The sequence below is a fragment of the Rhinatrema bivittatum genome, chromosome 16, assembly GCF_901001135.1.
Source record: "Rhinatrema bivittatum chromosome 16, aRhiBiv1.1, whole genome shotgun sequence".
NCBI classification, from domain to species: Eukaryota; Metazoa; Chordata; class Amphibia; order Gymnophiona; family Rhinatrematidae; genus Rhinatrema; species Rhinatrema bivittatum.
The window spans coordinates 22,671,749-22,787,505 of NC_042630.1; the positions used below are offsets into that span (position 1 = coordinate 22,671,749).

General features: G+C 45.1%; 3 protein-coding genes across 7 annotated transcripts; 1 reads left to right on the forward strand and 2 right to left on the reverse strand.

The window, feature by feature from the left end:
• Window positions 1–7,148: 7,148 nt before the first annotated feature.
• Window positions 7,149–14,078, reverse strand: LOC115078862. Of its 3 annotated transcripts, XM_029581917.1 has the most exons (3): window positions 13,660–14,078; window positions 10,435–10,503; window positions 7,149–9,927 (listed from the first exon to the last, which is right to left on the reverse strand). In XM_029581917.1, the coding sequence occupies exon 3, from the start codon at window positions 8,244–8,246 to the stop codon at window positions 7,326–7,328; it is 921 nt and encodes a 306-aa protein (XP_029437777.1). In that variant the 5' UTR covers window positions 8,247–9,927; window positions 10,435–10,503; window positions 13,660–14,078; the 3' UTR covers window positions 7,149–7,325. The 3 variants fall into 3 exon arrangements, with proteins under 3 accessions (XP_029437777.1, XP_029437779.1, XP_029437778.1); XM_029581919.1 differs by lacking the exon at window positions 10,435–10,503 and having other exon boundaries at window positions 7,149–8,514; XM_029581918.1 differs by having other exon boundaries at window positions 7,149–8,514; window positions 9,389–14,078.
• A 12-nt stretch (window positions 14,079–14,090) lies between these two features.
• On the forward strand, window positions 14,091–66,606 carry AGFG2 (ArfGAP with FG repeats 2). 3 transcript variants are annotated; one of them, XM_029581913.1, is made up of 14 exons: window positions 14,091–14,480; window positions 36,289–36,382; window positions 40,917–41,032; window positions 55,668–55,815; window positions 55,945–56,119; window positions 57,396–57,524; window positions 58,878–58,910; window positions 61,483–61,653; window positions 62,720–62,828; window positions 63,119–63,183; window positions 63,473–63,562; window positions 63,893–64,015; window positions 64,297–64,385; window positions 64,813–66,606. In XM_029581913.1, exons 1-14 carry the CDS (start codon window positions 14,314–14,316, stop codon window positions 64,870–64,872), a joined length of 1,569 nt encoding a protein of 522 aa, XP_029437773.1. In that variant the 5' UTR covers window positions 14,091–14,313; the 3' UTR covers window positions 64,873–66,606. The 3 variants fall into 3 exon arrangements, with proteins under 3 accessions (XP_029437773.1, XP_029437774.1, XP_029437775.1); XM_029581915.1 differs by having other exon boundaries at window positions 14,434–14,480; window positions 40,917–40,991; XM_029581914.1 differs by lacking the exon at window positions 61,483–61,653 and having other exon boundaries at window positions 14,094–14,480.
• An 11,406-nt stretch (window positions 66,607–78,012) lies between these two features.
• LOC115078643 (rhomboid-related protein 4-like) lies at window positions 78,013–89,018 on the reverse strand. Its single transcript, XM_029581586.1, has 3 exons — window positions 88,287–89,018; window positions 83,391–83,511; window positions 78,013–78,340 (listed from the first exon to the last, which is right to left on the reverse strand). The coding sequence occupies exons 1-3, from the start codon at window positions 88,654–88,656 to the stop codon at window positions 78,079–78,081; spliced, it is 753 nt and encodes a 250-aa protein (XP_029437446.1). The 5' UTR covers window positions 88,657–89,018; the 3' UTR covers window positions 78,013–78,078.
• Window positions 89,019–115,757: the final 26,739 nt, after the last annotated feature.

Below are 115,757 nucleotides of genomic sequence, written 5' to 3' on the forward strand. Positions count from 1 at the left end.
AAATTCATGGCACTAAGTAAAAAAAAGTCATGCAAATAGAGATTAGACACTGCTGGGGGCAAGGGAAGAGTTGGTCAGCCCTGCTGAAGACTGGAGCTAGCAGGTCTCCACCACTGCTCCTTCGATTCTGATTGTACATCAGCACCGCCTGTCCCAGCAGGAACCATGGTAGCCTTGGGGGCAATGCTGAATTTCAAGCCCCTAGATCACAGGTTCCCCGTCCAGTCAGGTTTTGCAACCTGGACTCCTCTGTGGCCAGCATTCATTTAGATGACAGCTGGTGCAATACTGCCTGTTCCACTGCATTATCTGATCTTGGTAGTTCATCTAGGGCGGCAGTAGTGGGACATGAGGGTGTGGACAGAGGACCAAGTGGCTGCCTTGCAGATATCCTCAATGGGTACATTTTCCAAATGGGCTAGGGAAGTCCTTACGTGATGGGCTTTCACGGGATTCAACAGAGAAAGGGACTGTCTCTCATATTGCTGCATGCAGGACATAATCCCATTAGAGAGCATTCTTTTTAGCAACTGCCATTCCCAATCTATTAGGGTCATAGGAAACAAAAAGCTGAGAAGATTGTCTATGATTTTTCTTTCTTTGTCTGAATTGGCTCCAGGGCCTTTTGCAACCCAGTGAATGAAACTGGCTGTGGCACCCACCTTGATGTGGTTTTGGAAAAAAGGTGGGCAGCATAATGGTTTGATTTAAATGGAAAGCAGAGACCACTTTCGGTAAGAACTTCAGATGAGTTTACAGTATTACTTTGCTATGAAAGAATTGTAAATAGGGTGGAAAATGCACAAGAGCTTGCAGCTCACTCACGCTCCTGCTGCTACCACAAAACAACTTTCCATGTCAGGAATTTTAGCTCAGCAGTTTCGAAGGGGGGCGAATGGAACCTGCATTAACCCTTGCAGAACTATATTTATGACCCAAGCTACTGGAGTTTTTTCCACAGGAGGTTGCAGGAGGAGCAAGCCCTTCATGAAGCAATATGAGTGGGTGTTGAGATACAGGAGGGGGGGTAACATCCACCAAGGTGTGGTAAGATGCCGTGGCACTTAAGTGGATGCATATGGGGGAGGTAGGAAATCTGTTGCTGGAAAGGTGATGGAGGTAATCCAGTAATAGACATAGCTCACATGTTAAGAGCTCTAAAGAGCATTCATAGCACCATATTATTTTATTTATTTATTTTATTTATAACTTTTATATACCGGCATTCGTAAAAAAAAAACATCATGTCGGTTTACAGACAACTGAGAAAGGAAATTACAATGATAGATGGAGGAAGGATAGGAAGTTAAAAGGTGACAACTTTACTGTACAGCCAACGGGCGCCACAGTTATTAAATGAGATTACATGTGGATAACCAGGTTGGACATAAATTAATTATATACAAGAGACGACAAAGTGGGGGGTAGCGCGGGGGTGGGGGATGAAGCGCATAGGGGAGGCGGGGTGGGGTAGGAACTGTACAAGGGGGCAGGGGGTGGCGATGGGAAGGAGAGGTGGTGACTGAATATCAGGTATAGCGGTTCCATTTGAAAGCATAATTACAATGTATGGATAGCTTACATGCCACTACTCAGATGTTTTCAATCTCAGAAGATAGGTGGAAGTGCGCTAGCATTGTGCACTCAATATCCATGCTGTGAGATTCAGAGAAGGTTGCACAGGGTGAAGAAGCATTCCTTCCTCCTGGGTGAGAAGTGATGGATTTAAGAACATAAGAAATTGCCATGCTGGGTCAGACCAAGGGTCCATCAAGCCCAGCATCCTGTTTCCAACAGAGGCCAAAACCAGGCCACAAGAACCTGGCAATTACCCACACACTAAGAAGATCCCATGCTACTGATGCAATTAATAGCAGTGGCTATTCCCTAAGTATAATTGATTAATAGCCATTAATGGACTTCTCCTCCAAGAACTTATCCAAACCTTTTTTGAACCCAGCTACACTAACTGCACTAACCACATCCTCTGGCAACAAATTCCAGAGCTTTATTGTGCGTTGAGTGAAAAATAATTTTCTCCGATTAGTCTTAAATGTGCTACTTGTTAACTTCATGGAATGCCCCCTAGTCCTTCTATTATTCAAAAGTGTAAATATCCGAGTCACATCTACTCGTTCAAGACCTCTCATGATCTTAAAGACCTCTATCATATCCCCCCTCAGTCATCTCTTCTCCAAGCTGAACAGCCCTAACCTCTTCAGCCTTTCCTCATAGGGGAGCTGTTCCATCCCCTTTATCATTTTGGTTGCCCTTCTCCATCGCAACTATATCTTTTTTGAGATGCGGCGACCAGAATTGTACACAGTATTCAAGGTGCGGTCTCACCATGGAGCGATACAGAGGCATTATGACATTTTCCGTTCTATTAACCATTCCCTTCCTAATAATTCCTAACATTCTGTTTGCTTTTTTGACTGCTGCAGCACACTGAGCTGACGATTTTAAAGTATTATCCACTATGATGCCTAGATCTTTTTCCTGGGTGGTAGCTCCTAATATGGAACCTAACATCGTGTAACTATAGCAAGGGTTATTTTTCCTTATATGCAACACCTTGCACTTGTCCACATTAAATTTCATCTGCCATTTGGATGCCCAATCTTCCAGGGAATCTGATGATAGCAAATGGTATGCATATCATGTATAGCTAATAGGTGTATAAGATATGCATGCCATGGTTGTCTTAGCCATGGCTTGAATGGTAGGCACTTCTGCATGTCTTAGAAATTAATGGTATCTATGGGAAAGCATACAGACGTCCTTGAGACCATGAGATTAGGAACGCATCTGAGGCCTCGCTGTAGCAGGCTGGATAGAGGAAGCAGAATCTGTCCACTTTTCTGTTCTGTTGCAAACTGTTTAGCCCTTCCTTTCTCTGTCCTTCCTACTAGGGGTGAGGAATCAGAAGGCTGATAGGGGCTATATCATCCAGCTGCTTGTCCCCAGGTTTTACTAGAATTAGAATTTTCTCCTAGTCACCAGAACCTGACAGACAGGAAGAGATATACACAATTTGGAAAAATTTATTCAATAGCCAGCAAATATCTTACGGGCCAATTCTGTAAAGTGCACATGGGTGTGCACACTGTTCAACCGGCATTTGGCAGTGTTTGAGGTGTGTCTCTTACCCCTTGTGCTGTAAGAGGTTTAGTGCCTCAAAAATACACGGCCAAACCCCCTGAAAACTAATAGCGTTCAGCACATGCAAATGCTACCAAGGGTGTCAACAAAAGTAATGCCAGAAATTTGGCACTGCTCACCATCATCTTCAGTATATTGGATGCAACTCAACTTAGGACTGTACATGACTTATAGGCCTAGAAATCTACTGTACCTGCTTCCAATACTGCAACACCAATTTGGCTCTAGCTCATGGCTATACAATCTGTCCTCCCACCTAAATTCAGTGGTTTCAGAAGTCAGTTTCTTACTGCTGGTCCTGATTTTTTTAAATCTGTACAATAGAGATTATCAAGGCTTCTGGCCATGCCCGGCTGTAGATTTGCGATTGCTTTTTTCCATTTCTGCCATTATGAACTAGTCTCTGCCCTTTTTCTTTTCTTGCTGGTTTGCTATTTTAAAACAGTTGCTCTGCTGCCTGGTACAGCGTAGTAGTGTTTTGCCTGCTTTAGAGTGCTGCTCAGTTGCTGCCTTATGAACTAATATGGGTCAGACCTGTGTTTTTGATCAGTTGCTGGCATGAGGTAGGCAGCTGCTTTAAAGGATTAGACTTTAAAGAACCCAGTCTGCAGGAGCCTACTTTAAGGCACCTGTGTGCAGCAGTAAATAAGGTACCTTATACATCTGCTTGCAGGTACTTTATTAGATAAGACTCCTAATTAATGTACCCACCACTAGAAGTCAGCACAGAGTGCCGGGCTGAGCCTTGGCTTTGTCCCCACCTCTTTTAAATGTAGGCACTCACACCACTAATTTTTAAATTCAAAAAGTCTTAGCACACATCATTTAATGTTAGGCAGCTAGGGCTTTTGAATATCAGGCTCTACACCCTAAAAAGAAAACAAAAACCTTCAATGATGCACCTAGCCCTACACATTTTGGTGCAGGAAAGAAAAAAATACCTATTTTGTGAATTTCAATAGAGTACCAGGCATGCTGCAGCAGATAAGAACAGATGCCCAAGAAGGCAAGAGGACTAAAATTCTAGTTTAGCCTCTGCCAAAATTAATACTGCAATAAATCAGAATATTCCATAATGGCATTATCTGCAAGGAAGTCAGCCATGGTTGCTGCGGCCTTGGGTTTGTTTACAGCCAGTTTGATCAGGCTTCAGCTATCCCACTATGAAAAGGAATCAGATTAAAATAAAATGAAAGAGAGCAGAGCATGGCAACCATACCTAATCATTTATCAATGCCACTACAGCAGAACATTTAAAAACCTAATTGTCATAGAACTGGTTGACAAGTAATCCCCAATGCTAGATAACCTTTTACAGCAGAACATGCCTTTCACCACCATCCCTTCAAACACACAGCTGCAGATGAAAAATGTTCATAAAGGCTCAGAATATGGCAAGAGGAGCTGATCCCCTACAAGCGCAGACAAAATCTTGGAACTTTTCTTTCCTCTAAGAATATTTTAGACAGAGCACAACCTCAAGCGTTTCAGGCAGCTAACTGAATTATATTAAAGGAGGGAACGTAATATTCCCCCAGTGTCTATAGCTGCCAGGAAGTGCAGCAAAAGGAAAAACGTCTTTTGTATTGGGGTGAATTTACAAAGATTTTGCATACATACCTGTAAACGGTTTCTGTGCAGGCCAAGCTGCACGGAAAGCAGGGCCATTCAGGCACATTGCAAGGGGGGCGGTCAATAAGTATGTGTATATATGTCATCAAATATGCTTGCATACATTTACAATTTAGTAATCAAGTTCTGTAAATGAAATCTGATTTCAGGGGCGTGACGGTTAATGCACGTGGTGGAGAGTATGTGTGAACCGATGCTTGGAAATAAGAACATAAGAAAATGCCATACTGGGTCAGACCAAGGGTCCATCAAGCCCAGCATCATGTATCCAACAGAGGCCAAACCAGGTCACAAGAACCTGGCAATTATCCAAACACTAAGAAGATCCCATGTTACTGATGCAATTAATAGCAGTGGCTATTCCCTAAGTAAACTTGATTAATAGCCGTTAATGGACTTCTCCTCCAAGAATTTATCCAAACCTTTTTTGAACCCAGCTACACTAACTGCACTCACCACATCCTCTGGCAACAAATTCCATTTATTGTGCGTTGAGTGAAAAAGAATTTTCTCCGATTAGTCTTAAATGTGCTACTTGCTAACTTCATGGAATGCCCCCTAGTCCTTCTATTATTCGAAAGTGTAAATAACCGAGTCACATCTACTTGTTCAAGACCTCTCATGATCTTAAAGACCTCTATCATATCCCCCCTCAGTCGTCTCTTCTCCAAGCTGATCAGCCCTAATCTCTTCAGCCTTTCCTCATAGGGGAGCTGTTCCATCCCCTTTATCATTTTGGTTGCTCTTCTCTTTTCCGTCGCAACTATATCTTTTTTGAGATGTGGCGACCAGAATTGTACACAGGATTCAAGGTGTGGTCTCACCATGGAGCGATATAGAGGCATTATGACATTTTCCGTTCTATTAACCATTCCCTTCCTAATAATTCCTAACATTCTGTTTGCTTTTTTGACTGCTGCAGCACACTGAGCTGATGATTTTAAAGTATTATCCACTATGATGCCTAGATCCTTTTCCTGGGTGCTAGCTCCTAATATAGAACTTAACATCATGTAACTAAAGCAAGGGTTATTTTTCCCTATATGCAACACCTTGCACTTGTCCACATTAAATTTCATCTGCCATTTGGATGCCCACTCTTCCAGTCTTGCAAGGTCCTCCTGTAATGTATCACAGTCTGCTTGTGATTTAACTACTCTGAATAATTTTGTGTCATCTGCAAATTTGATAACATCACTTGTCGTATTCCTTTCCAGATCATTTATATATATATATAATGAAAAGCACCAGTCCAAGTACAGATCCCTGAGGCATGCCACTGTTTACCCTTTTCCACTGAGAAAATTGTCCATTTAATCCTACTCTGTTTCCTGTCTTGTAACCAGTTTGTAATCCACAAAAGGACATCACCTCCTATCCCATGACTTTTTAGTTTTCGTAGAAGCCTCTCATGAGGGACTTTGTCAACCGCTTTCTGAAAATCCAAATACACTACATCTACCGGTTCACCTATATCCACATGTTTATTAACCCCTTCAAAAAAGTGAAGCAGATTTGTTAGGCAAGACTTCCCTTGGGTATATCCATGTTGACTCTGTTCCATTAAATCATGTCTTTCTATATGCTCTATATACGTGTATATCTACAAGATATACACATACATCCGCCAACATTATAAAATACCTGCCTCCATACATAAATTGAGGGTTGTTATACACACACTAGAATTTTGTGCATAAAAATAGTTGGTTCATTATTTGGTGCCTGTATTTTATAAACTGCAAACAGCAAGGGGAATGGTGAATACTTGAGTCAGAGACCCTGTATCTTTGAGTTATGCTCACAGTATTATCATAAAGACAAAAGTTTAAGTGTGAAAAGTACCATTCCCCCTCCTTGTATGATGCTACGTTATTTTATTATACAGTACTCAGAGCAAGGAGAAACCATTATAAAGCACTTTTACCCAGTGGTGTTCCGCAAAGGTTACCCTGGGTGGGAAGACAGTATTACATTATTTTCAGTTAGCTCTCCATAGCTGCTGATTTATGGTACTAAGCCTCTTTATTTTTAGAGGACCATCCCATTAAACCTCAGCACAGCATTGGTTATAGAGCAGGAACACAGCATACACAGATGGACAGTCTGATCGGATCGCTGCTAAGAGAAAGCGGGGTTTCTGGCCAGACACATTCACCCATAAAATAAAAAAAAAAGGGACCTCTCCTTTTGTCAAGTGCTTGCAATCAACACAAAAAGTGATTCCTTTGGGACAGCGGAATAGACTCCACAACTGCCCAGGGGCTAGGTGTACAGGGCTAAACCTTGAAACGGCACAGGCTTTATTCATGTATACATATTTTTTTAATTCTTTATTTATTCATTTTTATAATACAATGTATCATAAAGTGTAAAGGAAACATGTTACTTTACATTAGCATGAAATCATATCACAATGATAATTCAATACCCAAAAATTAAATTTCTAATGTAGTAACCAAATCTCATTTTATATATGGTTGAGGGGGACAACTTTCAAGGAGTACATTAGGAAATAATAACTCATAAATTTAATAGGACTTAACCTGAAGTGGGGGCTGTTTCTCCTTTATTCCCCTGAAAATACAGTACTCCCTGAGGGGGTATGAGAATCTAAATATAGCCTTAGCTGTTCTGGGGAAAAAAAAAATGAAAGTATTTGCTTCTTTTTTTATAATGCATTTGCACGGATATCTAAGCAGGAAAGTAGCCCCTAAGGAAATCACATCCTGCCTCAAACTCAAGAAGCCTTTCCGTCGTTCCTGGGTTATCTTAGAAATATCCGGAAACATTCGAACCTTCTTGCCATGAAACAGTGTATTTAAATTCTTGAAATATGCAATCATTAACCTACTAACATCTTGTTCCATTATTAAGGAAACTAATAAAGTCGAAAAATCTATAATCTCAATGGCTGAAGATTCAAGAAAATCTGTGAGATTCTGCAAGTCCATGGGGGGTACTGCCTGTTGATTTGAACGGTTCTGTAATATGAAATATGCTTTGTTTATTGAAGGAAATTGATTTTCAGGTAATAAGAGAACCTCGGCAAAATATCTTTTTAAAGTAGAAATAGGCATTTCCCCCATGACTCTAGGAAAATTAATAAGTCTTAAATTTAGACGACGATTCCAGTTTTCCAACAGTTCTAGTCTTCTAGAGAGGGCCGCTCTGTCTTGGATGGTAGCCATGTTAAATTCTTTAATTTTTGAAATTTCAGTGTCTACTTTTCCCACCGCCGTCTGAAGCTGTGTCAAGGTATTATCCTGAGCCAGAATTTTAGTATTAATTTGAGAAGCAAAAGTATCCAATTTAGCATTACAGTCTCGTACCGCCAGTGTTAACCCCGCAGAGAGTTCCCATAAATTTTCAAGGGTAACGACCGTTGGCCTTACCAGGGGTTCAGGTGTCCCAGTTGTTGTGAGGGTCGGTTCGGAGATTGCAGATGGCATTGCAGATTCAGCTTGGGCTGAAATCTCTCCCCTCGCTGAATTTTCTCCACTTCCTGATTCTTCGAAGCTCTCCGTCGCTTCTCCCAGCACTCCTTCAGCTGTGACCTCATCGGTCCGCGTCGGTTGCTGAGCGTCCGGGGTCGAAGTTCCTCTGGCTGCCGGTGGACGTATGTCGGGGGGGGCTGAGGGAAACCTCGGTCCCAGGTGAAATCGCCTCTCCTCCCGGCGTTTTCACAGCGGGATTCGCCACCTCGATGTGTACAGCTCCCTGGGCGAGGAAGGACGTTATTAGAGCCTGCTCTGTAAGCTGGGTAGGTATAGAGGGAAAAACCCTCACCTTACCCTTTCTTTTCAGAGGCATTGTTAGGAAATTGAATACGAGTTAGAGCAGCTCTCTTCCGTACACCATCTTGCCCCCATGTATACATATTTATAGCAAATCACCATTGATCGATTATTGCTAAAGGGGTTTTAAAAAAGTTTTTTTTTTTTTCAGAGTGTAAACTGAAGCCTAGGATGCAGAATAAAATTCAAGCAGTAAACACTATGCAATGTGAATTAAAGCAAAATGTTATTAGAACTAGAGCACGGGAGCTAACTCCAGCCCACCCCAGTAAGAAGAAATAGCTTTAGTCTATGGACTGAATGTATTTTTTCTGATTGTTGCTTTAGGTCCACATCAAATAGTCATGTGATTGAGCCTGGCTGGTCCACAGAAAGATCTTTACTCTTCAAACGCACGAAGATGATCTTTCTGATGCACAGGCTAAAACAAGCATAGTACCCGCTTCACCAAGGGTTTTCCCATAGCCTTAATGAATCTGGCACTCACAGCAACTGATTTTTGTCAATTCAGGTAGTAGCTGTTTCCCTTGTATCTTACACTCAGACACTTAAACTTTCCACGCCTCAGGATGTGGTTAACTTCTCACTCCCTGCTGATAGCACCTTAGGAACAAGCATTATAAATAGCGACCAGGCAGAAGCATCCATTGCAGCTGCGTAAAACCTTGCAACTGATGTGCGCGCTCTCTCTTTCCCTTGGCAAACTCTTCAGTGGTGCTCATGGGTTGGCACATGGACTGAGGAAAAGCAATTGTGTTAACTGCTGCTGTGATCATCAATTGCATCAGGAGACTCACATTGTTGTGGCTGGCAACCAATGTCGCTGATGCTTTCTGCAGAGAGGTAGGTTGGGGCTTTCTAAATCTAAACGTCTTCTGCTGAAATGGCAATCTTTGGCCAGAACGCTTCAAAGTTGTGCCTCCGTTGCATTGTACGCTCCTTGACAAACACCAAAAAAAGTCCTGCTTCATGGAATTATTGGATACAGCCCGTCAAAAAGATACATTGATAGTAACACTGCCCCATCTCCTCTCACTGATCTTCAATCAGCTCTCTACAGTTGAGAGAAGCTTCCTTACAGTCCATCTTGTGGGCCAATATTGATTTGGATTAGGTTCTCTTCTGCCCCACAAAATATTTAAAAGCAGGCAAGACAATTGGTAAAACTTCTGAAAAGCTGGTAAGATCAGCTATTTTACTCAAACATTTTCTGATGTATCTTACACCATTAAGTTGATGGAATGGGCTACACAGTGCTCTCTCATGGCTTCTTTTGCTTCACAGGTGTATATATTTCACTAACATCAGCTCTATGTGAGGTTCCTGGCCATGGCACCTATCAAGAGAAAGATTAAAGGAGCAGCGTACATCTTTCAAAATGGAAAAAAAAAAATTTTTTAAAGAGTTTATGGCATCAATTTCAGAAAAGCCATTAACAAATTCTGCTATAAGACAGCCTCAGTGGCAATGCAAAAGCAAAATAAAGTCTACTCCTTTGTGTAGTCTCATCCACAATTATATTGTGGAAAACAGCTTCTTCAGTCTCATTCACTAATAGATGTAGAACACTATGAGCCCTTTCAAGCATTTCATTCACAAGAGAAAGTGAAATCCATTAGTAATTTGTACGATTAAACCACATGATCTTACACAGGGGAAGATCAGCACAAAGCAGCAGCAAGAGCTAACTTAAAGGTTTGACCCTTCCTCAAAATGACCACAAACCGCCACATTCTGACAAGCTAGAACTACCCTCCCCCCTCCCACTACAAGAAAATGAGTTCACACAATTTGCTTACATTATTTTTTTTAATTTCACAAACAAGATGCAACTTCTGCTTACCTAAGGTCTCAGTTGTGAATGTGGGAAAGGTTTCAGTAGGAAGAGACCACTAATGCATCACCAGAAAATCTATGAAGGGAAGAGATCTTGTTCAGCTACAGAATATGGGAAAAGCTTTCTTAATAAAGCAAACTTCATAAATTATCAGGAAAGCCCCACTGATGAGAAACCATAGTCCTGTTCTGATTGTGCAGACAGCTAAATGCTGCCAGTTGCTCACTGCTCTTTATTGCCTCAAAAAGGATACAAAGCCTAACAAAAGCTATGCCAGCCATCCTAAGTTCTCTCCACAGATCTCCACTTTTTTTGGAGGGGGGGTGGGGGGTGGGGAAAAAAGGAACCAGATTCCACTGGTTATCTGCTTCACTAGAGTAGATAAGCCAATGCCAGTGAGGTGCCTTCAACTCCTCTCCATGGCCCTCCTCAACCAGGAGGGCCATCACCAAGCCAATCACTTCCAGCACTTCCAGAAGTAATTTTGTCCAGGCTTCATCAGCTACACAGTCTTGCACTTCTACCATCTGCTGGAGACAGATAATACTGGATATTTGCAAGTTGCATGGCACCTTATATGAAGGGGACAAAAAGGGAGGGGGGGGGGGGGGGAAGAGACAAGAAAGTGGTCAACAATCTAATTGGTCTGTCGCCATCTGCTGGTAGAAGGCAAAACCCATTTGTCTGGACTGGTGGGACAAAAAGAAATCCACTTCCACAAAAGGAACTTTTTTTCTCCATTCTAGTTCTTCACTGTGGTGAAAAAAGAGCATGCTTATGAGAGAGAGTGCACATGTAACAGGTAAATCTCACCAGTTACCATCAAAAACATTCAGCAGAGTAGGTGGTTTGTCTTGGATTAGAATAGACTTTAAAACTGGAGACATCTGAAACCACTTTGGATTGTGAGGAAACAAGGGCAGCTAACATGTTTTGCTGTGAGAGCTGTTTTCTATATTCAGATTTGCAGTACTCTTTCAGGAGCTCAGGTCAGAAAGCATAGATGTGAAAGTAGTTTTGTCCACCTCCATGATGGACACAGCCGTTTAAAATGTGTGCTGGGCAACCAATTAGAGTCCCTTTCTGCATTAGCTTTTTCAGCTTAGCTGAAACATCCCTCTTCATCTTGTCAAGTCCAATCCACCCAGCAACTACTGCACACGTCTCGAGCAAATGCTTCTTTGGCAGAGTTTCAATGACAGTTTGCAATTCTATCCACAGTCTTACTGAGCATGTTCTGGAGTTTAGTTGGTCATTTTTCAGTTAAAATATTGGATAGGAGATTGTAAAAAATGTCATAAAAGCCATGTTTATCACACTATACTTCCTTTTTATTTTTATCATTTTTTTTTTTTTACTGTGAGCTGCACTAATGTGCATTGGCTTTGTGAGGTATGAAAATTTGTAAATAAAACAAACATTCAAAAGCACCATAACTGCTGCCGTCTGTGACTACACCACAGTAAAGTATGCCATTTTTCCCCTATGCTTTGAAGACACGGTCAAGCAGACAATTCCTTCTTTGTCCCAGTGTTCAAACATTTTCTGGCTATTTCTGAATCAGAAAACATTCCTCAGCAAAATAGAAATGCAACCGACCGATTTAACACATTTAGAGGCCAATATTCAAAAGGCCTTTTAGCTGAGATGCCTGATAACCAGCTGAATATATGGAACAAGTTAAATGTCCAGCTGAACATATCTGTTTAAAGTTACCAGACTACACGGAGCTGGGTAACTTCAAAACTTAAACTAGCTATATCCTTGTGTGAAACAAAAAAACCCAAAAAAACACACACCTAAAAAATATAAAATTCCCCTCTTCTTGAACAAATATACAAGGAAAATACAAATCCTTATGGGTAGACTTTTAATGTCCCGTATCTTTAAGGGTAACTCCCAAAAGGGAGTACCTCAATGTTAGAATATACTGTTTTTGCTTTAAATTTTTAAGTGAGCTTTAGTACTGGTGTTTGTGCAGCATTCTGTGTTCTATATTTTTTTGTGATAATATTTATCTCATTTGCAAACTCTCCCTAATAACCACAGTCCTTAAGAGAAGCTTTGAAAGGTAATTATTACACAAAAAATATAAATGAAGTCACCCATACTCGAGCAGCTACTATTGTAAGTTGAACTGCTTTTCACCACATTGGTAATGAATACCTTAACCGCATTGTAACCAATTTCTCTTAGGTCCTGTGAAGCTGCCCAACACTACCAGTGTTTCGGCAATAATTGCCTACTGCAGGGGCTGGAAAGGTTGCTGTTAATATTTTTTGTGTAATAATTACCTTTCAAAGCTTATCTTAATATTAAGTTGCTATGATATTAAGTTGGAGGGTGTACAGAAAAGCATTGTTTTCTGCTTTTCTGTACACTTCCCCGGTGCCCGCGGAAATTAACGCCAGCCTTTGTTTGGGCAGGGTTAATTTCTGAAAGTAAAATGTGCTTGGCTGCACATTTTACTTTCTGTATCGCGCGGGAATAACTAATAGGCTCATCAACATGCATTTGCTTGTCGCAGGCGCTATTAGTTTCGAGGGGGTTGGACACAGCGTTTTCGACAGGCTTTTACCCCTTATTGTATAAGGGGTAAAGCTAGCGCGTCGAAAACACGCGTCCAAACCTGGGCTAACTCTGTATCGGCCTGATAGTCTCCTATAATTTATCAAGTTAGCTTTTCCAGATATGGAGCAGCATTCCTTTGAAGCGGACTAAAGCAGGCTATGCCTTGGTATAGTTGCACTCCTCTTTGGCCCGAGTATTTAGGGCCCTAGGGAATTGCCTATGCCCAAATCCGGGCCGGTTTCTTTCTCTTGTGCTGGAAGAAGGGGAGAGAGAGATCCGGGTCCCGTAGTGCTGTGAGAACCAGTGCAGTGGGCACAGGAAGGACGGACAAGGGAGCAAAGCATTCCAGAGGGAAACAGGAAAGATCAGCAATGCACGGCGAGAACGCTGCCGCTGGAGACTGAGCCCTTCTTTAACAGCTCCCCTGCGCCCAGACTAATAGGCTGGGGAGGCTTTCTCTCGTCGTGGGCATAGAAAAGGCAAAAAGAAACGTTTGCCTAAAAATGCTTAACAAAAAAACAACAACCCTTAAAGGACATCCAAAAGAGGTCTAACGGTAGCCCTGTAGGGCTTGCAGAAACGCCCACAGGACTTACCACGCCTCGTACCCAGCAGGCAAAAGGAAATCGCCACAGCAGCACCTCGACCCTCTTCGCTTACCTCGCAGCCCTAAGCGCTGCCTTCTCCGCTTGCGGTCAAGTACGGCCGCGCAGCCATCAACAATTAACCGCCACCATCTTACGTCACTGCCCCTGCGCCTTTCTGGTAGTCATGAGTGGCGAGCATGGCTGCCTTCCAAGCCCGTGACCTGGGTTCAATTCCCAGCCAATGCATCACAACAAGCCCCCCCCTTTTCATCATTGCTGATTGGCGGCTGCTGTCAGTCGCGAGCCTCGTCCCTGGGTCGGGAGAGAAAGCAAGGAAACTACACCATTAAGCGCTTGCGTGCTTCTATCCGCTTACAACCGCGCCTCACGCCAGAAGGTGGCGGTGGTTGCACGTCAAAAGGTGGGAGGGGGCGGAGAAAAGAAGCTCGCGCTCGCTGATTGGCTGCTGTTGCTTTCGGGCGGGTCTGGAAGAGCCTCCGGCGATTGTACGCGGGGTGAGCGTCAGCGTGCCCTTCTCTCTGCCCGCCTCGGGGGACAGAAGCAGCCTGTGATTGGTGGGTGGTCGCGCGGGCGCGCTCGGTCCCCGCCCCCCTCCCCTCCGATGGTGGGTCGCGGCGGGTGGTGACGGCTGTGAGGGAGTCCGTGGGTGGGTGAGGGACGGTCGAGAAGAGGCCGCGGCTCTTCCCCTTTGTCTGCCGTCGTTGTTATGGCGAAGAAGCCGGCGAAGGAGCAGGAGGAGGTGTGGGGCCGCCGGGTGCGGGAGCTGGGCTCCAGCCTGCCCAACCGCCACTGCTTCGAGTGCGAGCAGCGCGGGGTGACGTACATCGACATCACCGTGGGAAGCTTCGTGTGCACCTCCTGCTCCGGCCTCCTGTGAGTATTAACTAGGAACAGTCTTAGGGGCAGGCGTTGACCCTCACGCTATCTGCCCAGTACGCCTCCTTGAGTATCTCCCAGTAGCAGTACCTCTAATAACGAGGTCTCATGCACTTCCTGTAAGGGTAATATGGACAAGTGCAAGGTGATGCATATAGGGAAAATAACCCATGCTGTAGTTACACGATATTAAGAGCTACCACCCAGGAAAACGATCTGGGTGTTATAGTTGATATTATATTGAAGAAGTCGGCTCAGTGTGCTGTGGTGGTAAAAAGGCAAACAGGATGTTAGGAATTCGAAATGGTTAGACCGCATCTTAAATACTGTGTGCAATTCTGGTCACTGCATCTCAAAAAACATATAGCTGCACCTGGCTAAAGTACAGAAAAGGGGTGACCAAAATGTTAAAGAGCATGGAACCCTTCCCCTATCAGGAAAGGCAAAAGAGGTTAGGACTGAGGGGCAATATGATAGAGGTCTACACAATCATGAAAGATAATTTACTCTCTTGGACTAGTGGGCAATCCATGAAGTTAGCAAGTAGCACATTTAAAACAAATCAGAGAACATTCTTTTGTACTCGGTGCACAATTAAGCTCTGGAATTTGTTGCCAGAAGATGCGCTTAAGGCAGTTACTGTAGCTGGATTTAAAAAAGGTTTGGACAAGTTCATGGAGAAGTCCATAAGTTGCTATTAATAAGGAATAGCCACTGCTTGTCGGCATTAGTAATATGGGATCTATTTAATGTTTGTATACTTGTCAGGTACTTATGACTTGGATTGGCCACTGTTGGAGACAGGATAATGGGCTTGATAGACCCTTGGTCTCATCCAGTATGGCATATCTTATGTTCTTAAAGATCTTCCTTCCACCTCCTCTCTTCTCTCAAAACAGCTCTGGAAACATTAATAGCCACTGCTCTTTGCAGTTCATATGAGTATCACTGTATTGGTAACTATGCTAACTGTGGCTTCTCGGTGCATCTTAACAGTAATACCGCTGCTGACTCTATGTACCTGATGTGAGTGTCGTTCAGTATCAGCAGTCCTAACAGTAGATGACAACAGAAACAACTGACCCTATTCAGTCTGCCCAGTTATTTCTGGCCACACTGCACAGATATATCCCAGAGGCCAGCCATGGACTATGACTGCTTGTAGGATAGCTTTCTGTATCTAAGACAGTTTTTGTCATCCTGATTTCTATTCTGCCTTCTTGGAGCGAGGAGCATGCAAGATTCCCCCCCCCCCCCCCCCACCCCCACTTACAGATCAATGCAGTAAAGCTGGGTGTTAAGAACTTGTGCGCTGGTTTTCAACGCACAATTTTAATGCCCAGATTAATGTTTTTTTAAACTTCTGATGGCGTAAGCTAATGCTATGCTAATGCATTGAGAGTTTAAAAAAATAAAAGTGCATTCTGTGGTAAAATGTGCACTTGGCACAGGATGAACATACATTTTAACTCGGGAAGGTGGGGAGGCATCCTTGACAGCCTGCTGCCACATATCTAGATAAGTACTGACTTTTTTTGTGCCAGTGCAGAAGTGCTGGAAACGTAACTCCAGCTCTGACCACAGGGTTAAGTTTTCAGTGCTAAGAAAGGTGCTCCAGTGCTAGGCCAAGTGAAAAAGACAAATTTGGATGGCAGCTCCTGAGGTAGTAACAGGTGGGAGAGAGAAAAAGGGGAAAAAAAATGGATAAAGTGCGTAGCTTGCTGGGCAGACTTGATGGGCCATTTTGGTCTTCTTCTGCCGTCATTTCTATGTTTCTATGAGTCTTGTACTTCCTCCCTCGGTGGAACACAGCCAGTGGACTAGGGGGCTTCCAGCTGGCCAAATGCCATGTCTCTACTTTGGGGAGTAATTTTAATGCCCTGGGATTTCCATGTGGGCGCTAAGCAATACTCCTATTTAGGAATGCATGTTTTCTGTGCGCACAACTCCTTGCTGCATTGGTAGTAAGTTTTGCGCACAGCAAATGTGCGTTCAAGTGCAGACAGAAGGGGTGTGCCAATGCTAGCATGGATGTTGTCAGCACTCCCCATTTGGCCTGCCAAATAGACCCAGCCACATGAACATCCTTGTTTTCCTTAGAATGTCTAATTATTAGTATACTTAGTCTGCTTGACAGATCCAACTGCAGGGTTACCTGCATTTACACTGAGTTCCAATTATTATTGTACTATTAATTTTGTTGTCACAGCCTGTCAGTATATCGAGCTGTAGGGTTGCCAGTGTTTCCACTAGGACTTCTAACAATTCATATCCCAACTTTGTTATTCATTTTGTCAGCTCCAGCGCTCAGTGAATTATTTAGTTTCAGCACTTTAAACATGCACATGCTTTTATCTCTTCACACTTTGCAACTATTACCCCATCTAGCTCATACTCTCTTAAAGATCATTACTGTTTTACCCTGCACTGCTTCGTCTTCATCCAGCCAAATCAATCCAGATGTATGGGTTATGATCCAACACATAGATAGACTAACACATAGATGTATGGGTTATGATCCAACACATAGATAGACTAACAGGTTTGCTGACATCACCTCTTAGACTTCAGTGCTGACCTCGGCCTGCTGGTGTTCTCTGTCTCTAGCAAATGGCAGGCAAGCATCCCATGTTGTGAGCTGAGGCCTGGTGACTGTCAGCTCCCGAGGTGAGTCTTGTACTCCCTCCCTCGGTGGAACACAGCCAATGGACTAGGGGGCTTCCAGTTGTTGGAACAGGGTTTTTCCCAGTTATGGTTGCTGGAATTGCCCCCTCCCCCCCACCATCCATGGTTGCTGGAATTGCCCCCTCCCCCCCACCATCCATGCTTTTTCTCTCCTCGTCTGTGGTCTCCATTCCCCTTTTCCTGAGCCCAGTGGCTGAACCTAGTTCTTGCTTATTAAAGTTGTAATAAAAAAAAAAAAGGCAGAAAAATGGTTTGCCATCTGAGGGCTTGTAGATGAGGCAGGAGAGAGGTAAGGGAGGAAGCGATAGCATCTCTTCAGGAGTGCAGGAAGTGCTCAGTAGTTTGCAGTGCATGTAGATCGTGCTGTCAGGCACTGCAAGGTGGGGAAGCCTCTGCAAATCTTGTGGGGAGGAGAGGGGGAGGGCAACATGCGGGGTTGTCTGCCCCAGAGGGCTGCACTGGCGAGGTCATCTGCAAACTGTTCCTGCCAGCGTGCTTACTGCCATGGCAGGAACAGTGGCCATATTGGAACTGCAGGGGCCTCCTACTTTGGTTCCAGAAGTCTTGGTTCTTGCAGTGCTCCTCTGGATGGAATTATAAGAGAAGCAGCTCCCATTTCTTCAGGTGAAGATGTGATTCCTTCCGCTTTCTGGGACTCTGTTCCCATGGAGTTTGTGAAGTGTTTGCAACAGACCCTTTTTTTTTTTTAAAGGCAGAGTACAACTCCAGGTTCCTCTCCTGTGGGACCCATTCCCCGGTAACTCCTGGGAATTAAAAACAAAAGAATAAGAAAAGAAATAGAGGAGGATTGGGAGGGGAGAAAATCCTTCAAGTTCAGATCTGTCACTTGTGTGCCTTAAGGTTAAGGGAAAGTGGAGTGAGAGAGTCTGAGGAGGAGGAATGTTCCCCTAGGGAAGAGGATAATTCAGCTATGGTTCGGTTGTTTCACAATGAGGAACTTTCTGCCATAGTTTCACAATCTATAAGAACGTTGGACCTAGCAAAAAAAGAAAATAGGAGTCTGTTAACATAGAAGATGACCCTAGAATATCAAGTTCAAGGAAACAGTTCAAAACATTTCCATGTCATAGATAAGGATTTGATCTCTGTGTAATGGGATGCCCCAGAGTTAAATTTTAAAGGGGGTAAGAGTAAGGTAAGGAAAGGGAAAAACTGGAATGCCCTCAAGTGCACACAGTATTCTTGTGATAGGGGGCTCAAGGATGCTCAGGATAGGAAGCTTCAGGCTGTGCTCAAGTGGGCTTCTGAGGCTACTGGTTTGGTGCTGTAGGCTGCTGTTTGAAGTGATACTGCGTTGCTAAGGCAGGATTGTGTTCTCTCCACACATACAGGAAATTGGGGGGGGGGGGGGGGGAAGGGAGCATCAGTTCTGGAGATTGCAGCTCAGAGGGCACAGGGGGTTGATCTTTTTGTGAATTCTCCAGGCTTCAGCTAGGAGTATGGCTTCCATTATAGCTGCCCATCCTTTGCTGTGGCTGCTTAACAGGTCAGCAGTTTCAATTTCCAAGGCAAGGTGGATCAAACGTTCCTTTTAGGGACATCTTCTTGGAGAAGATTTAGATAGACTGGTGAAAGCATGGGGGGAATCAAAAGTCCCTAGATTGCTCAAAGACAAGCCTACAAGGGCATCATGATCAGCTCCAGCTTTAGGGATTCCCTGGAGAGGTTGGCGCATGGCAAGCAGTCTGGACCCTTTGATAGATTCCACTCCTTTTGTAACTTCAAGAAGGGGAGGTAAGGATGGTCTTAGGGTGGTCTGGAATTTCTCAGACCTTCCGGTCAAGGTGTGGGAGTCCACTCTCCATTATGAAGGCTAGGTGGACAGTTGGCCTTTTACCAGAAGTGAGTTCACATTACTTCAGAAGTTGTCAGGAATGACTGTGCTCTGAAGTTTTCCCATTCTTTTTTTCAGATGCTTTATAGAAACATAGAAACATAGAAATGACGGCAGAAGAAGACCAAACGGCCCATCCAGTCTGCCCAGCAAGCTTCACATTTTTTTCTCACACTTATCTGTTTCTCTTAGCTCTTTGGTTCTATACCGTCGTTTAGTAGAATACCGTCACAATGGTTTACATATAGGCACATATAGTAAATTGTACATGCAGCTGTTCCTATTATTAGTAATGGAGGTGCCTGATGATCTCGGTAACATTGTTTCATAGTAATGGCTAAGAGTTTAGTGATGATTAATCTGACCTGTGATTTAAGATAAAGACTGTTAAATTATACATTTAATTTAAAAGGTGCAATAGACAAAACCATGACATCTTATTAGATAAACGAAGCTTGACCGACGTGCCGCAAATGCGCAGTAGAGACCAGCTCTACTGCACATGTGCGGGCGAGCACGTCGGTCTGAGCCAGCGTCAGAAAGAAAAAAAATGGCGGCGTCCAGTGGCAGCAGCGGGCGGCGACGGCAGTAGCGGGCGGCGTCCAGTGGCAGCAGCGGGCGGCGACGGCGGTAGCGGGCAGCGGTAGCGGCCAGTAGCGAGGGAGGGAGAAGAGAGAGAGAGGGAGGGACGGACTGAGTGGGAGGGAGGGACGGACTGAGTGGGAGGGAGGGACTGAGTGGGAGGGAGGGAGTGGGACTGAGTGAGAGGGAGAGGGGGGACTGAGTGAGAGGGAGTGGGACTGGGAGAGAGAGGGAGGGAGTGGGACTGAGGGAGAGTGAGTGGGACTGAGTGAGTGAGAGGGAGGGAGAAGAGGGGGGAGGGGAGTGACTGAGTGAGAGAGAGGGGGGAGGGAGGGATTGAGTGAGGGGGAGGACTGAGTGAGAGGGAGGGAGTGGGACTGAGGGAGAGAGAAGGAGGGAGGGAATGGGACTGAGGGAGAGGACGGAGGGAGTGGGACTGAGTGAGAGTGAGTGAGTGGGACTGACTGAGTGAGTGAGAGGGAGGGAGAGAGGGGGGGAGGGAGTGAGTGAGACTGAGTGGGAGGGAGGGACTGAGTGAGAGGAGAGGAGGGGTGGGAGGAGTGGGTGAATGGGAGGGAGGGAGGTAGGGGGTGGTGAAGAGTGAGGGGAGAGAGAATGAGGGGGAGGTGGAGAGACAGAGGGATGTAGCCCGTTTTAACGGGCTTAACGGCTTGTGTATATATATAAAATGTGCTAGTGCTGTATGAAGATTTTATGTGTACAGCTTTCAGCGGTTTTCTCTTTCTTGCTCTCTTTGTGGAAAGGCTTCTCTAAAGAGCCATGTCTTTAAGCTCTTTTTGAAAGTCTTGAAATCTCTCTGTAGTCTTATCTCTATGGGCATGGTGTTTCCATAGTAACGGTCCGGCCAATGATAGTGCTCTTTCTCTGACTTGAGTTAGTTTTGCAGTTTTTACTGAGGGGATGGTTAGGAGGGCTTTGTTGGCGGATCTCAGGTTTCTGTTAGGGACGTGGACGCGGAGTGCTGTGTTTAGCCATTCAGCTTTTTCGTCATGGATTAGTTTATGTATAGTGCAAAGGGTTTTATATTTTACCCTGTATTCAATTGGCAGCCAGTGTAGATCAGCTAGTGTTTGTTATATGGTCTCTCTTTTTTTTTTTTTCCTGTCGAAACTCTTGCGGCTGAGTTTTGGAGTATTTGGAGTGGTCATAATGTCGTGTACGGTAATCCCAATAGTAAGGCATTACAGTTATTGCTAGCATTAATACTAATCACACTGTATGCATCTGTTTTTTTGGCTTCCTGTGAGTAGTGCTGGTAACAGCTCTTTAAGCATTAATACTAATTGTTGTGCTTTTGTATATCTTGTTCTGGTTTCTCTTGGAGTAGTGTCTCCAAATGGGTTTGTTTTGCACATAGTAGATGGCAGCTGACCCTAATCCTAACTTTATGGTTAAATTATACTTATCAGTATCCAAAGCAATTTTAAATAATATTCACAAAATACAATGGTCATCAATTTGCTATATATTTTTCTCTATTTTTTATTTTTTACTCTTTTATTTTTTTAACTTTTACTAAATTTATTAGATATGCTCCATCACATTTCTATTTCTAATTTTTCATTAGCAACTGCACTTCTAATAATGAAATGGAAACCTCATACAGCACTAACACCAGAGTTGTCTTTTAGTGCTTCATTTGCATTTGCTTTACTGCCATCACTGATTAAAAAAAAAACCCCAAAACATTTCTATCTTCTCTTTATTTAATTATCTTTTCAAAAACATTCTAAAGTCAGTTTAACAGTTTTCGATTTAATCGCACAACTCCACTTATTCTGTAAATATGACTCCGTGTCCATCTAATGTCCGAAAATTGTTTTTAATCTACCAATGGCAGAATAAGATTTCTCAGATAAACCCTATTTTGCCATTTGGTAAGTTATTACATTTTTTTTATTTTGTTTTTTCTAAGCCATGCTATTCTGGATATGATTATCAATCTCTTAAATGCCCTGTTAGTGCTTCTCTTGATACCTGCATTGTGCCAAAGAGCCGCCTCCTGGAGTTCACAGGGTGCAATATGTACAGGCAACATATTAAGGTATGCTTGGAACTTATTTTTAATCACTCTGATCTCCTGTGAGTAGCATCAGTAGTGTTAATCTCCTTCCTTATGTATGCCCTGCTTGGATCTCCTGTGAGTATCAGTAGTATTGTTAGAAATATAAATAAGTAATTACCATGGATAGCTTCATGGATGCTATGTTTTGCTGCGGTTTAAGTTGCAGCAGTATTAGTACTGTCAAAATTGATGATTGCTGTTTGTATCCTCCCTGCATCATTCGTCAGTGAGTATCAATAGTAATATTATTGGAGAGTATTCATTAGAGTTGGCATTAGCAGCTTCTTATTCATATCCTGCTGCAATCTGGGGGGAGTTACAGTAGTAATATGAATAACTTCTGTTGACAGCTTTAGTACTTAATAAATGACAGCAGATAAAGATCTAAATGGTTCAACCCCTGCCCAGCAAGGTACTTTGTATGCATACCCTGCTCTGGCATCTTTTTGTAATCTAGAGACTAGCACTCTGCCATCAAGTAAGTTCTATTTATCTATTTATTTATTTATTTATTTATTTATGGATTATTCACAGGATATTTGATGGGAAAGAACACAAAATATTATGTAGATGATACATGAATCCTTTGAGAGTACTAGGGTTCCATCTCCTGGCTCTGGAGACTGGACTTCTATCCTCATGATTTATGACATCGTCTTTTCTGTACAATGTGAGCAATAGAATAGACTCATCACAACAGCAGGCGAATGGTGAAGAACACAGTGAATTGGGAGTTAGGACACCCTATGTGATTTATGAGTTCAGCCCTGCTTTATCTCTGATTATCTGAGACCTTGGGGTGCATCTGGCTCGTCAATCAATAATATTTTGATGTATGTTTAGACTGTGCTTGGGATGTAGGTTATGGAATATGAGAGGTTTTTTTTTATAAGTGATTGTCAGCCTGATGTTATGGTTTTAATTGTATACGTTGGTATTGTATGCATGTTCTGTTGTACATCGCTTCAGATAACCCAATTAGGCAGGGGAAGCAGTTGATAAAAGTTTATTTAAAATCATTTATCATGCTGTCTCTCAGGTATTTAAACTTTCTGTGTTTCTTGAATTCTTGAATTAGTTTAGTAACGTTATGAAAGATCAAGTAGGTACAATGCATATGCTAGCCACAACTACGCAAAATCAACTACGCAAAATCCTGCTTAGACCCATCTCAAACTTTATCATTCATAGGGGCAGACTTGGACACCTTGCAGGCAAAGGCATTTCTGCCTCGACAACGAGCTCTCACTCTCATCTCCCTCACACACCAGCTACAGTCTCGGTGCCGCACGACTGCATGCCACTTCCTCATCCTACTGGGACACATGACGTCCTCAGTACAGGTTACCCCAATGGCCCGCTTGGCCATGAGAGTCATGCAGTGGACTCTAAGGACAGAATGGATTCAGTCCAACAACCTCTATCAACCACTGTCCACATCATCGACTCACTCCGTCAGTCTCTAGCCTGGTGGAAAAATCAGATCAATCTCCTCCAAGGCCTGCCCTTCCAGGCTCCAGACCCTCAAATAATTCTCACCACCGATGCTTCCAACCACAGCTGGGGAGCCTATGTGGCCAATTTGCACCTATATCTACATGTTTATTAACCCCTTCGAAAAAAGTGAAGCAGATTTGTGAGGCAAGATTTGCCTTGGGTAAAGCCATGCTGACTTTGTTCCACTAAACCGTCTTTTTATATGTTCTGTGATTTTGATTTTTAGAACACGTTCCAGTATTTTTCCTGACACTGAAGTAAGGCTAACTGGTCTGTAGTTTCCTGGATCGCTCCTGGAGCCCTTTTTAAATATTGGGGTTACAGTAGCCACCCTCCAGACTTCAGGTACAATGGATGATTTTAATGATAGGTTACAAATTTTAATTAATAGATCTGAAATTTCATTTTTGAGTTCTTTCAGAACCCTGGGGTATATACCATCCAGTCCAGGTGATTTACTACTCTTCAGTTTGTCAATCAGGCCTACCACATCTTCTAGGTTCACTGTGATTTGGTCCAGTCCTTCTGAATCATTACCCATGAAAACCTTCTCCAGTACGGGTATCTCCCCAACATCCTGTTCAGTAAACAGCTAAGAAATCGTTTAATCTTTCCACGATGGCCTTATCTTCTCTAAGTGCCCCTTTAACCCCTTGATCATCTAACGGTCCAACTGACTCCCTCGCAGGCTTTCTGCTTTGGATATATTTTAAAAAGGTTTTACTGTGAGATTTTGCCTCTATGGCCAACTTCTTTTCAAATTCTCTCTTTGCCTGTCTTATCAATGTCTTACGTTTAACTTCCCAGTGCTTATGCTTTATCTTTTTTTCTTCTGTTGGATCCTACTTCCAATTTTTGAATGAAGATCTTTTGGCTAAAATAGCCTCTTTCACATCACCTTTTAACCATGTCAGTAATCATTTTGCCTTCCTTCCACCTTTCTTAATGTGTGCAATACATCTGGACTGTGCTTCTAGGATGGTATTTTTTAACAATGTCCACGCCTCTTGCGAACTTTTTACCTTTTGTAGTTGCTTCATTCAGTTTTTTTTCTAACTATTTTTCTCATTTTATCAAAGTTTCCCTTTTGAAAGTTTAGCGCTAGAGCTGTGGATTTGCTTATTGTCTCCCTTCCAGTCAATTCAAATTTGATCATATTATGATCACTATTGCCAAGCGGCCCCACCACCGTTACCTCTCTCACCAAATCCTACACTCCACTGAGAATTAGATCTAAAATTACTCGCGCTCTCGTCGATTCCTGAACCAATTGCACCATAAAACTGTCATTTTATTCCATCCAGGAACTTTATCTCTCAAGCATGTCCCGATGATACATTACCCAGTCAGTATTGAGGTAATTGAAATCTCCCATTGTTACCGCACTACCAATTTGGTTAGCTTCCCTAATTTCTCTTAGCATTTCACTGTTCATCTCACCATCCTGGCTAGGTGGACAGTAGGTGGACACAAGGGATTTCTACCCATAAAGATTCAATTTGTGCATTTAGTCTTATGCAGGATCCTTATCCTGCTGGACTCTATACCATCCCGGACATAAAGCACCACCCCGCCTCCCAGATGCTCCTTTCTGTCATTGCGATATAATTTGTACCCCGGTATACCACTGTCCCATTGGTTGTCCTCCTTCCACCATGTCTCTGTGATGCCAATTAAGTCTGTCATTCACTGCTATTCATTCTAATTCTCCCGTCTTATGTTTTAGACTTTTGGCATTAGCATACAGACATTTCAAAGTTTGTTTTTTGTTTGTATTTTCGTTCTGATTTTTAATTGATAGGGATAAATTAGAATTTTTTAGCTCGGGTGAGTTTTTAGTTACAGGCACTTGGACTACTTTTCTTATTAATTGAACCTCACTGTCGGGATGTCCTAATTCTAATGCATTGTTAGTATCCTTTGAAGATACCTCCTTCCGAACCATGTACTGCTGAGCGACTGTCTGCTTTCCCCTTTGTTCTAGTTTAAAAGCTGCTCTATCTCCTTTTAAAGGTTAGCGCCAGCAGTCTGGTTCCACCCTGGTTAAGGTGGAACCCATCCCTTCAGAAAAGACTCCCCATTCCCCAAAAGGTTCCCCAGTTCCTTATAAAACTGAATCAGTCTTCCTTGCACCATCGTCTCATCCACGCATTGAGACTCCGGAGCTCTGCCTGCCTCTGGGGACCTGTGCGTGGAATAGGGAGCATTTCAGGGAATTCTACTTTGGAGGTTCTGGATTTCAGCTTTCTACTAAAGAGCCTAAATTTGGCTTCCAGAACCTCCCTCCCACATTTTCCTATGCTGTTGGTGCCCACATGTACCACGACAGCTGGCTCCTCCCCAGCACTATCTAAAATCCTTTCTAGGTGACACGTGAGGTCTGCCACCTTCGCACCAGGTAGGCATGTTACCAGGCGATCCTCACGCCCACCAGCCACCCAGCTATCTACATTCCTAATAATCGAATCACCAACTATGACCTTCCCTCCTGGGTAGTAGCCCTGGGAGACACATCCTCTGTGCGAGAGGACAATGCACCACCTGGAGAGCAGGACCTTGCTACAGGATCCTTTCCTGCTACACCAAGTTGATGTTCTCCGATCATGAAACCTTCTTCCTCCAAGGCAGCACCAGGGCTGCCAGTCTGGAGTTGGGACTTGGCTACTATGTCCCTGAAGGTCTCATCTATATACCTCTCTGTCTGCCTCAGCTCCTCCAGGTCTGCCACTCTAGCCTCCAGAGATCGGACTTGTTCTCTGAGAGCCAGGAGCTCTTTGCATCGCATGCACACGTACAACTTCTCACCGGCGGGTAAAAAATCATACATATGACACTTGATGCAAAAGACTAGGAGGTCCCCCTCTTGCTGCTGGACGGCTGCCTTCATCTTAAATTTGTTCGGTTCTTAGTTAAGTTTTAGGTTGCTATGGGAGTAGGAATGTGTCTAATTAGCGTCTTTTAAATGTATTAGTGAATACACTATGGGCCAGATTTTCAAAGGGGTACGCGCGTACCCCCCGAAAACCTGGCCCAAACACCCCCTGCGCACGCTGAGCCTATGTTGCATAGGCTTCCAGTGAGCGAAAAGCCGCGGGGCTTTCCTGGGGGAGGGGGCGTTTCGGGAGGTGGGTCGCGATCTGCACGTCATCGAGGGGGCGTGACGCGTTAGCGCGTCATCTGGGGGCGGCGCCGTGGGCGTGGTTTCGGCCCGGGGGCATGGCCGCAGCCCGGGGGCGTGGCCGCGGCCTCCGGACCAGCCCCTGGACCGGAACATGGAGCGCCGCATCCGGCCCGGCATGCGCAAAGTTACGCCTGCTTTGAGCAGGCGTAACTTTCGTGATAGATGTGGGGGGGGGGGGTTAGATAGGGCCGGGGGGGGTGGATTAGGGAGGGGAAGGTGGGGGGAGGGCGAGGGAATGGAGGCAGGCTGCGCGGCTCGGCGCGCGCAGGCTGCTGATTTTGGGCAGCCTTGCACACGCCGACCCTAGATTTTAATGGATACGCGCGTATCTATTGAAATCCCGCGTACTCTTGTTCGCGCGTGCGCAGATTTATAAAATCTGCCCAATATGTCTGGTAGTGGCCTACAGGGGAATGATCAAACTCTCAATAAGGTATGGGGAATTCATGAAGTTTATAGGGCTGATTTTTTTTTTTTTTTTTGGTGTGTGAAGTGGCACCTGCCTATAAATTTAAAGGATGAGCTAGGGTTGGGAAAACAAACACACTAACTTGTTTATTAGCTGCTTTACTGACTATTTAAAACAAACAAACCCTGTTTAACAAACAAACACTAGCTTCTGTTTATAAACACTATTTAAAAAACAACCACTAACTTCTGTTTATAAGCTGTCATAAGAACATAAGAAAATGCCATACTGGGTCAGACCAAGGGTCCATCAAGCCCAGCATCCTGTTTCCAACAGTGGCCAATCCAGGCCATAAGAACCTGGCAAGTACCCAAAAACTAAGCCTTTCTGATTATTTTAGAAAAATCCAAACTCACTAATATACCCCAATATTTTACTTCTCCCCAATACTTTTAAAAAATTTCCTAAGCAGAACTTACTGATTCCTTTCAGCCACCAGCAAGGTGATACTCTCCTCTCAGTGCACCATTCCCCAGAACAAACAAACAAATGTCATATCAAGGCTGCACCGCTGCTTTCTGATCCCAGTATTCTAGCGTGTCTCAGTAGCTAACTTATTTCTTTCAATTTTTCTCTATTAAAATTTATGGATTTTCCTTATATACCTCCAAGAATCTTAGATTAAATTTGCAGATTTCTCAGTCTTACTCCTTTAATCTTACTTCCTCTTATGTTATCTTTTTAAGACCTATGCATACAATTTTTTTTTATACAAACCTTACAATGCAGACTGTACTCCATATATGATCCCTACTCCATAACATTTTAAGCTCTGTTTTGCAGATTTTCAGTCCCTATTAACATAGCTTAAAGAGTCACATTTAAAGTCAAAAGATGTTGCCTAATAGTTGCTCAAAACATAATTATAACACAAATTCGCTTCATTTGCCAAGATATCTCTGGAAGCCTTAAGACTTTGCAAATAAACTAGCTAGGTTGTCTTTATTACATAGAAACTGGTATAACAACTTGTCAAAAATGATTGGAAACCCTCTCCAACTCTTCCCATCCTCCAAAACCCTCACCTCAGCCACTGCTAGCTGCTCTTTTTCTTCAGTGGGCGGAGCCTCTACTCCCTACCAGTCATGCTTCTTCCCTTCATGCTTCTTCCTGTTCAGCTGGTGGGGCCTGGCCTCCCTGTAAGCTGCGCTGTACAGATCCCCCGGCACTGCATCCATTTCCACTGGCAAAGCCCTGGTTTCCTGCCAGTCGCATAGCTCAGCGTCCCGGGTCGACTTGTGGATAGTGCTATGTGCAAGCTGGACATGGCACTATCCACAGAGTGAAAAATACCACACAAAAAGGCAACAACCTTCTGTATATAAAATTTCATATAAACAGTGTCCAGTCAGATGAATCCAGAACAAATGGGTTATGAACTTCTACCAGCAGATAGAGACAGAGCAAACTGATGTCACAGTACATATACCCCTGCAGTGACATCATCCTGCCAGTTTTCTCTGACTCCAGCAGATGGTGGACGTGCATCTCTCTACTAGAGATTGCTTCATTTTAAAGAAGAGGAAAATAAAGGAAATACATTTGCCCCACTCTCCTGCTGTGACTCCAAATGGTCCCTCCCACAGTTGGGAATTCCTGAGGTGATTTCTGTGGTCCCTCAGACAAGTGCCTTGGTCCAGTAGCTGGTTTTAGCCGGCGTGGACTTAGCTGCTTGAGCAGCTGAAAGGCAGTGGGTGCAGGAAGTCAAGCACGGCGGTGACTGCACATGCCCTCTACCCTGCATCCAGAGACCGTCTCTGTACTCAGCCAGGTACGACTGAGCTCCGGTAAGTTTAAAAAAAAAAAAAGTATACAGAGACCTAGAAGGAGGATTTTGTTGTGTAGTTCTTCCTCCTTCTCCTGGTCTCCATACTCGGCACACTGGTCCGAAGTTGTTCATGCTCTTCATCTGCGAGTGAAGCACTTTTGCATGGAAACATTGCACTCCGTGATAATGGCCGTGCAGATCCAGAGAGGGAATTTCTGCCCTCTCTGGATCTGTCCAAGGCGTATCTCCACATTTCCATCTAACTAGAACATCAATGCTTTCTCGGTTCATAGTTCTAGGATGCCACTTTCAGTTTTGGGCGCTGTCCTTTGGTCTGGCCACCGCTCCCAGATCCTTTTCCAAGGTAATAGTAGTAGTTGCAGCAGAGATGAGGGAGGATGGAATCCCAGTACACCCGTATTTGGACGACTGGCTGGAAAAGACCCACCTGGTGACTTGCAAGGTGATTTCCCTGTTGTGGGAGCTCGGCTGGGTAGTGAACCTGGCAAAGAGCAGTCTTCAGCCTGCTCAGTCATTGGAATACCTCGGGTTCGGTTCGACACAAAGCTGGGCAAGGTTTTCCTGCTGGTAGCTCAAATTCAGACGTTGCTGGTGCAGCTCCGTCTGTTAATGAACACTCTGCTCCCAACCGTGTGTTCTTACCTGCAGGTACTTGACTTAATGGCAGCAACCTTGGAAGTGGTACCGTGGGCAAGAGTGTCCTCTGCAGTGCTCCTTGCTGTCTTGGTGGAACCCACAGTCTCAGGACTATTTGGTTTGGCTCCACTTGCGAATGGAGGTCTCCTTCCAACTGCAGTGGTGGCTGCAGGCAGATAATCTAAGGAGGGGAGTCTCCCTAGCCAACTGGACTGGCTAGTACTGACAATTGGCGCGAATCTTCTTGGTTGGAGAGTTTACTGTCAGGAGCTGGCCGCGCAAGGACGTTGGAATGCAGAAGAGTCTCTCTGAAACATGAATTGGCTGGAATCCAGGGCAGTCCAGTTGGCTGCAAGGTCAATTGGTTCAAATACTGTGACTGTGGCGCACATCAATCGGCAGGGAGGTTCCAAGAGCCAACAAATGTCACTGGAAATAGATTAACTTATGGAATGGGCAGAAGTCCATCTTCAGATGATCTCAGTCTCACACATAGCAGGAAGAGACCACATAAGAGCAGACTTTCTCAGCAAGGAGAGTCTGGATCCAGGAGACTGGGCATTGTCAGATGAGGCATTTCAGCTGATTCTGGACCTCTGGAGGTCTTCCATTCCTAGACCTCCTGGTGACTTCACGCAATGCGAAAGTTCTGCGATTCTTCAGCCGCAGGAGAGATCTGTCTGAAGTCATTGGGGATCAATGCCCTAGTGCTGGAGTGGCTGGAAGACAAGGCACTGTATGCCTTTCCACCATGGCCCATGTTGGGCAGATTGGTTTGGAGGTTCAAGCGCCACAGAGGGATGGTTCTCTTGGTAGCTCCAGACTAGCCCAGGAGACCATGGTATCCAGATCTTTGGAGGCTCCTGGTGGATTTGCCTCTTCAACTTCCGGTGCACAGGACCCTGTTGAGACAGGGACCTGTCCTTCACGAAGATCTGACTCTATTTTATTTTACGATATGGCCCTTGAAAGGGCTCACTTGCTGAGGCGGGGATACTCTGCGGTGGTGGTTTCCACCTTACTAAGAGCTAAAACGTTCTCCTTCCTTGGCCTATGTACAGGTTGGAAAGTGTTTGTTTGAGGCCTGGTGAGAGGATTAATCTAGTCTAGGATTAGCCTTAGTCTAGATTCCTCTTACTTTGGAATTTTTTGCAGGATGGCTTGAATAAAGGCTTGCTCTCAGTTCCTTGAAGGTGCAAGTAGCAGCTCTTGCCTGTTTCAGGGGTCACGTAAATGGTGGATCTTTGTCGGCTCATCCTGATGTGGCCCGTTTTTCTGAAAGGAGTGAACTAACTTTGTCCTCCTTTGCAGTTTCCGGTGCTACTTTGGAGTCTTACTTTGGTATTGGATTCTTGGCAGGCTGTATGTTTAGACAACTGCATACCCTGGCCTTGAGGTTACTGACCTTGAAAACGGTGTTCCTTTGGCAATTTGCTCTGTGTGTAGGTTTTTCACACTCCATGCCTTGTCTTGCTGTGAGCTATTCCTTCAGGTGACTCCAGGAGCGGTACAGTTGCGTACTGTTCCTTCCTTTTTACTGAAGATAGACTGATTCAAGAGAAACTCAGTGACCATCTCCCTGCCATCTTTGGATAGAAAGAGAGATGCAGCGGAGTAACATCTGTTGTGACCCTTGGATGTCAAGAGACATATTGTCAGGTATCTGAAGGTTTCTAAGCCTTTCCGGAAGTTGGATCGCCTGTTTGTTCTTCACAGTGGTACTAGAGAGGGAGAACCGGCCTCGCGGGCTATGATAGCTCGTTGGATTAAGGAGGTAGCCACAGCTGCATACATGGATGCAGGGGAGTGTTACCTAGTCAGATTAGGGCTCATTCCACTAGGGCTCAAGAAGCATCAACGGCAGAAGTTAGATTGTTGTCCCCTGTCGGCATTTGCCAAGCTGTGACGTGGTCATCCTTATACACCTTTTCCAGGTATTATCATCTGGATGTGCAGGCCCGGGAGGATGCGGCCTTTGCACATGTGGTTTGACTGAACCGAGGGCAGTCTCCCACCCTATTCAGAAGTAGCTTGGGTACTTAGCTGATAATTTCCTTTTCTTTAGGAAACTTAGATGAATCCAGCTTTCCTCCAGTGGCTGCCGAATGATTGCATAATGATCCTCCTGTGTGCCTATGTGTTACAGGGATTACTGGTATGTGTTAATCCAGGCCCTAGATTTATGTTTATACAATTCCCATCACTCCCTCGAAGATTTCCTTTTTTTCTCATGCTTTCTTGAATTCAAGTAGTGTTTTTTTGTCTCCATTACCACCATTTGATATTCTGCCTTAATCAAGTTGGTGGTAATGTGGATTATAATCAGTTTATAGAAGAATGTTTATACATTAGCAGTTATGTTTATTTTTTTGTTTTTTTTGTTTTTGTTTTTTTTTAATTCTTTATTTATGAATTTCCATTTTTACAAAACGAAAAACAAATTTGTATTCAATTACATTAACAGCATTGAATTTTTATGGAAACACTAGGCATATATATTATTACATAAAATAATAAAGCTAAATAAATATTTCACATTCCTAGTTTCCTAGTTTCCTTTAAAAACAGAAAAATACGGAGCCTGTTGAGCAAATCGATTTATACCATAATTACCATACATGGATCATACTAATTAAGAGCAGAAGTATTACAACACTTAATAAATCCAACATACTTATCAATTTGAGGACTCTGGTGCCCCAGCCTGAGATCTGCGTTCCTCCAAGAATCTTTCTAAGTCTAAAGGGTCATAGTAAACATATTTTGTTCCATCTACCTTCATAAAACATTTACACGGAAATTTTATATTGAGTTGTATTCCAAATGTTCTAGCCAATCCAGCTAAAGCAACACATTTTTTCCTTCTTACTTGAGTGTCTTTTGTCACATCTGGGTAGACCCATATATTGGAATGTGAGCGTAAGCATCCTGAAGATCCAGAGAACAGAGCCAATCTCCTTTTTGAAGTAGAGGTAGCATGGTGCCCAATGACACCATCCTGAATTTTTCTTTTTTTCAGGTATTTGTTGAGATTCCGGAGGTCCAATATGGGATGTAGGCCTCCTGTTTTCTTTGGAATGAGGAAATAACGGGAGTAGAATCCTCTGCCCTGCTCTGGCTCTCAGAAGGGTGGATAATTCTTTCTGTAAGAGTGTGGATTGGTTGTTTACTGTCCAAGACGAGATGGGTGGAATATCGTTTGGTACAGTGAGAAAGTCCAGGTGGTACCCTTGAGATGTTATGGAGAGTGCCCATTGATCCATGGTGATGTATGACCAATTGTGTTGGAAAAACGTGATCCGATCTCCTACTGGCAAATTTGGGGTCGGATTTGCAAATAGGCTTCTGTTCTCTGGTACCATTTCAAAATCCCGAAGTTGACCCTGTTTGCGGAGGGGATTGAGCCCTAGGCGCTCTTGGTTGCCTAGGCTGCGACCTTTGAGGTGGCCTAGACGATCTTCCATGGGCAGGAGGTGGATAGTAACGCCTCAGCCTGTAGTATGGCCACTTAGATTCCTTCCTTGGGAGTCTTCTTGCTGATGTTTGAGACTCCTGAGGTGCCGAGGACAGTTGTCTCAATGTTTCTGAGTGCTCTTTGAGCTGGGAAACCGCTTCCTTAACCTTATCCCCGAAGAGATTGTCTCCTACACAAGGGAGATCAGCTAGTTTTTCTTGTATTTCTGGTCTCAGGTCAGAGGCCTTGAGCCAGGCCCATCTTCGAACACTTATACCGGTGGCTGACAGTCTTGATGCAGTCTCAAAACTGTCGTAAGCTGCACGAACTTCGTGTTTGCCCGCTTCTAAGCCTTTGTGTATTATGGAACTGAAAGAATCTTGGACTTGCTTGGGGAGAGTTTCAGAGAGTTCTTGAATCTGTTTCCATAAGTTACGCTGATATTGTGTCATATATAATTGGTAGGACGCAATTCTGGAAACTAACATGGATCCCTGAATCATTTTTCTGCCTATGTTGTCCAAGAATCTATTGTCTTTACCTGGTGGATTAGAAGAATGAGGCTTTATTCATTTGGATTTCTTTTATGTTGACTCACCTACTACTGAGTGATGAGGTAGTTGAGTCTTCTGGAAGTCTGGGATGTGTTGGACTAGATATGTGGCATCAGTCCTTTTATTTATTGGTGGTATGGTGCAGGGTTGCTCCCATAACCTGTGTTGCAAATCAACAAGGACTTCATGAACTGGTATTGCTAACACCTCTTTAGGTGGGTCCACGAACTGCAACACTTCCAGGGTCTTTTGTCTGGTGTCCTCCTCAGATTCCAGCTGAAAGGGGATGGTGTCAGCCATATCCTTGGTAAAATTCGAGAAGGACAGGTCCTCTGGAGGGGATTTTCTTCTTTCCTTTGGAGGAGATAGTTCTGAGAGGACTTCCTCTGAAGAGGTATCAGTATTAGGATCATCCCATGTATCAGGTGTATGTGGTTGAAGAGGTGTAGATGGTATGGGTACCATTGGCATCGACGGCATCGACTGTTTTTCCATGGGTTTCAACGGGAACAATGGAGAAAATGGTGAACATGGACGTGAAACTCCTGATGGGCCTGGGAGTGGCTCCGGCATCGGAACTTCCTTTGCTATGTCTCCTTCCCTCTGTGCTGGCATCGGTAATTCTGGAGGTTTCACCGGAATGGCACCGATGAGTGTCCAGTTTTGCTAAAATCGGCGCAAAAAAGGATAAATCCGGCATCGGCATCGACGATGGAGTCGGTACGGGCATCAGTGTGGGCACCGGTGATGGCAGTGGAATCTGTACCGGTGATGGCATTGGCCTCAATGGCGGACTCTGTGTTGGCATCGGAGGCATATCAATGAGCACATCCCTAACTGCCTGGTGGATGTAACCATCCAGTTCCGCCCGCATAGCTGGTGAGACCAGAGCAGCTATGGGGGGAGGCAGCGAAGGCGATACCAGTACCTCTGCAGGGCCCTGTGGAGGTATGGTTCCCAGCACCGATATTGGTGGGGATCGCCGTGGGGTGGAAGGCCTCGGCATAGCATCGTCTCTCCGAGGTTTCTTCGGCGCTGATTCGGGATCCCTCAATGGAGCACCGGATATCGGATCGGTCTCAGGATCGTGAGGCCTCCAATGACGATGCTTTTGCTTGTGCTCGATGCCTTTTGCGATGACCGATGACTATTTTATCGGCGACTTTGAAGGAGTTGGTGACGGCCAATCCCCCGCTTTGTCCGGTCTTCGTTTTTTGAGGACGACCTTCCGTATCGCTCCAGCCGGAGACAACTGCGTGGACGTCTATGTCGAAGGCATTAATTGGAGATGGAACAGATGCTCCATTTTCTCCATCCTTAGTCTTCTTTCTGCCTTTCGGCATCATCTTGGCGCATCTTGGGCACATCGAGACATCGTGTCCCTCGCCGAGGCAGAGTACACACTCTAAGTGTGGGTCCTTAATGGACATGGTACGGCAACAAATCGGGCATTTTTTAAAACCCGTAGCCATTTTGAGAGTCGGACAGCAGTTGACGACTTTCAGGCTAGTATTAAATGGTTGCGGAACAGACAGAAAAAACGGAAAGACTTACCACGATGGTAAAAAAGGGAGACCACTACGGTGTCGAAAGTTTTTCCGAGTTTTTATCAACTTTTTTGTATGGTGAAAAATCACCATACAGGACTCCTAGAACCGCGAGGCTAACGGCTTCGCGGAAAAAAGAAGACTGAAGGGAGACCCCTGTGGCAGGGAATATCATGACATGCTGGGCATGCTCAGTAGGCTCAGGGTGCCGCTCAAAAGTTTCTAGAAACTTTGACAGAAAGGTTTCCGGAATAGGGCTCAGTCGGTGACATCATCCATATGTGAGGACTAGTATCCTGCTTGTCCTGGGATAATAATGTGAACCTGGATTTCAAATTTTAGTTGCTGTCATATTGCCAAAACCTTTTCTTTGCTCTGTTCTGACTTTAGATTCACAACGATCCATTTTCTTTCCTTCTCTCAAATTCAGGTGCTCGCTCACACCTTGATTTTTTACAGGATTTCTAGTAATTGAATGGATCTCAAGATACGAATCATTAATAGTCTCAGATATTTTTTTGTTGCTAGGAAGGCCCTCTTGTCTCTTTCAATCTCTCTCCTTCATAAACTGAATTTCAAGTAGCTATGGTAGAAATGTAAATGTCTCTGTAAATTTTGCTGGATTTCAACTTTCCATTCTCTCTGGAATCCCCAGACTTCTCACATTATTTCTCTGACTCCTGTTTGCATTTTTGAAGTATTTCAGAATGACCTGTTGACATTTTTTAAGCTATTAAAAATCTGGTTTGTCATCTAGTAGCTGTGTATCAGTTTAGTATTGCTTAAATTTTTAAACCATTAATTTGGATGTGTGTGTGTAGGATGTGTTTATGGACTGCTGTATTTATTTTATGTTGTTAATGTTTGGTTTTATTGTACATCGCTTTGGGTGATTTTTATTTGTAAAGTGATTAAGAAATGATGATAGATACATTTTTTTTTCATTTAAGTGACTTTTGGCATCCTGAACTAGTATCATGTGAAGTCCTTTCCTCCAGTTCAAGCACGCTGTCTTTTGAAATAGTTGCACTGTAAGGGAAACCATCCCTCTTAACTTCTTTAATTGCATGATTCTCTCTCATTAGTACCTTTAAGAAATTGCAGCTCCTTCATGAGCAAGGTAAGGGAGCCTTCGGTTTCCTTGCCAGCAGCCATTTACTGTGGTTGATAAAAAAGTACTGTTTTGATCTTTTTGACTCTCTTTAACACAACAAAGGCCCCTTTTGTGTGCAATTTTACCACCTACCATTACAGTTGCCTCTTATTTATTATAGTCCTTGCTATCCAAAGCTCTATGTGGAGATGGCAGTTTTACTTACTGGTGATCGGTTTGTTCTTTGGAGACCAGATCTTCACATTCATTGCTAGAGCCTACAGCATGGGACTACTTTGTGTCTCTGTGCTGTCTTCTGACTGAAATGGCCATTTTGAACAGGACATAAATTATTCTCTGTTTTTGTTTACTTCTAGGAGAGGCTTGAATCCACCCCACAGAGTGAAATCCATCTCTATGACCACCTTCACGGAACAGGAAGTGAACTTTCTGCAGGCACGAGGAAATGAGGTCAGCAGACACAATTTAAAAAAATCACTGTACAGGCCCAGGAAGGGGTTGAGCAGATACAAGTATACTGGATCTTTTCTCAAGAGTTGGGCTGTGTATATACATATGCATGGAGCGTAGTGTCAAGAATTTAAGGAACAAGATTCTACATGTATAGCAGAAGTACAAGTACAGAATAACGTAAGCCCGTTCTCCAAAGGGCATTGAGTTGAAGATTGCATTGTTAAGACACAAAAGTTTACAATCTGTGTGACACACAGATTGAGAGACCGGTTCATAGTCACATACTGGAGCTTGTGGTAGTGGTAGGTTTGGACCTGAATGATTTCTTGACCTTGTGCCTATCTAGTCAGGATTTTAGAGAGATGTTGAAAGTTCTTGTGGCCTCTTGCTGGCATAGAGACAGCACTGTCACGCTGTACACTGTGAATTCTGTACTGATATACCAGGAGTGCAACATTCCTTAATGCTCCTGGCACTCCTTCATGTCCTAGAGTTGTCATTTGATTGTTGTATAAGCAACTTTACACGATAAACACTGGTAGGTCCATGCAGGGAGGATATCCAAAAGAGCTGCCTACTGAATATTTCAAGTACAGAGCATTAATAGTTGTATCAGTTCTGAAGAAAACTGGATTGCTTGCAGGTTGTGATACTCTTTTGGCCCAGTATAAGGAGATGTCCAAAGATAAATGCTATACATGAACTTTCCAGACCAAATCTTCATGCATCCAGTCTTAAGTTGAAGAATGAGATCCCAGGGGAAGTGGTGGGTGTAACTGCATTTGCACTGCAGCAGAGCGGTTTGTAAGTATGCAAGGCTGGGAGTAATCCCTTCTCTAGTTGCCTCCAACTGATTAGTTTGTCAATGCCTTCTATTTATTTTAAATCTTACACAACCTGTGTGCCTGTGGACCAGAACCTTTGGACTCTGAATTACTGCAGATCTCTCTGTGCCAACAGTTTGTTGTGAAACAAAATGAGTTTTAACTGTTAGTGTTACTGGTCTGTCACAAGGAACTCCTTTTACTTTGAACATTTTTTCTCTGAACAGCAGGAAACATTATAACAATGGAATTCTCCATAGTTGTCGTCAGCTGGAGCTGATAGGGTTCATTTCAGAGTCAGAACAAGCTGATGATCCCACTCTGCTGCTTAGGGCCCCTTAGAGAGACATTTGACTGATTTGGAAAAAGCTGAGAGAACGGTTTGTTTGGAAGTACCTCTGTGGATTGAGATCAAAAGATTACATAGGACCCTCAGATCTGACCGAGAAAGATGCAGCATTTCACTCTGTAGCCTATCTGATTTAAATATAGCAGTGAATGTTACTGTGAAAATGTGTTTTCTCCGTGGACAAGCAACACAGTCACATAAGATGGGTGAAGTCATCTGATGGCACTGCCTGTCTGTTCTCTCCCAGCTCAGAGCTTTTTAGATTGCTCTGAACATGTGTGGTAGTTTCCATGCTTCTGTGGCCATGTGACTCTCCCTCAGTTTCTTTTCATCAGTAAATGGTGAAAAAATTTCTTTCACGTCATTACTGCATTTTATGTTGAAAAACTGTCATTGAAGATTTCTTTGGAAAGAGAAGAAAAAGCCCCTTTTAAATCCTGTGATGCATGACAAAAAAAAGATGGCTGTGGCAGACCTACATGTTCTGTGCCTTTAAATGACTTGGATTGGACCACAGCAGTTTAAACTGTGTGGCTCATGTGGCAAAATGCTAGGGTGCCATTATGTAGAATCATCAGTGCCAAAGCGACATAGCACAAATTCATTAGTGTAAAAAGACAAAAAAATCATTGGTAGAAAAGCATTATGCTGAAAAATCATCACCGCATAGACAGTGATCAGAAGAGAAGTGAAAACAGAAAAAGACCTCAAGACAGACATATAGGATTCCAAACAAGACAGTATTTGTACTTTAATAATTCAAAAAATAGTTCCTCTGCATTTAGGCAGGCCAGCCCCCACCAGTGGACTTAAAAAAAAAAAAAAAAAAGTAGCGGTTGCAGGCTGAGAGAGGCTCAGCAGTGAAGGCTTTTGCTCTCTCCCCCCCATAGCCAGGATCCTGTTCCTGCACTCAGCTAGGGAGGGCTGAGCTCAGGTAAAAGTTTTTATTTAAGAAAAAGTAAAAAGGGAAGAGCGGAAGTATTTTAGTAATGTTACTTCCTACCGGGTCCTTCTCTCGTTCTGCTCTGGGGAGCTTTGTGAGTTGTGGCGTTGGCTAGGCCCCGCTGTCGGGCTTCCCTCTCGGGCTGCTCAGATCTGGGCCAACACCTGGGCTCCGCTCTCAGCACCTCTGCATCCAAAAGACCCACTAATGATGGCTTTGCAGCATGTAAGAGCTCCTTTCTGTGTAATCATGCGTGCCTCTTTCTAGATACAGCTTGAGCTCTGGAATTAATGAGCAGCATGCCTTTGTGCAGCGCACACGTTGCACACAGCACCTCTTTGTCTTCCTCCTCTTGTGTCGCCTTCCTTGAATCCTTCCAGCCTCTGTCCTATCTCCAGGGGGAGGGTGCACTGAGCATTGGATGTGACTTATTTTGAATGTTGGGAGCAACAGCAGTGGGGAGCAGTTTTGGCAGCCACATGTGGCAGCCAAGCTAATTAACTGTGCTGGCTGCTCCCATCACGCAGACCTCTTGTGACGGACTCATGTGTGTCTGCACCCCACCTTGCCCTTTGTTTTTAAATTTGGAAGAGAGAATAGTGGTGGGTTCAGTGCTTTCCTAGCTGCTTTTTCTTTTTGGTGACCACATAAGTCCTCTCCATGTCCGTATTGCCTGCCCTTAAAGGATGGTGTGGCACACAGTTTTGGTAAAGTGTTCCTTGGTCATAAAAAGGTTAGGAAATACTGGTCTAGTAGGATTCAAGCAAAGGAAATTAACAGGTAACGCTAACTTTCTCCTTATAGATAAGCCACTCAGTTTTACTACACAAACTGACTGGGTCATTTATCATTTCGAGATAACGCCGTAACACGCAGTAAATAGCACAATGCGACTTAGTATGCAAATGTGACATTTGCTATGCAAGTGGGAGGAGTTTGGGTGGAGTTAATGGTAATGAGCACAACAATGCGGGTTTTAACCGGAAATAACTATGCTTTTTTTCTGTGTGTTGTGCCCGCGTTAGCTGCGTGTTACCGACTGAAAATGTTTTTATCGCAAATGGCGGTTCAGGCAGAGGAGAGAGCGTGAGCCTCTGAAGAGACCAATATGTATTCTCTACCTAGCTGCAATCAAGCTAGGCAGAATACATTGTACAAATCATCTCCTCTTGTACCGTTCATCGCTCCAAATGACAGAAAATCTTCACTGATGTCAACTTTGCTGATAGTATCTCTGACTGTGTTTGTAAAACTGCCCCCTCTTACAGTGGTATAAATAGTAAACATACGTATTGGTCTCTCCAGAGTCACTCTTGGGGGTTGGGTTTTTTTAAATCTCCCCCCCCCCCCCAAAATGATAAAATCACATAAAATTTCGTGGGGGTCGGGCGGGGTGGTGGGGTTGTAATTAATTAAATTTGAAGGGGTGGGTTTGGGGGGATTTATGTGCCCTTTCTCCCCCCCAAAAATGATAAGAAAACCACACGAAATTTCATGGGTTTTCCTATCGTTTCGTCGGCCTCCCAAAACGCAATGAAATAGAAAATATTGTCTTTATTTCCTATTTCGTTGCAAACGAATGCACATCCCTTTGATTTAGTTGACTTTATTTATATTAGTATTTACATGGCATCCTTATCTAGTGAGTCTTTAGCAGTCCCTAAGCACTTCTTTGAGGTGTATTTGTTTTTCTCAGGTTGGAGTACTACAGGGTTTTGGGATTATATCATTTTTTGCCTTATGGTAGGAAGGAGGAGACCAATTTGTGTCCTAGAAATAAAGAACCTACTTTCTGGGACATGTGTACACGTGTGTGTGTGTATATTTATGGATTTGAGAAAAAGCACCCTTATCAGTCCTCATGTCCTGTAAATTTGGCGTGGATGTGATGCTAAATTTAAAAAAAAAAAAAAAAAAAAGATTTAGGGGACACACAAATATAGTGATTTTTTTTAAGCCTTCTTTTCCTTTGCAAAATAGGCTAAAAAGTGTACAAATTTAAGAACTAAAATTAGAGGAGGAAATAAAAGAAATATGCCAGGATACACTAGGAATACGGTGGTGCACAGAATGATTTCACTTTTCAGATACTGTAAAGCAGATTGCATTCATATCCTGTAGGTATTTCCCTCTCCCCAGAGGGCTCACAATCTAATTTGGACCTGAGCCCTAGCAATCTGACTCAGGAGATTACATGTGTCACCAGCCTCACAACATGAAATCCTGACAAGGGTGTTTGGTACAAGAATTCTACCAAGAGCAGCAAACCTTGCAAACTAATGCTAACCACACCCTCATTTAAAACCACTCTCACAGGCTGATCCAGTAATCTGTGCGTTAACATTGTGCACTGAAAAAAGCTTTTACATAGTCCATTAAGAGTTCATTTGAAAATCTCTCTCTTGTGTTTCTCAGGTTTGCAGGAAGGTCTGGCTGGGCTTGTATGATTCTCGGACCTCAGCTATCCCGGACTCCAGGGACCCTCAGAAGGTGAAGGAGTTTCTCCAGGAGAAATACGAGAAGAAGAGATGGTACTGATAAAGCAGAGCCCAGTGTGGTGGGTTGGTGGGAGGGCTCTGGTGAGACTGGAGGAAACCCAGTGGCAGCATTTTCTTTAGTTGAATACATGGGGATGATGGGAGTGTTCCACTTTCAGATGCTTTTTTTTAGAACAGATTGAAGGATGGGAGATGGTACCACATATTGGTTAGAGTATTGAACTAAGAATTCAAATCCCATCTCTGTCCCAGACTCTATGCTATGTTTCCCTTTCCTCCCTTTTAACTGATTGTAACTGGGTTCTGATATTAATAGTGGATCTTTCCCTGTCTCTCTCGTGGAATTGGCCATAAATACAGATGTGTGCTGCCAGCTGCCATGCTGCAGAGCCAGCTCGCATGTAGCTTTCTAAAGCAGGGGTGGACAAATTATGGGTTCAGGCCAAAACCAGTTGATTATTTATTTATTTATTTTTATTTTTTGTATACCGATGTCAAGCCCCCCTCATCTCTTTTTATATTCCTACCAGTCCTGGGCCTTGCTGACATCAGCAAGGACTCAGTGTTAATGCATCAAACCGCAGACACTTCAAGCCTTTGCTGATGAAGGGGCAATGTGGTGGTGAGTGAGTACCATGTTAGCAAGTTGTTTTGGGGATCCAGGAAGTGAAATATCACATCGAGCGCTTTATTTATTTATTTTTTTTACAAGCCTGTCCAGATGGCTAAAATTCCTCACCGTCCCCTTCATTGTTTTCATCTCTCTGTACCATTGTTATTATGCAGTTTTTCCTTGTCTTGAGACTTAATGCACCATATAGAAACAGAAAATAAATGTATAAACAAATATGAGGCAACTTTTACTGACGAGAGATTTATTTTTTTATTTTAAAGAAACTGTGGTTCAAATTTAATTACCTGGCAACTGACAAAATTCAAGTGGGTTCTCTGTCTTCTAGCCATCATACATCTAACTACTGTGTCTAAAGTACCTATAGTTGGAGGTCAGGAATATGACAAGGAGGAGGAAGAAGAAGAAAAACAAATATTTTATTCTTCCAGTTGATTCACGTCAGGGTACATATTCAATACATAGCCATTTATTTAAGTTAGCCAAATAGACTTGTTCAAATAACTTAAATGGGATATTCAGCTTCACAACTATGCTGTTGAATATCCCCTGCTTAATCATTATTTAGCCGGCTAAGCATTGCCTAGTTAAGTTTAGACCTGCTATAGAATAGATTAAGGCTGAATATTGCTATTTATATGAATAACTTCTCCGGCTAAGTAGCGCCGCCCCATTATATCCCTTTCCCGCCCTTGAGTTAGTGACTAAGAATTTAGCTGCTTAAGTCTAAGTTAAGCAGCTAATTCCTTTTTAATATCAGCCTCTTCATTTTTAAAAAATTGAGACCACTTAACTCAGCAGCCATGGATGCAGGGAAGCTGGCTCTGGGGATGGATGCAGATGATTTCAATCATAATAAAATCAAATTGGACATAATCACTAGAGAGAGGACATTAAGTAAAACTACTCAGTAGTAAAACGGGAGACTATGATAAAATGAGGAAATTAGTTAGAAAATCCTAAAAGGAGTGGTAATAAAAGTTAAGTTTGCATGAGAAGTGGACATTGTTTAAGAGTACCATTTTGGAAGCTCAGACAAAATGTATTCCATGCAGTAAAAAAGGTCGAAGGAAGACCTAAAGAATGCCAGCATAGTTTAATGGTGAGATAAAGGAGGCAGTTAAAGTTAAAATATCATCGTTTGAAAAAATGGAAAGCAGACCCAAATGATGAAAATGGGCAAGAGAATAAGCACTGGTAAATCAGATGTAAAACCATAATAACACAGGCCAAGAGAGAATTTGAGAAGAAGCTTGCCAGAGAGACAAAAATGAATAAAATCTTTTTCAAATACATTTGAAGCAAAAAGCTTATATGAGAGTCAGTTGGGCTGCTAGATGACCAAGTGGCAAAAGGGGTGCTCAGGAAGGACGAGAAAATAGCAGAAAACTGAATTCTTTGCTTTGGTCTTTCTCCATAGCTAAGCATCACTTTATAGCCCCACAAGATGGGTGGTGTCATCTGATTGCTCCAGTTCAGTCTGTTTTCTCCTGTAGACCAGAAATGTTTGGAATTTGTTCTAGACATGTGTGGTACTTCCACACTACCGTTGCTATGTGACCACTCAGTCTAATTTCATCCACTTTGTGAACAGTCGCAGATTCTTCTCACTGCGATCAAAATGAATGACTTTTCATAAAAAGATAGGTTTTGCCATGCTGGGTCAGACCAAAGGTCCATCAAGCCCAGCATCCTGTTTCCAACGGTGGCCAGTCCATGTCATAAGCACCTGGCAAGATTCCTACGTTCAATAGATTCCATACTGCTTATTCCAGGGAAAGCAATGAATTTCCCCAACTCCACTTTAATAATAGGTTATGGACTTTTTTCTTCCAGGAACTTGTCCAAATCTTTTTTTTAAACCCAGCAACACTAACAGTTTTTACCACATCTTCATGCAATGAATTCCATAGTTTAATTATGCATTGAGTAAAAAAAAACATTTGTCTTAAATGTATCACCTAGTCTTTTTACTTTTTTGAAAGTGTAAACCAATTCACGTTTACTCACTCAATCCACTCATTTTATAGATCCTGATCATATCTCCTCTCAGTCATCTCTTTTTCCAAGCTAAAGAGCTCTAACCTCTTTATCCTTTCCTCATAGGGGAAGCATTCTATGCCCTCTGTCATTTTGGTTGCCCTTCTCTGTACCTTTTCTAATTCCACTATATCTTTTTTGATATGTGGTTTTTGATATGTGGTTTAATAGTTTTCCTGTATACTTGTGTTAATGTATTCTGCCTTGAGGCGACTGTTTTAATGTATTTCCGCCCTGGAGGCGACTGTTCAGTTCCTTGTAAACCGGTGCGATATGTATTCTTTACAGGAACATCGGTATATAAAAATTAAAAATAAATAAAATAAATAAATGTGGTGATCAGAACTGCACATGGTATTCAAGGTGCGGTTGAAGCATGGAGCTATACAGAGGCATTATGATATTCTGTTTTATTCTTCATTGCTTTCCTATTAACTCCTAGCATTCTATTTGCCTTCTAAGCCACTGTCGCCACATACTAGAAAAAAGATTTCAACTTATTATCAGATATGACACCAAGATCCTCTTCCTGAATGGTGACTCCTAATGTGGAACCTTGTATTCTGTAGCTATAATTTAGGATACTCTTCCCTAAGTGCATTATTTTGCACTTGTCCACATTAAATTTCATTTTCCATTTGCCGGCGTCGGTTCTCAAACCCGCTTTCAGCCACGGGTTCGGAAAACGACGCCGGCATAATTGAGTGTCCGTCTTCCGGGCCGTGGGCCGATTTTAAAATTTTTTTATTTTTTTTTTTAATTTTTGGGGCCTCTGACTTAATATCGCTATGATATTAAGGCGGAGGGTGTACAGAAAAGCAGTTTTTTCTGCTTTTCTGTATACTTCCCCGGCGCCGGCAGAAATTAATGCCAGCCTTTGGGCAGGCGTTAATTTTTGAAAGTAAAATGTGTGGCTTCGCTGCACATTTTGCTTTCTGGATCGAGTGGGAATAAGTAATAGGGCCATGAACATTCATTTGCATATTGCAGGCGCTATTAGTTTCGGGGGGGGGGGGGGGGGGGGTGCATTGGCCGCGCGTTTTCGACGCACTATTACCCCATACTGTATAAGGGGTAAAGCTAGCGCATCAAACACGCGGCCAAACCCGGGCTAACAGTGCGCTCCAGCGCAGTACAGCGGAGCGCTCTGTACTGTATTGGCCCGAAAGAAAGGGAAAAGTCTCTTCAAAGCTTGTGTAAAAAAAAAAAAAAAAAAAGTTTCCATAAAATTGCAGTCATGGATCAACAAGACTTCTGTATCTGCTGCCTAGGCCTGGACCAAGACAGTTCAAACTGCATCCCCTGTGGCAGAATATCCCCTAGGGTGTTAAAGCTAAAGCTCTAATATGAGCTTAAAGGTTCCTTAGAGCATAAATAATCTAAACACAAAAAGAGGCAAAAATCTTCCTCCTCCAAATCCTTAAGAAAATTGAGAAGAAGGTCTCCGGCACAGTCATCCGTGCAGAAGCACAGAGATTCTAGATCTGTACCACATTCTGATGGTGCATAAGGTACGGCATCTTCATCATGACATTCCACAGGTGCAAAAGGACCAGCTCCAAGAAAGCAGCATGAAAATATAAAAAAGGAACTGCAGTCCAAATTTTCTCCACCCCCTCGGGCCAAGAACAAGTTTCTATGGAAGCACAGCCAATTGAAATACCATCTGAGGTTTGCCTTTTCCTAATCACTCTTTTATATTGATTCAGATTCCAATCATTTTTACATATCAGATGACTTGGGGGGAGAAATTCCCGGTAATGAATCACCAAATCTGCCTTCAAATCCCTAATCCAAGCCTAACAGGGCAGACACACCTACTCTTCTTTTATATAAAAGTTATTGGATGTCCTAGAATTTAGTCTCCATAAAGAGGAAGAGCCTGTAGCAGAATTATATGGGATGTTACAATGCTTACAAATACCAAAGCAATACAAGGCTGTTCCCATGCATCATTTGCTCTTTCAAGACCAAATAAAAATATGGAAGACACATTATTCCATCACTCCAGTGGCAAAAAACATAGACCTAAAATACTGTGTACAGAAGTGCCCAGGTTGCAAGATACAACTACCTCATTAATCCCTTGTTTTGGAATCAGCCATGAAAAAGACTAATAAATCATAGACTCTTTCAAAAACTCATCCAATATTCTAGATACAATATGGAAAAGAGTTTATCAAAGTGCAACCTTACAGCCCAGGATAGACGCCCACTAAATTCAGATCATTTAGTATCTGTTCAATAACCTACATCAGTTATTTAGTAAAAGGACATTGCTCAAATACGTCTGGACAACTGCTAAAACAATTCACAGAAATCATGAAGAATGCATGCCATCTAACGCATTCCATATGTGTCTCATTTGATACCACTTCTAGGGTAGCAGCATCCAGCATTGTCACCAGGAGACTAGCCTGGCTCTAGGCATCAGGTCACTGAGAAAAGGTCCATGACAATTTAGCAGACACCCCCTGTGATGATTTCCGACTCTGGAGAAACAATCTGTGAATACTGTGAAATCCATTAAAAACCAGAGTACAGCTCTGCAGTCTTTGTCAGCTCAGTGGCATAGCCAGAAAATAATTTTTGGGAGAACTCTAGGTTTACATGGGTGGGCAGTAGGCTTACAGGTCTTAGGCCTTACTAGTTGTACTCTTATCTATAAATAATGCTTAGAGTGCACCTGACAGTGGATTTTGAAGTAGTCTACAACCATCATGCATCGTGAGTGAATTAAAATATTTTAATTATTTCAAGCACTTATCAACATTAAAAATGCCTTATTGATCTGGTAATTTTTTATATTTATTGTAGTTTATAAATACACAATATCATAAAAAGTAAACACCTATCAGAAACATCAGATCCAATCACATAATAAAACAAATATCAATATATTCTTTTATGAATCCTCTTTCCAAAAACACAGAGAATATCATAATGACAATAAAAAAACCCCAAAACATAAGAATTTAAGATTTCCAGCAGGTGCAGAACAGATCTAGGACAGTTCATATAACAGTGTGTGTGGTCAGGGCCTTCAAGGGATTCAGTGAATCCCTAGCCCATAGGTGCCACTACAGGGTGCCATCCCAGTTTTAAACGTCGGTAGAGATGACAAACTGGCAAAAAGGAAAACATGTCACACCGAAAGGTTGGTTCTGTGCAGTTCAGCACCATGTACATTGGTGCCAGTTTCATCGGCACCATTCTCTTCAGATTTTTACTTCAGAATCTTCCCTCATTCACGTGGTCCTCCTTCAGTAATCCAAATGTCTTCTGCTCCATTAGGACACATGGAGTACTACATTTTACAGGCAGCCCTATCCATGCAGAGGTATTCAGCCTGTCTTTTGCTGAGTCCATCTGGGGATATTCTTCACCTGTCTCCTCTGATTATGAGGGCACTTCCTGTGGTACGACTGCTATCCTATGGCCTCCATTTGGATGTACCAGATCTGATCTCTTTGCTGATTTCATCTACTCGACCATCATCTCTGGACCCAGAGCCTATCCTGGTCTTGAAGGAAGATCCAGCACATGGGGACCCAACAGTCTGTAGACCAAGTTGAAGATATCATCTAGTCTTTCTTTACCTCCCTTGCCAGAGAACCTGGGAGCTCTTTTCAATTGGTCCTCTCCACTTTTCAACTTCAATTTTTCTCAAGTTGTGGTGTCTGCATCTCTGTTACCAGTGGGGAGCACATCAGCCCCTCCCCTTCAAGAGTCTTCATCTTCAGTTGCAGTGGAGTCATCTCATTCCAACATGGAGGAATACCGATGTCCCCCGATTCTTCCAGAGGACCCACATCCATCTCCAGTATCATTTGGACATTCATGACTGAGTGTGGGATCAAATTCAAAAGGGATGGAGGCGTCTGAAATTGGAAACCTGCTTAGCAACATCAGTTCGATTTTATCGATGTTCAGAGCTAGTTATTATGATACAATCAGTGATATGGCAGAAATGCATATTGAGACAAAATCAAAGATAGCGGACCAGTATAACTTTATTGGCATAAAAAATTGTATATCGTCTGCAAAGATCTTGTAATTCAGTATTTCTGCAAGAAGTTTAGAAAGGGGAGCTAAGAAGTAGAGTAGCAGAGAGCTGGACCTACTAGATGCTCATGGAGATGGCGTACCTGGAAGATTCCCCCAAGTTAGTTCTAATCTGTTGCTTCTGACCATGTCGATAAGAACCGTCCCTATTATCCCAATTTTAGACAGCTCAAAACTTGGTTATTGAACACTGATGAAATGTCCAATAATACCAAAGCATAGTACCGAAATCAAAGCCTTGTCGTATTTTATCAAGGCTTGATGGTGACAATGTCTCTATACTATGTTACAACATATAAGATCCAGAATGAAGCTGTCTTTGTTTCAATGCAAGTGCTAAGAAGAACGCCAGAAGTAAATTTGAGAGAGAGTATGTGCAAAACAAATCAATTTGGAAATGGTAACCTGACAATGTTCAGGTTTTGTTTAGTAAATTCTTTTTTTTTTTTTTTGTTTGTCATTCCCTGCCATTCCTGAGCCATGTGCACATGGGGGGACTTCCCCAGGAGCCAGAGCTTAGCTTCATAGCAGCATGTAGTTGTCTCCTCTGTTAATTGCAGGACATCATGTAATGGCAGATCGAGACTTCTTGGCCCAGGTGCCTAACCAAGGTTTCTCTGCATGCTGCTTCCTGTTCATTTAAAGAAATGAAAAAAAAAAATCTATGTAATGTTTGCCCTTAAAACAATCTGTTTTTCTGCTTTAAATGTTCAGGGAGAAAATGTGGATGAAAAGCAAAATATTTAGTGTTCTGAATGCACAAAAGTGCACTGGAAACCTTTTGTTTGAATGGAAATTGACTCTTTCAAGAGGGGTCTGTCTAGTTTACTGAAGGCCAGCAGCTTGGGATGAGTTTTGTTAGTTCAATACAAGCAAGGTTCTTCATTTTCAGATTTCATTCTATTTTGCCTGGGAATTTTAGAGCTCATTACAAAAGTAAGAGAAAATTGATGCAAACTCCCTCCCTTCAACTCATTTTTTTCTAGGAGTATGAGGTGCTGGCAGGAGAGGATGACAGCAGTGGGTGTATATGGGTGGACAGCTTGGTACTGGCAAAGTAGAGAGTCAGGGCCAAGTCTTGAATTTTGCAGCACTAAAACAAAATCCTGCTTGTGGGGTTAAAGAATTAGGATAAAAATTGGCTTAAAAAACAAGCCTGAAGAATAGTTCTGTAAAAATCAGTTTAACCTGAAAACAAATGACCCTAAGTATAAGGCATCATGGTCTGCTAAGTATCTGGTTCATTTCTGGAGCAGTGGTGCCATCTTGTGGCCATGCTGAAGATGTGTTTTTCTGATTCCCACAGGATTTAGAATGATGGATTTTGCTTTTGGCACTACATCCCTGGGTTAAGTTTTGCTAATCCTTATGCCCTTCACTGTTCACTATGAGGTAGATCTTCAAACGATACGCGAGCGCGTACTTTTGTTCGCGCAGCAGGCGCAAACAAAAGTACGCTGGATTTTATAAGATACGCACGTATCTTATAAAATCCGGGGTCGGCGCGCACAAGGGGGTGCACATTTGTGCAACCTGCGCGCGCCGAGCCCAGCGCGGCCTGCCTTTTCCCTCCGAGGCCGCTCCGATTTTGGAGCGGCCTCGGAGGGAACTTTTCTTCGCCCACCCCCCCGGCCCTATCTAAACCCCCCCCTACCTTTGTCGGCAAAGTTACGCCTGTCGGCTGGCAGCCCCGCTCCGTCCTCCGGTCCCGGGGGCTGGTCCAGAGGCCTTGACCACGCCCCCAGGCCCGCCCCCGGACACGCCCCCTCCCTCCCTTTTTCAAAAGCCCCGGGACTTATGCGCGCCGGCGGCCTATGCAAAATAGGTGCGCGGGCGCGCGTAAATCCTTCTGGATTTACGCGCGCGGGCCTTTTAAAATCCGCCCCTATTTGTACATGTGAGATAGAAAATGAGAAGATTGTTTTATCTTGTTTCTTAGCTGCTTTGTGACCAGGAGATGTAAAAACTTCTATTGTGTAGCAGTTTCCAGCTGACCCAGTTTTTTTTTTTTAATTTTGAGTTCAGTTATGTACACCTGAACAGGTAGCAATGTCATTTTCTGAGGACAAGCAAGATGGCAGTCCTCACACATGGGTGATATCATCCGATGGAGCCTGGCACGAAAAACTTTGACTGAGCGTCTCACACATGCATTATACCATGCATCCATATGGGGTCCCTTCAGTCTTTTTCCTAGGAGCCTGGTGGTCATAGTTTCTGAGTCTTAGTTCGGGATTTTTCTCATTTTCCAGTTCCCAAGGGATATTTTCACTGCACTGTTAGTCATGAGGTCCTGTAATCTTCTCATAATATTCTTATGCAGATTTTTTGATATTTCTTTTTTTGTTTCACAGTTGGTTCCCTTCTGGGCGACAGTGACCTTGGTGCCTGTCTGCCATCTATTGCCACCACCATTGAATTCTACTTAGTCCCTTTTATTCTGTTTTGACATGTCTTCGTGGTTCCAGGGGTACCCCTGATGCACAAGGACCATGTCTATCGTGGATCCCCAGGATAGATGTGTCATCTGTTTGGGGGGGTATCATATAACATCCAGGTTCGCCGCAAGTGCGCACAGATGACCCCTGAAGGATGCCGGTCCCACTTGGATCTGATGGGAATGTCTGTTCAGGCACCAGAAGACCAATGCATTGGTGGCATCGACATTGAAGGACCATGAATCCGCACCAGTGGATGTCAAGTCATTGGATTGTGGAGGGGCCCATCAGTTCCCTTGAGATTGAAGGCTGGTAGGGATGCCGGAGACAGGCCATTTGTTAAGCGCCATGTTAATGAGACAAATTCCGTCACGACCTTAGCTCCCTACATATGGTAATCCCTACATCTGCATAATAATCCTTTTTTATTATTAGGTACAGTGCAATAGTCAGGACCACAAACAACTTAAATGCGCAGACATTACACAGACACATGCATTTCACTAAACTGACACAAATTCATTCCTTGTATTCTTCAGGTGTCATGACACACATAACACAAAAAGACAGATAACAGTTAACACATTTGAGCTCAAAAAGTATTTGGATCGATCCAGAATAATACAAAAATCAAAATTAAAATGATCTATTTAAAAATGAAAAAATCAAACTGAGGAAAAATATAATCTTCAAGCTTTACAGCTCAAATGGCAAAGAAGGTGTTTTCTTTTTCAATCTGGAAAGATATAAAATTGGCATACAACACATTGCTCAGCTCCATCCAATTGAAGAAGGCATTGGGTTCCTTCTCTTCAACCTCTGCACCAGGGACGGCTGGTGCCAAGCATCGAGGGGAAACCGAAGAAGCATTATTATTGGTCCCCGTCAATGCATGGGGGACAGTCTGGCTTCTGCCAAGAAACCCCCGAAGCGGCCCTGCCATGAGGAGAGCTCATCCTCCAAGTTGCCCGGGGTCTCTACCAGTCCTGATTTCAGCCACCAATCCTCTTGGTTCCGAAGAGGACGTGGCCTCCACTCCTGCCTCCCAGTGAGTCTTGCCATCAGCGATTATTTGAGGAGGAATTGGGGTGACTCGTGCAGATGATTGTGGAAAAGATGCTGCAGGGCCTCTGTGTGGAGCACGATGTCGGCACTGTCTTTCTTCGAGCTGCTGTTTGGCTTGCTGCAAAAACTCGTCTGTGTGCTACTGATACTTCTATCAATATTAGTGCCTCTGGCAGGGGCATTAATCTGTGTTGGCCAACCCATTTGTCATCCCAGGTTCCTTGGAGGAGAAATCTCTCTCGAGGGAGGTGGGGTCCTTGGGGGCCAGGCTCTACCAGCCTAGTCACCGAACCACTGGCAGGGGCTGAGTGCCTAGGGATCCATCCTCTGACAGTTGTAGTGGGTCGGAATCAGTCTATTCCTGAGGGTGCGGAGGTTTGGTTAGTGGTTTGGATGATAAGGCATCAGATGGTCTTCCTTCTGATTCCTCTCCTCCCCTAGGTAAAAGGAAGTTTCTGCTGGAGGACCTCTCCTTTGCAGGATTTCCGGCGAAGGCCATCCCATTTACTTCATAAATGGAGGACAATTTAAACACAAGATGCTGGATATTCTCCACTCCTCAGTGCTCTAGGAAGGTACCCTAAGGCCATGGATACTCTTAGAAGAAGATTTTCAGGGTGCCATGCTCATTGCCCACATAGTGGCTTATCAGCTCTTTATGATACAATATATGCGGGACATTCTGAAGCAGGTACAGGAGGTGACTGAGCAGCTTCCTCAGAAGTAGAAAGACTTCCTTCAGTCATCCTGTGGCCAAGGGGTCTAAATGTTGAAATCACAGGGTCCAGTTGACTTACAATGTTTTCAAGGTGGCTTTGAGAGTCTCTGCCAAAGGGATAGGGGACTGTAGCCTCTCCTGGCTGCGCACATTTGATTTCCATCTGGAAGTGCAGGAGCGACTCGCTGACAAGTTGTGTATGGGAGAGAATCTTTTTGGAGATTGGGTTAAGGATGCAGTGGCACAGACTCGTGATCACTGTGCGATGCTGCAAAACCTCTCCACTCCCACTCCAGACCAAACCTCTTCAGGAGGTATGTGAGATCATGTCAGAGGATGCCTTTCTATCCTCTGCCCTCTCAGTCCCATGCTTAGCAGGCCCTATGCAGCTGCTCTGGACCTCAGCTTCCTAGCCAACACCGGGGATGAGGACTGGACCGCAGAGAGCATAGCACAGATTGCAGTACTGGTGGCTCAGAGTAACTCGAATGAATGGGTTCTCAGCATTGTTTGGAGAGGGTACAAATTAAATCTATTGGTGTCCCACCAAATCGTTTTCTGAGTCCATATTGGGGGTTCACAGCACATCAAGAGGTACTGCTTTCAGAGCTCTCTTCCCCTCCACTCAGAGAGGTCAAGCTCATTCCACCAGGGCAGAAAGGATGGGAATTTTATTCTAGGTACTTCCTGATTCCAAAAAAAAACCAGGGGATTCTGTCCCATCCTAGACCTAAGGGTTTTGAACAAGTTTATGAAGAGTTTGATGATCCTTGCCACCTTTATCCTCTTTCTGCAAAATGGAGACTGGGTATGCTGACCCGATCTAAAGGACACCTATAGATCAAGATCTTCCCCAGTCATCTTTGGTATTGTGTTTTTCCATTTGGGCTTGCATCTGCCCCATGTGTCTTCACAAATTGCTTACCTGTGTTGGCAGCAGGCTGAGGGTGCACATGTTTCCTTATCTGGACAATTGGCTGATCAAGAGCACATCTCAGGCAGGAGCCATGCACATGACCCATCTGGGTGTTGGTGTTACTCAGGTTTGTCAACTATCCAAAATCTCACCTACGCCCGTCACTCAATTGGAATTTATTGGAGCTCTGCTAGACATGACTCAGGCCAGAGCACTTCTCCCACAGCAATGAGCCATTGTGGCAGATATCCAAGAGTCAACAGATTGGCACAAGTTGAAGCTGTTGGGCCACATGACCATAACCGTTCATGTTATCCCAATGGCATGTCTATCTATGCGAAGAGCCCAATGGATCTTGCGGACCCAGTGGTTTCAAGCCACTTGGGATCTTCGGGATTGCATCCCAAGTCACTCCGTTGCTCCGAGGTTCTCTGTCCTGGTGGCAGGACAATTCTGATTTGGTGCAGGGGTGTTCCCTTCCAAATTCCTCCAGTGCAAATTGTCCTAACCACGGATGCATCCAACCTGAGCTGGGGAGCTCATGTAGATGGGCTTCGCATCCAGGGCTCCTGGTCCATCCAGTAACGTCAGTACCAGATAAACTTCCTGGAGCACTGGGTGATTCGGTATATGCTATGGGCTTTCAGAGATCAGCTGTCCAATAAAATTATACTAATCCAGATATACAACCAAGTAGCAATGTATTACATCATCAAGCAGAAAGGTGCAGGATCCTACCTCCTGTGTCACAAAGCAGTCCAGCTGTGGGCCTGGGCACTCTCTCAGGGATTGTGCTCTGGACCACCTATATGATCAGACTGGAGAATGGTGAAGCAGACTGAGGTGATCCTTCAGACTCCACGAATGATGCCAGGATCATGGAGTACCGAATGGATTTTCTGCCTTTGGGGGGGGTGGACCTATTCACAGCTCCCTGGAACAGAAAGGTTCCTCTCTTCTGTTCGACACACTGGGCACAGAGCCAGCAAGTCCTGAATGTCTTCACCCTTCACTGGGGCCAGGGACATCTGTATGCGTATTCTCCAGTTTAACTGGTTGCGAGGACTTTGAGGCTCAGGGAAGAAAAGGAGACTGATCGCCATAGCCCCCCATTGTCCAAGACTGATTTGGTTTCAATCAGACTGGGGACTTCCCCAGATCTCATCACTCAGGATTAGGCAGGTTGCAGCATCCCAGTCTCCAGACCCTCTTGCTCACTGCCTGGGTGTTGAGAGGATGATTTTGCAAGCTCTTGACATTTCTGAAGATGTCTGTTCTTTAACTTCCAGAAAGCCTTCTACTAGAAAGTTCTATGGACTCAAGTGGAGGAAATTTACTGTGTGGTGTGAGCAAAAGGGTCTTAGACCCCCTTCTCCTGCTCAATACAAAAACTGCTTGACTACCTTCTACATCTGTCTGATGCTGGTCATAAAGCAGATCAGAGTACATCTTAGGGCAATTGGCATGGTAAGCCCATCTCTGTATAGCCTTTAGTTGTACATTTTATGCAGGGTCTGCTTCATTTGAATCCTCCCATCAGACCACCTGGTGTCGTGGATTGTTAAGTGGTTCTATCCCAGCCAATGAAAGTTTCCTTTGAGCTACTGCGCTCTTGTGACCTGAAGTACCTGAATTGGAAGGTTGTATTTTTGGTGGCGATTATTTCAGTGCACAGGGTCAATGAGATTCAGGCCTTAGTGACTTATCCACCTTACACTGTGTTTTCATAATAGTGTAGTCTTGCATACTCACCCTACGTTTTTGCTTAAGATGGTGTCAGAATTCCATCTAAATCAATCAGTTGTCCTTCCAACTTTTTTCCCCAAGCTCTGCACAGTTTGGACTGCAAAGGAGCCTTGTCCTTCTATCCAGAGTGAACCAGATGCCCATGGAAAGTCCACTCAGCTTTTAGTTTCCTTCACTTGGCGTAAGCTGGGGATCGCCATTGCCAAGCTGGTGCTCTCCAATTGACTAGCAGATTGCATCTCCTTCTGTTATGCCCAGACTGACTTGAATCTAGTAGTCCATGTCAAGGCTCATTCCGTTGGAGCCATGGCAGTGTCGGTGGCTTGTTTGCAATCTGGAACCATGGAGGAGATCTGCAAGGCAGTGACGCGGAATTCCATCCACTCATTCACATTGCATTACTGTTTAGACAGGGATGACCAATACAACAGCAGGTTTGGCCAGTCTGTCCTTTGGAACTTGTTTGAAGTGTAGAACCCAACTTTGCTCTTGCCTAAAGCCTGTTATTTTTGTTCCAGGCTGCTCCTCTTTTAGGGTGTATGCATATAAAAAAAAAAAAGTCTGTTGCCAAGAAAAACATTGTTGTGCCCATTGACACGGTTTTTGTTGCCCCCTTTTTTGTTGAGAAGGCTGCCTGTAGCTAAGGAGTCACTCATATGTGAGGACTGCCATCTTGCTTTTCCTCAGAGAAAGCAGACTTGCTTCCCTGTAACAAATGTTTCCAAGGACAATAGGACGTCAATCCTCATGAGACCCAACCATCTCCCCATGGACATGGTTTATTCTTTATTTAAATTATTAGACTGAAGGGACCCCCCTGTGGACGCATAGTATAATCCATGTGTGAGCATGCTCAGTGAGGCTTAGTCAAAGTTCTAGAAACTTTGACATCAGTTTTCTGTGCCAGGCTCCATCAGATTATGGCATCCATATGTCAGGATCCTGCTGTCCTTGGAGAAACTCTGCTTTCTTTTTGTGAGCAGAGAAGCTGTGATGGCCCTGAGCTTCTCTATCAGGTTCCTATTCATCCATGCATCCTCTTCTTATAGGTATGTCTCCCCGGATCAGGTGAAGGCAGATCCTGCAAAGATCTCCTTTGGCAGTGGACAGAGTGCCCCTTCTGAAGGGAAACCCATTCGCTCTCTTCTGGAAGAGTCACACCCAGCGCTGTCTGCAGGTGGTCCTGCTCATAGCCAGGTAATTGGCTTGTAGCTGGTGACTGAGGAGGAGGGAGGAGGGAGGCCTGCTCACAGCCAGGAACGTGGGGCAGTAAAACCACTAATCCTCTGTAGTGGAGAGAGAATGCCGCTTGTTTCTGTCTTACAGATGGGAATCCAGTCACAAGCCCGGCACCAGCAACACCGTAGCTCCCAGAAGCAGCATCTGCCACCATTAACCAGCAAGAATGCCAGCATGGACCTGCTGGCAGACATTGGGGGAGACCCCTTTGCCGCCCCCCAACCTGCTCAGCAAGTCTTTGGAGCATTCCCTGCATTTGGGGGTGAGTGTCTCGCATAGACCAGGTCTAATCCCTGCTTGAATTCCAGTGATAGGAACAAATGGTTTCCTGGATCCAAGAGTGAGGGTCTTCCTTGCATCGGGCTCTGTTTCTGTCCACATCCCAGAGATTGGTGTGGATGCCCCCCTCACCACCCCTGTCCACATATCAAGGATCAGTATGGCCTGCAAACCAGGGAAACCAGGTTTTAAATCCTGCCTCTTATTTTATCTCCCATTGGCTCAGGTACCCACTTAGATTGTAAGTTTCTTTGGGCAGGGATTTATTGTACCTGAATACATATCACCATTGGCATTTCTGAAAACTTTCACATTCCCTCCCTCCTTCCCAGACTCATTGTTCTGATCCTTGTCCCCTATTCTCTCTATACCTATGGTGGGTAGTATTGGGGTCAAGGATTACATCCATATCTTTCCCTCTCAACAATTCCCAGTGTTCATGAATACTTGGAACATTTCATGCCATAAATGACTAAACCCTAATAAAACACCGGAAGCAAGGCATCACTTTAACCCTAGTGGCAGCCGCTGCCACAGGAGACCAGTGAAGAACCAGGGAGTTTGAGAACTCTCTGCCAGCTGAGGTGTATGTTAGGTAGTTTTAACCCTCCTGCTTTGGCAGTAGTTGTCACATAATTCTCTCCACTGTGGTTGGGTGGCAAGTTGTTAATCCTCCTATATTGTACAGATTCTCGAACCATAATCAAAAGGCCAAGAAGGATCGGTCTTCAGTTCTTGTCTTGGACCTTAAACAAAAAGAGGCTGAGTGGGTAAAGGGGATATTCAGTCTTCTGCTACAGTGGCCCTTGGCTCCTTTAGCAAGCAGAGGATCACAGGGATTGATAACTGGCATGAAAGGCACACTTGAGTTTGCGTATTTATTGGCTTCCCAGGAGCACACTCCAGTCAGTGAGAGGAGCATAAACACAATGGTCAGTTGGTTCAGCAATGGATCCAGGAGGAGGCACTAGGGGTGTAGTGCAAAGAGCAGTGCTGTGCTGATCCCATCAGCATTTTTAAGCAGGGAGGAGGTAATGACAGAAGACAGGAAAGAGAGACAAGGGAATGGGAGTGGGCACTGAGGTTGCTGAAAGCCATCACAGGGAGGATGGAAATGGAGACTGCTGTGCGCACCCCCTGTTGTTAGTTTCCAGGCATGCATTGAAATGGCGAATGAGACTGTGCCCCTGGAGAGGCCTCGGTGTGGGTTTTTATTGTGTATGTGTTAAATATGCTTTCTTTCACCTGTTCAACTGCAGGTCACACAGCAGCACATGCCGGCTTCGCCAACTTTGATGCCTTCACTGTTCCTACTACATCAATGTTTGGCGGGTCTACGGTGACAACAGCAACCCATGTCCCCTTCCCACCTTATGCTAACACTGCAGGTACAGTTATTACTACTATTACTATTATTTATCATTTATAACTAGGTATAAGACAGACATACACAACGCTGTACAGATACACACAAGAGACCATTTCTACTCCTTGGAGTTTACAATATAATCAAGACAAACATACCTGACAAACGAGTCAATAGGAAATATATTTATTGTAGATGCATTAAGAGCAACCTCAAAAAGGTGAGCTTTTAGACTGAATTTGAATGTGGCCAAACAGGGAGCTTGATGCATTGACTCAGGGAGCATATTCAGGCACACATTGCCGCAAGGTGAAAAGCACGAAGTTGGAAATTGATGGTGGAGGAGAAGGGCACAGATAAGAGTGACTCGCTCGATGAACAGAGTTCATGAGGAAGGGTGTAAGGTGAAGACTGAATGCATTTGTAGTCAGGTAAGAGAAGCTTAACCTGTATGCAGAAGTGGATGGGGAGCCAATACAGGGGTTACATGGTCATAGTTATGTTGAAGGGAAGATGAGCCGTGCAACTGAAATTTGAATAGACTGCAATGGAGAAAAGAGGTTCCATGGGAGACCCGCAAAGGAAGTTTCAATAATCTAAATAGGAGATGTGAGTGGATGAATGTTTTGCTAGCATGCTCAGAAAGGAAGGGCACACTTTAGCACTGCTACACAAGAAGGAACGACACACTTCAGAAGTATTTTGGATGTGCGTAGAGAAGGAGAGAGATGCATCAAAGATGGAGCCAGGAGGATGAGAGCACCATCCACAGAAAGAGAAAAGGGGGGGACAGATGAGAAGTTCCATCTTGGCCATTTTAAACTTAACGTGACAATGGGACATCCAGGCAGTGATGTCAGACAGCTGAGAGGTGTATCTGGGAATTACCAGCATAAAAGTGGTACTGAAAGCATGGGAGGAGAGAAGAGAAAAGGTCCCGTGAGGCACACCGACTGATAATGGAGTAGGAAGAACCACCAAAGAAGAAAACCCGAGCCCCAAAATCCGATTGAGTTCAGCATGGCAACAGTGCCAAAGCAGCGGGTAGGTTGAGGAGTTTGAGGATCAAGTTAGCAGCCTTTGGCCCTAGCCCTAGCCCTTGCAGCCTTTGGCAAGAGCAGATCCAGAATGACTTGAGCTGAAAAAAAAATCAAAATAGTGGAGTTGAGGGAGGAGGGAGATGTGGTGCTAGAAAGGTAGGGGTAGGGTCCGGTGAAGGAGTTTTAAGCAGTGGCGTGGTCACAGCAGGTTTGAATGAAGAGGGGGACCCCTCCCTTGGTTATACCAGCTAGCAGGTGGGGAGGGGGATGCTTTGTTTTGTCTAATTTTTCCTTTATTTCTCTTCCCTGATCCTTCCGCCATGCCCCACCCTCAGGCAGTCGGAGCATTGGGAACAGTTACAGCTTTGGTAAGTGTTTGTTTGGGAGAGGAGGATTTTTGACAGTTCTTTGCTTCCTGCTATCATCTTTCCCAAGCTGCCTGCAGCTCTCCCCTTCTGCTCCAACCCTACATCCCTGCCCTGTAACAAAAGGACCAGAAAGTCCAGCTTTCTTTAAAACTAAAAAGGACCCTTGGGAATCCCCTGAATTACCTGAAGGGAGCTGTGGCTTTTCTCTCCGTGTGATGGAACGGTATCTTTCTAATGTACCTAATCATTGTGCCTTCTTTTATAAAAACCCAGTAGGGAAACCATAGTTTGCTGGATAGTACTGGTAATCACGGTCATTCACTGTTGGCATTTCTGGCTGCTGAGGTTTCTACTTGTCCACTAAACTGTGCCTGTGTATCCCTGACAGCCTCTTCCCCATTACCTGACTCTCCTGTGCCTGGGAGTGCAAGTCTCCTAACTTCTTTCTGTTTTCAAATATAAATCTTTGTAACAATGTGATCTATATTAGAGCACTTCAAAGTGGTAGCAATATAATAAACTTTGAATAAAATAACTGCAGTAAACGGTAAGTCCTACTTGGACAGTCAGTGTGGGGGGAGACTTTTTTTTTTTTTTTAATTCTTCCTAAGAGGTATTAGGCCCGATATTCAAAGTGCATTCTGCACTATTTAGCTGGTAAGCAGGACCTAGGCAGCTAAGTAACAGCTGCTGAATATGTGCCTATGTTCAGTGGCCACTGCTTAGCTGTGTAAGTCCCTTGTATGGCTAAATGTTACACATACAAAGTAGGTGTATGCTGGAAGGATCGCGGGAGGAGCAAGTTAGCCAGATAAGTATACTTATAAGTTTAAATGCCCCATAGAGCAGGTCTAAACTTAGCCGGGTAGACTTATCCAAGTAAGTACATATATATATATATATATATATATATGCGTATATACATTGTAACTTAGCTGATAAGTTCTAACCGGCTTAAGTTACTTACATGGCCAGCTTTGACCATCTACCCCATACTGTTAAGCAGTCAGTTGGGGAAAAAAAGAAACTAAAGGTTGGGGAAAAACAGCAAGTAAACACACAAATACTGAGAGCCTTTGTGTGACTCATCCGAGCAGGTGCTGTGTGTCTACTCTGTGACTCAGGGTTAGTATCGCCAAATGAGTTTGTATTGTGCATGCCATGGTAGGAATAAACTTCATTTGTAAGCCAGGGCATGTTGAATACAATCTCAGTCTCTCAAATTTACTGCTAGTGTTTTTAATATTTGCATTGTACCAAAGAGAGCCTCCTAATTCCCTGTGTGTGTGTGTGTGTCTCTCTCTCTCTCTCAATATGCGAGCGTTTCTCGCACTTTGCTGTGTGACTGTGTATATATGTCTCTTTCTCTACTCTGTGACTCCCTCCGAGTGTGTTGCTTTCTCTGCTCTGTGACTCCCTGAGTATGTGTGCTTCTGTCTACTCTGACTCCCTGTGAGTGTCTCTCTGCTCTGACTCCCTGTGTGTCTCTCTCTACATACTGTGTGTTTCTAATGCTCTGTGAACTCCATGTGTGTCTCTACTCTGTGACTGTGTGTGTGTGTGTGTCTCTCTCTCTCTTTCTCTGCTCTGTGACGCCCTGTGCCTCTCTACTCTGTGACTTCCAGTGTGTGTCTCATGATTCCTGGCTCAGATCTTCCTCAGTTTCACATTTACAGATCATTTCTTCTCAGTTTGCTTAGGTATGGAGGAAAGAAGTGGAGGATATGCTCTGATAGCTGAGACCCTCAAAAAGAACTGACCTCGCTGGCCAGTAACAGGTCCTTTTGTCTGAAGGACCTTGGCTATGATCCATGTCCTCTGTGCAGCACCTGGCATTATTTAAATCCCAACAATTTAGACCCCACAGAGCAGAATATTTGTCTTTTGAAAAACTCACCTTGGTCTGTTTCCATCCCGGATGGTCACTCCTGCAGCCTGTGAAGCACCTGCCACAGCTCTGTGGCTGGGCAGGGTTGTCAGAGGGCAGCTGTGCAGAAAGTCCAGAGTTACATGGACCAAAACTTTCCGTATAAAAGTTGGTCTTTCCTTTTGGGGTAGGGTTGCAGGGGCGACAGTGAATAGTGCTAGAAAGAGGAAGGATGTTTCTAAATAGCTAATGTTGGAGACGGGTTGGGGGGGGGGGGGGGGGGGTGTAAGGGGCCAAGAGTGGTTTTAGCACAAATACCTTTAAATTGGAACATGGGCTGGATCTCATGTTTGGAAAAAGGGGCAGTGCAAAAACTCCTCAGCCCATTGACCCAGTGGGAAACGTGGCTTCAGTTGCTGAGCCCAGCTTTCAGGGTGGTCCTAGGTGAGGAGGGAGTGTGTTTTCAGGAGGCAGCAACATTTAAGCTGCCGCCTCAAGGGTTCAGACTGGAGCTATAGTGTGTGCCTGGCAGTGCAAGGACTAGTTAAGTGAAGGTAAGACGCCAAGCAGTTACCAATGTTCATGGGGCTGTAGTCCAGTAGGGGCTGGTTCTGAATGAGCTAGAAGCTCAAGGGAAGCAAGTGGTAGGGTTTCCAGTGTGTAGAAACGGCTTTCTAGTCTAATTTTAAATCTCCTGTGTTGTAGGTGGCGCCTCGGTAACTGCACCTTCCTTTCACCCTGCCACCTTTGCCAGCTTCCCCAAGTCCTCCAGCACCGGGCTGGGAGTGTTTGAAGCGCCACTGCGGGCTGCTCCGGCCGCAGCAGATAGATATATGCCCCTGGCCGACCTGGAGAGCGCCTTTAGTACGGCCACAGGTAATCCCCCATGGCTTGGGTTCCAGTACCCACAGCCCTGGCGCTTTCCATGAGCTTCCTGAGGCTAGTTTGGCTCAGAAACTGGATGGGGTGGGGGGAGAAATCACTTCCAGAAACTGCATCTGTAATTTTGAGTGTGATACCACTTCCGACTCTGTGTACTGTGACGTCGCCGTCAGCAGTGCGCCCAGGTGCTTAGAAACCAATCTGGCCTCCCTCTTGCCTTTTGAAATACCAGGGCCTGCCTACTTGAATTTGGCCATATTTAAGCAATCCTTCTGAATGCTTGCAAGCTTTGCCATTGAGTTCACAGGCAGCCAGAAGGTTTGAAAAGCTGGCACCATGGCATGATTAAATTAAAAACAACAACAAAAAAAAAAAAATTAAATATGAACTCTTGTTAAAGCCTAAAGCTTGAGTCCTGGAACATTGAAGGAGAAAAGGGGGGTTAGTAGGGCCTAAAGCAGTCCTGGACAGTGTGTTTCTGCAGGCACGTATGTTCTGTGGGATTCAAATAGGTTGGGAGTGTTTGAATTTTCTCTGTTGTCTCATCCCCTGCTGCCCATCTGATATCTCAGCTGTCTCTGCCGCTGTCCAGTGATGTGGCTTCTCTCTCTCACTTGCTGTTGTGTTGACCTCTTGTCTCTGGCAATAGCCGGCATCTCTTTTGGACTCTTGGTGGACTCCTGTCACTCGTTGCGTCTCACTCTGGTATTCTTTTTTGTTCTATCCTGCCTCTAGCGTGCTGTATGTGGCTCACTTGTCTGTTTTGTCTCTGGTTTCTCTCATCTAGCGTCTGGAGCTTTCTCCCTCTAACTGTGGCCCTGGTTTCAGATGGTAGACTGCCTTAGAAGGTGGCACCACGCGCCAGGAAATGGCTGAAACAGAGGAGAAATGGCTGCTGGTGATTCTGAGTACACACAAAACATCTCCTGCTAGCCATTTTGAGTCAGCTGTCACAGCTGCTCCATGTGTGTCCCAGGGGCTGAGCCAGGGGCCTGTGAGAGGGCTCAAGCTATGCTTCAGTGCTGCCAGTCTCCCTCTCTTTCTCCTTCTCTCTCTGCAGGCAGCAGTCAGGTGACGGCTGGCTTCAGCAATGCCACCAGCAAAGATTCAAGCAGCCACCCCACTGGCGTATCTGATCTTGGCAATGTCTTCAGCCCAGGGGCCAGCAGGTACCGTTCTGCTTTTTTTGAACTGCAGAAGCAGGAGGCTGACAGGCCTTGGGTAAGTCCCTTTGCTGTAGCCTAGAGGTTCCAGGAATCTTCATGGATCTCCCTGGAGGGGCTCACAGGGTCTCGGTCCTCCTCTCTCCAGCATATCATTGCAGGCCATCTGACCTGCTTCCTAATACATTGCTGAAAGGGCAGGCTTCAGGAAAATAAAGTCCAGAGTCCTCCCTGACATTTTCAATGTATACTCCTGTCTACACAGCAGACTAATGCATGCCCTTCTCTCTCAACAGTGTCTTTGGGACAATGAGTCAGGTGACTAACTTGCCTGCTGCTAGCACAGGAACATCCTATGGAGGTACTATCTCCTTAAGAGAGCTATTGAATATCTCAGTAGGCAGGTTACTGTCCTTGGAAAATCAGTGTAACAACATTTAATACCAAATGAATCAGTTGATGAGTGTGCCGCAGTGATTGTAATGAAAGTTAGAGAATTAAGATGAATTATTTTGTGGTGATAAAGCTGTTTCCAGCTCAGGCTGGGATCCTTTGTGGATCTTTGACGTGTTCGGAGTGGAAAATCATATCTCTGTGCTGTGGTCTAATTTAGGTTGGGTTTTTTTTTCCCTCTCTTCTCCCTTTCCCAGCATTTACCAACCCGTTTGCTGCCTCTGCCAGCGCCTCTCAGCCCTCCCTGCCCTCCACAAACCCCTTCCAGACCAATGGCACGGCAACAGGTGAGTCCCGAAGGCACCGGCACCAGTGACCTGAGCAGCAGCCTTCCCTCCCTTTCTCTGCCTGCGTAAAATCAGAGAGAGCAGGCTGCCCTCAGTTTGCCAAATTCCAGCGGCATTCTGCACAAACTGCGGGAGAGCAATTTGGTCTCCTCCACGCATACCCGGAATGCTCAGCCGCCTGCCAGGCATGCTGGAGCTCCATGGCTAAAGTGGTGCTCAGGCTCTGCATTTTTTTTTTTTAAAACGACGTTAAAGGCACCGGGGTAAGTACAGCAGAGCAGTGTTGCCCAGGACTCTGCCAGTTCAGCTCTCCCTCCTGTCTCCCTGCAGGTGTTGGCTATGGAGCGAGCGGTATGCCAGGGTTTGCCGCGGTCCCCGGAGGCCTCCACCATGCTTTGCAGCAGCCGCAGCAAGTCTTTCCTCAGCAGTCTCCCTTTGGCCAGCAGCACAACGGTGAGTGGGTGAGGCAGCTAAAAAAAAAATTGGAGGAAGGACAATGTGTGCTTGGCAGGGCTGGAGTGATTGTGAGTATGTGCTGGGGGAGAAAGTGTGTTGCATGAGATTTTTATGCATTGGGCGTTGAGAGTTTGGGGTTGGTTGGATGTGTTTTTTATTGCAGTGGGAGTTGGTATGGTCTGTAGAAATGTCTTGGGCCCTGAACAGTCTGCACAACTGACCTTCCTCTGGCAGTGCTACACACCCTGTTCCTTTCTCGCCCCTTCTACCTCCACTAGGTGCCAGCTTTGGCAGCAACTTCCCAGTGGATAAGCCCCCCCAGAGACCCCTGGGGCAGGCAGTGGGCACCTCCACCAACCCTTTCATGGTGAGTACCTGTTTCCTTGAGCTGGAATCTGTGTAGTGTGAAAAAAGTTACTCCCCTACATCCCGTACGCAGTACAAAGCATTTTCATTTTTAAGTTGGTAGAGGGATGGATTTTAAGAAAACCATCCACCAGGGGGTGCCATTGCATTTCCCTACTGTGTGATGAGAGACTAGGCCCTTGTAGCTGCAACAGGATGAAGTGATTACAAGGCAGGGAGTTGAGAGATCTGTAGTTTGGAACCATTTCCTAGGTCCACCAGGGGAGATGTTGCTGGAGGTCAGTTCTAAAGCTTGTGTTGTCTGTGGCGTGCCATAGTTGCTGTCCGTCTCTCTCAGAAGTGGCAGATGCAAGGTTTGAAGGTGTAAATCTATCTTTCAGCAATTGTTCTCTCATGCTCTTCCCACATCTGTCTGTCTGTCTCTCCAGCCTGCAGCAGCTCCAGGTCCCTTTGTATCAAGAGCAGCAGTCACCAACCCCTTCTTATAGCACCTGGCAGTACCATAACTCCAATCCTGAACATGACTACAGATGGCAGCATTTTCCCAGCACACTCCTTACATGGAATTGGTTTGCTTTTGGAAGCGGTACTGGGATGGGGACCACCTGGATTCAATTTTGGACTAAAGCAAGGGGAAAAACAATCAAATCAATTCTGTGTTTGGTTAATAAAAAATGTATTTCTTGGGCAGGCACACCAAAGCTGATGTACTGCTGGGGGAGAGGGGTTGGAGAAGAAAGGGGAGCTAGGACAACTGAAACTAAATATTTCCAATGGAGTGTTGAATCATTTGTTTTTAATACATTCAAGAAGGGATCTGAAAAAATGTAAAGTATAATTCCAGTGGATGGGATACATTTAAAGCTGCAGGTTTTATCTTAGTTCGGGGCCATTTTTTTTTTTTTTTTTTTTTTTTTTTGCTGGTCAGATTTATGCCTCTTTGTATTGTTCAGTATTCTCCACTCCAGAAGGGCTGCTTCTTACTCATCTTACTGCTCAGCCATCAGTTGGGAGCGGCCATGCTTTGAGCAGCATCACACATTACCTTGTTGGGTAGTAGCATCTGGTTGGCTTGTGCTTTGTGATGTCATCGTCAGTATGGTCCAGTGGGATCCAGCGAGGGGTGTATGGTCAGCTTGCAGATGTGTACTGAGGGTTTGATTAGTGGTTCCAGACACATCCTATGCCTATATATATATTACCTCCTTCTGTATCAGTGCTGTTTTCCCCTATGGAAAGTCATGCAGGCCAAAGGACTGCTTTTGGAGCTTCCTATATCCCTACAGTAGGATTGCTGTCTCCCATCACATTACAGGACTATGGCTGAGCCAGCCCTCATAAGCAGTTAAACCCCTTGACCATTTGTACAGAGAGAGGGAGGGAGGCATTGGTGGGCTTGTGGATTGCTAGAGTCTGGTGGGGTGGGGAATTGCCCAACTCTAAGCCATCCATGAAAGCAGCTGTTCTGGCTGCTCTAATACTGATGGATGAGAGCTGCATACTGGGAGGGGGCCTTTATGTGATGATATACTATAATGCTGCACATAGGGTAGCCTCCTAAGCCTTTAAAATTAGAGTAATAAGTGAGGTGAATGGCAGCAGTAAGAGAGAACAAGAGACATGCTTCTTTCAGTCAGACCCTTGCTCAGGCACACAACCCTATGGCATGTTGCAAGCTTTTATAATGATCAATTTTGGTCCATTTTTAAGTCATTGTCATGTGACACAAAAGCTGTTGTGACATCAGTCTTTGCTGCAACATTTCATTAGAAAGAAAAGAAATTGGCTGCTGCTACTTAATTCATTCCAGCGGAAGACAGCACCCCCTTCTATATAGCCCAAAGTATTTTTGGAGACTTCCCATGCTGCAGGCATGGGCACATAGGATACTTACACCAAGACATGGCACAAGCTGCAAACTGTTCATTGCAAACGGTTGACCTCAGATAACTATTAATTTTTATTCCCCATTATTTGAATTTCTGGGAGATTCCTTCAGCACAGCACATGGTTGCCACCTTCACCTTCTTTATAAGACAGTATCTTCTCAACGGCCTTTGAACAATGCTGGAACTGTATGCCGCTATGCATCAATGTGATTAATCTTTGATCTCTTGTATTTCTTCCCTTTGCTGATATATAAATATATATAAAAATGTATATTGTATCTTTCTATACTGGCTTATATGAGAATGGCATTTAAAGTGACATCTTTCTCAAATTCCTCTGCTTCTTTATTGTCCCTTTTTAGATTGTTTGAGTGGGGTTTTTAAATTTTCTATTTCTGCATTACATACCCTAGTCATTCAACATATACAAACTGAAAACAGAAAAGAAAATGCCATATCTAAAATGTTATACAATCCTTGTAGTTCCATAATTGTACCATACCATCACCAGTATAATTTCCATATTTAGTAATAATTTAGTAACTGACTGAGCTGAGTGCCAGATATCCTGTATCTATAGGCACCATATACCCAAAAAAAAACCATAATCTCTACTGAGTGTAGAGAAAAAAGGGGGAATCTTTACATACAATGAAACACTCTGCACCCAAGTTCCCTGCTTTGCCAACAGATAAAAACTTTGAGCATTAGCCATATGTCACCAGTTGTCCCTTCCCAAGTCAATCGGAAGCTCAGCATTCTATTTCTATAGTAGATTAAGCAGGGGAGAAAGGGGGGCATTAGTTTATCCTGGTGCAATCATGATTTGTTTTGAGATTAGTCTGTATCTGAGAGAGCACACACTCTGCAGCAGCAGCAAGAACATGTGCAAGATCAACCAATCTCCATCTAGCACGTTCAAGCTTTGGGCAGCCATAGATATGAACTGAATAATTCCTGAAAATCAGAAGATTATAACTACCCCACATTGGGGGAAAAGTGGTTGCAGATAAGACTGTTGCTGAATGGCAGGAGGGGGAAGAGTGAGTGCAGGTGTTTATGGAGAGAGAAGGTTTCTTGTCTGCTAACCTTTTTTTTTTTTCTTCTTGAGTCTTATGACACCAGTCCAAAATGTATGGGTTTAGCCCCCCTGTCAGTAGATAGACTGAGAAGAATCTGATTCATTGACATCACCCCTTGTAGGGCACTATGAAGCCTGAAGCACCTCAGTATAATTGTATCAAAGTTCAACACTTCAAAGTTACCCCGTATGAGTAAGGGAGATAAATAGACTCTTAATCAAACAAACTCTGTTCTTAAATTACTATTGCTTCAAACAACTGGCAAGAAAAATCTTATTCAGCAGGATGTCGGCTAGAAATGGGTGAGCCCCGAAAACAGAAAATTAGATCACAAACCTAATTTCTCCTTCCTTATTGTTCCACTAGACCAGTCTAGATCATATGGGATGTACCATATATATACTCGGGTATGAGTTGAGAAATTTAAGTCTTAAAATTAATATGAAAAATCAGGGTCACCTCATTCATGGGTCAATGCTAGTTTCCTCTTTCCCTTCCAATAATTATTCTGAATACTATCTCCGGTTGTTTACTTCTTCCCTCCCTCCCACATGACTTTTCAGTTTGTTCCCTCCCGATCTCTTAACTCACCCATTGCTAGCAGGACGATGACGAGTTGTGGTTGCTCAGATGCGTCCTCCCCTACCAGGGCCCGATTGGCATGTTTATAACCACGTGGTTAAAGGCATGACACTGGGACCCGTAGGGGAGGCGGGAGGGCTGCATCTGAGTAGCTGCAACTCCCATTGTGGTCCTGCTAGCAGAGGGTAAGTTAAGGGATTAGGGGGGGGGGGGGGTGGAAGCTGTCCTACTTCCACACTGGGACCTCATGGGGGAAGAGAGAGGATGCATCTGAGCAGCCACAACTCCCATAGACCTTCTAGTAGTGGGTGAGTTAAGGGATTGGGAGGAGGTGCGGGGGAGCAGCTGTCCTATTGCCACACCAGGACCTTGCAGGAGAGGACAGAGGATGCATCTGAGCAGCCACAACTCCTGTTGTCATCCTGCTAGCAGTGAATGAGTTAAGGGATCAGGAGGGGGAGGGAGGGAAGGAGTGAACGACTAGCGATAGCCATGAGGGAGGGAGGGAGAGAAGGAATAAACAGGGGATAGCCGTGGGGGAGAGAAGGAGGGAAGGAATAAATGACCGGGGATAGCCATGGGGGTTGGGAGGGAAAAGGGTAGAGTGAACCACTAGGGATAGCCATGGGAGAGGGAGGGAAGGAGTGAACCACTGGGGATAGGCATTAGAATAATGACTTCTCACCCTCAGGAAAATGAGTTCTTAGAAGAAAAAGCTGCATCACTTAAACTGAAAGTTATTGAATGTGCAAAGGAGGCCAATAATTGTTAGCTGCAAGAGAATTTGATATTGGTGAAAAACTTGTAAGAAATTTAAGAAAAAATGAGGCAAAACTGCAAGAAATGTCGAAGTAAATTCAGATTTGCGCCTTATAATGGAATGCAAAAGGATTTTAATGGATATTGGAATACAGATAGAATGGCTACACTGTGACTCGCTCAAGTATTTAAATATGGATGCTTTAAATGGCAAAAGAAGAAAAGTATTCAGCGACTGAAGGTCTGGCACAGTCTACAGCATTCGCTGGTTGATGTTCGCAGTTCATGAACCGATATGGAAGGTGCCTTCATAAATGTACAAAGATATCGCAGAAGCTGCCTAAAGAGCTTGATGAAAAAGTTGTTTCATTCCATAAATTCATTATTTAGCAGAAAGTAAAGAATCACTTTGATATGAATAACACTGGTAATATGGATGAAATGCCAATGATATTTGATATGCCTGACAATCGACCTGTAACTGGCGTTGGTGAGATCGTTCTTGGGAAAACTGGTCATGAAAAGACCCATTTCACGGTCGTCCTGTCTTGCCTGGCAGATGACACAAACTGCACCTGGTGGTAATATTCAAGAGAAAAACTATGCCAAAGAACCTAAAAATTCCAGCAGGCATACCTGTTCATACCTAAAGGCTGGATGGATGAGGAGGGAATGCAATTGTGGCTGTGCAATGTGTGGGGCTAAGAAAATGCCCGTCACTATTGGGGTGGGATATGTTCTGCACACACATAACTGAGGATGTAAAGAACGATGCAAAGAAAATGGCGACCACGATAGCAGCGATTCCAAGCAGTCTAACAGCGATGCTCCAGCCATTAGATATCTGTTTCAATAAGCCTTTCAAGGACCAATTAATTGCACCATATGGATGGGTTCTCATCAAGCAAAGCAATTTTCTTACTTTTGTGGTCCAAACATTTCCCCCGACTTATCCACAAGATCGACTTATACACGATTATATACAGTATGCAAGCTTTCTTCAGGGAAAGAGTTGGACAAGCCGGTACGAGGACACTGGTCCCAAAGGAGGCTAACTCTGGTGTCTAATTTGTAATGCTTGGAAAAAGTGTGCAAGGAAGTCCAGATAGCTGCCCTGCAGAGCTTGAGAGACACAAATTACCGCTCCACCCATAAAGTAGCTTGACCTCTTACAGACAGCTTGAAGATCTTCAGGAATGAGCAAGTCTCCAGGAATGTAATTTGAGCCAATAGCCTTCTTAATTTATCTGACAATACTCTCTTTAGAGGTTGTTTCCCTTCCCATCTTTCATACACCAAACCTTGAAAACCTTCCAGACCTGCATATAAGCCAGAGAAGTGGATTTCTTCCTTGCCTGTAATATAGTGGTCACTTCCTCCACTGTATAACCTTTGCTTCTCAACTTTCTTCTCTCAATAGCCAAGCCACAAGACAAAAGGATCCTCCAAGAAAACTGGCCCTTGACGTGGCAGATCCTAAAATTGAGCCAACCTAAGAGGTCCTTCTACTTTTGAGTCTGATGAGATCCACATACCAAGGATCCTTGGGGAAATCTGGGGCTACCAGAATTAATGAACATGATGCCTGTCTCCTCTGAATGATACGACCTAGCATGGGCCATGATGGAAACGTGTAATTTTTGGCCACGCGTGGAAACTTCAAGGCATCAACATTCTTCAGTTGACATCCTCTTCCAATTTACCTGTATTGCCGTCAGTTCAAATATGGATGAACCTTCATCCCTTTTTTTACACAAGGCTGCTGCCACTACTCCAGCACTTTGGAAAAAGTCCTTTCAGCCATGCCCAAGGCAAAGAGCAGAGCTCACCACTGAAAATGGCCTCCCAGGACCACAACCATGAAATTCTTTTGCTGTGACGGATGCATCAGATTATGGATATATGACTCTGAAAGATCAGTGCAGTTAGAAATTCCCCTTTTCTCACTGCCCCTATTACAGAACAAAGTCTCCAGTCAGAAATGTGGAACTGTCAAGGCCTCGTTTACCCATTTGAGATTCAGAATGGGCCTTAACAATGCTTTTCTTCCTTTGGAACTGAAAAATAAATAGAATATCTGCCTTGACTATATTCTTTCCTTGGCACTGGGCCTTCAACTGCCAAATAAAGATGCACAGAGAAGTACAGGGGCCCTCCACAAAGCTGTTTTGTAACCAGTGTGCAAACACTAAGGTGTGACCATATTTTATCACTGAAAAACACATTTATCTACATAAATGGACCTGCTCCCCCTTATTGGAGGAATCAGAAATGAACTCCCCCAAATCTAAGTGGGAACTTTAGGGACCCCACGAGCTGGATCTGTCCCCAGGGATTCTCTTTGCAGAATGCAAGGACTGACTGCTACCAAAGTGCCGCTTCTTCCCGGCCTGCTAATGCCTTGCCTCTCTAGAGTTGGGACTGCTTGGTCCACTTTTAAGGGCTCCTGGGCCTATCGTCAAGCATTTTAAGAGACACATTGATCACCAAAAAGCAATTTTCCCTTTAAAAAGTAATTTACTGTCATGAAGGTCGGTATATAAAATTAATTAAATAAATAAACAATCTTTAACGATATGTCTGCTGCCCAGTTCTGCAAATGCTGGTGCTGCCAGTGTGGTCGCTGTACCCCTAGTAAGGTACAATAAGAAAAAGGAGATTCTCAGCAGGAAAGAGGGAGCCAGCACCACTGCCTATGAAATTCCTGCCCCCGCCCCCATCAAATGCAGGAGGACCATGAACCACTCCCCAACCCCCTGCTGCTCATCTCTATTTTACCAGGAAGAATGCCGTAAGGCTGAAATCTCCTGGGAGCAATTTGGCCCCAAGACTTCTAGGCTGTAGGATTAACATCTCTACCATCTGCTGGAAACAGAAATACTGAAGTGCTGAAATCTTCACAGAGCCCTATAAGGGGTGATGTCGGTGAATCAGATTCGTCTGTCTCCATTTGCTGGAAGGGGGGGCTAAACCATTGGATTGTTCTGGTGAGACAATAAGGAAGCAAAAGTTTGCAAACTGAAACCCCTATGATGGCACTAGGGAGTATGTTTGAATTCTTGCAAACAGTTCTAGTAAGTAGGCTGGCAGGAGAGTTTAGTAGGTCTGCTATGTTGTAATTATTTGCTTGATAATTTTTCAAAAGAGAACAAGAGTGGGAAGAATCAAATTCTCAACAAACCAGCTTAGCTGTCTAGTAATACGGTTTCAAAGTTGACAGGGCCATACCTCTGCCGGATTTTGCTGCATATGATGTCCTAAACTTGAGAGGTAGAAACTTTTGTTTCTCTATAAAATTGCAGATGCCCAGCTAGTGTGCTCAGAAAAGACAGACAGGCCGATACAGTACAGTGCGCTCTGGTGGAGCGCACTGTTAACTGGCATTTGGTCGTGCGTTTTCAATGCACTAGCATTACCCCTTATTCAGTAAGGGGTAATAGCGAGTTTTCAATGCGTATCCAAACCCCCCCCCCCCCCCCCCCCCGAGACTAATAGCGCCCGGAACATGCAAATGCATGTTGATGGCCCTATTAGTCATTCCCACGCGATACAGTAAGTAAAATGTGCAGCCTACCCCATATTTTACTTTATTTATTTATTTATTTAGGGTTTTTATATACCGACTTTCTCGATATACAAATCAAGACAGTTTCCAAAGAACAAAACTTTCGCCGTAAGGCGTTACATTAAACAATAGATATAGTATTGAACAGGTAATGTGCGGCTTTACATTAAACAATCCACATATTGAACAAAAGAACGAAAATCAATAAATATTAAAAATTAGATGTGATAGATATATACAATATATGACAATAATATTGTCAAATAACATGAATAAATGATAGGTAAAAAGTCGGTATTGGGCTTTGTATGGAGCTATTTTGCTTTTTGATTGGAGTCGAAGTGTTCCTGCGATTCCGGGTAGGCTTGCCGGAAGAGCCACGTTTTTAGGTTTTTCTTGAATGTTAGATGGCAGGTTTCAAGTCGCAGATCAGGTGGTAATGAGTTCCAAAGGGTGGGTCCGGCTGTGGAGAGTGCCCTTTTAGCTAGCGAAGTTTTAATCGGGGGAGCATATAAAGAACCTTTATAATTATATCTGATAGGTCTTTTTGATGTGTGAAGGTGGAGTTGCGAGGTAAGATTTAAGTGGGCGCTGCCCATAATATCCTTGTGGATCATTGATAATGTCTTGAAGGTGATTCTAGCTTTTATGGGAAGCCAGTGGAGGTAGAGCAGAATTGGAGTGATGTGGGCTCTTTTGTTGGTGTTGGTGAGTAACCTTGCCGCAGCACTTTAAGAAATTAATGCCTACCCAAAGGCTTTTCTGTGCACCCTTCGACTTAATATCATGGCGATATTAAGTCGGAGGTCCCAAAAGTTAAATAAAAAAGTTAAAAATTAAAAAAAAAAAAAAATTTTTAATGGGCTCGTGGGTTGAAAATCGGACGCTCAATTTTGCCGGCGTCCGGTTTCCGAACCCGTGGCTGTCAGCGGATTTGAGAACCAACGCCAGCAAAATTGAGCATTGGCTGTCAAACACGCTGCCAGCCGCCACTCCTGTCCAAAAAGAGGCGCTAGGGACGCGCTAGTGTCCCTAGCGCCTCTTTTTACCGTGGGCCCTAATTTAAATAAATTAACTTACTGAATTGTGCTCAAAGGAGAGCGGGCACTCTCCCGTGATTTTTACTGTATCGGCCCGAGAGAGAGAAGACTAACCAGCAGAAAAAAAAGGTGATAATGCCCCTGAACAGGTCCTTATCATTGATTAAGCCTCACGAGTAATACTGTTCAGTTCTGGATATCACATATCAGGACAGAGAGGCAGTCTAGAAAGGCAACTAAAATGTTGTGGCCTCTGTGTCAGCAGCCCTATGCTATGAGACTTTAGGATCCAACACTGTATACCCTAAAGAAGATGATAGGCAAGGTGGATATTATACAGTTTACAAAAAGTTTACAAAACTTTGTAAACCGTTGTGGTGGTGAAACCGAATGACGGTATATAAAACTCGATAAATAAATAAATACAGACTTTTACTTACCTAAAAGGTTTTAATAATACACAAGAGGCAAACCTTTTTTGAATGAAAAACAGGTTTTTGGACTAGGGAAGGCATGATATGATGCTCCAAGGGGGTAGTCTCAGGACCAATATCAGAAACTAATTTTTCATAGAAAGGGTGGTGAATACCTGGAAAAAAACCCCCAGTAATGGAAGTCAAGAAAGCATGCTCTAAATACGAGCCCCCATGCTGGGCAGACTGAATGGACCATTTTGATCTTTATCGGATATTATTTACTGTTACATAAGAAGGTATGTGGGATAAATTGTGCTGCTATTTTAAGAAGATGAATTATGCCAGATTGTATTTTTAAAGATAGCGAAGATCGGTGTATAGAAAAGCCCTTTATTAAAATTTGCCCGACTCTGGCCGTGTTTCGCTCTTTAGTCGAGAGCTGCCTCAGGGGCAACTGGAAACAAATACAATATTAAAAAATGAAACACATATAAAGAAATAAAATCAATAAACAACATAAATGGGTGTACAAACTTCAGAAATAATGCAAATCATAACATGTATATGTGCTGACAACATAATGGAAAACAAGAGAATAATACGGAAGAAGATCTGAGGATACAATGTATGTGCAAATACCATTAGAAGCAAACAGCAGTGGTAAAACAGGTAAAAAAAATGTGCTGGAGAGGATGACTTGGTGTCAGTGTAGACCACATAACAAATATTAAGGTTAAGTTAAAAATATAAAAATAAATGACGGAGTAAAGTGATTTAGACCATAATAAAAACTGAAAAAGTGATTAAAAAAAAAAGGGGAGTTATTAATTAAATTTGCTTACTAAATGTGAGCAGGACTTATTGCATGCCTGCAGGTTGAAAGTAAGTGTATCCGCTATTACATACAATCTTTTGGTTCCTATTTGAAATAAGACAAAAGCAAGTAAATGAAAAATAAAATAAAAAAACAAACCATAAAAAATTAATAAAACTGAATAAAAATAAAAACTGAATACACAAAGCCACTAAGATAAAAAAATTGTATATAATTGTTAATAAATTACAACTAAATGACAAAATATGAATTGTCCACACCTGGAAAATTGAGAATAGTGTCTATGGACAAAAATTGTGAGTGGGAACTTTGTTTGAATATGATGATTATGGGCAGAAAACGTGTTGGAATGTGCCAGTTTACCTGGTTAAGCATACATCTTTTCTTTAAAACATGTGGTTATGCCTTGCAGCAATGGGTATGAGAATAGCTCCGTTCATTCCTCAAAAGGCTAATGAATGTCAAAAAGCACAGAAAAAAAGAATATAAGATGGGAAGAAACATATCATCAAATAGTTTTTAATCCAAAATTGCTAGTAAGCCACAAATGCTATATAGCAAAAACAGTGACTGACGTCTGGCCATTGGTGCTTATGTACCAAAAAAACAAATTGGATAAATAAATATTAACAAACTAACATAAAAAACTGCCACTGCCGACTGCAACTGACTATCAGTAATTTGCAAGATTGTTATGAATCTATGGCGCACCCGCCAAACATAATTAGTCCAGGTGATCAAAAAATCTTTTTTTTAATACATCTTTCTTATCAATGTGCCTGCTGACTAATAAATGCCAAAAGCCGATCACATAACTGCGGTTTATAGTAGATAGTAAAAAGCGAGGCAAAGTTATATGGATAGTCTCGCAATGTCTGGGTCAATTCGCGTCAAAAAATAAAAGCAGTGACTGCCGCTGGTTTAAAAGGAGCCTGTAAAATGCTTATTAAAAACATTATATGTCGATAATGTGCTTAGACCAAATTTATGGCCATCAATGCTTGCATATAAAATCAAGAAACCGGGTGGACAAATGTTACTTAGCTAAAGGTAATTTAGATGTGCCATTGCTGATTCGTGACACAATGTCAATAGTTAAACTGTGAGTACATACCGCACCAATCGAAACTTAAATAGTGAAATTTTCGGATAACCAAAACTAGAGTACTAAAATATGTTACCGTCCAAAGAGTGTGAATCCGATCGCATACCTGCGGTGTATATCAATGATAGGCGAGCTGCAAAAGGATAGCAGAACGCTCGCCCACTCTCCTGCAATTTTTACTGTATTGGCCCGAGAGAGAGAAGACTAACCAGCAGAAAAAAAAGGTGATAATGCCCCTGAACAGGTCCTTATCATTGGTTAAGCCTCACGTGTAATACTGTTCAGTTCTGGATATCACATATCAGGATAGAGAGTCTAGAAAGGCAACTAAAATGTTGTGTCCTCTGTGTCAGCAGCCCTATGCTATGAGACTTTAGGATCAAACACTGTATACCCTAAAGAAGATGATAGGCAAAGTGGATATTATACAGCCTTTTACTTACCTAAAAGGTTTTAATAATACACAAGAGGCAAACCTTTTTTGAATGAAAAGCAGGTTTTTGGACTAGGGGAGGCATGATATGATGCTCCAAGGGGGTAGTCTCAGGACCAATATCAGAAACTATTTTTTCATAGAAAGGGTAGTGAATACCTGGAAAAAAAACCCCAGTAATGGAAGTCAAGAAAGCATGCTCTAAACACGAGCCCCCGTGCTGGGCAGACTGGATCGACCATTTTGATCTTTATCGGATATTATTTACTATGTTACATAAGAAGATATGTGGGATAATGTGTGCTGCTATTTTAAGAAGATGAATTATGCCAGATTGTATTTTTATGCAACCGGAGGGTTGCCTAAATTGTGGGATCTTTTTTATCTGAATCCCCCAGCAATGAAATCTTTGTCAGATAACCCTAAATCCTGCAGTGCAGGGGAAGGATGTGAACACATTCCTGCAATAAATTTCCGACTTTATTTTACGAACTTTGTAAGCAGATATCTGTCTCTAAACATTGAATAGGAAGAGTCATTGCAGATCCAGAACTTCTGGGATTAATGATGAATAATAAAATAGCAGCACAAAGTGAGATCTTAAGTACTTGAGTGCTAAAGGCTCTAAAGCGCGGTTAAAGAAAGGCGGGGATAAAAGGCAGCTTTGCCTAGGTCCCTGAGGAAGGAACACCATTGCAACCTAACCTGGGTCTGTTTCCAGGATCCAAAATTGTGTGGCAGGCCAAATGTATGCAAAGCAGCAAATGGAAAAGTCCATGAAAGCCTGGCAAGAGCCTTTTTGCCATTGGGGGAAATAAGTCCAGGAATTTTTACGTTCAGTTTGATTACCTTTTGTCCTATAGTGATGGCAAGACTAAATCAGGATTTAAAAGTAAGCACCTTTTAAAACAAATCTGTTTTGTGCAGTGTACACAGAAATGTCTTAGGTAGTGTTTTTAAAACTGGAAGCTGGACTTTGAATTGCTTTATCTGGCCGTGCCTAATCATAATTGTACTATACCAATGCTACAATCGGTAAGATCAGAGATGTGCCAGACAAGGTGCTATATAAACCCATGTGGAGCAGTTGAGTCATATTCTGCCTTTGTAAAAGTAGGATGCAAGGGGTCCCAGACCAGGGGGCAATGCTGGGTGCTGTAAAGCCCCGAGCGGGAGGGGAACACAACATGAAAGGTGATTGTGTCCCGAGGTCTAGCCTCACTAGGATGGCCAGCAGCGATTGGGGGACAGAGGAGTAGGGGAGTCACTCAGCTGGGAGAATGAGGAGAAAACTTGCCCAAAGCATTTAAGTTGCATTATTAAAGGTGTAATAATGCACCCTCACTGTTGTGGAACACATCTGTTTATTTCTCTGGCGTTTCCTTGAATGATAGGGAGAAAGGTCACTGAACAGCCCACCCACACATACCCGACCCCCAATCTCCCCCCCCTCCTCCTGAATGCCAGACAATGTGCTGCCAGCCCACTGTTTCTAGCCTGATGCAGGCCCTGCTGTTTGTGGATAAACAGAGGAAGGTGCTTGCCTCATGCCTGTTGTAATTACCCTTTTTTTTTCTCTCTCTCTCTAATTTCAACTATTGTTTTGAGAGAGCTCAAACCAGAAAAGAAGAAAAACAATTTGTGGCAGAGTTTATGCCTGAACTCCAGATGCTATTGCATTATCAGCTGTGTCTTTGCCTGTAGTCAGTCCCTCCCCAGCTCCCTCCTACCCTTTTTCCTCAGCACTATTTCTTTTTGTTGTGGTAAAACCAAACTCAGTAACTGCCCAGAGGAACTGAGAACCTGATCACTGCTACTACTAACAGACTTGTAGAAAGACCGTGTTTTCCCTGTAGCTTTTTATTTATTTATTTATTGTTACCCTTTCTCTTCCCACTTTCAGCAAGACCCTAGGATGTCACTCCTCCTCATTTGAAATACACCCGTAATCTTGGAGCATCTGCAAAGAGTTTCCATCTCGAGCCATTCTAACCTCTCTCTGCCAGTGCGGGGGGAAAAACCCTGTTGGGATTGATATGGGTGCCATGGTGTAGTGTCGGTGTAGTACCCAATCCAGCACGTCTTTCCTTGTGATGACATCTGTTTTCTCTGTGGGCTTTAGTGGGAGTCCTGCTGACCTTACCTCTTGCACTCTTCGGGCTGGTTAGAAGTTCCATCATTGTGCGCAAGGGACCTTGTGTGTAGGCTAGGCCAATGAGAATGCCTGCGAGGTGGCCTAAGAATGATGCCCTGATAAATATACAAAATAAAAGATTTAGACCTACCACCACAAAATACACTCAATAAAAGATTTAGGCCTATTGCCACAGTGAATGTTGATTTTTGACTTCCTGGTTGAGGCATATGGGAAAGCTATGGCCTGTGGGTGCATGCTGAATACGACCTTGTCTATTCTAAGCAAGCCAGATCTGCTCATTCATTCAATGCCACCTCCGGTGCCTTAAGTCAGCGTGATGCTAGCAGCATATTTCCTGAGGAAAGGACTTTACCGGTGAGCTGGAAACAGTACGTTAATTCATCTTTTTTTTTTTTTTTAACCACCTGAGGGGATCCTGTTAAGGTAAGACTCAGCTGCTTGAGTCAAAGAACATCACATGGAAAATGAACAGTGTGATAGTGTCCAACAGCTGCCAAGCACTTGGCAAAGGTGACTAGCGCGATGTAATTTCTGTTTTTCCTAGGTGCAATCCAAATCACATCAGCATGCATGCAGTGGGGTAAAAGCAGGACTGGCTCAGCCTCTCCCTTTTCCCATGGAACTCTATACCCATCCTGTGAGTTACATAGGAACTGCGTCGCAGAAAGGACTTCACCAGCTAAGATCACCCCGACTACAGGAGTCATCCCCCCCCCCCCGCCCCCCATCTGTCCTCTGGGAATGGAAAAAGAAATTCTTGTAGCCTGAATCTCTGGGTTACTTGTTTTCAAATTATGAGAAAGGGTGCTATTTGTTGAGGCTAAAGCTTTGGCACTAATCAAATACTTCTTTCCATTCTCATCCGGCTCCATAATCTGTAACCACTATAGAAGATGACAAAATAAAACCAAGCAGCCTGCCCACTTATTGCAGCCTACACTGCAAGGATCTATCCCGGCTACTACCCATACAGTGTGACCACTAGTAAGATATCACGCCTGATCTTATCTCTGAGCTCTCCCCTTGCGCTCTACAAGGGCCACTCTCCCCAATAAATCCGCCCCCACCCGCCGCTCCTTCTATGCATACGACTATATCCCAGTCTCCGCTCTACGATATATACTGTGCATATTGTAAATAATTGCCACATATTGTTATATTTCTTATACAATTGCACTTTCCTGGTGCCAGAAGAAATTAGCGTCTACCTTTGGGTAGGTGCTAATTTCTGAAAATAAAATGTGTGGCTTGGCTGCACATTTTACTTTCTGAATTGCGCGGGCATACCTGCTAGGGCCATCAACATGCATTTGCATGTTGAGGGTGCTATTAGGTTCGGTGGGTTGGACGCGCGTTTTCCGCCCCTTACTGAATAAGGGGTAAGGGATAACGCGCGTCCAATGACAATGTACTGTATCGGCCTGTATATTAGTATATTACCATGTAATCCTAAGAAGGTACCACAGAGTATGAATAATGTACAAATAGGTATGGGATGAGAGATCATGATAGGTTGAAGGGAGACTCGGGAACAACATAAGGAAATATTTCTTCACAGAAGAGAATACTGAGTGCATAAATCAACTTCCACCAGCAGGGATAAAAATAATATGAAAATACAAAAAAAATTTAGGATGGACACAGAGAATACTTGGTGAAGCCTAGAATGGGCAAAAAGGATCTTCACTGATAGAGGAGCAAGGTATAAAACTTGGGATAGGTACAGAGGATCAGTGAGGAACTGGGAGAAATGGGCAGAGAATTATAAGTGAAGGGTAAGGGTCTTCAAGCAGGGTTCTACAAACTATGAACCGAGGGCAAGATGCAGCCCTTGGCTGGTTTCATCTGGTCCCCTGGTTATGATTCGGAATGGCTATGATCTATAATTTATTTTCCTTCCTCCAGATGCCTTCATATCTCCATGCAACTCTCAGAAGAGGGTATCTGTGCACACTACATTGAGAAGAATGTTAGCCCTGAAGGCTGTGATTCCCATTCCCAAATCATAGCAAAATACAGGCCACTATACCATTTATTTTGTTGTACCCAAGAAAGAGAGGTCCTTTTGACCCATCCTGGATCTCAAAGGAATCAGTTGTCATGTGTGGGTTACTCATTTCCGAATGGAAACTGTGCACCCCGTCATAAATGGTAGTACAATCAGGAGAATACCTCACACGTCTGGATCTGATGGAGGCATATCTGCATTGGGAACATCAACAGTTCCTAAGGTTTGCCATGCTGGGTCGCCATTACCAGATTCAGACCTTGACCTTTGGGCTCACCATTGCACCCAGGATCTTCTCAAAGGTCTTTGTGGTGGTAGCAGCGTTTTTGCACAAGGACGACATTCTATTGCACCCATATCTGAACAACTGAATTATTCGAGCCAAGAGCAGCAAGCTTCTTACTATGGGAGTTAGGCTGGGTGTTGAACCTAGGCAAGAGCAGCTTATAGCCATCTGACGCTGGAGTGTCTCAATGTTTGCTTCGATATGAAGCAGGGCAGAGTATTTCTGCCAGAGTCAGATTCAAAAGTTGATTGCTCAAGTTTACATCCTGATAAGCACTGCTTGCCTGACTGTGGCCTTATTTACAGGTCCTGGGTTTGATGGCGGCCACATTGGAAGTAGTTCCCTGGACAAGAGCTCATATGTGATTTCTTCAATGTGCGTTGCTTTCCCACTGGAGTCTGCAATCGCAGGCAAGCTTCTGCCATTGGAGGTGAGCACTCAGTTGCAATGGTGGTTGCAGGCAGATCATCACAAGAAGGGAGTTTCCTTGAAGATGCTGGATTGGTTAGTGCTCACATCAAATGCGAGCCTTCTGGGTTGAAGGGGGGGGGGGGGGGGGTGCTCACTGTCAGGAGTTGGTACAAGGTTGCTGGAATGCTGAGGAGCAGTAGTGGAGCATCAACCAATCGAAAGTTCAGGCGGTTTGTCTAGCATGCTTGCAGTTCACCAAGCTTCTAGAGTATCGGGTGATCTGGATAATGTCAGAAAATGTGATTACTGTGGTCTTTATCAATCATCAGGGCAGAACCTAGAGTCATCAAGTGTCGGAGGAGATAGATGTGCTCATGGTATCAGTGGAGCAACATCTGCTAGGCATATCTGCCTCTCACATTGCTGGAAAGGACAATGTCAGAGCTGACTTTCTCAGCAGGAGGAACTTGGACACAAGAGAGTGGAAACTAGCGGACGAAGCCTTTCAGCTCATAGTGGAGCACTGGGGCTGCCCATACTTAGACTTGCTGGCGACCTCCGACAATGCGAAAATTCAGGGCCGGGGTTGCCTGCCCCATTTGGAAGCCGACGGGCAGAAAAGATATGACCTCATGGTTAAAGCAATGGACTGAGAACCAAGGAATCCAGGGTTCAAATCCCACCTCCCCCACTGAAATTCTTTGTGATCTTGGTTAAGTTGCTTTATTTCTTGTTGCCTCAGATACCCTTATAGAGAGCTCTTTCAAAAAAAGGACTTATTCTACCTGAATACAAATATTGCTGTAAGATGCCTTTAGCATCATTTGGAAAGGTGAGCTAAAAATCCAAATTGCATATATTTATAGAGCCTGGCTGCATTTGGAGGTCTCCATCTATGTTTAATTCTTTTGGTCTATTAGTTCTGTTATGCGTAGGCCAACGATTTCTGAATCTTTCCTTCCTCACACTCTGCTAGCACGCACCTACCTGTCAGATATTTGCCTGGAAGCTGAACCATCATTTGCAATCTATATAGATTGAACCAGGTTCTTTTTTTTTTTTTGCCTATGGGCCATTTCCTCACTTTCATCTAATTTTTACTCCTGGGGGAATTCTGCGCTACTGAGGAATGCAGAATTTGAGCAGAATTCCTCCTTCGCGCAGATTTCCTCCCTCACCTCGCAGATTTCTTAGATTTCATCACCGCCGCACAGATTCCCTCTCTCACTGCCCTTCCTCGCACCATTGCCGTTGCCTCGTGATTTCCTCCCGCACCAGAAAAGGATAAAAAACAAAACAAAACCAGAAGCATGCCGCGCATGGACAGTGGCCAAACCGGGACAGCGAAGTCAGGTGGCGCACGGAGAGTGGGGGCATCACATTGCAGTACGGAACCGGCGGCTCGAGGCTAGCAAGCTGTACCGTGCTAAAAACCAGGTCCCAACAATCGAAAATAGAGAGAAAGGGGGAGGGGGAATGGAGAAAGAGGGGACGGGGGAAGGGGGAAAGAAGAGGGGGAAAAAGAAAAGAGGAGAAGAGGGAGAGAGAGAAGGGAGGGGAACAGGGGGAAGGGAGAAAGAGAAGGGGAAGAGAGAAAGAAAGAAGGGGGAAGGGGAAAAGAGAAGACGGGGGGACGGAAGAAGAGTGGGAAAAAAAGAGGAGAGAAGAGAGAGAGAAGGGAGGTGGGGGGAACAGGGGAGGGGAAAAGGGACAGGAAAGAGAGAAGGGAAAGAGAGAAAGGGGGAGGGGGGAAAGAGAGAGGCTAAAGAAAGGACCCAGGTGTCTTCTACCTGGGAGTCTGTAGTGGGGAGTGGGGGAATGTGTTTGAGAGAGAGAGGAGAGAGAGAGTTTTATGTGGGGAGACAGAACATGTCGTGTGACAGATGGAACATTGTGAGGAGAAAGCATATGTCTGATATCATGTAAGAGAGATAGTGAGAATGTTGGGGATTCATCCCCAAGTCTCCCACACGGCAGTGCATGATGCAACCATTAGAGAAACCACTTCCACGCCACCGAGGTGGAGGTGGAGGTGCAGCTGCATCAGAGTCCATGCAGTGAAGGGGCTCTGGTATGGATACTCAGGTGGAGAGGTTAGCAACAGCTGCAGCAGTCCCTGCCAGCTTGCCTCATCTGCCAGCAGCGGCAATTGACACTGCTGGCAACTGAGCCAAGTTGCCAGGGACACTCATTGCACTGAAATGCAGAATAATTTGCAAAAAATATTGTGTTATTTTGAAAAATAAATGTGCAGAATTTTGCAGAATTTTCAAGTTTTGGTTGCAGAATTTTTAATTTTTTTGCACAGAATTCCCCCAGGAGTAAATTTCCTCTTCTTTAATATTACTTCCCCTTTGCCTTTTCCACTGCAGTTTAAAAAAAAAAACAAACCAACTCTAAGTAAAGGACGAGCTGAGGCATGGCGATGCAGTCGTACTTTGAGAAGAAGAGGTGGATGAAGACACATTCCAGCAAAGACAGCAGCAGCGTGGTGTGCAGGAACCCAGCTAGGGTTGGAGCCTGGGCATATTGAACCATCTTCAGAGAGAAAAGGACGCCTGCAGGATGGGGAGGAGATAATAGAATGTACCATCGTATCCACTCTAGGCATAGGAATACAGACTAGTAATAAAATATAAACCTAACACAGAAATCAGAGAGATAGGATCCAGCACTCGGGTACTTTAATATTTATTTATTTAAGTTTTTTTTATATACCAACATTCAAGACAGTAGTCCCATCATGCTGGTTCACAAGAAACAGGGGTGCAATAAACTTTACAATTTGAACAATGGTGCAGAAAAGCAGTTACATGTAACAGGGAATCAATAACTAGGAGTAAGAAGGAAAATGAAGATTAAATAATTATATATATATATATATATATAATAACATTATAAGAGGTGGCTATTAATGCTAATACTAGCGAAGAATGTTGATTGGCTATTAATGCTATTACTAGCGAAGAATGTTGATTGGAGGAGGTTAAGTAATGTTGGAGTTAGGAAAGGAGTTAGGAATAATATAGGTACAGTCAAGGCTGCTCTCCTTGGCTACAGCAATAATGCTTCTCAGGCCAGGCCACAACCGTGGAGCCAAGGAAGAGGTGGGTAACTGGGCTTTGACTTTAGCAGTAGGCAAAGCTGTGAAAACACTACTAAAGGAACAGATAATATAAGCACCTTGAAGCACGTAAATTAAAGGACCCCTGCGCTCACAAAGCCGCAAGCTTGCCTGGTGGCCAGAGCAGTGGATCAGAGAGGTGCAGTGGATGTGGCCTAGCTTGGGCTTCAGTAACACTTTTCAACACTATTCCACAAACTAGCAAATCTGGGAGCAAGACGAGAGTTAACCGGTTAACAGAGTTAATTCGCTTCACGGTTAAATGACTTCCCGAGCAGCCCAGGGCTTGGTGCTATGATTGATTGGTTCTTTTCAATATCTTTATTAGCAATATTGCAGAGGGTCATGAGGGGGGGGAAAAGGAGCAGGAATCAACTGCTGAGTCAACAAAATGATCTGTAACAGGGAAGACACAGCAGGTGGCGTGGAAAAATGGTTTGGAAGTTGTGTGTGAATGTGTAACATCATGCATTTGGTGCATTGGTTTTCAAATTACTTCTCAGGACTCAGTAGAAGAAAAACAGTTAAACCCCATGATCCAAACAGTTTCATAAAATAAAGATGAAGGGCACTAAAATTAGACATTGATATTACTCAAAACCCATTCAAAGCACATTATGAAATAAATGTACAAGAAAAAGGTCACTTCTGTTTGGTGGAATAGTGATACGCAGACATTAGGGGAAACGCACAGGACTGGTGCCTCAGCCAAGTCCACAAGCAGAGCACATTCAAGCAGCACTGTCTGAATTATCAAGCAAGGCTGCTCACCCCGTGAAAATGTTGTTAGCAGTAATTTTGTTACGGGTTTGACAGCTACTTGGTTTTAATTTTTTATATTATTACCCTTAACATAAGATTTGGGGGTAACCGGCACGGAGCGGCAATTGCTACCATAAGAAACTTGCTGGGCAGACTGGATGGACTATTGGGCCTTTTTCTGTCATGGTTGCTATATTAATGTGAAGGAATGGGCACGCCTGTTGATAATAATCTTCCAGTGTGGAGCAAAAGATGAAAATGCTACTGCCATGGCAGGTCTGCGGGTAGTTCACAGTGTGTTCACTGTCTCTGCTCTTGCTCATGCTCTCCCCCCTTCGTGTCATTGCTCAAACACGCCCCCCAGTTGCTCACTCTCAGCTTTTCATATTTACAGTATATACTGCTCTCCTCCAAAAGGAGCCAAAGTGCTTCACAATTCAATAAAATACAAAGACAACCGGGTGAATTTTCAAAGGAGTTCCGAATGTAAATGCAACATACTATCGTAGCAATTTTCAAAAGCCACTTACCCGCGCACTAAGGGGCGGATTTTCAAGCCCTGCTCGCGTAAATCCGCCCAAAACCGGGCGGATTTACGCGAGCAGGGCCCTGCGCACCGGGAAGCCTATTTTACATAGGCCTCCCGGCGCGCGCAGAGCCCCGGGACTCGCGTAAGTCCCGGGGTTCTCCGAGGGGGGCGTGTCGGGGGGCGGGCCCGGTCGTCGCTGCGTTTCGGGGGCGTGTCGGCAGCGTTTTGGGGGCGGGTACGGGGCGTGGCTATGGCCCGGGGCGGTCCGGGGGCGTGGCCGCGCCCTCCGTACCCGCCCCCAGGTTGCGGCCCGGCGCGCAGGAGGCCCCCCCGACAAAGGTAAGGGGGGGGGTTTAGACAGGGCCGGGCGGGTGGGTTAGGTAGGGGAAGGGAGGGGAAGGTGAGGGGAGAGCAAAGGAAAGTTCCCTCCGAGGCCGCTCCGATTTCGGAGCGGCCTTGGAGGGAACGGGGGTAGGCTGCGCGGCTCGGCGCGCACCGGCTATACAAAATCCATAGCCTTGCGCGCGCCGATCCCGGATTTTAGTGGATACGCGCGGCTCCGCGCGTATCTACTAAAATCCAGCGTACTTTTGTTTGCGCCTGGAGCGCAAACAAAAGTAGGCTATTCGCGCTCCTTTTAAAATCCGCCCCTAAGTGCACAATTCAATAGCATATATTGTAGCAATTTTCAAAAGTCACGTAATGTGGGTAAACATCCTTTTCTCTACCCCCTCTCTCTTTACTCTCCATTATTCATACTCTTATCTTCCCCCACCTCATTACTCACATTCTACGCTCTTCTGTGCTGTCAACTCATGGCTGCATGTGGCTCTCGGTCACTGTGATCTGCACGGTGCTTGTAAGTAACATACAGGTCTATACTGTAAGACCGCGGGAGAGCGGACGAACGCCCGCTCTCCCGGCACGCGCACCGGCCCTTCGCCGGTGCGGGCGATTCAGTATTTAAATGAGGTGACGCGGGAAAAACGGGGAAAAGGAGGCGCTAGCGCCTCCTTTTTGTCAGGAGCGGCGGCTGTCAGCGGGTTTGACAGCCGACGCTCAATTTTGCCGGCGTCGGTTCTCGAGCCCACTGACAGCTACGGGCTCGGAAACCGGACGCCGGCAAAATTGAGCGTCCGGTTTTCGGCCCGACAGCCGCAGGCCGAATTCAAATTTTTATTTTTATTTTTTTTACTTTTTTTTACTTTTGGGGACCTCCGACTTAATATCGCTATGATATTATGTCGGAGGGTGCACAGAAAAGCAGTTTTTACTGCTTTTCTGTGCACTTTCCTGGCGCCGGAAGAAATTAGCGCCGACCTTTGGGTCGGCGCTAATTTCTTAGAGTAAAATGTGCGGCTTGGCTGCACATTTTACTTACTGGATCCCGCGCGCATACCTAATAGGGCCATCAACATGCATTTGCATGTTGAGGGTGCTATTAGGTGCCGCGGGTGGGCCGCGTGTTTTCCTCCCCTTACTGAATAAGGGGTAAGGGAAAACACGCGTCCAGAGCAGGCTGACAGTGCGCTCCGACGGAGCACACTTTACTGTATCGACCTGATAGTAATGACAACAAATAAAGACCAAGTGGTCCATCCTGTCTGCCCAGCAAGTTGCTCGTGGTAGTATTCTCACATTCCCGGCAATCAGCGCAAGAACGGAATGAGAGTACCGTGTGCTTTAAAGATTGTTTCAGCCACAGAGAGCCGTGAGTTGACAGTATAAAGCTGAGGAAGCCACAGCACTTTTTCTCAAGCCCCTGCAAAACAATGGGGCCAGTAATGGGTTGCACCCCTGAGTCTGAAAAACTCTGATACAGGATGCAAACCTCCATTAGCCATCTATCAGAACCATGAGACATAGCAAGACCTGAAGGTGGTCAGAGGTCCATGTACAAAAGCCATTTAGATGGATAACTGAAAAGTTATCTGTCTACATAGCTTGCCTGGCTATGGTCAGCCTTTAGCCAGCTAATAAGCTAGAATTTCGAAGGATAAATCAGGGGCTTTCCAGGGCAGTAACTGGGAGGACTTGAGTTAGACGGCTAAGTTAACCGTCTAACTCTGATATTCAGAGTTAGCTGGTTGACCTACCTGGCTAAGTCTGGTCGGGTCAAAGAGCTGTCCTAAAGTTAGCCGGCTAACTACTTAAGATAGCCGGATATATTCAATTGTGCGGCTGCACTACTGAATAAGCAGCCAGCCAAGCAACGGTTGCTTAGCATGGCCAAATATTCATACAGCACCACTTAACTGGCTACATTGGAACCTAAGTAGCACTGAATATCGACTTTAATGCGACTTGCATACAGTTTGTTTATTTATTTACTTAGTTATATTTTCTTACATGCCCAGTCTCAACAAAGGTCTAAGTGAGTCACAAAATTCCCAGTATCTGCCAAATGTATGACATAGATTACACAAATCAGAAGGCGAGGAGGTCAAACCATCCACATAAATCCATAGGATGACATAGGTTACAACACAATTTTACAAATAAAACCGTTATACATATCATAAAATCAACATTCACACAGTGCCATTTGAAAGTATAAAATAGTTATACAAAAATACACTTTAAATAATGCTTTTATTATATATTGTAAGTGTAAAATAGTAAGATATGTACCATATTGCATATCTTATAATAACATCTATGCAGCCTTTCTCTTTCACCTGTCATCAGGGACCCTCCCTTAGATCTCTGTCCTTACTCCTTTTCTGGCTTTCATCAAGGATCCTTTCCTTACCAGACCTATCTTATTACTCCTTCCCAGCTGGAGCTTATTGGGCATTCTCCTCTATGAGAGTCCTTCCCATCCAATTTTACCAGGATGTCAATCATGCACAGCCCTCATTGTTTTCCCTGTCCTTTTCCCACCTCCCCTCTCACGAGTCTTCCCTTTTGTTGCCTACCTGAGAATCCAATGGCACAGTGCATCATGTAAGATGGGTCCTCCAGAGTATAGGCCAGTACTAAGTTCAGGAGCAGGTACACAAACCCAACCAAGATAGAAAAGGTGCCAAACATATACCCAGCCCAGCCACTGCCCAGGCTCCATTCTATGTACCAGCCAGTCAGGAAAAATGAGATCATGTTTAACACCAGATGGCAGGTATTGAGGTGATGGAAGGGAGCAAGGAGGAGCCGCAGCCATTGTCTGTGGTTCCATACCGCATCCACGCTCAGACAGATGTCACTGTGGGCCTTCAGAGGATGGAGGTACAGGGTAATGGCTAGGGTTATCACAGCTAATGTGACGATGGGGATTCTGCCAACTGCCATTCTCCCACCCTTCACAGATGACCTCAGTCTTGGCTTCCCCTTCTGAAGAACAGATTGGTGCTATGCATCAGTTCAGAAGAAGACTTCCACTGCAGCCAGGTTAGTTTCAGAACCAAGGATGAAAAAGTTCTTCCAGCTAAAGTGATTTCCTCTTCCACATCTCTGAGGACATGCCTAGAAAACAACTTGACCATCTTCACAAAACCTTCCTTCTCTGGTTATTGCAGCTCTGGTAAGGCATGTTCCAACTCTAAATAATCAGCTGCTTTTTCATTGAACAGGATGGCATTGTCAACAAAAAACGGTGGATCCAGAATGTGTTCAAGTGTGCCTTCCAAACTTGACTAGCCAAATGATACTGAAGTATCAGTGGTACTTGGAGGGGTGTGGCATATGGTAGAATATCAACAACATGCCATATGCCAAACTTGGATCATCTCACCTTACAGCTATACCTTCCAATTAACCCCCTGTTACTGGCTTTGTTCACAATCTACTTTATAGGCTTTTGAATGTAAGGCTTTTCCTGCCAAGCTTAGCATATACATGGCCTGCATTGTACACTCCACCATTGATCAGTATGAATTTGCTTCAAGCTTGGTTGCATTACAGCTGCATTGTGATGTCATCAAGCACTATGCAGGCTGCCCATCCTAACAAGCCAATGAACTCTCTGGCCCTATTCTGCCCCTAGGTTTCATAAATGGCTCATTCCAAGAGACTGGAAGGGAACAGATGTAGTCTCATTCTACAAAAATGGCAACAAAGAGGAAGCAAGTAATTAGAGTGATGAGCCTGTAATCTCAGTACTAGGCAGAGCAATGGAAATACTACTAAAAGAAATAAAGGATAGTGCAGTACTTTGATGTGAATAGATTATACAACCCTACACAACATAGATTTAGAAAATGAAGATCTTAGCAAACCAACTTTCTCCATTGACAAGAAGGCATGAATTAGACAGTATATGAGATGCCATCTGATAGCACTGACATGGACCCAGCTTTCAGAGCTCAGTAAATACTTTACTGAGTATGTACACAAGTTCCCATGCACATATGCTGCCCTGTGAGTCATTCAGTCTTTCTTCATCTGAGGAGCTGCATGGATGTGTCTCAATTGTTCTCTAACATTTTTCAACTTTTTGGGACCTTGTCCTCTCTACACTGCCTCATTTCTTTTTTTTTTTTTTTTTGCCACTCAAACAGAACTTTTCAGTTCTACAAAAAAAAAAAAAAGAAAATGGAAAATTCCTGTCTAATTTGCTAGTGGACTGTGTAACTCTTCAACATCATGCTGCATCCAAACAATATGGCGGAACTTCCTGTAGCTCTGGATTTCTTTTATAGGTCGCCCTGCCGGGACTTCCTGTGGTGCTGGTTGATGACATCACAGCCTGCATGAGTATTTAAAGAAGTCCCTTGCAACCAGCCAGCACCTCGACAACAGGTCCGCTTGCTCTTCAGTGGATATTGCTACTCCATTGTTCCTGATCCTGCATATGCCTCCTGTCTTCCTGCTTCCATCTGTGTCCCCTCCTGCTGCCCTTGCCTTGCTCTTGCTTGCCTCTTCTCCTTGCCTTGATCATTTGCTTCCTCTCAGACTGAGCTCTCATGCTTGACCTTAGCTTGTTATCTGTCTCTGCCTGAACGCTGCTTGCTTCGACCTCTGCCTGGTATTCGACTCTGCCTGTATGCCATCTGCCCCAACTCCTACCTGGATCACAACTTTCGCCTGATGCTGCCTGCCCTGACAATTAGTCTGTTCCTGGACTTCCTTCGCTCATTGGGACCTTGCCTAAATCCTACCAGCCCCCAAACCCAAGAGCTCAACCTGCAGGGAAAGGGGTTGGTAAAGGTGAAACCCAGTCTCTGTGCATGTCTGCCTACTGATGGGGCGGGCCTAGTTTGCTCGCCTGCTAGGCTGTGTCAATCATGCCTCAGTCCCAAAGGCTCATCGACCATGACAGGACTGTAACAGATTACAGACTCTGTCAAGGCTCATCAAGTAAGAGCTCATCTTGGGGCTACTTCTACTTCTGTTGAAGATAACTGAAAAGCTGCTACTTGGTCATCTTTTCACACCTTCATGTCCCACTATGGTCTGAGCAGAACAGCATGTCTCAAGGCGACAGCAACTGGATAAACAGTTCTACCCAGCCTGTTCACTCGTGAGTCCACTCGTGAGGCCACGTTGTCTGAAGTGCCTCCCACCGTACAACCCTCAGCTTGCAACTCCCCAATGCACGATGGTTAATTTATGCCTGCGGTAAACAGGGTCTTCTGTAGACAGCAGGAAGAGTTAGCCATTCTTAATACCTGCTCGCCTCCTTGGAAAGCTCACTACCTCGCTAAAGTTTAAGCTGTGGAAGAAACCGAGGTGCTGGCAAGGCAGCGCGCATCTGCGGTAACTCCTGCACATGCTCAGTACTGAGCTCTGAAAAACTGGGCCATGTCAGCGCTTGTCACCTATGCATAATGGCGAATTCATCTTGCTGTCTGCAGACTTGCTTTATTCAGTTCTTTAATAAGGTGACAAAAGTAGTGAACAGAGGTGCTGCAAACCTTGCCTATGTGGACTTTTCACAATGACTTTTGATACTGTTCCACTTAGAATACCATTACAGCAAGTCAGTTTCAGAGCAAGATAAATTGTTATGAACTGAGTGAAGAACTGGTTAAGCAATAGTGCTCAGACAGTGATGGCCAACGAAGTCCACTCTGACAATGGTAAATTAATCAGTGGATTACCTTGGTGCTTAGTGCTAGGGCTGGCTTGTTTTCATTATCTTTATTTGTGACATTGCAGAGGGACTTGAGGGAAAAACAAGAAATTCAAGGACAAGGGGTCATGATATGAAGTTGGATGGAGGAAGGCTATGAGGAAGTATTTCTTTTTAGATACCAGAACTGATGGAGTTTAAGCATGCTTGGGGCAGGCACACAGACCATTGGAAAGAGCAGGTAGAAGAGCAATGGGAAAAGGAATTGGGGGTAGAACAGTGATTGGCCGCGGAAAGCTACATGCTCAATTACCTGAAACAGTAGAGAGCCCGTAAAGACGAGCAGTGATATGGTTACCTGAAGCTCCCAGAAAGACAAAGCAAGGTCAAGCAACAAGCAGCGTTAGAAGGTCTTTGGTGCATTCTCGGATGTAGTGGGGGCAGGGAGAAAAAATGTGACCTAGCATGGGCAGCAGGCTGACCTGGCTACAGTTCTCAACTAAGGAAAAAAGGGGAAAAAGTGATGCCTTGCAGGCAGGCAGGATTTTATGGCTGCCAACTGGGAGATAACCTTTAACTAGAGTAGTGCAGACAGGGGCAGCTGGGCACATTGGATGAGCCAAATGGTCCTTATCTGCCAGCTGTTCGTAGATCATCAGATGGCCAGATAGGGCAAAATGTATGTAAATCATTTTGAAATGTTTGATTTTGGTGCAACGGGGAACAGGCTGGTCCAGAGATTTGCATACTGGCTCCTCCCAGCCCCACTACATCCTGGAATTTTCAGTCTTGGTAAAGAAAAGCAGAAGTGTGTGAGTTCCAAAGAAGGAGAAGAGAGCCTGGCTTTTAGAGCTGTCAGCAAGTGCCAGCCTATCAAGGCAAGGCTGGTCCAGTCCTGCTTACACTGGAACTACAAATCCATAAATGCACTGGAGGGGGGTAAAACGAGGCCTGGTTCAGCCTGCCTGCAATGTGCTGGAGCCTGCTGGCGACTGCATCACCAGGAACACTTTTGAGTCCTCTGTTGTGAGGAGCTTCAAACAGCCGCACCCCTCCCCCCTCCCCACAGGAACAAAATCAGAGGATTGGTGTTTACAGAAAATAACCCCGCGTGAGCATGGTGCGTGAGGGGCGATAGACAGAGGAGATAATGGAGGTGTGTAGACAACAGACTACAGCATGTGACACCAGCTGCCCTTGGACCCTGTAACACATGGACACTGGGGAATTGGGGTGGGGGGAGAAGGGTCATCTAGGACAGGCTTATCCCAACCCTGGTTTGATCCTGCAGTGCACTGAGGGGGTGGGGGGGTGTACAGAAAGTAAAACCAGGACTGGATCGGCCTGTCCCCCCCCCCCCCCCCCCGATGACTCGGAGCAAGTTGGTCACACTCAGAGGCACAAAAGCAGTGTGCAACGACATATGTACATAATATATATGCACCTTTTGAGTCATGACAGGCTGCCCGGTCGTGCTATACCTGAGAAAGATGGGTGGATGTGAGTCTCAAATCAGAAGCTTCAATGAGTGGGGGAAGGAGTATGGCTGGTGAGTCATTTTGCCACTTTTGGTTTGAATTGTGTATATAAAATATATGGACATATTTATTATTTCTCAATGTTTCCATATCACACAAGCAGCAAGCTGACCAGGGTGGTTTACAACATACAAATTAAAAAAAACAGTAAAAAAAACCCCAAAAAAACAACCACCATTTTTTAAATCGATCTTATTTAACAAAGAACTAGCCTTCCCTAATTAGTGTATGGAAAGAACCATAGCTTCACTTTCTTTTTAAAAACTTTAATAGTTAGCCTCTAATCTAATATCCAAAAGTGCCGAGTTCCAGATCACCGGGGCCATTTACCCAGAGCATCCTCACGCCAGGCCCCACAAATAAAGGTCCTTCAGCCTTGGCATATTCCGTGCACCCTTAGCCTGCTTAGCTTTATCATAATCTTAAATATAATCCTTTCCCTAATAGGTAACCAGTGCAACTCCACTAGCAGTGGTTTAGCACTGGTTCTTCTTGCAGAACCGAACTCCAGTCCGGCTGCCATGTTCTGCCCCACCTGGAGCCGGCGAGTCTTCTTCATAGTTACCCCTCCTTACACAAGGACACCAGGGGGTCCTTTCCCGATGGCAAACTCCTTGCACGCCATCTGCATAAATATAGCCCTTAAAACCTGAAGCACAGCTCAGGCGTCCTAACAGCTGCCTGAAGATATTCAAAAGAAGAGGGGGCCACGGGGACCCTTGCGCTAACTATAGGCCCTCGCCCCCTCTCTCTCCTAACACCGCCTCCATCAAAACAGACTTCACCACGCAGCCCCAATTCCCCGCCACTTCCTAAGAGGGATCTAATGATCCTCCAAATCAAAAGCGATTGATCGAGCTAGCCAAACCAAGCCTGCCTCGTCGCCTCGGTCCAAATCAAATCTTTCAGAGCTCCCAGCGCTGTCTCTGTACTAGAACCGGTACGGAAGCCTGACTGACTCATTTCCGCCACATATCTCGACAGCTGTACCGTGACAGCCTGTTCCAGCACTTTTGCCAGACAAAGACCGTTTGCAACAGACGGGTAATTTGCACAAGATCCCTTATCTAATGCCACCTTTTTTTAAAAGGGGAGTACTGTTATCTTCTTCAATGCGGGCTAGGAAGACTCCTGCACTTAATGAACCATTCACTATCAGTGGTAATCCACCCAACAAATCCTCTGGAAGGTTGTTTGTTTTTTATAAATCAAATATGATGGGCAAGGGATCTAGACCACATGTGGTGGAGTTAAAACTTTGCAGAATTCCACGGAGTTCCAACCGTCCTAGCTCCTCAAAAACCCCACCACCCCTTCCCCAATTCTAAATTGCATCCCCCGCCTCCCCTTTCAAACAAATCACTGGTGCTAGTGATGCCTCTCTGGCCATCTGGTTCTGCAAGCCTTCTTCTACCTTCTTCTTCCCAAACCAGAATCTCTGGAATAGACAGCTCCTGGGTTATAAGAAAAATGCCTTTTGATCTATTCTCTTTTCAGAGTAAACCCTTTTAGCTGTTTTAATTCTCCCTGAATCGGTACTTTTATTACACCCATACTTTATCCCCACATGCATACACTTTGTGTGTGTGTTGTGTATAAACATTCAGAGCCTGATATTCAAAGAGGGCTCTGTGCTCAGTGCCTGCTTTAAGGCTTTTTTAAGGCAACTCTATTCAGCCTCTTTAAGGCTGACATTTGATATTCCACTTTTTTTTTTTTTTTTACCATGAATGGTCTCAAAGCGGATTACAATAAATTTAAAGTAGGTTTCAATAGTCTTAGATCAACAGAATATTGGTTGAGCTTCTCTATATTTAAAGACAGAATCACATGTTACTTTGTTGTTGCTGTAGAAATAGGAATAATTCTACAGTAACAAGGTTGTTGGACTGGAAGTTTCTAATGGGAATGCTTGGCTATTTTGGCCTGCCCAGTGCTAGAAATCAGCACCAAAGGCTTAAATTTGTCATTTAAAGCCTTAACCTCAGGTGCTGAGCCTGGGAAAAAGTTAGTGTCTTGACGCCCGCCACTTTTGAATAAGGGGCTCATAATATGGAGACCCACTCAACCATGTCCCTGAGCGTGTGTACACACACACACACACACACACACACACACACACACACACTCTCTCTCTCTCTCTTTCTCACTCTCTCTTTCTCTCTCTCTCTCTCTCTTGGAAAAGGTACTACCTTCTCCTGCCCCAGCGTAGCAGGAAGCGTGGGTGAGAGTTTTACCTTGTAGGGAACGGTAAGTAATGAATAAGAAGGAGCAGGGAGTGCGTAAGCAAGGGAGCCAGTGTTCCTGGGCAGCTGATTACTTCCAGGAAAAGGCACAGGCCCCGCTTGCCCTGGCCTGCTGCCCTCGCTCCGCTGTCACAGCGCCACTCTTAGGATTTATCTTATTGCATCAATTCTGTATGTTTTTATGTATATCGCTTAGGGCCTGGGTACAAGCCATTAACAAATGGTAAGCAATACAAACACAAGCCTTTCACTGTCGCAGCACTTCTTCCCTGCCGTGGCACCTCCGCTCACTCCCCACTCCCCTGTGAGTCCGGCTGTCCCTCTGCTTCTGTTAAAGCAACCCCCCCCCCCCCTCAGTTTTCTCCCTGTCACAGCACTCCTCCCTCACACTCTCATCTTTTACAGCATTCACCGCTCACTCCTCTGTCACAGCATCACTTGCATACTCTCTGTCATAGCAGCCCCCCTCTCCCCACCTCCAGCGCTCTGTCACACCTCTACTGCCTCAACTCCCCTCCCTCACTCTTTCTATTACAGCACTCTCCCTTGCCCTCCTCAGTCACTGAACTCCTCCTTCTTCCAGGACACCTCTTCCTCTGTGACAGCACTCCCCCCCCCCACTCCGCTCTCTGTCACAACAGCCTCTCCCCACCCTCACGCCTCATTCTCTAACACAGCATCCCCACTGACAGAGCCTACTCCCCCACTCCCCTCCCCTTTCGCAGCTCCCCTTCCACCCTCTCTAGCACAGCACTCCCCCCTTCACCTTTATCACGTCTCCCCTCCATCGCAGCACTCTCGCCTCACTCCTATTACAACACTCATCTGCCTTCTTTCTCTGTCACTTCCCCCTCACTCAGTCCTAGCCCTCCTCTGTCACAACACTCCCTCCACCCTCCACCTTGCTCCCTTTATCCCTCCACCTATTTATTTAAAGTGGCTTATTTACTGCTTGTAATGGAGCACCCATCTCAAAAAAAGATAAACAGACAAATAAATGATACAATAAGAAGCCCAATACTGTTCCCCCCCACTCCTAAACTTAAAAAAGCAACAGTGCACAAAATCAAACATCTCCTGTTGAGACACAATTTTAATTTAAATAATCTTTTGCTTATAACTGATATAATACAGAGCGATGAAACGTCATTAATATTGGCTAACTGCCACGTTTATAGTCATATACCACTATGTTCAAACGTGTTATCACCACCATATCTACTTTTGGGTTTTTTTTAAATTTTTATATTGCAAGAAAAAAAATCAAATAAGTTAAACTTATCTTTTATCCAATGCGTTAGCAAGACATTGACTCAAGGAAACGGTTGTGCACCACTGTACAGTGTTTTTCCCATGCAAGACTTGATGTGATACTTTGTGCTCCCTAAAATAAAGCCCTACTATTGTGTCATGGAAAAGTTCACTCATTCCTCATTGTCACAGAACCCTGCTCGATCCAGGCCGGTTCTTCCATTAGGAGAACTGGGCAGTTGCCTAGGGTGCCAAATGTTTGAGGGAGGCAAAATCTCAAGGTGCTGCCTATCCACTTTTAAGGCACAGCACCTTGAGAAGGGAATGGATTCTGGGTAGATGAGGAGAGTGGAAATAGAGAGGAAGAGAAGTTATGGAGAGAGAGAGAGAGACTTCTGGGAAGACAGGGGGTGGAGATAGGATATTGGGCAGCTCAACAAGTGGGCAAAGACACTGTGGGGATGTTGGTGTGCTGAAAAAGAGGAAGATGCTGGTTTCTTTTGGGGGGGGAGAAGACTGGAGAAATGCTGGACAGGTGGAAAGGAAGAAAGGATACTGATGATTGTGGACAGGGGGCAAAGGGAGAGTGATACAGAACTAGCCAGAGGGTGAGAGGAGAGTGAGAGGTGGATGCTGAGGAGGACAAAAGAAGGTGATACTATACCAAAGCTGCCGCCAACAGGCACGTGTTTAATGGGGAGACCGAAGGTTCACCTAGGGCACCTAACACCCTTACACTCATTCCAATCTCTACCCCCACCCTTCATTCTGTCAGCACCTCCATCTCTTTAGTGTGCCTCCGTAATCAGTATCTGGTCTTGTGTTCATCAGCGCTCTGGTAATGAACACTGTCCTACATTCTGAAAGATTCATATCAGTGCCCTGGGATGACAAAAGCACTGCCGTGCAAATGAAAGCTGTGTGCAATGTACCTTTCCAGTGTAACCCTTCTGCAAGCTCTAACTAGCAGGGCCTTCCATCAGGCACGGCAAGATTAGAACTGATGCACAGGGGGATAAAGAGACTTGCCTCAGCCGACAGAGCCGGGAATTAGAGCTGAGGCACAAAGGAGATACAAGTGACTCACACAAGGTCACACACCGCGTGTCAGCAGCCGAGCCAGGGATTAGGGCTGAGGCACAGGGAGATAAAATGACTCACAGGAGGTCAAGCGGCGAGTCAGTGGCAAAGTCGGGGATTAGAACTGAGACATAGGGAGATAAAGAGGGACGCACTGGGACAAAGTCCGCAGGTATTTTTTTTTACTCCTGGGTTCTGAACCAGTTTTCAAAGAGAAAGTATGCGCAGATATTTTTTTTTTTCCTATGGAAAATACACACACAGGATTGAAGGGGCAGTCTACACAAGTTATTGTTCTCCCCTGGCCTAAACACTCCCCTCCTCTAAATGTGGCTAAAAGTGTGCATTTTCTGAACTGTACTGAGAGGAGGGGCTGCAGATTTCAGAGGGCCAGTTTAGGTGTGTAAATTGCTATTTTACCTGTGGCAAGGGTTTTGAGAAGTATCCTCAAAAGTGGCTTGCCCAGTGGTCATGCACAGAGAGCCAGTGGCAGAACCGGGGTCCAGAGCTGAGGTGCTAGGGAGTCGCTATGTTTTCTTGGAAGGCTTTAGCTGATTGTGAAATGTATTTTGCGCTTTTGCTATAAATCTACATAAGAACATAAGAGCATAAATTTTTGCCATGCTGGGTCAGACCAAAGGTCCATCAAGCCCAATATCCTGTTTCCAAAGGTGGTCAATTTAGGTCAGTGATGGTGAACTTCAGTCCTCAAGTGCCACAAACAGGCTGTGTTTTCAGGATATCCACAAAGAAAATGCATGAAATAGATTTGCATACAATGGAGACAGTGCATGCAGATCTATTGCAATCATATTAATTGAGGTCATAAGTATCTGGCAGGATCACAAGGGATAAATAGATTCCATGCTGCTTATCCCAGGGATAAGAAGTGAATTTCTGCAATTCTACCTTAATAATGGTTTGTGGATTTTTCCTCCAGGAACTTGTCCAAAACTTTTTTAAACCCAGCTACATTAACAGCTTTTATCGCATCCTCTGGCAATGAGTTCCAGTGTTTAATTATGCGTTGAGTAAAAAAGTATGTTCTATTTGTCTTAAATGCATCACCTAGTAACTTCATTGCATGTTCCCTAGTTTTTCTACTCTTTGAAAGAGTAAACAACTGATTCACATTTACCTTTTCCACTCTACTCATTATAGACCTCTATCATATCTCTGTCTCTTCTCCAAACTGAAGAGCCCTAACCTCTTCAGCCTTTCATCATAAGGGAATCATTCCATCCCCTTTATCATTTTATCACCCTTCTCTACCTTTTCTACATCTGCTATATCTTTCTTGAGATGTGGTGACCAGAACTGCACATATTACTCAAGATAAGATCGCACCATGGAGCGATAGTGGCATTATGATATTCTCTCTTTTATTCTCCATTTCTTTCCTAATAATTCCTAGCATTCTATTTGCTTTCTTGGACTCCATTGCACACCGGGCAGAGGATTTCAACATATTATCCATGGTGACGTCTAGATATTTGCTGGCCTTGTGAATCTATGCATGTTGCAGGTAGGCCTCCAAGGCCCTGAACCCTGCTATCCTCTGGTTGCCTCGGCAACCGCGTGCGTCCTGCCCGCTCCTGTCTTTTTCGGACTGTGACGGCACTGCTCCCTCCAGTCAGTGTTGGTTTCCATGGCAATGTAGGGACTTCTTTATTTTTTTGTTTGTTTTCTATCATCGGTACCTGCCTGTTATTTTTAGATCTGTGAGAGAACAGGCTTATTGTCATATTAATTTTTATTAGTATTAATTTCCCGTCTCTTCCACCCACCACCCCAGCGTCACAAACCAAACCACCTCCACCAGCTCATCTCTTCTCTTCCTCGCTTTACTGTTCTTCCTCCCTCCACCACCAACCACTCTTCTTTTCTCTTCCTCCCTCCACTGTTCAAAACTCAGCCACTCCAAAACACGCACAGATGTACATGTATGCTCCCTCCCCCTCCCCCCCCACACTCACATGCACCAGTACATTCTTATCACACGTAGATTGCAGCGTCATGCCTACACATACAGCCTTACCTTCTGGCCAGGGGCGAATCAGCCTGTGCGGTGGGAGAGCAGCACTTTTTTTTTTCCCCTGCCTTTGCCTCCTCCTCTGGCGGCCATAATCAAAAGTCTGAAACGCACAGGACTGAGGTAGTCTCAGGGGATCCACTTGCAGCACATGGTTCAGACTTCAGATCAAGGTAGGAAGAGGAGTTACTCTCCTCCCAGTAAGACAGGAGGAGGAGTAGGGAGAGGATTGACGTGCAAAGGCCCTGGGAATTTTTCTGCCCACCCTCACCTCCAGGACAGCTCTGCTTCTCACCACATACAGGCTCCACGGACAGCAGCGCACATGCAACTTTACCTTTTCACCAGGGCTGGAGGGTAATGGAAGCCAATAGTAACAGGTGGGAGAGGAAAAAAAGGGGAAAAAAATGGATAAAGTGCGTAGCTTGCTGGGCAGACTGGATGGGGCCGTTTGGTCTTCTTCTGCCGTCATTTCTATGTTTCTATGTTTCTAAATAAATAGAAACACAGAAGCATGATGACAGAAAAAGACCATAAGGCCTACCTAATCTGCTCACCCACGATAACTACTCCTCACTTCTATAATCCCTATCACTCCATCAGAGATCCCATGAGCTCACCACATGCATTCTTGAATTTAGATACCGTCTTCGTCTCCACTACCTCCACTGGGAGGCTGTTCCATACATCCATCACCCTTTCTGCAAAGAATTTCTTCCTTAGATAACTCCTCAGTCTATCCCCTTTCATCCTCAACCATGACCCCCTTCCTCCAAAGCCTCCTTTCTTTTGACAGAGACCTGCCTCTTGTGAGGCATTTAAATGTTTCTATCGTATCTCCTCTGTGTCGCTTTTCCTCTAGGGCACAGTTTCCCAACCGGAGTGCTATGGGAAGAGCCGGATATGAAATGTTGAGGTGCCATTTTTGCTTTCCTTTCTGGCCTGCAGGATGTCCTTCTGCTGGAGGGGGTGGGGGTGGGGAGAGTAGCTCCTATCTGTTCCTATTGCTTCCCTCTCTGCTAACTCTTTCTTGCCAGACCTGCTGACCTCGTGCTGTTGTCATTGTAAAGGAGGAAGAGGCAACACCAAGTAAGGGCTGATTAGACTCCAAGGGCTTGGAAAGAAAGAAGCAGCAGCTGAATGTGCCATGGGGGTGGAGGGGTGGAGGTGATGATGCCAGGGAGGTGAGGAGTGGGAAGGTAATGATGCCAGGGGGGTGAGACAGAGGGCAGGTGATGATGCCAGGGAGGTGAGACAGAGGGCAGGTGATGATGCCAGGGGGGTGAGACAGAGGGCAGGTGATGATGCCAGGGAGCTGAGACAGAGGGAAGTTGATGATGCCAGGGAGGTGAGACAGAGGGCAGGTGATGATGCCAGGGGGTGAGACAGAGGGCAGATGATGATGCCAAGGACTAGAGAGGCTGGATGGAAACAAGGAGGTTGATGATATACAGGGAGGGAGAGGGAGAGGGGTGATGATGCTAAGGGACAGGGATTAAGATGATGATGGTACCAGGAGGATGGATGGAGAGGGAAGAGAAAGTGGTGATGATTCCAGCCAGAGGGTGGAGGGTGAAGGTGGTGATGCTAGGGGTTGAGGAAGAGGGAAGGGAAGAAGGTGATGATGCCAGGGGAGCGGGAAGAGAAGGCGGTGATGATGCCAGAAAGGGAAGGGAAGAGAAAGTGGTGGTGATGCCTGGGGGTGGAGGGAGGAGGGGTTGGGGGAGAGAGAAGATGGTAATGATGCCAGGGGAGAGGGAAGGGAAGGCGATTATGCCAGAAGGGTGAAGGGAGAGGGAAGGGAAGATAAAGTGGTGATGATGCCAGGGGAGCTGGAAGATAATGTGATGATGGTGCCAGGGGTTGAAGGGAGAAGGAAGAAAAAAGTGATAAATCCAGGGGGGTGGAGGGACAAGATGGTGATGATACCAATGGGTGGGGAGACAGGGAATGAAAGAAGGTGATGATGATTCCAGGAGGTTGGAAGGAGAGGGAGAGATTAGATAAGATGGTGATGCCAGAAAGGTGGAGGGAGAGGGAAAAGAAGGTGGCAATGATTCCAGAATGGTGTAGGGAGAGAAAAGAGAAAATGATGGGTGGTGGGAAAAGGAAGGTGGTGATGATGTCATATGGGTGGAGGGAGAGTGAAAGTGGTGATGGTACCAGAAGGGTGAAGGGAGAGGGAAAGAAGTTGGTGATGATGCCAGAAGGGTGGAGGGGAAAGGAGAGGGAAGAGAAGGTGATGATGCTAGAAGGGTGGAGGGAGAGGGAAGAGAAAGTGGTGATGATGCCATATGGGTGGAAGGAGAGGAAAGAGAAGGTGGTGATGATGCCAGAAGGGTGAAGAGAGAGTGATAGTGGGTGGAAGAGAAGTGGTGATGATGCCCAAAGAGTGAAGGGAGAGGGAGGGTGATGATGCCAGAGGGTGGGGGAGGGAGAAGGGAAGAGAAAGTAATGATGCCAAGGGACAGGAAAAGAAGGTGATGATGCCAAGGGTGTGGAAGGAGTGGGAAAGGAAGAAGGTAATGATGCCGGGGGGTGTGGAAGAGGGAAGGGAGGATAAGTTGATGATGATGCCAGAGATTCGAACACTAACATCATAGTGTCTGTACTGCAAAGAGGTATTGAAGTCTGCTCCAGATACAGTTCCAGCAAAGAGTCTTGTGAAACAATTACAAAGTATCCTTTCTTGTGGACTGTGATTCAACTGTACTCCCTTTTTAATGAAGGTATCTTCCATGTGACTCGTTTGCAATTCACAAAGTATCTTTCTTGAAGTCCAGCTCTATTGCAAGCATGTCATTGTTTCATTACAAGCACTTTGTATATATTTTGACAATGTTTCATGTCGGTATCTATACATGTTATAAATGCATAACACTAGAGAGAGTTTAGAAGTGGTGTGAATGAGGAATGATTGACTAGGGCAATTGATAAATATATGTGTGTGTTATTGTGCCAATTTTAGTTTTTTAATTATTTTTTGAATAGTTTTGATATTCTTTGCCATTGTGTAATAAAGCTTGCAACATTAAGCATATTTTAAATCATTTAAAACATTAGTGGTGTTTCTTACTCTATTTTAGGGTTCTCTGATGGATATGCCATTTTAGGTACCCACATATCATTTTTATTTTATTTAAAGCCTAGATCCAATACACACACACACACACACACACACACACATATGCTCCCCATATAGATATATCACTTGCCCTATACTCACACATTTATATATGTGTACACACATACCCACACACACACACAGACCCCTATACTACCTCACCTAAGTTAGTCCTAGTTTTGCCCCTTGCTCCCATATCTCCAAGAAAAATACAATTGCAAATCCAGAGATGCAATGGGGCAAATCCCTGGATCAGATCAGCCTCTCAGGGTTGACCTGGGTCAGGTGGCAGCTCTACATACACTTCTGCCTTCAGGCACATAGCTCTCCACATGCACACAGTTCCACAGATCAACGTAAACATCAGTGCAGACAAATGTATCTGAGTCTGTGTGTATACACACGGTATTGTTTGTACAGCTCGGCTGGCCCTGCCAGGTTCTGGGAGAACTGCTCCAGGCATAGAGAGTTTATTCCTCTTTCCTAGCACAGTCAGTACGGGTGGGAGGGAGGTCTGTGACTGGGGGGTCACAGAGCATGAATGGATATGAATGGAGGGAAGACAGACAGACATCTTCAAGTGAATTTACAAACCCCTCAAATTTCCAGCCATGCCAGGAAGAGTTTAGTGGAAAGCAAAGATGTTATTAAAATATTCTTCTCTGCATAACACTTATTCATTAAGAAAAGGGGGACGTCAGCACTGTCATAGAAAGATGCTGTCACTGTCACCGGGACACTGTTGCGGGGGGGGGGGGGGGGGGGGGGGGGGCTCAACGAACCCTCTTCTGAAATTCTAGCACCAGACAGTGTGGCGTGAAGCGGAAGAAAAGTCACCTGTGCTCCGTGGACTTTACCCCAGCACAGGGACTGGCAGAGCTGGGTAAAGTCCACACTGAGCAAACAGGCATGACGCAACGCTGTCACTCCCTTCCCAGCATCAGTGAGGACAGCCATTCTCATTGCTGGTGCACCTCTAGAACTGGAGGCTCGGGGACACAGAGACCGTCGCCTCTAGGAATGGAGGCTCGGGGACACAGAGACCGTCGCCTCTAGAACTGGAGGCTCGGGGACACAGAGACCGTCGCCTCTAGAACTGGAGGCTCGGGGACACAGAGACTGTCACCTCTAGAACTGGAGGCTCAGGGACACAGAGACTGTCACCTCTAGAACTGGAGGCTCGGGGACACAGAGACCGTCGCCTCTAGGAATGGAGGCTCAGGGACACAGAGACTGTCACCTCTAGAACTGGAGGCTCGGGGACACAGAGACCGTCGCCTCTAGAACTGGAGGCTCGGGGACACAGAGACTGTCACCTCTAGAACTGGAGGCTCAGGGACACAGAGACCGTCGCCTCTAGAACTGGAGGCTCAGGGACACAGAGACTGTCGCCTCTAGAACTGGAGGCTCGGGGACACAGAGACCGTCGCCTCTAGGAATGGAGGCTCAGGGACACAAGACTGTCACCTCTAGAACTGGAGGCTCAGGACACAGAGACCGTCGCCTCTAGAACTGGAGGCTCAGGGACACAGAGAATGTCGCCTCTAGAACTGGAGGCTCGGGGACCCAGAGACCGTCACCGCTAGAACTGGGAGGCTCGGGGACACAGAGACAGTCGCCTCTAGGAATGGAGGCTCAGGGACACCAGAGACCATCGCCTCTAGGAATGAGGCTCAGGGACACAGAGACTTCACAGAGACCGTCGCTTCTAGGAATGGAGGCTCGGGACACAGAGACCGTCGCCTCTAGGAATGGAGGCTCAGGGACACAGAGACTGTCACCTCTAGAACTGGAGGCTCAGGGACACAGAGACTGTCACCTCTAGAACTGGAGGCTCGGGGACACAGAGACCGTCGCCTCTAGAATGGAGGCTCAGGGACACAGAGACTGTCACCTCTAGAACTGGAGGCTCAGGGACACAGAGACCGTCGCCTCTAGAACTGGAGGCTCAGGGACACAGAGACTGTCGCCTCTAGAACTGGAGGCTCAGGGACACAGAGACCGTCGCCTCTAGAATGGAGGCTCAGGGACACAGAGACCGTCACCTCTAGAACTGGAGGCTCAGGGACACAGAGACCGTCGCCTCTAGAACTGGAGGCTCAGGGACACAGAGACCGTCGCCTCTAGAACTGGAGGCTCAGGGACACAGAGACTGTCACCTCTAGAACTGGAGGCTCAGGGACACAGAGACCGTCGCCTCTAGAACTGGAGGCTCAGGGACACAGAGACCGTTGCCTCTAGAACTGGAGGCTCAGGGACACAGAGACTGTCACCTCTAGAACTGGAGGCTCAGGGACACAGAGACCGTCGCCTCTAGGAATGGAGGCTCAGGGACACAGAGACTGTCACCTCTAGAACTGGAGGCTCAGGGACACAGAGACCGTCGCCTCTAGAACTGGAGGCTCAGGGACACAGAGACCGTCGCCTCTAGGAATGGAGGCTCAGGGACACAGAGACCGTCGCCTCTAGGAATGGAGGCTCAGGGACACAGAGACCGTCGCCTCTAGGAATGGAGGCTCAGGGACACAGAGACCGTCGCCTAGGAATGGAGGCTCAGGGACACAGAGACTGTCACCTCTAGGAATGGAGGCTCAGGGACACAGAGACCGTCGCCTCTAGGAATGGAGGCTCAGGGACACAGAGACTGTCACCTCTAGAATGGAGGCTCAGGGACACAGAGACCGTCGCTTCTCCTCTAGGAATGGAGGCTCAGGGACACAGAGACCGTCACCTCTAGGAATGGAGGCTCAGGGACACAGAGACCGTCGCCTCTAGGAATGGAGGCTCAGGGACACAGAGACCGTCGCCTCTAGGAATGGAGGCTCGGGGACACAGAGACCATCGCCTCTAGGAATGGAGGCTCAGGGACACAGAGACCGTCACCTCTAGAACTGGAGGCTCAGGGACACAGAGACCGTCACCTCTAGGAATGGAGGCTCAGGGACACAGAGACTGTCACCTCTAGGAATGGAGGCTCAGGGACACAGAGACCGTCGCCTCTAGAACTGGAGGCTCAGGGACACAGAGACCGTCACCTCTAGAACTGGAGGCTCAGGGACACAGAGACCGTCACCTCTAGGAATGGAGGCTCAGGGACACAGAGACCGTCGCCTCTAGGAATGGAGGCTCAGGGACACAGAGACTGTCACCTCTAGAACTGGAGGCTCAGGGACACAGAGACTGTCGCCTCTAGAACTGGAGGCTCAGGGACACAGAGACCGTCACCTCTAGAACTGGAGGCTCAGGGACACAGAGACCGTCGCCTCTAGGAATGGAGGCTCAGGGACACAGAGACTGTCACCTCTAGAACTGGAGGCTCAGGGACACAGAGACTGTCGCCTCTAGAACTGGAGGCTCAGGGACACAGAGACTGTCGCCTCTAGGAATGGAGGCTCAGGGACACAGAGACTGTCGCCTCTAGAACTGGAGGCTCAGGGACACAGAGACCGTCACCTCTAGAACTGGAGGCTCAGGGACACAGAGACCGTCACCTCTAGGAATGGAGGCTCAGGGACACAGAGACCGTCGCCTCTAGGATGGAGGGCGCTCAGGGACACAGAGACCGTCGCCTCTAGGAATGGAGGCTCAGGGACACAGAGACCATCGCCTCTAGGAATGGAGGGCTCAGGGACAACAGAGACCATCGCCTCTAGGAATGTGATGTCTTAGGAGATGGATACAGAACCTGTCACCTCTAGGACTGGGCAGGCTCAGGACATTGAGATACAGAGGGCCGTCACCTCTAGGACTGGGTGGCTCAGGGACACAGAGACCGTCGCCTCTAGGAATGGAGGCTCAGGAGATGGCATAGGGAATGGACAAAGAGGCAGTCTCAGCTAGGAATGAAAGGCCTAGGAGATGGATACAGAACCTGTCACCTCTAGGACTGGGTGGCTCAGGGCATAAGAATTCTAGGATTCAATGGCAACAAATTCCAAAGTTTAATTATGTGTTGAGTAAAAAAAACCCAAAACGTTTTCTCCTATTTGTCTTAAATGTATTACCTAGTAATTTCATTGAATGTTCCCTAGTCTTTGTACATTTTGAAACAGTAAACAGCAGATTCATGTTTACCCATTCCACTCCACTCACTGTTTTATAGACATCTATAATTTGACCCATCAGTTGTCTCTTTCACAAGCCGAAGAGTCCTAACCTCTTTAGCCTTTACCAGCCCCTTTACCATTTTGGTTGCCTTTCTCTGGGCCTTTTCTAATTCCACTATATCTTTTTTGAGCTGCGGAGACCAGAATTGTACACAGTACTCAAGGTGCAGTCTCACCATGGAGTGATACAGAGGCATTACGAGACCTTCTGTTTTATTCTCCATTCCTTTCCGAATAATTAGTAGCATTCTGTTTGCTTTCCTAGCCACCGTCACACACTGGCCAGAGGATTTCAACGTATTATCCACAATGATGCCTAGATCCTTTTCCTAGTTTGTTTCTCCCAATGTGAAACCTTGCATCGTATAGATATAATTTGGGTTGCTGTGTGCATTACTTTGCACTTGTCCACATTAACGACCTCCGCACTGTATTACAGGCTACCATCCTGACAAAAATTGACTATTGCAATTCTATCCTCCTAGGCCTCCCCGTCTCCTACATTAAACCCCTACAAATACTACAAAACGCTACAGCCAGAATACTGACCAACTCATGCAAAAACGAACACATCACACCTATCCTTAAGAAGTTACACTAGCTCCCAGTTGCATCCCGCATTCTATACAAAAACTTATCCATTATGCATAAATCCATCCACAACAGCAACATTAAATGGACCAACAATATAATCCGACCACATGACTCCAAGCGCCCCACTAGATCAGTAAACGAAGGCACTTGTTTACTGATCTAGTGATCCCCTATGAGGAAAGACTAAAGAGGTTAGGACTTTTCAGCTTGGAGAAGAGACGACTGAGGGGGGATATGATAGAGGTGTTTAAAATCATGAGAGGTCTAGAACGGGTAGATGTGAATCGGTTATTTACTCTTTCGGATAGTAGAAAGACTAGGGGACACTCCATGAAGTTAGCATGGGGCACATTTAAAACTAATCGGAGAAAGTTCTTTTTTATTCAACGCACAATTAAACTCTGGAATTTGTTGCCAGAGAATGTGGTTCGTGCAGTTAGTATAGCTGTGTTTAAAAAAGGATTGGATAAGTTCTTGGAGGAGAAGTCCATTACCTGCTATTAAGTTCACTTAGAGAATAGCCACTGCCATTAGCAATGGTTACATGGAATAGACTTAGTTTTTGGGTACTTGCCAGGTTCTTATGGCCTGGATTGGCCACTGTTGGAAACAGGATGCTGGGCTTGATGGACCCTTGTCTGACCCAGTATGGCATTTTCTTATGTTCTTATGTTCTTCACATTCCCCCACACAAGACATACAGACTAACCTCCACCAAAGTGCGAGCATTCTCGATAGCAGGTCTCATTCACTGGAACAGTATGCCACCTGACATTCGACTTGAAATAAGCACTCAACAATTTAAAAAGAAGCTGAAAACCTGGCTATTCAAACAAGCCTTCCTGGAATAAATAAATCACCACCTCACCGCTGCCTCTGACTGCCCTACTCTCCCTCCACCCTGCCAATATCTCCTAGCCATTCACCGCTCTTGTACATTTTTCTGCAAAGATACAACTAATTATATATTAATTTGTAATCCTCTCTAGCCACAACTCCATGTTTTACCTTATTAGCCATGTGGTACCCTCAATCTGTATCCCCTTGTTAATTTGCCATTACCTATGTATGCTTGTTCTCCCTAAAGAGTGTTATACTCTTCTGTATATTCGCCAAGTTCCGCTTTTTCCCTTGTTTGTTGTATTCCCCTATTGTTATAAGTTAATTGTAAACCGATATGATGTCTCGACAAATACCGGTATATAAAAACCTTAAAATAAAATAAATAAATAAATTAAATGTCATCTATCGTTTGGCTGCCCAGTCTCCCAGACTTGTAAGGTCCTCCTGCAATTTCTCACAATCCTTTTGTGATTTAACTTTGAATAATTTTGTATCATCGGCAAATTTGATCGGCTCACTCATTGTTCCCATCTCTAGGACATTTATAAATATGTTAAAAAGCAGTGGTCCCAGTTCAGATCCATGGGGCACTCCCCTACTCACCTTTCTCCATTGCGAAAATCGATCATTTAGCCCTATCCTCAATTTCTGTCTTTTAACCAGTTCTCAATCCACAATCAAACATTGCCTCCTCCTACGGTATTCCATGACTTTTTTTTTTAATTTCCTCTCTTATAAAGCACTTTGTAAAGCGCTTTCTGAAAATTCAGATATATTATATTTACCCGCTCACCTTTAGCCACATATTTATTCATGCCTTAAAAAAAAAAAAAAGTAGCAGATTGGTGAGGCAAGACTTCCGTTGGCTAAATCCATATTGACTTTGTCTCACTGAACTATAAGTATCTGTATGTTCAGCAATTGTAACATGCGGCTGCCGCTGTCACCTCTGCTACCAATGGGGTTTGGACGCTGCCATGCTCCTGCTCAGCTGGGTTCCCCTTAGGTGCATATGCGCATGAATTCCCAGCTCTTATAGGCCCCTCGGTGGGAAGAGGGCCGGGGTGCCTTTTAATGACGTCACTACTCTCTGTCTATTAAAGTGCCGCCATGCAGCCAGTAGATGCCTCAGCAACAAGCCCCCTACTGCGCTTTGCTTGCAGTGTGTGTTGCTTTGTTCCTGTTCCAGCCTTGCTTCGATCTTGCTCCCGCCTTCCCTTGCCTTCTCCAGCCTTCCTTCTGCCTTGCCTCTCCATCTTGTCTTGGACTGACTTCTTGTGCCTTGACGTCTGCTCCAGATCTTGACTTTGCCCGTTTGGATCCTGATGCAGCCTGACCTCCCACCTGCCCAGACCTTGGTTTGGATATTGACTGCCTGACCTCGACCTCGACCCTGGTTCTTGACTCCACCTGACCATTCCCTGCGGAATCCTCGCCTAAGTCCTGCTGGCCTGAGAACCCAAGGGCTCAACCTGTGGGGGGAAGAGGTTGCTATAGGTGAAGCCTAGTCCTTGTCCTAGCTTGAGCCTGTCTGCCTGCAGTTGGCATGGGCCCAGTTGGTTTGCTAGCTGACAGCACCGATCACACCACAGCCTAAGGACTCACAATCCGTGACAGATTGCTGAGGCAATGAGTTTGGTGGACACGCCCTCAGCTCAGGTTAGTCCAGGACTGGCCCACTGAGTCCAACAACAACAAGGACAGCTGAATCAGATAGTGGCCCTACTACAAGATTTGGCCATTCATATGGATGACTTACAGGCTTGATTTAGGAGAGCGGTGCTCCTCACACTGCCCCCACCAGTGCCTGTTGATACAGTATAACTCATGTATAAGGGACAGTGAGGGGAGCGGGTGTTTTATCCTTAATATAACATATGGTGTAAACTGTGTATGGGGACAACAAGGGAAGAGGGCATTATATCCTTAATATAAAGTGATACCACATAACTCTTATATGGGGACAGCAAGGGGAGCAGGTGTTTTTCCTTTAGTACAAATTTGTATCGTGTGACTTCTGAATCAGGGCAGGCAGGGGAAAAAACAGGGACAATAAATAGATTTAACAAAGTAAACACCCTGAAGGGTATTTAGTGCTGAGCGTAAAATTCCCTCTATTGTAAGAACTCTGTAAGAAGTATGAGGTTGCAATGCCTGCTTTCATAGGCCTTCCAAGTCAGCTATTTAGGAAGCTACAAATTATTCGGAATCTGGCTGCAAAAGTGATCTGAGGGAAAATTTCAGAGGGCGGAAGCTGCACCATTGTTGTAAGAGCCTCACTGGTCTCCCATTTCTGCCAGCTTTCAATTTAAAATTCTGGTGTTGACCTTGAAGATTCTGTGGGCTCTTGGCCCTCTGTAGCTGACGGGAAAATGAGCTGGGAACACCTGGGGACGTTGCCTTCTGTTTAGCCAAGGATCTTTTGCACATGTCCCATCTGGTCATTTTTTTTTTAAACATGGCTGGAGTAAGTTTTGGGCTTCTACTACTGTGGCTACGTTATACTATATAGATGAGGTGCCCCGTGCCGCCTGATTAGGGTTGAGGATAATTCAGCCTTATTGGAGGGTACTGCCCCTTCCTGTAAACTTGCTCACAAATAACTTGTGAGATGTGTTTTGTGCTGTCTATGTATGTTTTGCTTTTATGATTTATTTATTCACTGTCTTATTGTGGCAATAGCTAGGATAGGCGGTTTGTAAATGAAATAACTTTATATTGAGGACATGGCATCCACTCCTCTTCTCGATGATATCCAAGAACGCGAGTAATTGGATTCACCCCGGGAGACACGGCCCGTGAACTTCACAGCCCTTTGGGGCTTTTTTCCCCCTGACTCTGTCTCTCTGTTACACAGAACACACTTTGCTACAGTGATAACATGTTATCCCCCGTCAGCCCTGCATCTCTCCCCGCCGGCTGTTTGTTGACCTCGCAAAGAATTTTGCTTGAAAGGCAGCAAAGGTTTATCAGCAGTAGGACCTGGTGCGGCCAACTCCCTAGGGCCGCAAATCAGCAGAGGAGGGAGACAGGTCGATGGCAAAACAAACTTGCCTGAGCTTCGAAGAACAGTTCAAGGAACTGGAAGGACAGAAAACCAAGATCCCGCCTGTCAGTGGTGACCTGGAGAGCAGGAGTGACCTTGTTCCCTGTTCTGGGTGGGGGGCATTGCCAGGGTTTCCCCCCAGCTCCTGTCTCCGGTGCTTTTTGTATCCTCCCTCCCTGGCGGGAGAACAGGAATGTGTTACAGCAGCCAGAGCCGATGTTGTTAAATGGGGAAAAGTTGTACTTTTATTTTTTTGGGGTGGGAGGTTAGCTCCTTGGTTTTGGGTTTCCCCTCAGGGTAAATTGGGATTACAAGTGTGTGCAGGCAATAGAGGAAAACAAACAAACAAACAAACAAAAAGTGGGACTGATTCCGCCTGGCCCTGATACCCAGGCTCAAAAACGCTGCCTCTAACCTCAGGCCTCACCTGCGTTCAGTACTGGAGCCCGTATCTCAAAAAGGATAAAGAGAGGATGGAGGCGGGCCAGAGAAGGGCGACCAAAATGGTGTGGGGGTCAGCATCGGAGGCTGAAGGATCTGATATGTACAGCCTGGAAGAGAGGAGGTGCAAGGGGAGATAGGATCCAGACCTTCAGATACCTGAAAGGTTTCAGTGATGCACAAACGTCAAACCTTTTCCGTCGGAAAGAAATCAGCAGAACTAGGGGTCATGAAATGAAACTCCAGGGAGGAAGACTCAGAACCAACGTCAGGAAATATTTCTTCGCAGAGAGGGTGGTGGAGGCCTGGAATGCCCTTCCTGAGGAAGTGGTAAAGACTAAAACTGTGAAAGAATTCAAAGGGGCATGGGATAAAACACTGTGGGTCCCTAAATGCCAGAGGATGGAAATGAGGGAAAGAGTGCATGGGAGTAACCCTGCTGGTGCAGTGGTTACTACCCTTATCCAATAAGCTCTCTGCTTCAATGGCAGTGGGAAAAGGAGAAATGGATTTAGACCGCAACGGAGGGCCCTGACTTTCACTGTTTGGGGAACAAATAAGCATGGGGGTAACTTGCTGATGTGGCGTTTAATACCATTAATCACAAAGCCCAATACTTTGGATGCAACTCCAACACTGCTCTTTGCCTCACAGCAAGGGTTAAGGGAAATTGAATCCAAACAGCATCCAAGGGCCCTGACTTTTTATGGTGTGGGAAACTGATAAGCATGGGGGTAACCTGCACAGTGCGACAGATACTGGCATAAGCTTGCCGGGCAGACTGGGGGGTGGGATCATTTGGTCCTTTTCTGCCGTCATTTCTATTTTCCATGTTTCTATGTTTCATCCAGGTATGGAAAGTTAATCTCAAAAAGGCTGATGCAGTATAGTGCTCTCAGCTGAGTGCATGACTTTACACGCGACTGGACGTGCATCCATAACCCCCCCATGCAATACGGGGATTTGCGCGTCCAAAATGCATGTCCAAACCACTGTGAAGCCAATATAGCGCTCATCACATGTAAAGTACACGTAGATGAGGCTATTAGCTAACCCCCTGTGATTCAAAACATTTCCTACACAGCCAGTGCGCCCATTGCAATGTGGCAGATTTTATGCCAGCCTGGGCCTGGCGTAAAAGTCTGCCACGCTCCAGGCCACGTATCTTGCGCATGTATATTGTACTGGTAGAAGGAGAAAACAGACGCTCGTACTGAGCGTCTTCCTAACTGGCACTGACAGCCACCTCTCCAGGGCGCCCGATGTCCAGGAAGCACTAGGGACGCACAATTTTCCCTAGCGCCTCCTTTTAACGTGACCCCCCACCCCCCCTCCTTAGATATTGGATCGCGTGCCCAGGAGAGGTGGCCGGGCGCGCGTTAGGAAAGCGGGGTGCTCGGTGCTGAGTGCCCGTTTTTTTTTTCTAGGCACCCATATTGCATCGGCCTGTAATAAGGCACCACTACTCTATCAAATCAAGTTCTCCGTCACTGAGCCGGTCCTGATTTTACCCCCCCCCCCCCCCCCCCAATCTCATGGAGTTTCAAGAGGAAGTAAACCAGGGCTATCTCGACATGTCCCGTTTGTGAACCTAGAGCCGTGGCTTTCAAATCCGCTGCTCCACAGCAGGTCTGATCTGCAGGCTTTCAGCAGTGAGTATTCAGTTGAAAACATTTGCTTAGATTTTTGTCTACCAGTCCAGCTCGTGTATGTACTATGGAGACTGGGTTGCTGCTGCCTTAGGGAGACTGAGGGGATGACATATTACAGGGTTAGGATCCAGGGACAGGCTGAGCATGTCTTTCTTTTGCCCCATTGAAATTATGAAGATTTTTTAAATTTTTATTTTTGTCTTACATTTATGGAATGCCCGATTCATAAAATTCCAGGTGATGTACATATTCAGAAACACCAGGCAAAATAATTCCCCACAACCTCCCAAGCTAACCAGAAATTGTACCACGAGAAAGCAGAACTACAAGTCCCAAGATGCTGTGTGGGCAAAAACTAGGACTGGCTCGCTCAGCCTATCCTTGAGAATCTGGAGCCCTCTGCTGACCTTAAATGGGCTAAAGGTTTTTCTTCCCATGTGTCCCATGGGAAAAATGCTTTGCATTTAGGGTCCTAAGTCGAGAAAAGGTGATCAAATCGGAACTAAAAGCAAATAAAGATAAGAGCAGCCTGTCAGCTGATTCCGATTGTTACCTTCCCTTTCTTTTCCCTGCACCTCGGCAGATGCACTGGGAACTGAGGACGAAGAGACAATGGAGACCTTGCTATAGATGGACAGGTGCAAACCTCCATAAATGCCTTGCTCAAAGGCAGTCAGCTCAGCTGAAGGCATCAAGACAGCTTTATAAATGGAGAGAGAAAAAAACAAGTGTGCTCTGATTGGTCTGAGTGTCACATGGGTGTCATAAATTGAAGTTTGTTGGCAGTATTTGTAATACGAAGTTAGCCTTGTTATCTGTACCCACTTGTTCGATGTAATCTCCAACATTGGTTCTATGTAAACCGACGCGATATGTACTGGTACATACATACATACATACATACATAAATAAATAAAAACATGGCCGCTTGCCAAAAATCCTCTTAATGACAGCCAGCCCACTGACCAATGACGACCCGGTTTTAGTGATGCCTAATGACATCACAGTGAAATTTAGCCACCCAATGGAGTTTCAGTGGAGTTGGCTAAATGCTATGGAAAAAGAATTGTCCTGGAGTCCCCCTCTGGTGTTTTCAGCCCCTGTGCACTCTACACTTGCTGGAGTCTCCCTCTGGTGTTTTCAGCCCCTGCGCTCTCTACACTTGCTGGAGTCTCCCTCTGGTGTTTTCAGCCCCTGCGCTCTCTACACTTGCAGGAGTCTCCCTCTGGTGTTTTCAGCCCCTGCGCTCTCTACACTTGCTGGAGTCTCCCTCTGGTGTTTTCAGCCCCTGCGCTCTCTGCACTTGCTGGAGTCTCCCTCTGGTGTTTTCAGCCCCTGCGCTCTCTACACTTGCTGGAGTCTTCCTCTGGTGTTTACAGCCCCTGCGCTCTCTACACTTGCTGGAGTCTCCCTCTGGTGTTTTCAGCCCCTGCGCTCTCTACACTTGCTGGAGTCCCCCTCTGGTGTTTTCAGCCCCTGCGCTCTCTACACTTGCTGGAGTCTCCCTCTGGTGTTTTCAGCCCCTGCGCTCTCTACACTTGCTGGAGTCTCCCTCTGGTGTTTTCAGCCCCTGCGCTCTCTACACTTGCTGGAGTCCCCCTCTGGTGTTTTCAGCCCTTGCGCTCTCTACACTTGCTGGAGTCTCCCTCTGGTGTTTTTCAGCCCCTGCGCTCTCTACACTTGCTGGAGTCTCCCTCTGGTGTTTTCAGCCCCTGTGCTCTCTACACTTGCTGGAGTCTCCCTCTGGTGTTTCAGCCCCTGCGCTCTCTACACTTGCTGGAGTCTCCCTCTGGTGTTTTTCAGCCCCTGCGATCTCTACACTTGCAGGAGGCTCCCTCTGTGTTTTCAGCCCCTGCGATCTCTACACTTGCTGGAGTCTCTGGTGTTTTCAGCCCCTGCAATCTCTACACTTGCTGGAGTCTCCCTCTGGTGTTTTCAGCCCCTGCGCTCTCTACCCTTGCTGGAGTCCCCCTCTGGTGTTTTCAGCCCCTGCGCTCTCTGCACTTGCTGGAGTCTCCCTCTGGTGTTTTCAGCCCCTGCGCTCTCTACACTTGCTGGAGTCTCCCTCTGGTGTTTTCAGCCCCTGCGCTCTCTACACTTGCTGGAGTCTCCCTCTGGTGTTTTCAGCCCCTGTGCTCTCTACATTTCCTTGAGTCTCCCTCTGGTGTTTTCAGCCCTGTGCTCTCTACACTTGCTGGAGTCTCCCTCTGGTGTTTTCAGCCCCTGTGCTCTCTACACTTGCAGGAGGCTCCCTCTGGTGTTTTCAGCCCCTGCGATCTCTACACTTGCTGGAGTCTCTGGTGTTTTCAGCCCCTGCAATCTCTACACTTGCTGGAGTCTCCCTCTGGTGTTTCAGCCCCTGCGCTCTCTACACTTGCTGGAGTCCCCCTCTGGTGTTTTCAGCCCCTTGCGCTCTCTGCACTTGC

What these genes read in the sequence shown, in the direction of transcription:
- AGFG2 (XM_029581913.1), top strand. Translation starts at nt 14,314, where the DNA reads ATGGCGAAGAAGCCGGCGAAGGAGCAGGAGGAGGTGTGGGGCCGCCGG. An exon ending in ACCTTATGCTAACACTGCAG is followed by an intron (nt 57,525 to 58,877) that starts GTACAGTTATTA and finishes CCCCACCCTCAG; the next exon opens with GCAGTCGGAGCATTGGGAAC. An exon ending in CTTTGGCCAGCAGCACAACG is followed by an intron (nt 64,016 to 64,296) that starts GTGAGTGGGTGA and finishes TACCTCCACTAG; the next exon opens with GTGCCAGCTTTGGCAGCAAC.
- LOC115078862 (XM_029581919.1), bottom strand. Translation starts at nt 8,246, where the DNA reads ATGCCATCTGCAATCTCCGAACCGACCCTCACAACAACTGGGACACCT.
- LOC115078643 (XM_029581586.1), bottom strand. Translation starts at nt 88,656, where the DNA reads ATGGCAGTTGGCAGAATCCCCATCGTCACATTAGCTGTGATAACCCTA. An exon ending in CTGTGCCATTGGATTCTCAG is followed by an intron (nt 83,512 to 88,286) that starts GTAGGCAACAAA and finishes CCCATCCTGCAG; the next exon opens with GCGTCCTTTTCTCTCTGAAG. An exon ending in ATCCACCTCTTCTTCTCAAA is followed by an intron (nt 78,341 to 83,390) that starts GTACGACTGCAT and finishes TATATTTATCAG; the next exon opens with GGCATCATTCTTAGGCCACC.